Consider the following 144,179-nt stretch of genomic DNA (forward strand, 5'->3'; position numbering starts at 1 on the left):
GTGTCCCTGTGCTATGACCTTCACAGTGCTCGTCAATATTTTTCCTCATTAGGTAAAATAGAAAGGATAGAGGGGGATGCAGTTGTATATTTCCCTTCCTCTAGGTCAGTTAGGCTCTAATGAAACCTGTGATAATTAGGCTCTGGTATAATAATTTTCCCTAAAAGAAACAGAATATTTCAAAATGGCCACTCCCTTTCACTCTACCAGAAACACAAGCAGATTTTTCTCCAGTCTTCATGCTGAGAACCAAGTGGGGCTCCTGGAGGTAAAATTCACACACATAAAAATGGGAAACCCCTAAAACTGATCCCCCAGAGGGTTTAACTCTTAAGTTTATCCAGTAATTTGTCAATTACAGTTCAAGTTTCCTACCCCAACACTGGCTTCTGCTCACAGTAAGCTATGATTCTCTATATTTGCCCATCTCTCCAATTTGTGGGCAACATCTTGCCCCATTACCTCAATCCTCTGATGGATCTAAGAAGAACTGTTAGTTTTGTGAGTTTTCAGTTCATTCAGCTTCGTCTTATTGTGATCAATAAGTCAAGCCGTGATGACTTCCAAGCTTTTTACATGTCAGACAGGCAACAGGCAGCTTACAGTTCATTCTGCAAACTTTTAAATTTTATGAATAAAACTTTATAATTAAAATATTTAAGTTGCATTTCCTTCTACCTAAATAGTATACTTACAGTATCCATGAAAAAGGAAAAAGAGACAAAATCAAAAGTAACAGGACTGACTGGAATGAGAGGTTTCCTGATGGGCAAGGCATTGACCATTGATCTGGATGGGTCACTCCAGGGGACAGAGCTGAGAACAACAACAAAAAAAAAGCAGCTGTGCAGGAGGATGCACTGGGCCATACGTGCTCTAAACACCTTTATTATTTTTTGTAATAGTAAAAAATACACAATTTACAGAATTGGTAGGAATAAGCCATAAAAGAGCACGTGGAATCTTAATTTTACTCTCAAGCCACCCTAACATTTTCTTACTAGAAAACATATCTGCAGATATGAATATTCTCTAACTCAGACTTTAAAAGCTTTCAAGAACATTTTCAACTATAATCAGGGACAAGGGCTAAGTTGCATAGATCTAGCTCATCAACATTTGTGAGCTGATTTCAGAAAGAACACTCCATCTCATGTGTGTTCTGTACGTGTTTGAAGCGGGATGTAAAAAGTCTTATATAATCTGGGAAATAGAGGCCAGCATCTCAGTCAAAATCTGATTTAACCCAAGACATTGTAGTAGGGCTTTGCTGCCTAAGGTCAATTCCTTCTTTTCATTACATGAAGATATTATTATAAGAAGAATGATTTGGGACTCTTTCAGTTTTAAATACCAAAAGCCAATGTAGCTAACTTAAGGAAAAACAATGGAAAAATTTTAGACTGGCTCATGAAATTCAAAGATTCTTGAAAACTGGGCTTCAAGACTCCAGTGGGAACTTCACTACATGAGTTTCTTCCTCCCCACATTATGTTTCAGCTACAAAAACTCCTAGCCTGTGCATTTTACATTTTGAATTTCCAAAAGACAAAATCAGATTGGCCTAGCTTGGGTCAGTTATCCACCTTTGAGCCAATTATCTATGGCCATGGGACTGCAGAGAGACAGCAGCTGAAATAGCATGTTCATGGTTTATGGGGAGGGCTCTTCTCATAGAAACAGATACAGAGGCATCATAACAGGGACCCAGGATTTGGGATTTACATTTTTCCACAAAGGGGAAGGCAATAGCCCAGTTGTAGCCTATTGCCTCTTCTGAATCAAGGTCTTCATTTAAACTTAGTTTTACATTACAGTATTTTTTCTCCACAAAGGAAACTACTATAATAGCAGTGACATTTATATCACAAGAACACTGTTGGAATTAGAGTGGCAGCCCTTTCCAAATGTATTAAATCTTGATGGAACTCATCTCTAAAGTGAAAACCTCCTCCCCAAGGTTGATATTTAAACTTTTATATATATTTTAAGAGATTTTATTTAAATGTGTAAGATTCTAATATAAATTTTTGACTAGGTCTTTATACTAATAACTATGTAGAGACATTGAATCTCATAGGCTGCAATTTAGGTGTGTAAAAAATACTTTTCCAGAAAGCGGGCCAAGATAATTGAATAGAAGCAGCGGTGATCAGAAGCTCCTATCGAAAAGAACCATTATAGCTTACAAATCCTGCTCAACCAAGATATCCTGTTTCTCTCATCAGAACTGACTAGGCAGCTGGCATGATCCACAGAGAAGAAGGAAGAGCAGTGTGGTGCCCACCCAAGAGCCACACAGGGCAAGGGAGCCCCCACCCCACAGCAGAGGGAGGCGGTGAGTGAGCATGTTACCTAGCCAGGAAAACTGCTTTTTCCACAGAACTGTGCAACCAATGGATTGGAAGATCCCACTCACAAACCCATGCCAGTGGGGCCTAGGGTCCCAACCCCAGAGCCACATAGATTCTCAACAGCTTCTCAGCTACAATCTGCTTAAGGCTGCCAAATTCCTGGTGGGAGGGGCAACCATCACCACAGCTGTGGATGCTTTCTGTGTAAGCCCTTAGAGCTCCTTGGGGGAGTGGGCTCCCTGGATCTGTCCAATATTCTTCTGTGCCTCTCATCTTTGGCATAGACTTCAGGGTTTTGACTTTTGACATCATCTCTCTTACAACTCAAAAGCTTTTTCTCTTACACTACTATCCTTGCCATAAATGTGGAGGTTGTATTTGAGAATTTGAAACCGAATATTGACTTTTTATTAGTTAAGGCCTCTACTTGTTAAAGGCCTTAACTAACAAAAAGTCAAGAAATGGCTGGGCACAGTGGCTCACATCTGTAATCACAGCACTTTGCTAGTCTTTGCACTGCTATAATGAACATACCTTGAGAACTGTTGGTATTACCTTCCCTGCTGTCTGATGAGGGAGCACATGGCAGGAAGTCACAAGAAAGACCAAGGAATAAAGCACAGATTAACATTCCAGGCTATCACCTCTTTGCACTAAAGAAAAGTTTGTAATTATTCTTGATATTTTATTTTAAAATAAGTATGCCATTAAAACTACAAGATACTTGCCTTTAACTTACCATAAATGAGTGAAATGGAACATTTATTAATGATATATCAATGAACGGCAAACCTATCCTCTTGATTTGGAGGTTTTATTTTGACATGTTTTGAGAGTCTTTATCAAAGGTAATGACATTAGTTAAAACATTTCTTAAAAATATTTCCAGTGCAATTGAATATTTGAAAAGCATCTAAGGAACAATGTTCAGCTCTATCCAATGAAAACCCAACACCTCAATTTGATTTGGCCATTTAGCCCTGCCTATATGAACATAGGTCAGAACTCAAAGACACCCTGGCATCAATCAGAATCTTGGCTTTTCTGTTTAAGAAACAATTACAGTTTGTGCTCAGCACAGACAGCTGAAAATTCTGAGCTAAATTGGACCAACCTCGCTCAGGATGCCAGCACCCAACATTTCAAAGCAGTTTAATCCAGTCTCTACACCAGGCGTCCCCAAACTTTTTACACAGGGGGCCAGTTCACTGTCCCTCAGACCGTTGGAGGGCCGCCACATACTGTGCTCCTCTCACTGACCACCAATGAAAGAGGCGCCCCTTCCTGAAGTGCGGCGGGGGGGCCGGATAAATGGCCTCAGGGGGCTGCATGCGGCCTGCTCTACACATTGTTTCTTTACCTGATTTCCACAGCCAGGTGACCTAAGTCAATGCAGCACATTAGTCCTTCCTTATAGAAAAACCTGGTGGAAAAGAATAACATCCACAACTCATTTCTTCTTGTAGCACTGCCAAATATGGCAGTGAAGAATTGTACTTCACTTTTATTTTGTTCTGAATGTCCTGAAACGGTAGGGCCATTCCTGGTCCTTAGTCCTTAGGCTTCTCCTCACATTCAATTTATTAAGTGAGGGTTTTTTTTTTAAGAGACCTGGCGCAGGAGGCAGCACTGAAAGACGAATCAACCTCTCGTGAAATTCAGCTTGACTGTCAGAGCCCTTGAGCTGACCAAGAGCCATGAATAGAATCTTCATTCTTCTGGCTACTGTCGAAAGCACTGACATCATATTCTATCCAGTGTTACAGGCCATGATTTACCACTGCTGGAAAAGGTATGTGCTTATCCTGTTACTTTCCTGAATAAGGCTACCATGAGCACCTTTGTATATTTTTTCTTCTGTTGAATTTTTTCCATGTGTTTAATTCCCACAAAGCAAATTACTCAAAGGATTACAAATGATAATTATGAAAATTGTATAAAAATAGAATTTAAGATAAAACAGTTAAAAAAATAGAATGCAAGTTTACCTGAATAAATAACAATAACTGTGCATGTGGTCAAGGGCCTAGAAGGAATATGCCAAAATGAACATTATACCAAGATGATGGGATTATGAATGATTTCCTTTTTCTTTAGAAAATTTATAAAATGATGTTAAATTTTGCTGGAATTTTCAAAAAGATGACTGAAGTTTTCTAATTAGAGAAGCACATTAGTTTCTTGTTGCAAAGATTATTCTGATTCTGTAAAGAGCATATGGAAAAAGAATGACTTTTCTTTGGCACAGTATAGCTTTTTAATAACAAACTGTACTTGAATTGTTTGCTGGAGGTTTCAATATTTGAAAAGTATTGAAGGAATGATAACAATAAAAAAAGAAATGGTGCCTTATTTTTATTGTACTAGTCCTCCTCATAAAAATGCACATTTGAGGGGTTGTAATAACTGCTGATCTACTAATTAAACATAGATGAATAGTAATTTTCTCTAGTTTAGTCCTTGTTTATTCAGATTTAATTTAATTCATATTTTATATATAATTTCCAGAGGTACGACAAAATAAACAATAAGAAAGAAATAAAGTGGGGTTTAGTGGCTTTGCTTTGTATGGAAAAATGAATAAGACATTTCCTCTATTTGTAAAATCATCTTAGAAGACAGCTAATGGCCATTAATGCATGCTAGTTGCCTACTTTAAATCAAAATAGAACAGATCCCAATTCTTTTTAAAATGTATTATTATTATACTTTAAATTCTGAGAAACGTATGCAGAACATGCAGGTTTGTTACACAGGTATACACGTGTCATGGTGGTTTGCTGCACCCATCAACTTCTCATCTACATTAGGTATTTTTCCTAATGCTATCACTCCCCTAGCCCCCCCACCCTCCCACAGGCCCCTGTGTGTGGTGGTTCCCTTCCTGTGTCCATGTGTTCTCATTGTTCAACTCCCTGACCCCAATTCGTTTGTTTCCAAGTATCATTATATGTCACTTTATCCCTACTTCAACAGTTAGGTAGATTCTAGCATTTAATCAAGAGCTTTTGTTTTAAGTCAAAAAAAACTTCCACATAGGCAAAAGCAGGTACTGTAAAACAGAAAAAAAAAAAAAAATGTGCCTAATTCATTTCCCTCAGAAATCACAGCATAAAAATGCTGTGGACTGCTGTTGTGAATGACTAAAGTTAATACACTCATATTACAAGTAATTTTTTAAATTCCCTTCAGATTTTTTTTTCCCAATGACACAGTCTCTGTCACCCAGGTTGGAGTGCAGTGGCATGATAAGCGCTCACTATAGCCCTGAACTCTTGGTTTTCCACCAAGAGTTCAACTTCCACCTTGGCCTCCCAAAGCCCCAGGATCACAGATGTGAGCACTGCACCAGGCATCTTCCAGATTTTTTAATATTTGGGCTTTACTCCTGACTTCAGGGAATGATATAAATAAATGGTGAGAGAGGAAGGAGGGGAAAAGGAAGAAAGGTCAAGAAGTAAGGGCAGTAGGAACAAAGAAGAGAGTTAGCACCTACTGTTAGCAAATAGGTGTAAACAGTCCCAGACTTTTTCTATGCATTTTAACTGCATTCTACAGAGTTGAGAGAAGGTCTGTTTTAGAATCTGGAACCTGATCAGGCAAGAGGTGTATCTCTCCATTGTCTTTTTAAGTTCAGGGTTACATGTGCAGAATGTGCAGCTTTGTTATATAGGTAAACATGTCACGGGGGTTTGTTGTACAGATTATTTCGTCACTCATGTATTAAGCCTATTATCCATCAGTTATTTTTCCTGATCTTCTCCCTCCTGTTATCCTCCACCCTCTCTTCAGTCCCTGTGTGCATTGTTATGCACTCTAAATGTTCATGTGTTCTCACAATTTAGCTCCCGCTTATAAATGAGAACATGCGGTATCTGGTTTTCTGTTCCCAGGTTAAGTTTGCTAAGGATAATGGCCTCTAGCACCATCCATGTCCCCACAAAGGACATAATCCGGCTGTATAGTATTCCATGGTGTATATGCTCCACAGTTTGTTATCTAGTTTACCACTAATGGGAATTTGGGTTGATTCCATGTCTTTGCTATTGTGAACAGTGCTGCAATGAATATATATGTGCATGTATTTTTATAACAGAACAATTTGGGGTATATACCCAGTAATGGATTGATAAATCAAAGGGTATTTCTGTCTCTAGGTCTTTGAGGAATTGTCACACTGTTTTCCACAACAGTTGAACTAATTTACATTCCACCAACAGTGTAAAAGCATTCCTTTTTCTTCATAACCTCATCAACATGTTTTTTGTTTTTTGTTTTTTGTTTTAACTCTAATAGTCAAAATCATAGCCATTCTGACTGGTGTGAGATGGTATCTCATTGTGGTTTTGTGTTTCTCTAATAATCAGTAATACCAAGCTTTTCTTCATGATTGTTGGCCACATGTATGACTGCTGGCTGCATGAGAAGTGCCTTCATGTCCTTTGCCCACTTTTTAATGGGGTTGTTTTTTGCTTTTAAATTTGTTTAAGTTCCTTATAGATGCTGTATAGCTTGCAAAGTTTTCTCCAATTCTGTATGTTGTCCATTTACTCTGTTGATAGTTTATTTTGCTGTGCAGAAGCTCTTTAGTTTAATTAGATCCCATTTGTCCATTTTTGCTTCTGTTGCTTTTGGCATCTTCATCATGAAATTTTTGCTTGTGCCTATGTCCTGAATGGTATTGCCTAGGTTAATTCTAGGGGTTTTTTTTGTTTTGTTTTGTTTTGTTTTTAATATGGTTTTGAGTTTTACAGTTATGTCTTTTATCCAACGTGAGTTGATTTTTTTTTATATGGTGTAAGGACACAGTCCTGTTTCAATTTTCAGCATATTGTTAGGCAGTTATTGCAGCATCATTTAATAGGGAATCCTTTCCTGTTTTTGTCTGGTTTCTTAAAGATCAGATAGTTGTAGGTGTTTAGTCTTATTTCTGAGTTCTCTATTCTGTTTCATTGGTCTATGTGTCTTTTCATGTCCCAGTACCATGATGTTTTGGTTACTGTAGCCCTGAAGCATAGTTTGAAGTCAGGTAGCATGATGCCTCCAGTTTTGTGCTTTTTGCTTATGATTGCTTGGGCTTTTCAGGCTTTTGGTCCCACACAAATTTTTTAAAGTTTTTCTATTCTGTGAAGAATGTCAATGGTAGTTTAATGGGAATAGCATTGAATCTATAATTGCTTTGGGCAGTATGGCCATTTTCACAATACTGATTCTTCCTATCCATGAGCATGGAATGTTTTTCCATTTATTTGTGTTATCTCTGATTGCTTTGAGCAGTGGTTTGTAGTTTGCCTTGTAGAGATCCTTCAAACCCTTAAAACTGTATTCCTAGGTATTTTCCTTTTGTGGCAATGATGAATGGAGTTCATTCATGATTTGGCTCTTGGCTTAACTGTTGTTGGTGTATAGGAATGCTAGTAATTTTTGCACACTGATTTTGTATCCTGAGACCTTGCTTAAGTTGTTTATCAGTTTAAGAAGGTTTTGGGCTGACACTATGCGGTTTTCTAAATATAGGATCATGTCATCTATAAGCAAAGATAGTCTGATTTCCTCTCTTCTATCTAAATATACATTATTTCTTTCTCTTGCCTGGTTGCCCTGGCCAATAGTATGTTGAATAGGAGTGGTGAGAGGTCACCCTTGTCTTCTTTCAAGGATGCCAGTTTTCAAGGGGAATGCTTCCAACTTTTGCTCATTCAGTATATCAGCTGTGGGTTTGTCATATAATGGCTATTATTTTGAGGTATGTTCCTTCAATAACTAGTTTATTTAGAATTTTTAACATGAAGGGATGTTGAATTTTATCCAAACCCTTTTCTGCATCTACTAGGATAATCATGTGGGTTTTGTCTTTAGTTCTATGTGACAAATCACATTTATTGTTTGTGTATGTTGAACCCACCTTTCACCCAAGGGATGAAGCCTATTTGATTGTGGTGGATAAGCTTTTTGACATGTTGCTGAATTTGGTTTACCAGTATTTTCCTGAGGATATTTGCATCGATATTCATCAAAGATATTGGCCTGAAGTTTTCTTTTTGTTGTTGCTGTACCTCTGTGAAGTTTTGATATCAGGATGATGCTGGCCTCATAGAATGAGTTAGAGAGGAGTCACTCCTTTTCAATTTTTTGGAACAGTTTCAGTAGAAATGATACTGGGTCTTCCTTGGACATCTGGTAGAATTAAGTTTGACTCTATCTGGTCCTAGGCCTTTTTTGATTGGTAGGCTATTAATTACTGACTCAATTTCAGAACTCATTATTGATTTATTTAGGAATTACATTTCTTCCTGGTTCAGTCTTCGGAGAGTGGATGTGCCCAGGAATTTATCCATTTCTTCTAGAATTTTCTAGTTTATGCGCATAGAAGTGTTTCTAATATTCTCTAATGGTTGTCTGTATTTCTGTGGGGCCAGTAGTAATATTCCTCCTTATCATTTCTGACTGTATTTGAATCTTGTCTCTTTTCTTATTAGTCTAGCTAGCAGTCTATTTTATTAATGTTTTCAAAAAAAACCAGTTCCCAGATTCATTGATCTTCTGAATTTTTTTTGTCTCTATCTCCTGCAGTTCAGCTCTGATTTTGGTTATTTCTTGTCCTCTACTAGCTTTGGAGTTTGTTTGCCCTTGGTTCTTTAGTTCTTTCCATTGTGATGCTGTTAACTTAAGACCTTTCTAGCTTTTTGATGTGGGCATTTAATGCTATAAATTTCCCTCTTAACACTGCCTTAGCTGTGTCCCAGAGATTCTGGCATGTTATATCTTTGTTCTCATTAGTTTCAAAGAACTTCTTGATTTATGCCTTATTTTCATTATTTACCCAAGAGTCATTCAGGAACAGGTTGTTCAGTTTTCATGTAGTTGTGTGGTTTTGAGTGAGTTTCTTAATCTTAAGTTCTAATTTGATTGCTCAGTGGTCTGAGAGACTGTGTGTTATGATTCATTTGCATTTGCTGAGGAGTGTTTTACTTCCAATTATGTGATCAGTTTTAGAGTACATGCTGTGTGGTGATAAGAAAAATTATATTCTGTTGTTTTGAGCTGAAGAGTTTTGTACATATCAGTTCCACTTGATCCAGAGCTGAGTTCAGTTACTGAATATCTTTGTGAATTTTTGGTTTCAATGATCAAATATTGTCAGTGGGGTGTTAAAGTTTCTCACTATTACAGTGTGGGAGTCTAAGTCTCTTTGTAGGTCTCTAAGAACTTCTAAGTCTGGGTGCTCCTGTATTGAGTGCATATATATTTAAGATGGTTCACTCTTCTTGTTGAATTGATCCCTTTACCATTATGTAATGACCTTGTCTTTTTTTATCTTTGCTGGTTTAAAGTCTATTTTGTTAGAACCTAGGATTGCAACCCCTGCTTTTTTTGTGTTTTCCATTTGTTGGTAAACTTTCCTCCATCCCTTCGAGTCTATGTGTGTTTCTGCACAAGTCTCTTGAAGACAGCATATCTTGGGTCTTGGTTCTTTATCCAGCTTGCCACTCTGTGTCTTTTAATTGGGGCATTTAGCCCATTTACATTTAAGGTTAGTGTGTGGATTTCTTCTTATCATCATGATGGTAGCTAGTTATTTTGCAAACTTGTTTATGTGATTCCTTTATACTGTCACCAGTCTGTGTGCCTCAGTGTGTTTTTACAATGGTTGGTAATGGTTTTTTCCTTTCCATATTTAGTGCTTCCTTCAGGAACCCTTGTAAAGTAGGTCTGGTGGTAACAAATTCTTTCAGCATATGCTTGTCTGTAAAGGATCTTATTTCTCCTTCATTTATGAAAGTTAGTTTGGCTGGATAGGAAATTCTGAGTTGGATTTTCTTTTCTTTAAGAATATTGAATATTGGCCTCCATGCTTTTCTGGCTTATAGAAATTCTGCTGAAAGGTTGGCTGTTAGTCTGATGGGCTTCCTTTGCAGGTGACCTGGTCTTTTTTTTTTTTTTTTGATTGTATTTGAGCTCTGGGGTACATGTGCACATCCTGCATCATGCAGGCTTGTGGCATAGGTACATACATGCCATAGTGGCTTGCTGTCTCCATGCCCCCCCACCATCACCTACATCAGGCATTTCTTCCAGTGTTATCCCTCCCCATCCTCTCCACCCCCCATCCCCTCCTCCACCCCCCAACCTACCCCTGTGAGTGTTGTTCCCTTCCCTGTGCCCAAGTGTTCTCATTGTTCATCATCCATGAATGAGTGAAAACATGTGGTTTGTTTTTCCTTTCTTGTGTCAGTCTGCTGAGAATGATGGTTTCTAGGTTCATCCATGTCTCTACAAAGGACATGAACTCATCATTTTTTATGGCTGCATAGTATTCCATGGTGTATATGTGCCACATTTTTTTTTTGTCCAGCCTGTCATCAGTGGACATTTGGGTTGGTTCCAGGTCTTTGCTACCATAAACAGTACGGCAATGAACATACATGTGCATATGTCTTTATGACAGAAGGATTTATAATCCTTTGGGTATATACCAAGTAATGGGATTGCTGGGTCAAAGGGAATTTCTATTTCTAGGTCCTTGAGGAATTGCCACACTGTCTTCCACAATGGTTGAACTAATTTACACTCCCACCAACAATGTAAAAGTGTTCCTTTTTCTCCTCTCCAGCATCTGTTGTCTCCAGATTTTTTAATAATTGCCATTCTAACTGGTGTGAGATGGTATCTCAATGTGGTTTTGATTTGCATTTCTCTAATGACCAATGATGATGAGCATTTTTTCATGTTTCTTGTCCACATACTTGTCTTCTTTGGAAAAGTGTCTGTTCATATCCTTTGCCCACTTTTGAATGGGTTCGTTTTTTTCTTGTAAATCTGCTTTAGTTCTTTGTAGAATCTAGATATTAGCCCTTTGTCTGATAGGTAGATTGCTAAAATTTTTTCCCATTCTGTTGGTTGCTGGTTCACTCTAATGGGTTGTTTCTTTTGCTGTGCAGAAGCTCTTAAGTTTAATTAGGTCCCATTTGTCTATTTTGGCTTTTGTTGCCATTGCTTTTGGTGTTTTCGTCATGAAGTCCTTGCCTATGCCTACATACTGAATGGTTTTGCCTAGATTTTCTTCTAAGGTTTTTGTGGTGTTAGTTCTTATGTTTAAATCTTTAATCCATCTGGAGTTAATTTTTGTATAAAGTGTAAGGAAGGGGTCCACTTTCAGCTTCCTGCATATGGCTAGCCAGTTTTCCCAACACCATTTATTAAACAGGGAATCCTTTCCCCATTGCTTGTTTTTGTCTGGTCTGTCAAAGATCAGATGGTTGTAGATGTGTGGCGTTGCCTCTGAGGCCTCTGTTCTATTCCATTGGTCTATGTCTCTGTTTTGGTACCAGTACCATGCTGTTTCTCTCTGACTGCTCTTAACATGTTTTCTCTCATTTTGACCTTGGAGAGTCTGAAGATTGTGTGTCCTGGGCATGATTTTCTCACTGAGTATCTTACTGGAGTTCTCTCATTTTCTGAGTTTGAATACTGAACGATCTAGCTAGGTTGGGAAAGTTCTCCTGGATGATACTCTGAAATATGAATTGGTTCCATTCTCTACATCTCTTTCAGGTATCCTAATGAGGCATAGATTCAGTCTCTTTACATAATCCTGTATTTCACTGAGGTTTTGTTCATTCCTTTGCATTTTTTTTCCTCTATTCTTGTCTGTCTGTCTTATTGCAAAAAGACAGTCTTCCAGTTCTGAGATTCTTTCCTCCACTTGGTGTCTTCTGCTATTAATAACTGTGATTGCATTGTGCAGTTTTTGTGTTTTTCAGCTTTATCAGGTTGGTTATGTTTTTCTCTATACTGGTTATTTTGGCTGTCAGTTCCTGCACTGTTTTATCATTATTTTTAGCTTCCTTGCTTTGGGTTACAATGTGCTCCATTAGCTCAGTGACGTTTTTATCCACATTCTTAAATCTACTTTTGTCATTTCATCCATCTCAGCCTCAGCCCAGTTCTGAACCCTTGTTGGAGAGATGTTGCTGTTATTTAAAGAGGGCATTCTGGATTTTTTAGTTTTTAGCATTTTTACACTGACTTGTTCTCATATTTGTGGGCTTATCTACCTTCAATCTTTGAGGCTGCTGACCTCTGGATGAGTTGTTTTTGTTTTTGTTTTTAACAGTCTGGCCACTTTTCCATAGGGATGCTGTGGTTTGCTGGGGTTCCACTCCAGACCCTAGTTGCCTCAGACTTTCCAGTACCTGGAGGGATTACCAGTGAAGGCTGTGATTCAGCAAAAATGGCAGCCTGCCCCTTCCTCTAGGAGTGCCATCATAGTGGGGCACAAACCTATTGCCAGCCTGAAAACACCTGTAGGAGTTGGCTGGAGTACCTGGCTGAGGCCCCAGTCAGTGCAGAATGGAGTGGAGTCTCACCTAAAGAAGCAGCTAGCCACATTTTGCTAGAGCACCTGTGCTGTGCTGGGGGATCCCTTCCACACCCAGTCTGTTTGGACTGTCCAAAGCCAGCAGGCTAAAATGGCTGAGTCATCCAAACAGCAAAGACGGTGGCCTGCCCCTCTCCCAAGGAGCTCTGTTCTGTCTCAGGTAGGTGCTACACTGTTGCCAGTGGCTGGCTGGAATTGCAAGCCAGTCGGTCTTATCTTGTGAGGTGCCATGGAAGTAGCACCCTGGGTTCAGACCCCTACCTAGGGGTATGTACAGACCTCCTGCCTTGCCTGAGTTACCCTCACATTTGTCAGGAATCCCAGATTGCAAGTATGTAAGGCTCTCGGATTTCTGTACATGCCTGAGTAGCTATTGTGCTGAGGCTCTATGCAGCTCTGTGTGTCAGACCCCAGGCCTTGGTGAAATGGGTTCAGGAGGGGATCTCCGGATCTGAGAGTTATAAAGATCCAAAGAAAAGCATGGGTTCCTGAGGTTGCACATCCAGTCACTGTTTCCCTGGTCCAGGGATTGGGGTTCTCTTGGTTCCATGTCACTCCTGGGTGGACCGTCACTCTGTCTTGCTTCTCTCTCTGTTCTCCATGGGTTGAGCTGTTTCCCGGATAAGTCCCAATGCGAGTACTTAGATGTTTCACTTAATGGTGCTGTATTTACTCACCGCTTGTGTTTCTCTCTGAGAATCACACATTGCAGCTGCTTCTAGTCGGCCATGTTGCCTCAATCCTGCCATATTTTCTTTAACTCTTCTCTGAAAACCCAACATCATGCACTTTGGAGCTGGACTACTGTAAAAAGGAGTGCTGATTTCACACAGCCATTCTGATTTGTTTTTCCAAGTGGAGATTTGAAAATGACACCTGCTTTCCCAGTCAGGAAGGTGACCAAAAAAGAAAAAGGAGGGGAGGGGTGGAGAGGAGAGGGGAAAGAAAGAGACAAAAGAAAATGGCACCTGCTTCCCTTGGCAAAGTTCTGTTGGTGGTCAATGTGGACAGCATGGAATGACCTTTGAGATAGTTGTTGAAATCATGGCTGCTGACATTTTCAATAAGCCCATCTCTAGAAGCGACTGGGAAGTAGGCAGTTCCCAACTGGAACACAATCAAAGAATAAAGAGAATGATGGACTGAGAGTCAAACAGATATAAACCAGTTACTTAAACTACTTAGTGCCACAGTAGTAAGTTGACTGAAAAATCAATAAACCATGCATAAAGAGTCTGGTCAGTAACCCCTGTGGGAGGGTAAGACCTGCAACTCTTCTTTTTTCAAGTTCATGGCTTGTGAAGGCCTAAGCAGCTCTCCTGCAAATTCTAGGGAATGGCGGTTACTTATTGTAAGCACCTTTAAAAAATAAGGTGCAAGATTTTGCGCATCATTGTGAGCCACTTAGCCACTGAGGATATTACTTCAGTCATATTAAGAGCAATCTAAACTGTTTATCAGTACACAGTACTGAGTACATAGTACATAGAACCCAAACTGTGTATCTGGGTTCTGCTTCACCTCCAAATACCATACTGGAACCCAGGTAGGAAGAATTTGGGAAGAAGGGTGTGGTGGCTAATTTTATGTGTCAACTTGACCAAAGGAAGGGATGCCCAGATAGCCGGTTAATTATTCAAGGTGTGGTCTGTGAGGGTGTTTCCAGAAAAGATTAGCATTTCAATCAGCAGACTGAGTAAAGATCTTCCTTCACCTATGTGGGTAGGCATCATCCAATCCATGAGCCAAAATAGCACAAAAATATGGAAGAGGAGTCAATTATCTGCCTGCCCTTATACAATGGAGCTCCTGGTTTTGGACCTTTGAACTCCAGACTTACATCATTTCCTCACCCCACTCCCACCTTCCAACTGGGACTGAGAGTTACGCCATAGGCTTTCCCAGTTCTTAGGCCTTCTGACCAGTGAATTACACCTCCAGCTTTCCTGGTTCTCCAGTTTGCAGACTGCAAATGGTAGGACTTCTCATTCACCAGAATTAGGTAAGACAATTCCAGTAATAAACAGCTAAACAGGCAGATAGATGGATCTATTGATCATATATCTATACATACATACACATACAGATCCTATTGGTTCTGTTTCTCTGGAGAACCCTAAGGGGTTCTAAATGTCTGTAGGTTTAGTCAGAGAACAGTGATTGCCACATCCTGAGATACACATTGGTCCTAAAACAAAGGGAATTCATTTTAAACCCAGAATTATTATTTTTTTTTATTTAGAGAGGGAGTCTCACTCTATTGTCCAGGCTGAAGTACAGTGGTCTTAAAAAAGGGAATTCATTTTAAACCCAGCTTTATTTAATTAATTGATTTAGAGAAGGAGTCTCACTATGTCACCCAGGCTGGAGTGCAGTGGTCTTAAACCAAGGGAATTCATTTTAAACCAAGCTTGTTTTATTTGTTTGTTCATTTATTTAGAGAGGGAGTCTCGCCCTGTTGCCCAGGCTGCAGTGCAGTGGTGTGATTTTGGCTCACTGCAAACTCTGCCTCCCAGGTTTAAGCGATTCTCCTACCTCAGCCTCCCAAGTGGCTAGGATTACAGGCAACCACTACCACACCCAGCTAATTTTTGTATTTTTCATAGAGACGGGGTTTCACATGTTGGCCAGGCTGGTCTTGAACTCCTTACCTCATGTGATCCATCCGCCTTAGCCTCCCAAAGTGTTGGGATTACAGGCATGAGCCAGTGGGCCTGGCCTAAACCCAGCATCATTTTAAGTCTTCTCCCACCTTACACAGCTTGGACTTTTGTCAACCCAGATCTTTTTCCTCTAAATGACCTGGTTTCAGAGAACTTCTCACCAAATGGGGTTGTAAAAAGTTCATAAAGTAGGACATTTACGTGCTGCACATATCAGATCCTGGAACAGTTCAGCTCCTAAAAGCCTTGAAACCACAAGTCATTGTTCATCTGAGACTAAAGGACCAAGAAAATAAACCTTGGTTTCTCAATAAATAAACTATGCTTGCAATAAACAGTACTCTCCCCTAAGAGCTGTATGCTATAATTACAAAGCAAGAAGTACACTTTTTCAGACATTATACCTGGGATCCTCTCACCTTCATAACCAGAAGTTATGCTGACATCATAGAGCACAGGATCATCCTAGTAGAAATCTATTCGGAAAACTTCTGTAAGAGAGTGTAATAAATTGTTAACAGTGGTTCCTTCTGGAGAGGAAGATGAAGTTGGGAGATATGTGAAGATGCTCACAATTATTCTACATACTTCTTTGTACAGTGCTTCTGGAGAAGAGGAAATCTGTACCACTGCAGTGGTAAAGTGAGTGGCTCACAATGATGTGGAAAATCTTGAAGTTGATCTTTTAAAGGTGTTTACTATGTGCTAGGTTCACTGGAGGCTATGACTCTACACTTCACATGGATCCTGCCCTCAAGCAGAGTGGTGAGGCATGAATGCAAAGTACTGTGGTACACAGTAGAAGGTGGTTCAATAAAGAGCCTCAGAAGAAGTGTTATGAGAATTGGAAAAATAATTCCTTCCGAGGAGAATCAGGGAAGGCAGAGAACATCATGCAAAAGATGGAAAAATATGAAAATGTATTAAATGTTTAGACATACTGCACACTTTTATTTATTCTTTAAGATCTAGTTCCAATGTCACCTCTGTAGTGAAGAGTGCCCTTTTTCTCCTGGAGTTCAATTGCTCTGACCCATGATTTTAGTTCCTGCCTCAATATTAGCCAATTTTCCTATTTATAAATCTTCCTCTATTAAACTCTTAAAGGCCAGAAGGCATTTTATATATACCAGTACATACCCATACTCTCGCACTGATATCCATCCTATCCAACCATTCATTAAAAGTACTGAGCTTTGTGCACAGGTGGCGGGGGGAGGGGTGGTGACATGCAAAATTAAGATATAATATCTACCAATGAGGATATTAACCTAAAAATTAATACTCCTAGCACAGTCTCATAAGTGCCTTGACAGAATTCACACATAGAACTATGAAAACCAAGATGATCAAAATTAAAGAGGATGAAAAGAAAAGGTTCCCTAAAAGAGATAGCAATTAAGGTTTTCTTTCTTTTCTTTTTTTTTTTTTTTTTTGAAGTGGAAAGAGGAATAGAGTATAAGATAGATTCTATGTGGTGGTAACAGCATCATCCCTTCAAGAACTATTAAAAGGCACTCGAAAATATTAAAATGATCCAAAGTATCATCAGGGTAGAGTCTGGAGAACTTGATTCCCAACTAAGTATTTTCTTTTGACTTAATAGCCATTTTTGAAAATAAACCCAACGTTGACCTATGATTCTAAGAGAAAGCTGGTGAAGCGACTTATCCTCGACACTGAAACAACATGCCCACAAACTTATTTCCTGATCACTCCCAACAAATATTTCAGTGCAGTGACTCTTTAAGCAAAATTAATGTGTCACTAGTTATAAAGTAGTATCATCTAAATCAATTCAGAGTAAAAATCTAAGGGACTGGCCTCTGGGCTCCCTACTCCCTACCCCTCTGCCTGGAAAGATTTGTGCAAACTTCCACTCTTCCTACCAGCTAGAATGCTTTACTGCTTGGTAAACAGGCAACGGCCTTCCCCTCTTCACCTAATTGCATCCCTTAAGATCAAATGTCATCTAGGTAACTTTTGCTTTAATTCCACTTGCAGGAGAAAAGATATAAGAAGCAAATACAAAATTAACTAGGGAGTAATAAAGTGGTTGTTTGCAAGCATGAAGAGACACAAAACCTCTCCACAATTCTGTGAACTGGAAGTATTACATTGGTTTGCTATAACCTCAGCTATTAAGGGGGTAATACCCCTATCTTCTCTATTTAGTTGCTGAATTTTTTTAAAATAATAGTTTCTATTAAAATAAGAGTAATTTTTTAGAAGTAACTCAATCTCTCAAAATAAAAACAAAAATAATGAACTATAAGCTCAAAAACATTAAAAAAGTAAATAAAACAAATATTCTGAGCTTAAAATGAACTTTAAAAACATGTTTTTAAAAGTGTGAAATGAGTTTTCTATTTTTCTTAATTACTTGCAGGAAATTTTTGCATGTTAGGCATTATATCCCAAATAAGAATCCACACCCATAAGCAGGTCTGACCTAGGTGAGCAATGATACTTTACAAAGTAGAAATGAACATAAAATATTTTTGAAAAGCTAACATTTGTGTTTATTAAAATTAAACAACAATCTATCTCCTGACATACAAGTAGGTGAGAAGTTAAGATATGTTGCAACTCCAACCTAATTTCACAAGTGTTGTTTTCATCTCCAGTCTTCAAAGGTTTGTCACATAAACAGTTTAATAAGGGCAAAATGGTGATAATATGTGTATCTTAAACTGATTTTGAAAAGGATGCATCACAGGTTGACACTTCCACATCTATACAACTTTATTAACAAGTAAAATACATGCCAGCATGTTTTATATATGGGCTAGGACATTCCTATGATAATGAATGGCACATTATCATCTAACAGTTGACCTTTATCGAATATATGCTAATATTTCATATGACTATTTGAAGAATTAAATAACTAATAAACAATAAATGTTAACATAACATTTAACAGCAGTTATAAATATAAAAGCCATTCAGTTTAGTATTTACCATAAGCTGGAATCATTCAAATACAACTATTAAAAAAAATACTATTCCTCTTCTACAGGCCAAATGGTCGATTAGAAAACACTGTGGCGATAATACTGGCTCTTGCCCTTACCCCAGGTTCCATCCCTCAAAGGACAGTGGAGCTAAAGCAGTCACTTCTTGGTACAGTCTACAATTATACATAGGATGATTACATAACTTATCCTCCAAATTAGAACACTTTTGAGAGTAAGACGTGACACTATTATGCTGAGAAAACAGGAATAACGAGGACTGTTTTGAGCAAACTAAGGATATGTTACCTTTGTTAAGTACAGTATCACATTCACTATCATTACTTTTTGCACTTCTTGAAATAGTACATACAAGATGAAAATAATTACATTAAATGAAGAGACTCCAAATTTTTCTTCAATTGGATATTTTGAACTCCACTTTTCCTGTTAGGAGAGATTTTACTGGAAATATTAGTGATTACTGTTTTAACAGGTAAAAATCTGCTAACAACTTCAAAGGCATGTCTAAAATGAAATATATTTTACAGACTCAAAATAATAGGCTAAAGATTAGTTTTTCTATTAAGCAGAGATATTTCATTTTAACTGAATGTAATGGGATCTGTATTTTAATCTAAATCTCCAAAATCTATCCCACATACACTATATAGAAAAGTGCCTGCTTTAAAATTCAGTTTATTGCATAAATACATAAAAATGGATTATCCTCGGCCGGGCGCGGTGGCTCAAGCCTGTAATCCCAGCACTTTGGGAGGCCGAGGCGGGTGGATCACGAGGTCAAGAGATCGAGACCAGCCTGGTCAACATAGTGAAACCCCATCTCTACTAAAAATACAAAAAAGTAGCTGGGCATGGTGGCACGTGCCTGTAATCCCAGCTACTCAGGAGGCTGAGGCAGGAGAATTGCCTGAACCCAGGAGACGGAGGTTGCGGTGAGCCGAGATCGCGCCATTGCACTCCAGCCTGGGTAACGAGAGCGAAACTCCGTCTCAAAAAAAAAAAAAAAAAAAAAAAAAGATTATCCTAGCCAAGACTAGCTTATTCATTTACAATAGAAATAATTTGAAAAATTTTTGCATTAACTTCCAAGCCCCAGTTCACACTCAAAAATGTTTTGATCCCCTAACAGGATTTTTGAGTTTTCAATCTTTAAGGCAGAGTGCAAAGACGATCAATTGTCCCCAAAACACAACAACAGCTGTTCAAGCTCACAGGAAATGAAGTACGCAGGATTTGATACGTCTGAAGAACATTAAGTTTTGGAAAATAACATTCTGATTCCCCTGCTTACATGATGAGATTTAAGGCTACCTTTGAATTATGCCAATTATAGAGAATTAAGATCAGTACGTACACTTGAACCTTATAGATTTGGGGGGGGAAAGTCAAAACAAAAAGCAACTTTTGATGTTGGATCAAAAGTAACATATCCATATTCAGAAAACAAGCATTTATACCATAAAAGCTAAAATGAAATTTTAATAAGTCAATGTTTGATAGCTAACCTTCTTAGTAATTTTAAATTACCATGTAGCAAAGGTTAATTTCATTTAAAAATTATTGAGAGAAAAAAGCACAGGTCTGTCTGTAAGAAACTAATATGCAAGAGATCCACCATGAATTTGAATACATTATTAGTACAGTTTAATTTTATTAATTTCCAAATTAGGCAACTAAACTAAATATTTTTCTTTACCCCATGCTATTGTTTTACTCCAAGGGGTGTAACACGGGTCCTTTAATCAACAATAAAATTCTATGCAGGAAAGTAAACTGAATGAGACAAAACAAAAAATAGACTATATTAGCAAAACAAAACTATGTTTTATTTATCAAAGACAATGAAAAAATTAGAAAATACAGAGAAATACAAAAGAGGTTATAAAGCATAATAAATTTTATTTTTTGGAAATGGAAAAATGTCCCTTAATAGTTAGATGTACCTTTTAGTAGTAACGACTAATAATAAATAAGAAGTCAATTTTATACGTTCAATATAGCTGTATTAAATAATTTTTAAGTTTAAAAGATAATATACCATCATTTTAAATGTTGGTATTCAAAATTAAAGATATAATCAAAAGGAAAAACAGATGAGACATAAAATAATTTGCAAGATGGGAAATATAGTAGCTTATGAATGTAAATTCAATTCCAGTTGTAATAATGGTTCTGCACTCTCACTACACACACAGAACCCACACCCCTATATGCCACAAACATATTTCCATAATGTGAAATAAGTGTTTGCATACTCATTTCGGGATATGTTTTTTACAAGTTAATCCTAAAGTCATAAAGCAAAGAAGTGAATTAATAGCACAAGATTTTAAATGCTAAGCTTTAAAAAACTAAACTCTAAAAAATTATTACAATGACACTGAAAGATATTTATTGGCTTATTTAAAAGACAAACACAAATGAGAATTATCTTATTTAGAAAATTAACTTTCAAAAATTATCTTAAATGAAATAAATATAATTTCCAATACAATCTCTTCCTGCAAGAATCTCTAAGATGGGCAATCCTAAAAACCCAGCTTCTCATTTGAAAAACTAGTGTGCTCTGGCCAGGCGCGGTGGCTCACGCCTATAATCCCAGCACTTTGGGAGGCCGAGGTGGGTGGATCACGAGGTCAAAAGATCGAGACCATCCTAGTCAACATGGTGAAACCCCGTCTCTACTAAAAATACAAAAATTAGCTGGGCATGGTGGCGCAGCCTGTAGTCCCAGTTACTCGGGAGGCTGAGGCAGGAGAATTGCTTGAACCCAGGAGGCGGAGGTTGCGGTGAGCCGAAATCACACTATTGCACTCCAGCGTGGGTAACAAGAGCAAAACTCCATCTCAAAAAAAAAACAAAAACTAGTTGTCCCTTAAAAAATTTTTCTTTTTCTTATAAAGACATTTGGTACATCCACATTTTCTTAAAATTTGTCCAAAAACAAATTCTATCTTTAACATTCAGTTTCTATGTGTGTGTGTGTGTGTGTGTGTGTGTGTATGCATGTATACATATACATATATATATTTAGTTCACTTAATTTAAAATTAATGAAAGATATCTGGACCCAATTTCTAAGATAACATTGCAGAAAGTAAGTTATGCACGGTTATTTACAGGAAGAGTTTTCCTAATAACGTAAATGTCATGTTCAAAAATCTGACAAATCCTTTCTAATAATCAGTACCTGCAGATTTCAATAAATTTTATATAACAAAAGATGTTTCATGTGTAGAATTACCAGATGAATCTAAAAGCCAGAAACTAAATCATTTGACATGGTTAATAATCTCATTCTTAATTATACTAAATGTCAGGTCAAAAGTCAATGGCATTTACATGCTGGAAGACTGTTTATCACTCACCTCTTTCAATTATATCAAACACTGATTAACCAAATGTGACTGGACTTAAGTGCTACAACTTTATGATTTCTTTCAAGTATATCCAAATCTCTTAAATGGGCACATATGCATATGTGCAAAACAAATGAAACATAGATACTCAAAGAATGAACAGAAGTGGCTTGTAAACATAAACCACCCTGCCATTCAATTTCGAAGCTCTGTGTTTTCTTCACTAATTTGTCTTCTGCTATTAGTAGTCTTCTATCCTATTAAAGTTGTAGGTTTACCGATGATCTGGAAGTTTCACATTGGTATAAGAAAGGAATGTCGAGTTGATGCAGTCTGGAGACAAAGAAAGAATCAGTCTTAAAATGTATTAAGTTGTGTTTATCTAAGTCATAGTATAATAAGAAACATTTTATAGAAGAATTATATCAAGTATATAATATTCTTTTGATAAAGATAACAAAGTCTATATGTCAGAATATATTCTAAAGTGTAAAACTTCTCCAGCAGACCTACATCTAGAAAATATTTACACTGTATTTTAGCTCTTCAAAATGCAATACAAGATAATCACATAAATTAGTAAAATGGCAAAATTACTTAGCCTTTTATCTTATCATTAATACTGACAAATTCTTAATGCCACTGTTTGCAAAGGTATTTTGCTTGTTAAAATTAAAAGCAACATCTTTGGGAGTGGTTGGTGGAATCTTTAATGGAACACTTAAAATGATACTTTAACATAATCTAGAAGTACAGTGTATTCATTGTACTCTAGAAGAAATAAGTAAATTATATAAGCTTATGTATAACATATAAATTATAAATAACATGTAAGCAACCAAATTACAAAGTATACAATTTATATTAGAAAAAAGATATTTTGTTTTAGTATACTTGAAACACTTTTTTTCCTTGTAGTCCTACATTCAGAAGTTAAGTACTAGTAGACATTTTTGGTTATGGAGTTAAAATGCTTTAAAACTTTACATTATTTATAGGCATAAAGATATTGTACTTGCTTTAGAAAACAGAATACAGTATGAGATTACTTTATGTGAAGATACTCCCACTGCACAATAAATAAATACTATTACTGTATACACAGCCTCCAGAAACTCACTGGAAAACTAGTAAGACAACCTCTATTCATTTCTTCGTATTCACTTAATTCAAGTTGTAGCCTTCATTGCTGATAAAAACTACACACATTAAGAAAACAATAACAGGCAAGGCGCGGTGGCTCAAGCCTGTAATCCCAGCACTTTGGGAGGCTGAGGCGGGTGGATCACGAGGCCAAAAGATCAAGACCATCCTGGTCAACATGGTGAAACCCTTGTCTCTACTAAAAATACAAAAAATTAGCTGGGCATGGTGGCACGTGCCTGTAATCCCAGCTACTCAGGAGGTTGAGGCAGGAGAATTGCCTGAACCTAGGAGGCGGAGGTTGCGGTGAGCCGAGATCGCACCATTGCACTCCAGCCTGGGTAACAAGACGAAACTCCGTCTCAAAAAAAAAAAAGAAAACAATAACGGAACTATTTTCTTCACATGACTTTTATTCCTTGATCCAGATTATTAAAAGGACTGCAAGACAAATTATTTTTCAATCACAGATTTTTTTTCTCCACCAGATTATCTAGGTGAATTTCACATTGTTTTATATAAAAATGCCCATTCTTTCAGTGTAAGTACTATGTCATATTTTGTTTTGTTTTCAAGCCTTCAAATTTTGTGCTGGTAATTACTTCACATACATTCTATGGTTAATCTTTATAGAGAAGTTTTAAAATTCTGATTTAAAATTTCAGTTCACTCATTATGTATTTTAAAAATTAAAATGTATGATATTCAATTTTAAAAATCTAAAAGTCATCTAAAAAGGTCTATGACATTAAATTTCAATAAGCTGATTGTTAGCAGTATTAAGAAATATTAAATATTCTAACTGAGTAAAAATCATGAATACACATTAGGCATTTAATATGTATCTGGTAAATCTGAATACACAAAGGGAACAGACAGAGTTCATAGATTAATATTTCTTACCTCTATAATAAGAAGAAATACCTTGTTCTATGAGCAGCTGCCATACTTTCAGACATGTTTCTGACTTTTAGATAATTAACAAATCCTCTGAAGAAAAGGAGCAGGCCTGAAAAAGTTGAAATAATATGGATATACTATGTTCTTATATAGAAAGGGGCAAGATAAATTTAAAATAGACAATTATAAACAAAATCATCTTGGCTTAAGGAATTTTATTTGTAGACTTCCATTCATTCTGCAATATATTTTACACTATAAGGATAAACTCTGTCACAAGGAAATCTGTTAAGCCTAGATGTACTAAAATTAAAGCAAATCTAGCTATAGAAATCCAGAATTACATAAAAACATACATTTAAGTGATTTTCTTAAATAGTAAAGTTACCTGATACACTTAAACTGATTCAACTCATAAAAACCCCATGCTACACTGTACCAATCTTTTCAATTAATGTAACTTAGTTCACTTAGTGAACTAAGATTTACTTATATAAAGTAAATGAAAAGAAAAAATATACATGTGGTTGCTAACAACTGTGGAGAAAAAAACAAGTCTGTATAGCAATATCAAGTGCCTATCATCTGTGAAATCTGTATTTAAAGATATGTGCGTTTTGTACATATTTTAATTATGAGTTCTTATTTTGAGGTAATAATAAAAAAATAATAAAAATTAAGATGAGTTAGAGAAGACGACTTGGAAGAGTCACTCTAGTGATTTACACTATTTGGGATACATCTTATATCTATCTCAGTTTTCTCCTTTGTAAAATAGTATTTAAAAATAACCACAGATATATTTAATGATTTAAAAAGCAATACCTGTGAAATTCTCTAAAGTTTCAAATGAAAAATAGAAGGTAAGTATAAAACATTACCATTATTAGTATAAGCCTTTGAAACACTTAAGCATATGACTCTTAGGGAAACATTTATTAACTCCAGTAAATTTTTAACATGGAAATTGGAGTGGGGGGGGGTCCAAAAACAAAAACAGAAGAATCTACTGTATATGTATAACTTTCCTCACCAGGAAGGAAAGGAGTTTGTGAATTTAAAATATGAAGTCCCAAACTAAATTTGTACCCCAACTAATCACTAAAAAAGAAGCACGTGTGCAGTAAATTGGAGAGGAAAGATAGAAGATACAAATGATGACTTAAATGGTATAAATTTCAGCTAAATCCAATCTAATCCGCTTCCCATATCCTAACTCCCTCTGTTTAGGACTCCCTCTGAATTCCACCCTCATGCTTTTCCAGATGCTGTTCAAAGACAATAATACTGTTATCCAAATGTAAAAATATTATTGAAAAATGTAAATCAACTTTTTGTGGGATTCCTTTCGTTGTCTCTAAAGCAGCTGTTTCTAACACACATTTTACTTTTCAGGCATTTTCTAAAAGAAGCCAGCCAGTTCATATCTAAAGACCAATCACTCAGTGACTACTGTTTCTCAGCATTCTACAAAGAGCTCAACATTCTTTTCAGCATATGTGAGAGCAACATTTTTCTCACTGATTACATTTTCACAATCCCCGAAATAAACAAACACTAGATTATGGCTCTGAAGTGAAACTGACATTGTCCTCTGTATTCTACTCTGCCCATAATTACCTCCCTAAGATTCCTACAGTCTCTAAATAATACACACACACACACACACACACACACACACACACACACACACACTCATTTAATATGCTTAAATACTTAATAAACTTTATAAACCTTTTCGTTTTTAGCTAAGAAACTCAATAAAGAACATAGCATTCCGGCAGTCAGAACACAACATAAAACTAGTAGCTTCACCTCCAGAGGCATCTCAGCAAAGTCACTACACTAAAATTATTTCACTACAGTTATTAAAGAATTAAGTGACCTTATCTAATAAAAAAAAAAAATTGTTTCCCAAAAGATCCTAAAGATCCAACAGTATGACTAAATAAAAACTCAGAGAGAAGACTGCCACCTACTGAAATGCTGTTATTTTCTGATGCACTTCTGAATGAAACATGGGCTTTCAGTTTTAACTAGAAACAAAATGTATTCCTTATGTCACAAATATATCTGAAATGTGAATTAAAGGTCTAATGTGATTTAAAGATTTAACTTAATTATCTTACATTGAAGGTAAAAAACAAAAGGGAACGAAAATTGAAAATCCATAAAATTCCATCAATATTAATAAAAAGACAAAAAGAAAAATAAAATTAAAAAATAAAAATAAAAAGACATGCTTTATAAGAAGACAACTCAACAGAAGTACTGGGATCATTAGGCATGAAGTTTTTCCTTATGCCTGGCTGATTAATGATTAATTCAAGGCACATTTCAAATACATAAAGAATGTTTTCATGATCCAAAAATAAGAGAATGGATAGAACCACCAAACTACCCAACTCTCAAATTCTCTAAGATCATGAAAAGAAGTTATTTGTGTATATTTTCTAGGACAAATGCTAAAGACAATTTTTTTTAATCACACTGTTATTTTAAAATTTTGTAACATTCTATTATCATCCCGCCTCTGACTCTTTACACTGATAGCCTCTGGCTTTTAAATCTAAGAACTCTATGGTGCTATGTAGAACAGAATTGTTTAAAAATTGAGATGCAAGTGTTTGAATATGAGAATTTTACAGTAGAAAAATAATTTCCACATAAATTACAACATAGTTTATTTACATCTTACAGTTTCTGGAAATATCAAAGTTAAACTAAATGTATTAAAAGTAAACTTACCAAGTACAAGAAATATCCACCAAAGCCAATACTGTCCATTGAAATATCCAGTAAAATAATCAGAAAACTACGGAGTGAACATAAATATATTAACAAAATTTGTACACCTGAATTTGAAAATCATACATTATCTTCAGTTTCAGAACGATTTACCTCAAATAATCTTTAACACTTAAAAATAGCACAAAGGAAAAATTAAAATACTTAATGACATATACATATATGAATTATTTGAGAAAAAAATCATCTCATGCAATAGTAAAAAAAACTTACACAAAATACTTTAGAAACAAAAAAGTTTCAAACTGCCCGCAAGAAATAAAAATAAATGCTGTATGTCTGAATCACACATTTTCTCATTAAAAAGTTCACATCAGTTCTTTCTTCATAATCTCTCAAAACCACAAATACCATCCCAAACATACTACAGCAACTCACTGCTTCAGATATTAACACCAAAAGCCACATTAGTTTAATCTTATCAGATGGGGATGTTCTACTGACCTCCAAAAAGAAGAGCTTTTGACCTTCTGCACACCCCCTACTGTTAATCACTGCCAAAAATTCTAGGTGCATAAAGACCTCCAACTTATTAGAGTCTTTATTTTCAAACTAGATGCTCTAGCATTCAGTTCCCAACAGTGAACTGAGAACAGCTAAATGAACCTTAAAGTGGCATTTCAACAGTTCCTCTTAGTGGCCATGGTAGACAGTTTTACATTCTCTGTGGTGTAAGAATATGAACAGGCAGATGGAAGGCAGAGTTTGATGATACTGGACACAGGTATCTTTTCCTTGATTAGACTCTAGACATCACAGTTCATTAATTTTAAAAGGGTTTTTTTTTTTTTAATCAATCTAATTTTCTTCAGTTATTTCAGATAACTTTAGCACCTAAAACAGTGCCTCAAATGATTACTTTTTAAAAAGTGTCTAATATAACCTACTCTAAAACTACTAAAAATTAGCTTGTGTTTACTCACCCTGTTTCCACTGTTCTGCAAACTGAATCTGATGTAACTAAAACTGATTTAGTTAAATGCAGACTTGTTCTCAAATCTGATATTAATTAAAAGTGTTTGTACCTTTATATGTAAAGGTTTCCAATTATTTGTTGGCAATTTTCATATAAGCTTAAAAATCCTAGACTTTGGCAATAATAAAAAATGCTTACAAATTGTAAATAATGTTATCATTTAGGAAGCATATTAAATAAAGATTACCTAAGTCTGTATAGCCTTTTAAGTATTTTCTCAGGAAGTGTTTTCAATTAATAAACCATTTATTAATTTACAGTAATTTCAGAGATTTAAAATTTCAAAGTACTACTAAACACACAAATCCCACATATACCTACATCTTTAAAATATGTACAATGAAGGAGGGACTTAAAATTGAAAAGATACAGCTTATACAAGACTGCACTATACTATTTTTTATTCAGGTGATTAGCAATTAGAAATCAAACATTTTCATACAGGTCTTAAAGGCTATAAGAACAAAAAAAGAATAAAGAACCAAAGCAATACATTTTAAATTTCCATGTGTCACCCAGTAACAGGCAACCTGAAAATCAAGAAAAGAGTCATTCATCACCAAAAATATTTACTCCCAAGTGAAAAATATAATTACCTTCACCCTGATGTCAAAGAGAAGGATTCGCTATGTAGAAAGGATAAAGAAAGCTTTTGGACTCATTACTATGTTAACAAAAATGTTTTAAAATAGTAAAATCATAAGCCTAAGCTAATTTTTTTTAAGTAAGTAAATCAATCATGTTGATTGGCCAATCAAAGGCTATCGAAATCCAATTTTGGAAAATAAATTAACGAACATTAAGAATTCATCTGATTTTATTGTAATAATATAACACCAGTATTTCATTGTTTACATCCTAGCTACTTTCAAAATGTATATGATTCATTTTTAATGAAACATGTATGTATTTCTAACCAAACAATAAAAACCTTAGAAGTAGTATCAAAAGCCTAGGCTAAAGATATTTACACAAAATCCAAGGTTCGTGGCAGCTCAGAAACAAAATGGAGAGCAGCAGTATGATTTATAAATTACTTATTATCTAATGAAAGGAAACACCAGGTTTTTAGGAGAAAACTTTTCTCTCAGCACTAAACTCTAAGAGAAATGTATTACTTGGAACATTATAATAAAAGTCAAAATACAGTGTAACCGAGGCAGTACAGAAGTAGGAAAACAGGCAATGAATTGAGACCAACATAGATTTTAATTCACATTAATTCACATTAAAAACTGTGGGATCTTGTGCAAATGTTTAGACTCTTTTTATTCTTAGTTTCATCACCAATAAAATGTCTAGATCATGGCCAGCATCAGAGATACAGATAAAGTATGAAAATTTGTGGTTTGTAACAAATTATGCCTGGCACACACTAAGGGGTAAATGAATGGCAGTTATTGTTATTTTATACAAAAGATTTTTTTTGTTTTTTGTTTTTTGTTTTGAGACGGAGTTTCGCTCTTGTTGCCCAGGCTGGAGTGCAATGGCGCGATCTCAGCTCACAGCAACCTCTGCCTCCTGGGTTCAGGCAATTCTCCTGCCTCAGCCTCCTGAGTAGTTCGGATTACAGGCACGTGCCACCATGCCCAGCTAATTTTTTGTATTTTTAGTAGAGGCGGGGTTTCATCATGTTGACCAGGATGGTCTCGATCTCTTGACCTCGTGATCCACCCGCCTCGGCCTCCCAAAGTGCTGGGATTACAGGCTTGAGCCACCGCGCCCAGCCTACAAAAGATTTTTTAAAATCCTTGTAACACTTCTTGATACACACTAAAGGCCTGACATAAACTCTAACTCAGTAAAAGTATTTTAAGGGAAACTAAACCGTCCTGGTGATCAAACTTGATGCTAGTATACACCTTACAAACTGTAAGAAACTCCAGTCTTTGAATTTAAGTTCGTCTTACCACATCAACTAGAGGTGATAACTAGATAGTCTAATCCCTTCTCAACGTGAGGTTCCTATGAGAAAATTAAGCTGTAATACTCTAAGGGCATAAGTTACATAGGATGTATTAACTTCTTTTTTATATATCTAGAATGACACTAGCAATTTACTAACTTTGGGAAAATTGAGAAAATAGTCCTCATATCATTTTCTGTGTTCTGTGATTTAGATGAGAAATCTTATTTGAATAACAGTGCCTAATTCTATTAGTATCATAACTAACACTGGACTTATCCAGATCTAACTCTTGAGGTTTCTTAACACTAATTTCTGCAATGGAAGGGATTGTGTCATTATCTTTTTATGTTCCGTAACACTTAATAGATTTATACTTGTGTTAGGAACCCACTGTACATTTTTTACAATAAAATTAAAACAACAAATTGCCAGGGGATAGTTTGTATGGTGGCTCAAATTTTAATTATCTTAGAAGAAATCAGTCCATAGGTCCCAACCAAGAATTAATTGATTAATAACCAAAACCTATGGCTCTGCTAAGATTACTGAAACCCTGGGAAGCTATAAAATAAGTTTTAAACTAATGAAGAAACACATTATATCTATAAGCATTAACATTTTCATAATAGGTACTTTTAAATCAACTTAATAATATAAATATATTATCAAAGTGTCTGAAAACTTAAGAGAAACTAATGTATTTGATCTATGATTCTACTAAAAATTTTAGGAGGATTTAGCTCATTCAATTAGAAATGAATGTTTAAATGTAGAATGTATGTATTTTAAGTTACTAATTGTATAACAGCATTTAAAATATGTAGGTAACTTTTCAGAAGACTTATTAAAACAATAAATAAGGCTACTCTTGATCATTCTTCTAGATCTTATTGCAAAAAAAAAAAAAAAAAGAAAAAAAGAAACTAGGAAGAAACATTTATAAAAAGAAGTCAAAAGAGGCCTTCAAAAGGCAAAGGTAAATTAATAACAGTAATGCCTATGCAATTTTCACAGAAAACTATTTTGGGACTAGAGAAGTTGTTAAGATGGGGAAAAGAAAAGGAGTTATCGTTGTCTCCCTACACACTATCTTGTAAATTATAGGAAGGCAGAGGTTAATTTCAGGGAACAGGAAAACAAGTAAGGCTTAGTAGAAGCATAAGGGAAAAGAGCTCTAATAACCACTTCATAGGCCTTTACTTTTGAGCTCTCAATATTTTCAAAAGAAAGGAGAGTGAGAAGATATTTAAGTTCATGATAATGTGACTAAATGAAAGATTTTTATGTTTTAACTGATTTTAGGCATACCTGCACTATATTACAATAATAGCAGCCATGATTTACTGAGCACATATATTTGTGCAGTAACTGGGTAAGGTATTTTAATTACATTATTTTCATACCTCATAAAAATCCTGCAAGGCAGCTATCATCAGCCTATTATGAAGAAACTAATGCTTAGAACAATTAAGTAACTTAAAGTTAAAAGACATACAAAAAAAGATGAGATACAAACTTAAATTTTTCTGATTTCAAGGTTCTTTCCACTATAATAACTTCTCATATGATGAAGTTATAAAGTGTTCATACCACAGAGATCACTATAATGATTAAGCATAGGATTTAAGAATAAGCCTTGAAATAACTGAATTCATGAAAATAAAGTGACCATTTATGAACCACATAGAAAATTTCATACGTCTCATTTTAGAGATGAAAGAGATACATGTTAACAAAACACTCACCCTGACAATAAGGATCCATTTGATCAAGGAAAGGCCAAATCCGCAGATAGCACCATACCGTCCAGCTATGGTATTGGTGATACAGAAGGATAAACAAAATCCAAGCCAGTTGAAAATAAACGCCACTAAAAGCAACAGAAACGGTTATCTTACAAACCACAATTTGGAAACAAATTAACATAGACATATTAATAATATTTCACAGCTCAATGTAAACGGCAGCTCCCTTTTTTTTAACTCTGCCAATTAAGCCTTCTTTTTGGACTATAGCCTACTTTTTGCAAATGGGTTATTTGCTATACAGTACATCAACAAATGAGTAAGCTTGGTTTCTTGTCTCTTTGGCCAACAGAAATCCATCCCTGGAAGCTTATCATTAATGGTTGAAACTGCAGTTTTAAACTAGCTAAAAACCAGATCACAATGTAGCTCATGTGTGGTTCCACCCAAGAAGTCCAGCCTAAGCAATCAGCTAACAAAACTGGCTTTTAAAAAAAACGTAAAGCAGTCTGGCCGAGGTGGCTCATGCCAGTAATCCCAGCACTTTGGAAGGCCGAGGCAGGTGGATCAGGTAAGGTCAGGAGTTGGAGACCAATCTGGCCAACATGAAACCCTGTCTCTACTAAAAATATAAAAATTAGTCGAGTGTGGTGTCAAGTGCCTATAATCCCAGCTACTCAGGAGGCTGAGGCAGGAGAATTGTTTGATCCTGGGAGGCAGAGGTTGCAGTGAGCCGCGATCTGCACTCCAGCCTGGGTGACAGAGCAAAATTCCAGCTCAATTTAAAAAAAAAAAACAAAAAAAAACAAAAAAACAAAGAAAAGAAAAAGCAAAACAATAAAATTCAATGCTTCACAAATATTTTATGGGTTTCTTCAGGTATAGTTACAATTCTTAGATGCTCCTTACAATTCTTAGATGCTCCTTTTCTGGATTTACTTATGCTATGTAATGTCATCTAAAAGCTATGTAAAAAACAGCTTTTCATGGGCAGATTAAGTCATCACTGTTTTGTTTTCCAAGATGTGTAGTGTCCAGATAACCCCTTTAAAAACTGTAACTTTTTGACTACTATATGGTAGGTGCTCAGAAGAATGAACTGAATAAAGATGCTTAATGTTATGAATTGTTAATAAAAATTGAACCACAATAAGATACCAACAACAAACTATTAGAATGTCTAAAATTAAAAAAAAAAAAAAAATCAACACCAAATACTGGCAAGGACACAGAGCAACAGGAACTCCCATTCATTGCTGGTGGGAATGCAAAATAGTACAGACACTTTGAAAGACAGTTTGGGAATTTCTTACAAATCAGAATTTGCATTTCAAAAACACTCTTCTAATTCTTTTAAAGTTACAAATACCTTCTCTTTATGTTTCCCTCAAGTCTAAAATGGGAATAATGCAGGTGATTACTCATTACCATGGCATGCTGATGTTCAGATTCACACATGATAAAATTGCTAAACCTCAGAAGAAAAGTTTTCTTAACAGAGCCAAATAAGAGCCTATTACACGTTAAAGTACTAAAGTTTAAGGTCATTTCCGTAGACTATCAATTATCTGTAAACTAAATTTTCACTGTTAGTGTTTGGCAAATAACCAAATTCTGTTCCATTCTCTTAGAAAATTTATTAAAAATAAGATCAGAGATAAGCATATAAAGCATGTATCTGAGACATTTTATGGTAACACTTTCAAAGGATGTAAGAAGCAAAAACATTATTACAAACATTTCTTCCTTCACATTTTCTGAACAAGAATATGCAATTAACTTACCAAATTTAAGTGTAAACTTTTTTTAGGGTTATGTGAAGTAAAACATTGAAAACAAAGGAAAGAATTAAACAACCAAAAGGTTTTAATTGAAACAGTCTTATTGATATTCACTATAATTTTACTTGTGCAAGTTATATAACCTCGAAATGCTTAAGTTATAAATAAACCACATTAAAAATAAAATCTATTTCTAGACCTTCTTATCCACAGTAGCTATTAGATATTTAAAATGCATGGAAAATACAGCAACTTGCAGTATGAAAAACAGCCACTAGATGGTAGTGATGACAAACAAATCTATGCTTATCAAGCAAATAAACTCCAGGCCAATAGCCTACCAGGAAAAAAAAAAAAATCAGTTAATAGAGGTAATAATATAAATTTACTGTTATAATATTGGTACAATATTTATAAAACAGGAAGCATTATATATATGAGTTGTGGAAACAAGTAAAAATTAAGTAAAATAATTTATATTAAATATAAATATATGCATTTACATCATATTAATATACTATCACTGGCTAATAAAGTCATCCAGTGTGTCTCAGTTACCATGCATTTATAATACATCAGTGCAAGTCCTTCATATCTAAAAAATAAAAATAAAAAGAAGATACCGGTGGTAACTGAAATAACAAAATGGAGAAATAAAGAGTTCTGAGTTGGATAATTAAAAGGTGTCAAATAACATGTTTTTATACCCAAGAAACAGGTGTTTATACTAAAAATAGTACAATATATTTACATCCTTTCTTTTCTAATTCAAGTTTCTTAAAAGGTATAATAACTATGAAAGCAATTAATGTTTAAGCTATTTTTTTTGTAAACAAACTTTGTGGGAAGTTTTTTATTCAAATGTTATTAATATATAGAATTACCAGTTAAACCAAAATTAAGATAAAAACCAAGGTTCACAAGACTAATATTACAAAACAGCACTCATTTGTAACCAGTGTTTAATTCCTTTTTTATTATACCTAACATATCTAACTAGAAAATCAATTTAAGATTTAAATATTGCATATACTTAGCTGGTTGACAACCTGAATATTGTAATTAGTAAATCTGAAGAGCTGCCTGCCCTCCTCCCTCATCTCCCTCCCACTCTTTTCTTCAGCAGATGAAAATAGAAAGGAATCAAGAAACCATTTCAAAATTGAAGACGAGGTTTACATGAACTTCCAGACTTAAAAGTGACAACTCATGAAGTTAGTATTTTCTGTTTTAAAGCTGAATGTGGCACTTTAAAAAGTTATTTCTCAGTTTTATGATCATAATAAAGCTTAGAAGTAAACTGAATTAAATCAGCATTCTATCTAAGAATGAAAGCTTGATCACTTAACCAGGTTGAGAACAGAAATTAACTATATAATAGAGTAATAAACTTACTTAAATGAATATTGGATTTCTACCACTGGCTTTAGTAATTTAAACAGTTTACTGGGCATCTTATTATTTAATGAGTTTACTATGCCAATCCTTGTATTAGGAATTGAGATAATGAAGAGTATGACACATTCTTCCCTCAACAAGATTCAATTTACTTTATAAGTTAAATACTAAGAATTCTGCAAGATGTGAAAATGTCACTTAAGTTTCTGATCTCTAACTTCTTACCATTCCCGCAAATAAGACTACACTTTCATAACCATCTGTCTCAAGTGACACTGTTCCGGTTGCCCAAAATATCCCTTTTTCCAATCCTTCTTCTAGCTTAAGGACACTCAAATGGAAATCCTCTGCCCCAAAAGCAGAATTTGTATTTTCATTCTATATGCTCCTACGGAGCTGAATGGGCACCAACATAGCAAGCATTTCTCTTTAAAATTCTGAAATAGCTTAAATATGCTTATATATATACTTTTACATGTCAGCATCTTCATAATGGCTGCAATGCATAATTATCCAGCAAGAGTTTAGTAAGTTCTAGGATTCATATTTAAACATATGATCACAGTATCCATTAGTCCAATATCAGAAACCATTTACATTTTAAGCAAGGTAGACACACGCTAACAATATTTGCTTGTCCTCACCATGCTACTTTAATACACATACAGCCAATACATGCAAAAACAAAAATAAAATAGTTTGGGAAGACTACTTACTGAAAAATGCCAGCATGAAAATGCCATCATTCCCCACTCTGAGCTGGTCTGCATCACTGAAGTCATCTCTTGGTGGACACTCTTCCTCCTGAATCTGTAAAACATGTTACATTGGAATAGCTCACTAAAAATTACAACTTTATCATCTTAAATGTAAGTAAAGGAACTTCAACAAAATCTGATGTTCTCAATTTGTTATATAGACAAATGAAATAAGTACAATGTCTGGTATAGAGTAAGTTATCAATAAGTGTTATTAGCAAGTACTACTTCATGGTTACAATTAAAAAGAGTAACGTTAAAGATAAACAAAAAAGATAAAAGATTAGTAACATCAAACTCAAAAATGGTATAAGAAGATACATGTGACAGTGCTGCATTAGTAATGACTGGGAAATAAGAACTTTCACAATCACTGCTGGAGTATAAACTAGTACCATTTCTATAGCTGGCAATTTTGCAATAATTATCAAAAATAAACTTTAAGATTTAATGATTGCCATGCTTGGTTTCGGTCTTCCATGGGGCTTGTATCCCCTTTTGTTGGCCAATTTCTCTCCTTTGGAACCAGAATATTTACCCAATGCCTACAGCCCCATTTTATCTTAGAAATAATTAACTGTTTTTTTATTTTATAGGCTCATAGGTAGAAGGGATTTGCCTTGTCTCAGATGCGACTTTGGATTATTGACTTTTGAGTTAATGCTGGAATGAGTTAAGATTCTGGGGGACTGCTGGGAAGGCATGATTGTATTTTGAAATGTGAGAAGGACATGAGATCTGGGATGGGCCAGGGACAGAATGATATGTTTTGATCTGTGTCCCCATCCAAATCTTATGTTCAACTGTAATCCTCAATAGTCAGAGGCTGGGCCTGGTAGGAGGTAGGTAATTGGATCATGGGGGTGGTTTCTAATGGTTTAACATCATTCCCCTGTTCTCATAATAATAAGTGAGTGACTGTTTTTTGTGAAATCTGGTTAAAAGTGTATGGCATGACCCCTCCAATCTCTCTCTTCTTCCTGTAAAATGTGCCTTCCATGCCCTATAAAATGTGCCTGCTTCCCCTTCACCTTCCGCCACAATTGTAAGTTTCCTGAGGCCTCCTCAGAAGCTGCTATGCTTCCTGTACAGCCTGCAGAACTGTGGGTTAATTAAACTTCTTTTCTTTATAAATTACCCAGTCTTGGGTATTTCATTACAGCAGTGTGAAAATGGACTAATACCATACATCACCTCAGGTGAGTGTGAATAACTCAATTTTGAGAGACAGTCTGAGAAGCTAGGGCTAGGCTCAAGATCACATAATTAGGAGGGTCAAAGTAGTACTTGAATCCAGGACACTATGTTCTTTCCATACAATCATGTATGGTAGTCTCACTAAGCATACTGCTATCCTGAAATTTAAAAACTTTCAAAACCATTTTATATTGTTTATTATTTGGGCACAAAGATTCCTTAAATTGTGCAGTCATACATCATAGGTAAACTTTATACACTAAATTTAATAACTGGCCATGACTATAATATTTATAAAATTTTATATAATTTCAAATTAGTTCAAGAAATAAGCATTAAAGCAGAGTAAGAACAAAAAACTATCACTGTGATTGCAAAAATATATTTCATACTGTGTATTTTAAAACATCAGTCCATTCCAGGCATGGTGGCTCACACCTGTAAATCCCAGCACACTGGGAGGCCGAGGTGGGCGGATCACTTGAGGTCAGGAGTTTGAGACTAGCCTGGCCAACAAGGTGAAACCCCATGTCTACTAAAAATACAAAAAAAATTAAACAGGCATGGTAGCATGCTCCTGTAGTCCCAGCTACTCAGGAAGCTGAGGCAGGAGAACAGTTTGAACTAGGGAGGGCAACGTTTGCACTGAGTCGAGATAGCACCACTGCATTCCAGCCTGGGCAACAGAGTGAGACTCTGCCTCGATTTAAAAAAAAAAAAAATCAGTACAGAGATTTTATCAAAAGTCCGTTTGAACTGAGTCGAGATAACACCACTGCATTCCAGCCTGAGAAACAGAGTGAGACTCTGCCTCAATTAAAAAAAAAAAAAAAATTGATACAGAGATTTTATCAAAAGTCATCATTTAGAGAAAAAAAAAAATTAAGACAAGATCTCACTCTGTCACCCAGGCTGGAGCGCAGTGGCACAATCAAGGCTCACTGCAGTCTTGATCTGGGATCACTACACCCTCAATCTATTGGGCTCAAGTGATCCTCCCACTTCAGCCTTCCAAGTAGCTGGAACTACAGGGGTGCACCACCACATCCTGCTGATTTTATTTTTTAAGCAGAAATAAGTTTTCGCTGTGTTGCCCAGGCTGGTCTCAAACTCCTGAGCTCAAGCAATCTGCCTGCCTCAGCCTCCCAAAGGGCTGAGACTACAGGAGTGAGCCACAGCAATATGCCCAAAGATGACTTTTATAATTTTAACAACGGAAAAAAAACCACACACAGACATTTGGAAATACTCTTAATTGTTCACTAGAGTGGAATAGCCACGAAGTTTCAATAGCATATTGATTCCAGGGAATTTACTCAACTATTAAATAACAGGAAAATATTTATATAAGATGTTAAAAAAATAGTATCTAGGCAATAATCTCAACTACATTAAACATTAATTTGTAAATCCTAAAACTGGTAAAGACATTGAAATATTTTTAAACAGCTGTAATAGAGAACCTATATAATTTTCTTCTTCCTATTTTCCCACATTGGCTAATACAAAGAAAGCATTCCTTAACTTAATCAACTGTCATTTACTAAAAAACAAAAATGTGCCTGATAATAACTAGGTACTGGGAATGTAAATGCAAGATCTCTGTCCTGGAGTTGCTCACAATTTATCCAGTGCTAGTTCTAATGTCAAAAGACAAGTTACTGCAACAATTTAAAATAAGTTACAAAAAAAAGAACCCTACCCATTATAAGATTATGAAATGAGCCTACCTCACGAACAAGCCATGTTCTAAACATTTTATAAAATTAATGGTTTGGAATTTGCATTTTTCATAGAAATATTAAAAATGAGTTGTCATTTTCAGAAATCTACTTAACCATTCCATCATATAGAGGCAATTCTACACATTAGAAATAGGAAATAGTAAAAAACAGTAGTTTTAAAGTCTCTCGACTATCTATATTGTCCCAATGAGACTTGATACAGGAAATAAGCTTTCAACTCACCCAGCTGAGACTCGTTTACAACTGAATGTACTCAAATGCTAATCAGATGAGAGTATTTTTTCAATTTTTAAATTGTTTGTAATTGACGAAAACTGCATATATCTATGATGTACAACAACGTTTTAAAATGTGTATACATTGTAGAGTGGCTAAATTGAGCTAATTAGCATGTACAGTACGTCACATATCATACTTTTTTTTTGTGGCAAGAACATTTAAAAATCTACTCTCCTAGCAATTGTCAAGCATAGACCAGTTTTTTATCTTAATCAGGTATAGAGACTCATATGCAAACATTCATACTTTGCACAAAGAGGGTGCTGAAGCACTGGGTTAGGAAGCACTGGTAAATTTAAAAGATTTTTTAGAAGACCTAAGTTAGTCTCTTGTATACAATTCTATTAATACTTTGCTGACTATGAAAGTTTCCACAATGCTGATAAGCTGGGGTTACAATGATATCAGAAGCAAATAAAAACAGATTAACTTTTCTTTACAGACATGTTCCAATTCCAGCTGAGAATTGCTACTACTTTCTAAAACAGGGTGCTGGAAATGATGACAATGAGGGAATGGAACAGTAACACTTCAGACTTTTCTCTCCAAAAGGGGTAAAATCGACCTTCTTCAAAGCACACATAGCAAGACTTAATGCTTCCTACGTTGCCTTTAGAATTCTATCCTATTGTATGCAAGTTAGGGCAGTAAAGGATCTAAGGTCCATAATACTCTTTAAGGATCTTTGCCATTGTCAAGGTCTCCAGAGAACCCCTGAGAAAAGGAGTTATTAGGACTTTCATAGATAGAGAGGAATCTACTTCTCTGAGAGATATGAATGTGCATTACAAATATAAGTGCTCTAAGTAACCTAGAACTGATTTAGACAGAAAATCCCTATTTAGATCTATCTTCCTTCTCTAAGATGTTCCCCTCACAGCAACAAAAATCCTTATTGACTCAGTTATATTATGCCACTGTGTTGAGACTTACTTTCCTCCTCTGTGAGGAAAAAGGCATAAAAAACAAATTCAGTTTTCTGTCTTTACCTATCTTCATAACTGTGTCCAAAGCTATTTATGATGACGTTTAACCCTGTGTGTGCTAGAGGAGGGTAGTGGGAGCAGGCATAAAAAGTGTGGTTGCTGATGAAAAAAATACATCCAGGGCACACGCTCATCTCTCAGAGGAGCAGCTCACTGGGCTCTGACCTCATAGCAGCTAGAGGAGAATGACATACATGGAAGCACATCTCTCTCCCTTGACTCCTTACCTAATTCTAGCTTTCCTGGGTAAATTGATTTTTTCATCTTTTTTCCTGAACAAAATGGGATGAATCCAGGGATCTGAAATGACATCTCTCAAGTCTGAAGCAGGAAAAAAAAAAAATGCAAAAAATTCTAGCCCTCCTTGCAGCCACACTAAAATGTAAATAATTTCTGCCTCTTACCTGGCTGCAGAATAGCAGATGTGTATCTCACTGATCCTCCATTACTGAGACAGCCACTCCTTTTACCAGAACAAAAAATAATTTACATATATCTAGAATATGTTACTTTTTAAATAACATATTCTACTGTAGAATTTTGGAATGATGAGCAAGCATTCTGTCTTCCTCATCTTCCTTTATTCTATTACTAAGAAAGGAAGATGGGGAAGACAGAATGCTTGATCATCATTCCAAAATTCTAGAGTAGAATATGTTACTTAAAAAAGCGGCTGACAAAAATAATTTGAAGGCCTTGTAACATTTCTGTGTTTTTCAGCTACCTTGAGTTCACTAAACTGACTATGCTAATATAGAAAACATGAATAGAAAAAAAAGATGATTCACAATTAAAATGATAGACCATGGAATTCAAACTATGTAAGAAAAAGAGAAATAAGTACATGGACAGCAAAGACGTCAATGAACTTGAGGTCCAGGCAAAGAGAAGAACTGTCCAAGTGGTGGTAACCAGAGTGAGTGAGTTAGGGTGGGAGGTGAACGCTAGCACATGAGGTGTCTGAAATCAAAACTTAGGAAGTGATAAGTGAAGAAGAGCAACAGAAAAGAGGAAGTCAAGAGATGGAGAAGGTGAATTTAACTAGGAAAATGCCAATTTCAACAAAAATGACACCACCACAACAAAAATGGCAACAGTAGAACAAATACCTTTCAACAACACAAGGGTTAGGGATACCGACCCACCCCCCATGCAGTAGAAAACTTGAGTATAACGCTGCCTTCTCCAAAACTTAACTACTCACAGCCTACTGTTAACTAGAAGCCTTACTGATAACATAAACAGTCAATAACACATAAACTAGTATCTACATATATTTTATACATTCATGACATGCCTTTTCTTAATTTTTTCGATACTTCTATACTACACAATTCGTTGCAAGTTTTTTTCAAATTGCTGCAGATCTCCAAAATACTTTTCCAATATATTAATTTAAAATAATCTGCATACAAATAGACCTGTGAAGTTCAAACCCATGATGTTCGGAAAAAAGTCTACATACATACTTATACACAGAGCTATTTTTAGCATTACTAGATGTACATATCAATTAACAAAAATAATTTTATCAAAAGAAATGATGAAATTTTCTTACTCTTTGAGATGTTTCTGCTGCTGCAGCTGCCATTGCAGCAGCTTTAGCCTTCTCAGCTTCATCGTATGTAGGAAGAGAGGTAGCAACACTATAGGGAGGTGGCACAGGATAAAACTCTCCATAAACTTCTGTATCTGTAGAAAGAATTCAAAAAGAATAACCAGCAAACACTATTTAATTTTGTAGCCATAGCCATAACTTAATCATTTACAATACCACTAATACATGACTACTATTGCTATTATATAGTACTATGTTATAAGCTATAAAATATATAAATATTATAATCATACATCTTAGTTTAGTCCAAATTTATTATAAAGAGAAAGAATGGATAAATACCATTTAAAGGCTAACACACTAAACAAGAACCTCCAGAATGAGATTCTGAAAAGGAGAGCCAGACAAGAGAAGTAAGAATCTCACAATACATGAGCATCCTGTATGTTCTTAGCAGTATGCACAAAGAACTTAGTTTACTTGCCCACTATCTCACAGCCAAAAAAGCAAAAAGAAAAAGTCAAGAATCATAACAATAACAAACATTTACAAAGTACAACCATTTCATATACCACTTCTATATACACTGATCTTAGAATCTCTGAGGTTCAGAAAAGTTAAGTGACTTACACAATACTAAACATTAAGTGGCAGATATAGGGAGCTCCTGACCGTAAATACTTTGCTCTGATAACATATAAGGGGTAATTGTTTTACACAGGTTGATTTTGGCAATCTCTTAAGCAAACTCAGTATTTTCCTTTGCTAAAAGATAGAAGTTTCACCTTTTTTCACTCTTGTCCCTTTCTCTTTCCATTTTTCCTTTATCCATTTAGTTCTTTAGATTTTCTTTTATGAAGTATTTCACTCCCAAATTTTTGAAATATAATCTCCAAAAATACATTACAATAGAAGATACAGACTGCTTATTTTAAAAATAAAACCACATCACTTATTACAACATAAGTAGTAAAGTAAAATGCTACAGGTCAATCAGCTCATTAGACTTATGCTAGAGTCACTGACATGGAAAAAAAAAAAGGTAGATTCTAAAAGTAGCATGCATCATGTTGTTTGACATCACTTTTGTATCTTCCTCCATTATAACTACAGTAGTTTCATCTATCTAGTTTTATATACTTTGCTTTCATGCATTTTGCAAATACTGTTTTTCTTACAAACTGAAGGTTTGCGGCAATTCTGCATTGAGCAAGTATATCAGCACCATTTTTCCAAGAGCATGTGCTTACTCTGTGTGTCTGTCATATTTTGGTACTTCTAGCAATATTTCAAATGTTTCCAGTACTATTATGATGTCTTTTATGGTGATCTGTGGTCAGTGATCATTGATGTCACTATTGTAGTTGTTTTGGGGCACCACAAACCATGCCCATAGAACATAAATGTTGTGTATGTTTTGTCACACGTCTCTCACTCTAATTCAAAACCTTAGAAACAAGCCTAGCAAGGATGGCATATCAAAAGCCAAGATACACCAAAAGCCAGACCTCTCACCCCAAACAGCCAAGTTATGAATGCAAAGGAAAAGTTGCTGAAGAAAAATAAAAGTGCTACTGCAGTGAACACACAAGTAATAAGAAAAGGAAACTACTTTTTTGCTGATATGGAGGAAGTTCTAGTTCCAGTTAGAAGATCAAACCAGCCACAACATTCCCATATGCCAAAGCCTGGTCCAGAGCAAGGTGCTGACTCTCTTCAATTCTATGAAGACTGAGAGAAGACAGGAAGGTACAGAAGAAAAGTTGGAAGCTGGGAGAGGTTGGTTTGTTTATGTGGTTTAATCAAAGAAGCCATCTTCATAAAAGTGCAATATGAAGCAGCAAGTGCTGACACAGAAGCTGCAGCAAATTATGCAGAAGATCTAGCGAAGATCATTGACAAAGGTGGCTACATTAAACAACATATTTTCAATGTAGATGACACAGCTTTCAACTGGAAGATGCCTTCTAGGACTTTCAGAGCTAGAGAAGAGTCAATTCCTGGTTTCAAAGCTTCAAAGGGCAGGCTGACTCTCTTGCAAGGAGTAATTCAGCTGGGAACTTTAAGTTGAAGCCAATGCTCTTTTACCATTCTGAGGATCATAGAGCACTTAAGAATTATGCCAAGTCTACTCTGTGCTCTGTAAATGGAACAACAAAGCCTGATGACAGCACATCTGTTTACAGCATGGTTTACTGAATATTTTAAGACCACTGTTGAAAGCTCAGAAAAAAAAGAAAAAGATGTCAAAATATTACTGCTCACTGACAATGCACCTGGTCACTCAAGACCTCCGAAAGACATACAAGAAGATTAATGTTGTTTTCATGCCAACTAACACAACATCCATTCTGTGGCCCATGGATCAAGGGGTCATTCTGACTTTCAAGTCTTATGATTTTAGAGATATATTTCATAAGGCTATTGCTGCCATAGATAGTGATTTCTCTGATGGATCTGGGCAAAGTAAACTGAAAACCTTCTGAAAAGGATTCACTATTCTAGATGCCATGAAAAACACTCAGCATCATGAGAGAAAGTCAAAATATCAGCATTAATGGGATTTGGAAGAAGTTGATTTCAGCCCTCACAGATGACTGAGGGGTTCAAGACTTCAGTGGAAAAACAAGAAGTAGAATCAGAATTGGGGCCTGAAAATGTGACTGAATTTCTGCAACCTCATGGTAAAACCTGAATGCATGAAAAGTTGCTTATGGATGAGCTACGAAAGTGATTTCTTGAGATGGGAGATAATCCTGGTGAAGATGCTGTGAACACTGTTGAAATGACAAAAAAAGGATTAGATTACATAAGTTTAACTGATAAAGCAGTGGCAGGGTTTGAGAAAACTGACTCCAGTTTTGGAAGAAGCCCTAGTGTGGGTAAAATGCCATAAACAGCACTGCATGCTACAGATAATTCTTTCGTAAAACAAGGAGTCAAGTGGTGTAGCAAACTTCATTGCTGTCTTATTTTAACAAATGGCCACAGCTGGAGCTGGGCACAGTAGCTTGCACCTGTAATCTCAGCTACTCGGAAAGCTTAGGCAAAAGTATCACTTAAGGCCAGGAGTTTGAGAGCAGCCTGGGCAACATGGGAAGATTCCATTTTTAAAGCCATTAAATTAAAAAAAAAAAAAAAGCTGTCCCTGTAGTGCCAGCTACTCAGAATTTTGCTTGAGCCCAGGAGTCCAAGATTACAGTGAGCTATGAGAGTGCCACTGGATCCTGTTTCTAAAAAAAAGAAAAAAAGAAAAAAAATTGCCATAGCCACCCCAACATTCAGCAACCACCACCCTGATCTGTCAGCAGCCATCATCAACGTTGATGCAAGATCTTCCACCAAGAAAAAGATTACAACTCACTTAAGCTCTGATGACTATTAGCATCTTTTAGCAATAAAGTTTTAAATTAAGATATGTACATTTTTTAAACATAATGCTACTGCACCCTTAAGAGTTCAGTGTAAACATAACTTTTATATGCACTGGGAAACCAAAAAAATCGTGTGACTCTCTTTACCGAGATATTCGCTTTACTACAGTAGTGTGAAAATGAACCAACAATATTTCCAAAGTATGCCTGTATTTTTTATTTGTTCACAATTTTCTCTATCAGAATTTCTTGCATTTCCAACCTAAAAACACATTTTACTCTAGCAATACTCCTGTATTTTCATGCATATAAGTTTTAAAACAATTTTTAATGCTATCAATAAGAGCTAAAGACCCAAAGTTAGGTCGTTTTTCATCTAATCACATGGAATTAGTACTAGCAGTATCATATTGAATGTTATCAAACACAAGAGACAAGAGTCAAATTCTTAGAAAAGATTACCAGGATGTAAAAATACAAATGGTCAAGTAAACAGATTTCCTTAGTTCTGAAAATAAAGTAGAAGCAAAATCTAAGTAGAAACACAAATTTTAAGGCAGTGACATTAAAATTGTAAATTTTAAAAACTGGAAGAATGGCACACATTATCCAAGGAGATGTAATCTTCTATAATAGCAAGAATGTAAATTTTTGAAAGGTTTTAATATTCAAGATAGAAAAAAAAAAATCCCTCCTACTAATAAATGAAAGTTGAGTAGGAAAACTGAATTGCTACAGCTTTTTGACTTCTAAATTTTACTTATTTTTCTTCTACCCTTTCACGAGAGTGGTTCTCAACCAGAAGTTTTAAAGTCTTGCAAGCTCCAGGTCCAAATCCTCCTCTTAGAAGTTGTGTGACCTCAAGCAAATCATTTAAGCACTATGAAGCTGTACTTTCTCATCCATAAAACTGATACAGCAAGGCTGTTACTTGCTATTATGGGATAAAATAGAAGAGTATTCAAGAGGACTCTGTAAACTGTGAAGCATTATACAAATGTGACGTATAATTATTTACATTGCTCAGATCTATAAAAATTAGCCAAAAAGTGATCTAATGGAGACTACAATCTCTGCAAAATCTAGCACAGCCCACGTTTAAAATACATTCATGCATCACTTACTGACAGGGATACGTTCTAAGACATGTGTTAAGCAATTGAGTCTTTGTGGAATATCAGAGAGTATACTACACAAACCTGTGGGGAACATTCCCGTGTGAGACCCCCAAAAGGCGTGGGTCTCACTATACGGTGAGTTTGATCCCAAACAGTTTCCTACTGGAGGCAGTCGAGCTATCAGGAAAAGGAACTGAAAGATGGATGATCAGTTTCTAATATCAACCAGGATATTGTTTGGGCCTAAAACTATGCGGTGCTGCTAGACCGAGTGACTCCCTACCAGCAACCAGTTTCTGCTTTTAACTTTTTATGACTCTTTAAGAATAAGCTTTAAACTTTTCTTTACTTGCCTGACTGCCTTGTACCCTAGATAATAGTTTAACTGTGGGGATATCTGCAAAGCAAATGCCACCATACGGGATGGCTTTGATCCCTGACTCAGAGACTCCTGAATGGGGGAGTTGCGATAAGTTGAGTCAGAAGCAGACAAAGGAGAATCCAGTTAAAAGATATTTTGATGAGCAAAACCAGAAAACCTTTTCACATCTCAGTTCTAAAACAAGATCAAACCAGAAATACCTGCAGCCATGAGGAATAATGTCTGGATGTAAACAAGCTTTGTGATCACAGGAAATTCTGTTACTTTTTACAACCACTGATTGTGTATCTGACTTATCTATTGTATAGGCCATGTAACGTATAGATTTGCATTTCCTCTTGCAATGATGTAAACCAGAGCAAAGAAAGTGTATTTATTCCTGGCCTTTGAAAAATAAAATTCGCTGTTTAAGCATGGCCTATCCAGCCCTCCAGACACCTCGCTTTCTCTGTCTCTCTTATTTCTTCAAGTGCACTCTCTCTTCCAGGTATTGGGACCCTCTTGCAGGTCGAGAGACCCCTGGCGGATGTGCCGTCCCGGACCGGTCCCCGACACAAACCTAGAGTGTAGAGCCTACTACGTAACTAGGCTATATGTTATATAGCCTATTGCCCCCAGACTACAAACTTGTACAGCATGTTACTATACTGAACAATCTAGGAAACCACAACACAATGTTATGTATCTGTATTATATACATATATCTAAACATAGAAAGAGTACAGTAAAAATATGATATAAAATATTTAAAAAATGGCACACCTGGATAGGGTACCTACAATGAATGGAGCCTATAAGACTGTAAGTTGCTCTGTGTGAGTCAGTGAGTAATGAATGAACCTGAAGGCCTGGACATTACCATACACTACCAGAGACCTTATAAATACTGTACACCGAGGCTATCCTAGATTTATTTTAAAATATTTTTCTGACTTCAATAATAAATCTCAGCTTTCTGTACCTTTTTATTTTTACTTTATAAACTTTTAAATTTAACTTTGTGACTGCTTTATAAGAACACTTACAACACAAATACACTGTACAGTCTACAAAAACAATTTTTAAATCCTTATTCCACAATCTTTTTTCTATTTTTTAATTTTTTTTAACTTTATAAACTTTTTTTTTTTTTTTTTTTTTTGAGACAAGGTCTCACTCAGTCACCCATGCTGGAGTGCACTGTCACAATCACAGCTCACTTCCCAGGCTCAATCAGTTCTCTTACCTCAGCCTCCCAAGTAGCTGGGACTACAGGTGTGCACTGCCACACCTAACTAATTTTTGTATTTTTTGTTGACCAGGGGTTTCACCAAGTTGCCCAGGCTGGTCTCAAACTCCTAGGCTGTGATTCTCCCACCTCAGCCTCCCAAAGCACTGGGATTATAGGCACGTGCCACCATGCTTGGCTAGCTTTTTTGTTAAAAATTGCAACTCAAACACACACATTAGCTTAGGCCTACACCGGATCAGGAACATCAACATCATTATCTTCCACCTCTACATTTGTCCCACTGGAAGGTCTTCAGGGGCAATAACACACATGGAGCTGTCATCTCCTGTGATAACAAATGCCTTCTGGAATACTTCCTGAAAGATCTGCCTGAGGCTGTTTTACAGTTAACTTGCTTTTTATAAGTAGAAGAAATATACTCTAAAATAATAATAGTATAATAAATATAGAAATCAGTAATACAGTCATTACCATTATCAAGTAGTATATACTGTACATAATTGTATGTGCTAGAATTGTACACAACTGACAGTGTAGTGGGTTTGTTTACACCAACACTGCCACAAACACATGTGTAATGCAACTTTACAACAGCTACCATGTTTCTAGATGACAGAAATTTTCAGCACCATTGTATATACAGTCTATCACCAGTCAAAATGTTGTTATGCAGCATGGGCATACATCTTTAAACAAAGTGAGAACAACCCAATTATACCATCCAGACTAAGTGATTATTTTTAACATATCTTGGAATTTCCTTTACATGGCAATGTTCATCTATTTCTTAAATAATGGGGATCACCTCATGTATGTCATTTTATATTCTACGTTTTAAATTTGCTATTTCAAGGTAGGTGATATTAGTAAAGTCTTCAAAAAAACATAATTTTAATGACTGCAATATTTAAACTTACTATCATTTCAAAATGTATTTAATGATTCCCCTACTTTGAGTATGTGTGATGCTTCCATTTGTAGTTATTAAAATCACTTGCTGTCTTTGCTTCCTATCTGTGCTCTTTTTAACCCATTATATGCCAGGTTTCTATTTGTAACACTCCAAAGAATCCATTACAGCAAAAGTCACCACTGATCTTCAAATAGCCAAAATCAGAGGACACTGCAATTATAGAGTATGACTGTATACTTTAGAATTAGATACATCTGAGTTTGAATTCTGTCTTTACCAATGAGAAGCTATGTGGACACAGGCATGTTATTTAACATGATTTAGTTTTCTCCTCTGTAAAACGGATCTTATTTTTACAGATGTGATTAACCCAGGAGGGCTGGAAAATCAATGAACTATATACCTAAGAACTTAGAGAAAGGACAGGTATGCAGTAAGCACACAATAGTGCTAGGTATAATCTTTTAAAATTCTTGACCAGCTACTTCTTTTTTAAAAATTCTCTCCTTTCTTGGCTTCTAGAATATTCTTTTCAGAGTCCTCTCCTATCTGCCTAATAGTTCTTCTTTACTTGTATTGCTAGTCTTCAAGGTTCTCCTGTTACCCTTTATCTAACTTCATTCTCCCGAAGGTCCTTGGATGACTCCATCCTAATGTTTTTCATACCTCTCCAGCTTCTGTTCTGCTGACCTACTCATCTTCCTCTACTCACTGTTAAATATTGTAGTTTCTCAGCATAGACAACTTCTTCCTCTTCTCTACTCTCTCCCCTGCTATTTTATTCATGGATTAAGAATTCAACTACTAACTAAACACAGTTGATTTACAGCATTTATTTCCAGCCCAAACCTCTCCTCTGAATTTCAGGCTTATTTGATATGGGTCTATTTTTTATCACTTGACTGCCTATTTGATATCTCCTTTTTAGTTCTCAAAGGCGCTTAAAATTCAACATGGACAAAAAATAACATTTTGATCTTCATCCCAAACCTGTTCCTTTTCAGTAATACTTGGGCATCATTCTTAACTCCTTTTTCCTCATTCTTATCCAATTTGTCACCAACGCATTAATTTTTACTTCCTACATACTGCTTGAATCCACATACTCTTCTTCACCACCAGCACCCTAGTCCAAACTACCAGCATCTCCTGTCTGAAATTTTAGCAGCTCCACCTCGTCTCTCCATCTGCTCAGAGCATGAAGTTATAGATCTCACTAATACTGCAAATACTTTAAAATATTCACAAGTCTAAATCCAAAATAGATTAGAACATGACATGAAAAATCATGTGTTTCAGAACATGGAGCTGGACTAGCTTAAAGAAATAACATTTCATTTCATCAAAAATTAAAAGAGAAAAACCATACACAGTAGTTCCGCCTTATGCATGGTTTTGCTTTCCACAGTTTCAGTGACCTCATGGTCAAATGCAATCCAGAAACATTCAACAGAAAACTATAGAAAAAAACAACTCATAAGTTTTAAACTATGCACTGTTCTGAATAACATGATAAAATCTCACACCAACCCACTGTGTCCTGCTCAGGATATGAATCATCCCTTTGTCCAGTGTATATATGCTGTCAGCACTACCCACCCATCAGTCATTTAGCAGCTCTAGTTTATCAAATCTACGACTGAAGCATTGCAGTACTTATGTGCTAGTAACTCTATTTTACTTAACAACGGCTGCAAAACACAAGAACAGAGATGCTGGAAATTCAGATATGCCAGTGAGAAGCAGTAAAGTACTTCCTTTAAGTGAAAAAGTGAAAGTTCTTGCCTTAATAAAGAAAAAAAAAATGTAGGCTGAGGTTGTTAAGATCTACAGTAAAAATGAATCTTCTATCTGTGAAATTGTGAAGGAAAAAGAAATTTGTGCTAGTTTTGCTGTCACATCTCAAACTGCCAAAGTTTTGGCCACAATGTGTGGTAAGTGCTTAGTTAAGATGGAAGAGGAATTAAATTTGTAGGTGAAGGACATAAGCAGAAACATGTTCTGATTGATGGCAATGTGTTGTACCAGAAGGCACCGAGCCTTTACAGAGATCTCAGCAAGGAATCTCCTGAAACTGGAGACACTGAGCCATTTACTGCAAATAAATAGTCACACAGATTGAGGATTAGGTTTGGACTGAAAAATATAAAATTCCTGGAGAGTCTGTGTCTGCTAATGAAGAAGCTGCTGTCTCATTTCTGGCAGAGCTGAAGAAGCTGATTAAGGAGAAAGAATATCGTCTAAACAAGTTTTCAACTGCAATGAAACTGGGCTCTCTGGGAGAAGATGCTTGATAGAACTGACATTTATCAAAGTTCAAAGGAGGCAGCAAGATATAAAACATGGAAGGACAGATTAACTCGGGTACTGTGTGGTGACACTGCAGGGCATGTGACAGAGCCAGGTGTAGTGTACAAAGTGAAGAATCCATGTGCCCTCAGAGAAAAAAATGAAAAGTTATCTGCCCAAATTCTGGCAATATAAGGTATGAGTGACAGCCATCTTGTTTGTGGAATGGTTCCATCAATGCTTCATCCCTGAAGTGAAAAACTACTTGAAAGAAGAAAAGCTGAAATTTAAAGTCCTACTAATAATAGACAATGCATCTGACCATCCTGAATCTGTTTGCTATGAAAATAAAAATGTCAAGGTTTTATTTTGACCTCCAAATATAACCTCATTGCTTTAGCACCTTGACCAGTGCATCATCTGGTCTGTCAAGAACACATACACTTGCCTAGTATTTAATCATATTTGATCAGCAACTGATACAGACCCTAACATGAACATAATACAGTGCTGGAAATCACTAATGCTGATCTGTTAAAAAATGAGGACATGGAAGAGTTAGGGTCATCTACAGACAAACAGGAAGAGGAAGAAGAAAGTGAAGCAGAATCAGTAATGTGGCCATTACCAAAATTTGCTGAAGTGTTTCAAATTGTACAGGCATTAAATGTCAAAATTATAGAATGTGATCCTCAATGGAACACAGTATCAAAGATACCCATTTGATCACTGAAGCACTACAACCTCTGCAGCAACACTTCAATGAGTTAATAGAAAACAGACAACAACTTCCAGTTACAGTGTTCTTCCAAAAGGTTTTGGCAAAATAACCTTCAACTATCAAGAATCCACACTCATCCACATCATGATGGTTTTGCAGTCCAGGATCACCTAGACAATCCTGTGTCTGGCATATCAACAGAAGGTCAATAATAGCCTAACACTACCTCACAATGCCTACGTCTAACACTACATCACAATGCCTACATCATTCACCTCACTTCATCTCATCATGTAAGCATTTTATCATCTCATATCATCACATAAAGAAGAGTACAACAAGATATTTCAAGAGAGAGAAAGAGGGAATACATTCACATAACTTTTATTACAGTATATTGCCCTAACTGTTCTAGTTTATTATTTGTTGTTAATCTCCTACTGTGCCTAATTTAAACATTAAACTTCATCATAATTATGTAAATAGGAAAAACACAGTATGGGCCGGGCACGGTGCCTCATGCCTGTAATCCCAGCATTTTGGGAGGCCGAGGTGGGCAGATCACCTGAGATCAGGAGTTTGAGACCAGGCTGACCAACATGGTGAAAAGCCATCTCGACTAAAAATACAAAATTAGCTTGGTGTGGTGGCACATGCCTATAATCCCAGCTACTCCGGAGACAGAGTGAGAAGAATCGCTTGAACCCAGTAGGTAAAGGCTGCAGTGAGCCAAGATCGCACCATTGCACTCTGGCCTGGGCAAGAAGAGCAAAACTCCATTTCAAAAAAAGAAACACAGTGTGTATAGAAAAACCACAGTATTTATAGGGTTTAGTGCTAGCTGTAGTTCTAGACATCCACTGGGGTTCTGAGAACACATTTCCCTTGGATAAGGGGGCCTACTATAATTTTTAAATCAGGTACCAGAAAGAAGACTCCAAGGTTTCTGGCCTATATAAGCCATTTATTGAAACAGGAGACACTGTAGAAGGAGACAGTTTGGGGCTATAGGGAAAAGGAAGTGTGCAATTGTGAGTTTTAAAAGTTAAGTCTACAAGTTCTTTAAAACTCCTCTCATCAAGAAGCAGAGATCAATTCCTCTCCTCTTGAATAAGGACTAAATGTAGTGACTCATTTCTAACAACCAAATATGGCAAAAGTGGCAGTATCATAACAGGTGATATACCTTCCATCTGACTTTCTCTCAGAATATTTCTTCTTGGAACCCTGCTAGCACTCTACTGAGGAAGTGTATGCCACAACAAGAAGCCACATATAACTGTCTTGGCCAGTAGCCCCAGCACTGGTCCTAGCTGAAGCCAGTGTAAAACACCCAATATGTAAAAAAGGAAACTTTTGAGATAATTCCAACCCCAGTCACCATCAGACAACAATTACGTAAGACTCCAGGAGAGAATAGCATAGTTGATTCCAGTCCATTCCCAGAACCCTAAGAATTAGCAGTAATAAATGATTGCTATTTTACTCTATTACATTTGGGGTGGTTTGTTACACAGCAATAGCAATGGTAGTCACAACAAAAGGATCGTAATTTCACTCTTAGAATTATTAATAGCATCTTCTATTACTTAGATATAAACATCATGGGGAAAACAACTTATTCTCGTTCTTGAAGATTAAAATCAAATAAAATTTTTTTAAATCTAAGGTAGCAAACTCACATTATTTAAATTGTAAAAACTTATAAAATACTGAATTATTATTTAGCATGTAATAAATTTTAACAGGCATCAAACCAGGTGTTAAATCTTATAGTGAAAGACAAAATTGTTGGATATCAACATAAAAATTGTGCATGAAATTGAGCAATGAGCAAGCATATTCATCAAATAAACTTTTTTTTTTTTTTTTTTGAGATGTAATCTGACTCTGTCACCTGGACTGGAGTGCAGTAGCACAATCTCGGCTCATTGCAACCTCTACCTTCCTGGGTTCAAGTGATTCTCCTGCCTCAGCCTCCCAAATAGCTGGGACTGTGCCACCATGCCTGGCTAATTTTTCATAGTTTTGGTAGCAATTGGGTTTCACCATGTTAGCCACAATGGTCATGATCTCCTGACCTCAGGATCGCCTGCCTCAACCTCCCAAAGTGTTAGGATTACAGGCGTGAGCCACCGCACCCAGCCCAAACAAACATTTTATGCAAATAAAAGGAGTAAGCATGTATTAATTTCATCAGTGAGGACACCACAAAAAAATAATTTTCAGTAACTACACAAAAAAAGTAAATGAATTTGGTAGGAGAAATACTGAGTTTATATATTCCAAATATAAAATGACAACCTGAGAAAGTTGGCATTAATTTGAGGGCAGAAGATGACATTAATCACAGAATGATAAATTCTAGTGAAAAATGTTTTCTGTTAAAATGTTTTTCAATAACTGATTTTTACAATGAAAACATTTTATAATGAGTATACAAAATATTTAGAGAAGTTATTTAGATTTAGAAGTTACTGGACTAGAGCAGTTATCACATACAAAATTAAACAATCATCAAATTAGCATACAAAATCACACTAGTATACAAAAATGATCCAACTGAATAATTTATCATTGCTGAGGAAATAAAAATTGTAGCCAGAAAAATAAATTAGTTCTTTAGACTGACCTGAATAAGATGAATAGTAGCAAACAGGAATTACTACCTTGTAGTCAAGAATAATCATATGTATGGGATAACACTACGTACACCCTTCACCTACAGTTACCCATACCACATTCTCACTCACACTCATCAGTATCTTGTTTTATGGCTATAAAGTATGTACACATAAATACATACACACATATATATGTGTGTATACATTTGTATATTTATATGTGCACACAGTATGTGTATGCATATATAAATATCCACGTGCATATATGTTTATAAGCCCATTAACAGTCTTAATTTGCAAAACTAAAATGTCAAAAAAAAAAAGAACTAATAAAAACAGTACTAGCTGTTTCATACCTGAAGTTGTAGGTACTTCCACAGTAATACTACTATACGGTGGAGGGGAAGAGTCAGTTTCAAGTGCTGGTGCTGAAGAGGCAGCCTGCACAATCTGTGGTGCTGGGTTTGAAGTAGATGGCTGCTCTATGGCCAATGATTCTGAGTTATCCTCTTCATTAAGAAGCTAAGAGAACAAAAGAAAAAAAAAACACCAATGTATGTTACTTATTTTTTAAATTTTAAGCTGATTTTATCATTTCAGACACAGGATCACTTTTTGGCCAAACACAAAGTAAAGTGGCATTTTTAGATAGTACACAAAATCACACTAGTATTTCAAAGTTTTTGAAAAACAATTTGTAAAGACTTAGGCATTAGGATCAGAATTTTCAGTTTCTTTACAATAAAGAGGGAAGTTCAAACTGTTAAGAATTCATAAAGAAAAAAATATGCTTCAAAATAGATTCAAATTCATATGATCCTACAGTAGATATCAAGGGTCTACCACATCCCTTGGATAAGGGGACCTATTGCAACTTTAAAATCAGGTACCAAAAGAAGACTCCACAGTTTCTGGCCTGGTGAAGCCATTTATTGTAACAGGAGAGACTGTGTAAGGAGAAGGTCTGGTGCTATGGAGAAGAGGAAGTATGCAGTTGTGACAGTTGAGTTATTACATACTACAAAGAAAAGCAAAAATTCTAATAACATAGCCACAATACCACCTCTACTACATTTGAATCGAGAATAATTGGAAATGAAAGCTGAATTAATGAAATGGAATAAAACAGATAAACATTTTAAAAATGTGGAGTACTAGAAGCAGGATTTCCCAAGCACAAAAAAAAATTATTAAAGCAAGACCGGGCACGGTGGCTCACATCTGTAATCCCAACACATTGGGAAGACAAGGTGGGTACATATTTGAGGCCAGGAGTCTGAGGCCAGCCTGGCCAACATGGTGAAACCCTGTCTCTACTAAAAATATAAAAATTAGTATATTGTGGTGGCGCACACCTGTAATCCCAGCTACCTGGGTAGCTGAGGCAGGTGAATCTCTTGAACCCACAGGGTAGAGGTGGCAGTGAACCAAGATTGTACCACTGCATCTAGCCTGGGCGACAGAGCGAGACTCCATCTCAAAAGCAAACAAACCAACAAAAACATTACTAAAGCAAAATGTGTTGATGTATATATAAACTTCTAGCAAATGTTCTTCATTGCTAGAATTTACTGTTCTCAAAAAATTCATTAAGAATCAATAAATGCTAATATTGTGTTGAGGTCTTTAATCACTTAATCTTCACAACCACCTAGGAGATTCTAGGAAACAGAGACTGTTACCACCAAAAAAAGAAAAACAACAAACAAACAGGAAGTACAGAGACTAAAGAAACTTGCCAAACTTCACAACAGTAAGAAAGGGTAAAGTAAGGAATCAAAGCCAAACACATTTTACTTCATTTATGGTAAACTTCGCAATAGTCATTCTTCAGGAATTGGTAATAACCACATGTAGACAAACTAATGAGTCAAAGGCATCAATACTATAAAAAGTAATTCATCAAGAAGTACTTTGTTCCTGAAATATATTTACCAAAAGGCCTTATTAAAATTGTTTAAGATATTTTTAAAACTGGAATCTTGATTTCTAAAGAAATTACTAGTTTTCCATTATTTAATTTTCATATTTTATTTGTTACTCTAAGAAATTCAATGTTAAAAATAATCCCCCAAATAAATTTTGTTAACACAGCTAGGATATATACAAATTTGAATGTTATAATGTAGCAAAATGAACATGAATTTTGGAATTTAGGAAAAATAGGATTTAGACTGGGTGCTATGGCTCACACCTGTAATCCCAGCACTTTGGGAGGCTGAGGAAGGATTGCTTGAGCTCAGGGGTTCAAGACTAGCCTAGGCAATATGGTGAAACCCAATCTCTGCCAAAAAATATTCAAAACTTGGCCAAGCCTGGCATGTGACTGTAGTCCCAATTATTAAGGAGGCTGAGGTGGGAGAATCACATGCTTGAGCCTAGAAAAGGCTGTAGTGAGCTATGATCACGCTACTGCAGTCCAGCCTGGACAATAGGACAAGACATTGTTTCAAAAAAAAAAAAAAAAAAAAAAAAGAATGAAAGAAAGAAATGAAAACAAACAAAGAAAAGCATGTAAATTATTGCTCTACCTGCAGGACCTTTGATAACATCTTTTCCATGACTTAAGTGTTCACCTATTAGCTCTGAATGCAGCCAAAATCCTCACAGGGTAGGAAAATAATATTTGGAAAGCATCTAATATAACAACCAACACAGACGGATTTAACAAATACTATTCTCCCACTTCTTCCCTTTTATTTGGTTTACTTTATTTCATCACCTCAAACAGAAATGATGTGGTACTCTCTAATAATCCAATCAGTAGTCACTCATCTCTAAAATAAATAAATGCAAAGTAAAACAAGAGTTCAATTTACTACATTGCTTTTTCCATGTGTTGGTAAATGATCACACTAGCAAAACATTTTTGTAAGATAGTAAATGTATTATAACTTAACGAAACTCTCATATACAGGCCTAAAACCAATTCTGAAGTTACTAAGACTACGCTTTCCACAAACATAACACTAAGATTTATATAATTAAATCAATTCACAGAAATTGAATTCTAAGACCAAATATTCACAAGTGAATTTTATGATTATGAGCCTTATGAAATTTATATTTATTTGCATCACTTTTCCAAGCAAGCACTTACATGACTACTCTCTTGACTAGCAACACATTGCACCTGGTATTAAAAAGCATCTCCCATGTTTTCCTACTACAAGATACCCAGGAGAATTCCTCACTTAATTATCTTTAAGTGATAATATTTCAAGACCAAAAATGTTAGATGAGCAACATAAGGCAAATAAAACTACAGTACAGATACTTACTTGTTAATATCACCAAAACAATTGCAAATGTGTCAAAAAGGGAAAACCACTTTTCCACATCTCTTATTAAAGCTGCAAATGTAGATACAGAGAGCTTTACATATGAAAAATCTTGTGGCTGGGCGCGGTGGCTCAAGCCTGTAATCCCAGCACATTGGGAGGCCGAGGCGGGTGGATCACGAAGTCAAGAGATCGAGACCATCCTGGTCAACATAGTGAAACCCTGTCTCTACTAAAAATACAAAAAATTGGCTGGGCATGGTGGCACGTGCCTGTAGTCCTAGCTACTCAGGAGGCTGAGGCAGGAGAATTGCCTGAACCCAGGAGGTGGAGGTTGCGGTGAGCCGAGATCGCGCCATTGCACTCCAGCCTGGGTAACAAGAGTGAAACTCCATCTCAAAAAAGAAAAAAAAAAAAGAAAAATTTTGTATGCAAAACAGCACTCTTCCAGTGTCTTCCAAAAAAAAACTCCTACCACATCGAACACATAAATGTGCTCCCCAGAATGACCAACTTATTTTCAAAAACTGTCAAAATTTACTCAAATAACTACAATGAAAGGAGTAACTATACTTTATACGTAAGCTCCAAAACAAAGCTATAAAACATGCCTCAATTTATTTCAACTTCTCTAGCACCTACAGTTTTATTTTGACAAAATTATATCTGAATACTGCCATGCATCAACAGTAAAACCCAGTAACTCAGTCAACAACCTCTACCTACTATAGCATGTAACTTTCAATTTACTTTAAATAAAATACTGTAATTTTAATATTTGCCAGCAATAAAATTGCCTCTATGAATTAACCAACTTTGCCTTTTAAATAAATCCTTTATGAGGGTTAAAATGTTTATCAAATTAGATAATTCCACTTGAGAATAATTTCTCTTAATCGCGTTGTCCAATGGTTCTATTCAACATTCATTAACAATTACCTAAACCGCAAAAAAATGGGGGAGGAGGGAGGCAGAAGAGGGGACCTACGTGTATACAGTGATACACTAGGCCCTGTGCCCTATTTATATACCGCTTCAAAAGCTATCATTCCAGCTCTTCCTACTTATGAGCTTCCTGAAAAAATGTGGGCAATACAGCACATGAAAATTAAACTCTCTTTAATATATCAACCAGGGTGGTGAAAAGTTGCATGGTGAATGAACCGCAATTTTTTTCCTTTCGTCTAAAGAAAAAAACAAAATGACCACAAAGCTGTCTTAAAAGTATTTGTAGCTAGGCTTTATAGATGTATACTGAGCATTTTTAATGCTAAGCAAACTGTAGGCATTATGATTAACTCTAGCTGGAAGTACAACCTTCTAGGGTATAAAGATTGTTTCTTTTACTGGCATGCATCCTATATAACCTTTCATTCTATCTTAAGGTGATAAAACATTAATGTAATAACTGGATGTTTTGCTTTTGAGAAGCTAGAGTCCTCACTGAATGTTCCCTAAAAGTACCAAGAAAAGAATGTGTAGATGTGCTATCAAGTGTTGCTTGGCAAGCAGTACACTACATTAGAGCCTGGTGGGTCAGCTAGCAGTGTGGCTTTTTTTCATTTGTCTTCTCCTTTCTGTTCTGTTTTAATTTGGATGTAGGTTGGACCTACAGGAAGATAACTGCAATTTAAAAGAAATCATTTTTAAAGTTGCAAAAAAAAAAAAAGTGATCTAAAGAGCCAATGAATTTATATACTATCATATTATTTCTATATTTAGTATCAGAGGGCAGAGCCAGGAATAAGAGTTGTTGCAATGAGATAAATTTTAGCTCAATTAAAAAACATAGCTGGTGTGGTGGCTCACACCTATAATCCCAATACTTAGGGAGGCCAAGATGAGAGGCTCGCTGGAGCCCAGGAATTCAAGACCTGCCTGGGCGACACAAGGCAACCCTGTCTCTAAATAATAAGTAGCCCTAGCTACTTGGGAGGGTGAGGCAGGAGGATAACCTGAACCTAGCAGATAGAGGCTGCAATGAGCAGTGTTCACACCACTGCACTCCAGCCTGGGTGACAAAGTGAGACTCTGTCTCAAAAAAAAAAAAAAAAAATTTTTTTTTTACTATTGGAGCTACCCATGGCACTAGATTTTTAGTGAGGCAACAAATACTTTCAAGCAGAGTTTGGATGATGATCTGGCAAGGCTGTGGTATAACCAGAATGAACACACACCTGTTTTTCCCAAGATACTTCCACTTTATACTTGTTCCAGGGTCCCACCGAATTCATCATGTTCCAATGTTATAAAATTAAATAGTCAATCTACATATCATGAATCTCCTGTCCTCAGTAGAATATTAGAGTAGATGACAAAGTTTCCCTCTAAGATACTATAACCCTTAAAAAAAAAAAAAAAAAAACCTAGAGTGATTTCTATCATTCTGTGTCATCTTACTTAACACAGGGGAGGAAAAAAGAAAGATTAGAGTTACAATAAAATCAAATAGCAGAGTCAAGCTACTCATTGAAGTTACCCAAGAATAAAGTGAGCTACCTCATCTGTGCTCCCAGAAATTAATAGCAGGTGATAAGAGACCTCTGCAGATAGCCTAAGTTTTCTAAACCAACAGATCAGAAGAAAGGGGCCTATTAAATAGTCCTGCTAGCATATGGAGCTAGATTTTCTACCAGTAAAACCGACTTATGGCAGTCATTTTCATATACACACTCAATTTAGCAAATTATTATTTTCTTAAATTTAGGGTTATTTTCCGAATGTTTTTCCCACTAAACCTTTGCTGTGTCTAGACACTTTCCTGCTAGAGGGAGCCAAAATATGACAAAAAAATTAACCATTAGGAAACAAATCTATAAGCTGAAAATAAATATTAATGAAACAAGTGCAAGTTAGTAAATCAAGTCTAATTTTCAGCTTCTTGTTTTGAAAACAAAGTGATGTGGTATTAAATTTTATAATATAACACAGGTATATCTTCTGCTAGTAAAAACATTTCTTGTTAGTATGACAGAACATATCTGTACAGTTGTGTGCCACATAATAATGTTTAGTTCAACAATAAAACACATGTAAGATAGTGGTCTCATAAGATTATATTGTACTTTTACAGTACTTGTTCTATGTTTACATATACAAATACTCACCATCATGTTACAACTGCCTATAGTATTCAGTACAGTAACATGCTGTGCAAGTTTATAGCCTAGGAACAACTGGTTATACCATACAGCCAAGGTGTTTACTAGGCTATACCATCTAGGTTTGTGAAATTACACTCTCTGACAGTCATCCAATGACAAAATCACCTATTGCATTCTCAGAACATATCCCCATTGTTCAGCCACACACGACTGCATTTTATGGTCTACACAAAGACCACCGCGAGCTCCAATCCAGATGCTCAATTTCTATTGAAAATGATCTAGGCCAGGCGTGGTGGCTCAAGCCTGTGATCCCAGCACTTTGGGAGGCCAAGGTGGGTGGATCGCGAGATCAAGAGATCAAGACCATTCTGGTCAACATGGTGAAACCCCGTCTCTACTAAAAATACAAAAAATTAGCTGGGCATGGTGGCATGTGCCTGTAATCCCAGCTACTCAGGAGGCTGAGGCAGGAGAATTGCCTGAACCCAGGAGGTGGAGGTTGCGGTGAGCCGAGATTGCACCATTGCACTCCAGCCTGGGTAACAAGAGCGAAACTCCATCTCAGAAAAAAAAAAAAAAGAAAAAGAAAATGACTAATCTGGAATTGCAACCAAACAACTCTGAAGAACACAAATCAGAAATGGTATCTTTTTAAAAAAATGTCAGGAGGGGGATAATGAAGGGGACAAGAAGTGATGAAAGAATAGAAAACAAAATTTATATTGTCATACTAGACTGTTTTTCTGAACTCCAGACCTGTATATCCACTCAGTAATCCTTTTCTTTAAACAACACTAAGAATAATCACATGCAAAAAAGGAATCTGCATCTGCATATGTTCAATTATTTTCCTCCCAACCCTCACTGCTTAGCTAATTCCACCTATTGTTCAGATTTCTATTCAAAATCAAGTTCTCAGGAAAGTCTTTCTTGTCTCCCAAAAGTATGTTAGAACTCTTTGATATAAACTTAAGTTTAACCCTGTTGTTCAGAGCACTTACCACTATAGGAATCTTATTTATGTAATCATTGATTACAATCTTTTTCCCAGCTAAAGTAACAGCTCTCCAAAAGTGGAGATTATGTCTGTCTTGTTGAATGCTGTTAAAATATTAAATAAAAGTAAGTCCCCAAAAGTACTCTGATTCAGCTTTGGTTAAAATTAAAATATAATATAGGTCACCGGTCATAATAACATGAGATGGAAAGCCCTGATAAAGAAAAACCTTGCTAACACAAGAATTTTGACATCTCTAACAGCTAGATACGACTTTCCTTCGGATGTTGCCATTACTTCTAATGATAAAATTGCAATTACTTTTGCACCAATGTAATAAATTAAAGGAGAGAGGCTGAAGACTATTAACTTCTCAAAGACCTCCAAGAAAAAAAGAAGCCAAATGGGTGGGATAAAGATCTTACATAAATTTCTATTTTCAAAAGAACCACAAGTCTGGTCAAATTCCTTTTCATATGCTAAAACTGAAACATAAATATAATACTAAATATCAAGATTCCCTCCTGGAATACAACATGCTCTATATGGCACATTCATTAGTTGTGTTCACACTCCTTTAATAAAAAGAGATACGCTTCTTGAAATCTTACAAAGTATCAACAAAATCTTACAAAATATCAACAAAAACATACTCTCTTCAAAATTCTATTTATATTATTCAGATCTTACCTAAGGAAAAAAGTATCTACAAATCTGTCCTACAATTATGCCTTTTTACCAATAGGTCAATATGATCTGAACATATTAATAGCTTGCTGATCTCTAATCCTTAATGGAAGAAAAAAAAGAAGAGGAAAAAAACAACATAAAGGAAAGAAAAAATATCTGAGTGTGCTGGGCTGGCACCTTCTTATGCTTTCTTTCCTCTAAGGTAGTCTGTCTTCCAGGACACTACTCCCCACTGGGCTCCACTCACCCTCTCAAAGTCTTCTGATAATCCAACAATCTAGCTCCCATCAATTTAGCATGAAATGCCCCATATATATCATAAATATCTATATGTTTCATCATGGGATGATGTTCACCTCACTTTTTGTAGTTTTATATCACAATATGTGTTAGACATATTTTAAGTTTACTTTTAAAAGATGACTTTTTTTAAAGTCTGGCAACTAAGAAGTTTGTGTTTCTCCATAGTACAATATCCTGATATCATCAAGGCATGGAACTTTTTGAGATGTATTTGCTGGTGACTATGCTGTGTCTTAGAGTAGATACATGATTGTCTCCCTAAAATTCTTTCCATAACTCTTTCATTGTAAGTCCACAGTAATTTCTGTGGGAATAACCCACCCTACTCCAAGGCTAAACCCAACTACATTAATCAGGATACACCTTTGGCATGGCAACTGGTTCTTAATCAGCACAGCTCTCTTCCTGGGCAGGATACCTGGGTCAAAGGTAGGTGATAAGATAACCTAAAATGATCCAATTAGAGGAAAGACCATGGCACATTTTAATATTCATGTAAATTCACAGAGCTGACTAATATCCAAGACAAATATGGCTTCCATCAAATCCTGTTTTAATAAAATGACAACACAGAGGGATTCTAGTTTTTAAGATTTCCCTCCTTAAGTGGCTTGAAGATCATAATTTAGAAACCCAAATGGAGAAGCTACAATCACAGGACCAGCCAAAACTGGGCCTACTCTATCAATAACAAAATGTCAAGTACCTTTTCAGTAACAGAGTCAGAGACTGCAAGTCATGTAGCCTGGGCATGTGCAATAGAAAAAGCTAGACTTCTAACAATTCCTATAACCAAAGAATCCTCCCCCCAGAACCAAGAATACTGGGATGCGACCAAAAAATAGGGGGTTCATTGGCCCAGAAGATCTGAGGCTATAACCCACATCGGTATACCTTTCCACAAAGGGTCAAATTTGAAGTTCTCCAATTAGACCCTGTCCAGCCAACATCCTTTTCCTGGCTCTCTGATCCCTTACAAGTTGCATTAGAACCTAAACTGGGGAGATGGATTTGAATCTGTTCCTACTTCTTGCTTACCAGTTTTGCAGTAAAGCCTTTCTTTTCTCAAAAGCCAGTGCCACATGGTATTGTTCTCTGTGCACTATCAGACAGCAAGCCCATGTGCTTGATAACAAAGCTGCTTCAATGCAATTTTTAAAAGCAGAAGACATTTTAAATGATAGTGTTTGGACTTATAAAACTATTTAAATTTTTAAGTTTTCAAAATATTCCAATGCTTTGGTTTTCACAAGCTAACATACTGGTATTCTATACAACAAAGGCATTGATAATATTGGCCAGCCTGGTCTCAAACTCCTGACCTCATGATCTGCCCGCCTCAGCCTCCCAAAGTGCTGGAATTACAGGCGTGAGCCAGTGTGCCAGCCCAGGGACAACTTTTTATGCAAGTTGGCATACATACACCAAAAATAAAATTATAAGCCCCCCAACCATCTGAATGGACTCCTGTGATTGTTAATACTGAATGTCAAGTTGATTGGATTGAAGGATGCAAAGTATTGTTTCTGGGTGTGTTACTGATAGTGTTGCCAAAGGTGATTAACATTTGAGTTAGTGGACTGGGAGAAGCAGACCCACACTTAACTGGGTAGATATCATCTAATCAGCTGCCAGTGAAGCTAGAATATAAAGCGGGCAGAAAAATGTGAAAAGACAAGACTGGCCTAGCCTCCCAGCCTACATCTTTTTCCTGTGCTAGATACTTCCTGCCGTCAAACATGAGACTCCAAGTTCTTCAGCTTTGGGACTTGGACTGACTCTCCTTGCTATTCAGCTTGCAGATGCAAGGCCTATTGTAGGATCTTGTGATCATGTGAGTTAATACTTAATAAACTCTAGTGTGTGTGTGTGTGTGTGTGTGTGTGTGTGTGTGTATGTGTGTGTCTCTGTCTCTCTCTCTCTCTCTCTCTCTCTCTCTCTCTCTCTCTCTCTCTCCTATTAGTTCTGTCCCTCTAGAGAACGGTAATACAACTTCTCCTCTTAGCCAAAGGCATTCCAAAGTTAACCTGTAAAACTAATTCAGGTCATGATGAGAAGAGGGAGTGGACATGCCTCATTCCCATTAAAATCAACACAGACCTTAAGACTGACAGAACAGACTCTTTAGTTCTAGTAAGAAGCATTTACAATCTATTCTCCCTGATGCCTGCTACTTGGTAGCTTCATCGGCAAGATAAAGCCTTGGTCTCCACAACCTCTTACCATAACTAACCTCTTACCATAATCTATTGATTCCAGGTCTTCGGATAATAACTCAACCAATTGCCATCAGAAAATCTATTAATCCACCTATGACCTGAAGTCCCCACTCTCCACTGCCCCCCTACACATTGTCCCAGCTTTCCAGACCAAATAAATGTACATCTTTTTTTTTTTTTTTTGAGATGGAGTTTCGCTCTTGTTACTCAGGCTGGAGTGCAATGGCGTGATCTCGGCTCACCACAACCTCCGCCTCCTGGGTTCAGGCAATTCTCCTGCCTCAGCCTCCTGGGTAGCTGGGATTACAGGCACGCACCACCATGCCCAGCTGATTTTCTGTATTTTTAGTAGAGACGGGGTTTCACCATGTTGACCAGGATGGTCTCGATCTCTTGACCTCGTGATCCACCCACCTCGGCCTCCCAAAGTGCTGGGATTACAGGCATGAGACACCGTGCCCGGCCTGTACATCTTACATGTACTGATTGATGTCTTATGTCTCCCTGAAATGTATACAACCAAGTCGTAAGCCAACCACCTTGGGCACATGTTGTCAGGACCTTCTAAGGCTGTGTCCCCAGCATGTCTTTAAGGTTGGCAAAATAAATTCCTAAATTAATTGAGACTTGTTTCAGATACTTTTTGGGTTACGTAGTAAAAATGCTAACTCTAGAAGAATTTTAATAGACAAAACATATTAAACAACAGCACACAGAAGAAATGTAAATTAATACAAATAAAATATTTCTAGTAATTAAGGAAGTAAAATTACATGTTGGAAAGAAGAGAGTTGGAGTTGAATTATTGCTAGTAAGGGCATAAATTAATTCAATCACTGTGACGAACAATCTGGTAATTCCTACTGTCAGAGGGGTTTGAACCAGAGCAACTCCATCTTCAATAGAAACTGGGTAAAATAAGGCTGAGGCCTACTGGGCTGCATTCCCAGAAAGTTAAGGCATTCTTAGTCACAGGATGAGATAAAAAGTTAGCACAAGATACATGTTATAAAGACCTTGCTAATGAAACGGTCTGTAGTAAAGCTGGCTAAACCCCACTAAAACCAAGACAGCAAAGAGAATGACCTCTGGTCATCCTCACTACTACATGCCCACCAGCAAGAGGCATGACGCTTTACACATGCCACGGCAACATCAGTAAGTTACCCTATGTGGTCTAAAAAGGCAAGGCGTGAATAATCCACCCATTGTTTAGCATATAATCAAGAAATAATAAATATGGGCAACCAGCAGCCCTGAGCGCTGTCTATGGAGTAACCATTCTTTTGTTTCTTTACTTCTCTAAAAACTTGCTTTCATTTTATGGACTGCCCTGAATTCTTTCTTGCACAAGACCCAAGAGCCCTCTCTTGGGGTCTGGATCCACACTCCTTTCCAGTAACACTAGTAAAGGTAAAAATGTACAGGACCCAACAGTTCCACTTCTAAATGTTAACACTAGGAAATTCTAACATGGAAATAGACATATACAAGAATGTTCAAGGCAGCAATATTTGTAAGAGTGAGAAACTTAAAACAACTTTCTAGCCAGTAGGCAATAAATAACTATTATCCCATGATTTACAAGACAATTTACACCTATATTAACCATCACAGATAAATCTTTAAAACATGCTAAATGAATAAAGCATGTTCAAAAAGTATAAAACAACAGAATACTATAACAAATATATTTTCACATAATCTAAAACGAAAATACATATTATATAAAGGCAAACAGGTTAAGTGTTAAAAGTAAAGCAGAAAAACATTCACAAAAATGATAAATATCAACTTCAGGATTAAGAGATGGGGACAGCATAGAATGTAAGGCTTTATTTTATTACTTTAAAAAAATATCTCAAAACAAATACAGCAAGATGTTAACATCTATTATCTCCAAGGTGGATATAGAACTGTCTTTATGTTAGAAATGTTTCATAGTTTTAACGTTTAAATTTTTAAAAAGTTGATCCCGTCTTCCATTAATAGGCATTTTTAAACATGAAAGAAGACAGAATACACAGCACCCATGTGGCCTTGAGAAAACACGATGAAAAGAAGACAACTAAAAACTCAATCAGAACAAAAGCCACAGAAATAGAAAAGCTATGGAAAAGATAATGATGGTAACCACTGAATCCATTTAAATATAGAACTAAGGCTAAACATATAGCTAAAGACTAACTTCTGGTAAACAGAAAGCAATTATAATATGCCCTGAAAAAGCAAAAATATAAACAACATAAAACTCAGAACTGAAGAAAGAGATGGCAGAATGTATTAATACCACTCAACTTCATCTTTCACAGCAGGGATTTAATAGCTAGTATCTAAATTTTAACACGCAGTTTTTAAAAATACTCCAATTTTCTACTATTTTTTATAAACTATTTTCTGTAAGATTTAGTGAAATCTTACAGAACCTAAGAGTTCTGTGGCAAAGAAACCTTTACCTAGAGTTCAGCATTTACCTGGAATTTATTTTTCCCTTGTTATTAAAGTCAAACAAAATCATAATTTAAATTTTTATTTTTTAATACCATAATCCCATAATTATGAAATTATTACTTTCTGTCTATATATAAGCATAAATAAGATGATGTTCACCAAATGTTAACATAGGTTATTACTGGTTGGTAAGATTTGGGTGCCTAGACTGCTAGTCTCTTTATACTTACATGTACTGCCTATATTTTTAAAAAATAAAGTATGTATCACTTATTTTTCTAACACAAAACTCTCACACAAGTCAGCCTAACACTTCCCATTTTAAAACTATACCCCTTATGGAACTGACTAGAAACTTAAACAAGATTTCTTTAAAATGTTGTTCATAATGTTACAATAATAGGAAACACACACACACACAGTAACAACTTATCTAAAATAGAAGAGTTAAACAAACACACTGTATCAAGATAGTAAAATATTATGCAGCCAGTTAAAATTATGTTTTGGAAGAATATTTAATAGTGTAAGGAAATGTTCATGAAAAGATGTTAAGGTAACGAAGTTATCTCTGTGTGTATGTGTCTGTGAGAATCACACACTATTCCAAGTTTAAAGAAGACAAAAACGGAACATATCTTTTTGTTTTTAATGTAGGACAGAAGGTAACATGTTAAAGAGATTTGTATCTGTGCCGAAAGAAGTAAGTCTCCACAAGTTAGAAAACTCATATTTGCTAAGTTTCTCAGTGATAATAAGATCATCACAGATTCTACAGCCATGCAAAAACCTCTGATAATTAATTTCATCTTCACAAGAAAGTCAAATACATAAAAACAGATATAATGTTGGTTGCCATCAATAATTTAACAGTAGAAATACACAGAGAATACCAGAATGTATTCATTATAGGGTGATGATTTTTTTCATAAAACACAGTTTAGAGGTTAAAACGATTCATAAGGGCTTTTTGTTTTCTCTTTACCACTTGTTACAAGAATTTCCCTCATAGTGCCCTTTTGCTTAACTAGTTATTAGCCACATTATATTCATTTATATAATCTAAAATGGCATTTTGTTTTCACGCTAATACTATCTATTCTTTGGGAGCTTTTTTTTTTGTTTTTTTGTTTTTTAAGGCAAGGTCTTACGCTGTCGCCCAGGCTGGAGTACAGTTGCACAAACATAGCTCACTGCAGCCTCTAACTTCTGGGCTCAAGCAATCCTCCCACCTCAGCCTCCTGAGTAGCTGAGACAAGCAGGCACCACCATGTCTGGTCAATTTATTACTTTTTTTTGTAGAGGAGAGTCTTGCTATGTTATTCAGGCTGGACTTGAACTCCTGGGCTCAAGTAATACCCCTGCTTTGGCCTCCCAAGGCGCTGAGCCACTGCACCTGCAACTACTCAATTCTTTAGAACTCCAGTTGTAAGGATCACACATACACACTGTGAGCAACATGTCACCAATGTTCCAACTGATTTAGTCAACAATCCAGCTAATAAAGGATTCTAACAACCTTTCCACAAACAATTCTGTGAGAAAATGTTCATTAAGCACCCAGCACAGTAGCAGTAAGCTATTGTGGCAGTAACTGTTGTGTTGGTCAGTTTTCTTCCACTGATGACCCATGTGTAAGTGTAAACAGTGCTTCTTCAACCCAAATTAAACTCTAGAAGTCAGACATATTCACATTATCTAAATGCTCTATGGTAACAAAGTACAAAAATGCCAAGAAAGTGTTAGAAGGACCCAGGAGCAGATGGAACAGGTTCCTGCTGCCCAAATCTAGGATAATCTGAGCCTCAAAATAAATTATGACAGTATCAGATTATAACTCATAGAATAAAACATGAATCCATGAATTCACACTGATATAAATGAACAGATTGGGAGCAAGGGAAAACTCTTCCTTTAATTAATAAACATAGAAAAAATATGGAATTAGGAAATTACAATTTGACAACCACTAAAGTCATAACTATTTAAGGCAAGATCCACAAATGAACTTTAAAATCAGTGAGTGAAAGTATAATTAAAAAAAGCTACAAAATAACTGACCTGAACCTTTCTAAAACATTAACATAATGAAAGACAACAATAACAACAACAAAAATTAGAGAACTGTTCCAGGTAAAGAGACTTGATAACTGAGTGTAATGTCTAATCATAGATCAGATCCCAATTTTTTATAAAAATGTTTTTTCTTTTCCTTTGTGACATAAGTAGGAAAACTGGTGAAATGTTTAATATTGCAACAATGTTATAGATTTTTGATAACTGTACTCTATATAAGAGAATGTCTTTGTTTTTGAGAAATACACACTGAAATATTTAGATATAAAGCAGCATCATTTCTGCCATTTACTTTAAAATGTTTCAGGGAAAAAATGTACTTGTATATAAATACATATAAAAACTCATCACAAAACAAATGTGGTAAAATATTATTTAGGGAACAGTAAAATAAACAAAGGAATTCTTTGTATTATTTTTTCCACTTTTCTGTGATTCTAAAATTATTTTTAAATAAAGTTTAAAAAGCAAAATGCCATATAGTAAGAAAGTAGAATATACTGTATAAAAACAAATACATTAAAACTTTACAGTTCAGTATCTAAAATTTTTCAATCTATCTCTAGAATTCGTATATGATAATTAACTCCTCTATGCCTTCAGCCATTTTACAAAATGATTTCTCCACATTTAACTGAATTTCAACTTTTCATGAATGGCACTACATCCCTCAAAGCCTTCTCAAATAAGAGTGCTAATCCTCACATGTCTCTCTCTTATCTGGGAACAGGAAGACAAGGAAAATTTTCTAGGATATTTTCAATTCCAGATCAAAAGGCTCTTTTGAAGTTCACACCGTCCATACAGCCTGCCAGACCCTCTATCACCCTATTCTTATCAGTGGCATAGACAGGAGTCCAAATTATTTCCAGTGAGTAAGATTTATAAGCCAGATCCCCACCTGCAATATCATCCCCTCAACCATATATAATACAAGACAACTAAATCATCCTAACACCTCAGCCATAAAACAAGAAGCAATGATGGATATCTAGAGTTGAGTGGTCCAGTAAACCTCAGTTCTCTATCCTCTGACAGAATACCTGAACTAGTCGTCATCTAGAACTGCTTTTTCTCAAAAACATTACATGCATACAACTTAGTTCTTGATCCCAACCTCCTGGCCTCAACATTTCTCATTCCTTACGTCCAGTGAGCCTATTCTCTGGTACCTCTATTCCCGGCTACCTGGTTTTGCCTTCTATCCTATGTAGTCTGAACTATAAAATGGAAAACTTGCATGACATTCAACTGCATGCTCAGTTCTCTAGTCCTCTTATCCTTGGCCACATCTATCCCATTAAGACTCAATTTGGAATAAGTCTGTCTACTGCCTTCTGGTGGAGGGAGGAAAACAAATCATGTGACTATGTAGATTGCTGCCACAGTAAATTCAGGTTCCAAGTACACCAAGGCCATCAGAGTTCACTGTCACCATGGCAGGTGTTCCAACTCCACCATTCTCCACTTTCAACCATGAGAATCTCAGTCAAAATCTTTGCTTCATACTTCATGGAGAAAATAAGCTTTCAAGCAAAAATTCCTTCAACTTCTCTCCCCGGCAGCTCTAAACTTAGCATTATGGCATCCATCCTAACTTATGTTCTTTACTCCCAAATGCCAGACAACTGTACAGAAAAGATTTTGCCTCCCAAAGGATTGTTTTTTCTTTAAATTCTCTCCTTCCTTTCAACACTGACTTTTTTCTTCCTACCCACGTGTATATTCTATTCACACCATACTTTAAAGAGGAAAAAAAAAAAACTGCCCCTAGCTAAAAATATTTTTTCTTCTGCTTTTTGAACTATTTTCATAGCTCTCTTCTTTCCTTTAGTGACAAACATCCTGAAAAGAAATATGTATATGTATGCATATGTTCCCATTTTCTGCACTTTCAATTTTTATTTCCTCACCAATTCATTACCATGAGGCTTTCACCCAAACGTCTCTTGCTAAGAACAATGACCTCCTAATTATTATATCCAAAAGCCTATTTTCAGTCCTTAAACTATTTAAATATTTAATACATCCCACACATTTAACTGTACTTCCAATTAGTTTTTCTTTAGCTTCCTGATAACTATTCCCTTCTGATTTTCCCTGTCTTCGACCATTTATTCTATTTCTTTTGTAAGGGGCTTTATTCTCCTCAGCCAACTTTAAAGAGTTTTATCTAAAACTAAATCCAGAGCTGTGGATACTGTCTCTGACACAAGGACTGGACTGAAGCTGGATGGTGTGTAATTGGTTTGGTTTAAGTTTCATTTGCAAGGGAATTAAAGCAACTAACTCCATGTATTATTGTTAGAGCCACTGTTAAAAGAATTCTTTTGTCCTTTCTAAAAATTAGCATGATGTACTGTCTTATTTGATTTCACATCTTTTTGAAGAACAGCTAGTTGCTAAATACACTAAAAAAGGAACATGATTTGATACCAGGAAACCTAAATTTAAGATATACATCTACCACCTACCAGCTGGATAACCTTGGTGTTATTAATCTCATTGAGCCTCTTTTTCTTTCTGTGATTCATGCATTTTCATTCAGTCAGCTAGTCATCCATTATTCAGCCAACATTTACTAAAAGCCTAGTATGTTCCAAGTACAATACTGGGTGAAGGAAATAGGTGAAAATCCCATCTCATGAATCCCCAACACTTCTAGCTTCTAACAACTAGAAGCTCTGAGGCAAGGCCATAATAAGCATGACTTCAGCAAGAGGAATAAAGGAAAAGTCAACATATTCTATCATAGGCAAACCAAGGCGGTAAAACCAGTAAGGAGCAGGCCTGAAACACCAACTTCCTTCACAGAAAGTTTCATTCTTCCCTCAACAAACTCAGAGAAGCTAACAACAGAATACTCAAGCAAAACTAAATACAGTAACATCAATTACTTAGACATACTGTTGTTAGTGATTCATCCAGGAAGCATAGCAAATGCCAGGATATCACTGCAGATGATAGTTAAGAGGTTGATCCATCAAAGTGTTATATGCCAAAGCAAAAACTCCAAAGTTGGCCGCTAAATCTAAACACATAATCTGAACAACTTCAGAATATCAAAGACGAACACGCATACACACCCTATCACTCACTGTTTCCCTCTCTCAAAGTTAGCAATCATAAGTCTCCCTATACTGATTCACCAAATCACATTTTTTGACAGACTTCACTTTAGAGATTTAGATCCACAGTAAAAGTCTGCATAAGGTACAGAGATTTCCAACATACCCCTTTCCCCAACACAGGTAAAGCCTCCCTCATTAACAACATCTCCCATCAATGATACGTTTGTTATAACTGATGGACCTACAATAACACATCATTGTTATCCAAAGTCTATAGTTTATATTAGAGTTCCCTCTTGGTGTTGTTTCTATGGTTTCTGACAAACGTATAAGGCATCCACCATTATAGTATCATACAGAGTACTCTCACTGTCCTAAAAGTCCTCTGTGCTCCACCCATTCATCCCTCCCTCCACACTAACACCTGGCAACCACTGATCTTTTTACTGTCTCCATAGTTTTGCTTTTCCACAATGTCATACAGTTTGAATCACATGGTATATAGCCTTTTCAGAGTGGCTTCTTCCACTTAGTAATATGCATTTAGATTTCTTCCCTTTTTGTAATTGGATAGATCATTTCATTCTGGTTCTGAATAATAATCCGTTGTCTGTATGTCTCACAGTTTATCCATCCATTCACCTACTGAAGGCCATCTTAGTTGCTTCAAAGTTTTGGCAAATATCAACAAAGCTGCTATAAACATATATGCACATGTTTTTGAATGGACCGTAAGCTGGCAACTCCAGGTAAATATCAAGAAGCATGACTGCTAGATAGTATGGTAAGAGTATGTTTAGCTTTATAAGAAACTGCCAAACTATCCTCCCAAGTGGCTGTACCAGTTTAACTTCCACCAACGATGAATGAGAGTTCTTGTTGTTCCACATCCTCACGTGAATTTGTTGTTGTCAGTGTTCCGGATTGGGCCATCGTAATAGGTATGTAGGGGCAACTGGCTGTTTTAACCATCATTTCAAAATGATGCAGAGCATCTTTTCATTTGCTTACTTGCCATCTCTATATCTTCTGTGGTGAGGTGTCTAAGGTTTCTGTCCTGTTTAATAGGGTTGTATTTTAAAAGTATTTGTATATTTTGAATAGCAGTCCTTTATCACGTATGTCTTTTGCAAATATTTTTTCCTAGTCTGTGACTTTTTATTTTCTCGGCAGTATCTTTCACAGAGCAGAAATTTTTAATTTTAATGCAATCTAGTTTACCTCTTTTTAGCTAAAAAGTCATCACCAGATCCAAGGTCATCTTGCTTTGTTCCTAAGTCACCTTTTAGGAGTTTTATAGTTTTGCCTTTTACATTTAGACCTGTAACCCATTTTTTGAGTCAATTTGTATAGAGGGTGTAAAAGTCTGTGTTTAAGTTCTTTTTTTTTCTTTGAGAGAGTTTTGCTCTTGTTGCCCAGGCTGGAGTGCAGTGGTGTGATCTTGGATCACTGCAACCTCCCACTTCTGGTTTCAAGCAATTCTCTTGCCTCAGCCTGCTAAGGGATTACAGGTGACTACCACCATGTTCAGCTAATTTTTGTATTTTTAGTAGAGACGGGGTTTCACCATGTTGGCCAGGCTGGTCTCAAACTCCTGACCTCATGATCTGCCTGCCTTGGCCTCCCAAAGTGCGGGGATTACAGGCATGAGCCACTGCACCCAGTCTTAAGGGTTTTTTTGTTTTGTTTTGTTTTGTTTTGTTTTTCTTGGCATGTAGATGTCTAGCTGTTCCAGCACCATTTGCTGAAAAAGACTATCTTTGCTCCACTGTGTTGCCTTTGCTCCTTTGTGAAAACCAGTTTACTCTAATTTTGTGGGTCTATTTCTAGCTTCTCTATTCTCTTCCACTGATCTGTCTGTATTTTCACCAATACCACATTGTCCTGATTACCATACCGTTATAGAAGTTGCGTAGTGTCAGTCCTACAAATCTGTTCTTCCCCTTTAATACTGACTTGGCTATTCTGAATCTGTTGCCTCTCCATGTAAATTACAGAATTTGTGTGTCAACAGTCACAAAATAGTTTGTTGGGATTTAATTTGGTTATCATTGATTCTAAAAGTCAGGTTGTGAAAAATTGGCATCTTGACAATATTGAGTCTATCTATGAACATAGAATATCTTTCCATTTATTTAGTTGATTTTTTTCAGTTTTATAGTTTTCCTCATATAGATCTTGTCCATATTTTGTTAGATTTATACTTAAGTATTTTTTGGTGGAGGATGCTAACAGTATTATGTTTTTAATTTCACATTCCACTTCTTCATTGCTAGCATTTAGGAAAACAGTCTTTTGTATATTAACCACTTATCCTGCATTCTTGCTATAATCACTTATTAGTTCCAGAAGGGTTCTGTTTTATTTCGGTTTGTCAATTCTTTCAGATTTTCTACATAATAACTCCTCTGTAAACAAAGATAATTCTGCTTCTTCCTTCTCAATCCGTAACTTTTATTTCCTTTCTTGTAGTGTTGTGTTAGCTAGAACTTCTAGTATGATGTTGAAAAGCAATGAAGGGAACGTCCTTGCCTTGTTCTTGCTCTTATCAGGAAAACTTTCAGTTTCTCAGTACTAACTACAAAGTATGATGTTCGATATAGGTTTTTAGTGGATGTTCCTATCACTAGACTGCTAAGAATTTTATCTCGAATGGCCGGGCGCAGTGGCTCAAGCCTGTAATCCCAGCACTTTGGGAGGCCGAGGCAGGTGGATCACGAGGTCAAGAGATCAAGACCATCCTGGTCAACATAGTGAAACCCCGTCTCTACTAAAATACAAAAAATTAGCTGGGCATGGTGGCGCGTGCCTGTAATCCCAGCTACTCAGGAGGCTGAGGCAGGAGAATTGCCTGAACCCAGGAGGCGGAGGTTGCAGTGAGCCGAGATTGCGCCATTGCACTCCAGCCTGGGTAACCAGAGCGAAACTCCGTCTCAAAAAAAAAAAAAGAATTTTATCACGAATGGACGTTGGATTTTATCTAATGCTTTTTCTGAACCTGTTATATAATCATGTGATTTTTTTTTTCTTCTTTAGTCACTGATGTAATGAATTACAATAATTAATTTTGAATGTGGAACCAGCCTTGCATATCTGGAATAAATCCCATTTGGTCATGGTGTATAATTAATTTTACACCTTGTTGGATTTTACTTGTTATTTTGTTGAGGACTTTTACATCTGCATTTATGAGAGTTACTGTTCTGTAGATTTCTTATAATGTCTTGTCTGGCTTTGATATTAGGGTAATGTTGGCCTCAGAGAATGAGTTAGGAAGCATTTCTTATCCTTCAATTTTCTGGAAGAGACTGTAAAGAACTGAAATAATTTCTTCCTTGAATTACTGTTAGACGCTATGGTTTGAGCATGTCCTCTAAAACTCCTGTGATAGAAACTTAATGTCCTGTGCAACAGTGATGAGAGGTGGAATCTCCAAGAGGTGATACAGCTGTCCTGTGCAGATTAATGTAATCAGTGCAGGAGTAGGTTCTTGATAAAAGGATGAGCTCAGCCACCTTCTTCTTTCTCTCTCATGCTCTCTTGCCTTTCTACTTTTCGCCATGGGATGGATGACATGGCATGAGGGCCCTCACTTGATGCCAGTACCTTTAATAATGAACTTCCAAGCATCCAGAACAGTGAGAAATAAATTTCTTTTCTTATAAACTACACAGTCTGTGGTATTCTGTTATAGCAGCACAAAATCAGACTAGGACAGAATAATTCTCTGGTGAACCCATTCACGCCTAGTGCTTTCTGTTTTGAAAGGTTCATGTTTCTTTTTTTTTTTTTTTTTAATAAATAATACTCATTTTCAAGTTACAGTGATTATTATAATGCCATAATTCTAAAGGCACTAGTCAATTTAAAAACACTGCCATACTGAGGTTTTTCAAAGAAAACAATATGACTAGTATTTTCTAGTAAAAATGTATAAACCTGAATTTCATTACTTCATTCGTGTGCAATAGGAACTAAGATGAACAAGACAAAAGATACACACCCAGGTTTTATCATCTCTAAATTCAAGCACTTGCTATTTTAAGATGCCTCCAATAAAAATTTACAGGTAGTAATCAACCCTGTCCCTCCCATAAAGCACAAATTGACCTTTATGAGTATCTGTAATGCTGATTTAAATGCACACACTCAAACACACACACATACCCATACAACTTTGAATCCATCCATCCAATTCAGTACCACTACCATAATCCATGTTACTATAGGTTCCTAACTAAATTGCAGACAATGAAATTTGGGATGCTCCCACAGAAAAAGCTGGTTCACCCAGACATGATAAGACATTGAAATCCACAGATCAACAAGTATACAGACAGACAGACACACATAGACACACACACACACACACACACACACACACACACGCACAGTGAGAGATAGAATATAAATGGGCATAGAACACCCAAATATAAAGAAAACTTCCAACATGAATCAAAAAGACAACAAAAATACTAGAGGGAAAGTAGGGGAAAGTTAATGCAGTCTCAAAATCTATAGTTGGCTCTAGTTCTGGCATGGCAGTAGCCCCCTACAGTCCAGCTTTCCCAACTGAGAGCAACTATGAACTCAGGACAAAATACAAAAATAATTAAAACACACACACACACAACTGCCTGGGCATTCTGAATATTTTAAAAGACAGGCAGGGATGTAGAGGGAAGCTAAAACTTGGAGAAGTAACCTGCACCAGGTAAGTTTCCCCTTCTTTTTGCAGCTTTCTTCTAAGGTAAAGCCACAGTTCATGGAGAGGAACAGAGGAGTAGGCTGCTAAAACTCCAACAGAAACCCTATTCTAGCCAGAGGAAGCATGGAATGGAGCACACGCAAGCCAGAAAGTAAGGGGAAACCATTAACCTTTAAGCCATGCATATGTAGGACTGATCCAAAACTGATTAGAGGCCTGAGGAACTAAGCTAAGATTTGAATCACTGCACACAGTGTAAGAGACCCAGCTTACAATCTTAATCTATGAGAGCGGACTGCCTGCTAAAACAAAACAACCAATATTTTCTAGAGGACTATAGCAAAACATTCAGAAGATCCAAAATAAAATCTAAAATTACTAGCATATTCAAAATATAAATCATTCTCCGGGGAAAAGGCAATCAGTAGATGCCAACCACAAGACAATTCAGGTTATAGTTAACATGTAAGGATTATAAAACAACTATAATAACTACATTCCAGGAATCAAAACAAAATTACCTTGAAATCAATTAAAAGACAGGGAATCTCAGTAGACGAATAGAAAATAAAAAAAGTTAACCAAACAAATGTTTTAAAATGGAAAAATAAATAAAAATTCACTAATGGGATCAACGGCACAATTAAGAGGAGAGAAATGGTAAAATTAAATAAAATATATCCATTATAAAAAGTGGAAAAGAAAAAAGATCTAATAAAATTGTAATATAACAGAGCCATGGTGAGTTTAAACCATTTAAAAGTTTCATGGCTGGACACGGTGGCTCAAGCCTGTAATCCCAGCACTTTAGGAGGCCGGGGCAGGCAGATCTCGAGGTCAAGAGATTAAGACCATCATGGACAACATGGTGAAACCTCGTTTCTACTAAAAATACAAAAAAAATTCGCTGGGCGTGGTGGCGTGCACCTGTATTCCCAGCTATCCGGGAGGCTGAGGCAGGAGAATTGCTTGAACCCGGAAGGCAGAGGTTGCAGTGAGCCGAGATCCTCCCACTGCACTCCAGCCTGGTGCCTTGGAGACAGAGGAAGACTCTGTCTCAAAAAAAAAAAAAAAAAAAGGTTTTTAAAATGTAGAATCTGGGGCATGAAGGAAATGAGAGAGATCAGAGCAGGAAAAAAATTTGAAGAAACAATGGCCACAATTCCTCACATTAGTAAAAGAAGTAAATTTATAAATTCAACTTTAGTGAGGCCAAAACAGAATAAATTTAAAGAAAATTACACCTAGACATATAATTACACAACTTTGAAAAATCAAAGATAAAGAGAGGTTACTAGATGCAGGCTGTGAAAACCAATACACTGTGATTCAAATAATTATAGCTTTCTCATCAGAAACCATGGTGGTCAGAAGTCATTTCACTCTTTCATTAAAGAACGTCTTTACAGAGCTAACAGACAAATACTCAGCCAAGAGTTCTATACCCTAATTTACATATCTAGATACTTAAGGAATGAAGGCAAAATAAAGACATTTTCAGGTTAAGGTAAGTTCAGAGAATTGAACTAGCAGTTAATCTGCACTTAAATGCAGTTCTTAAGGAAGTTCTTCATATTAAAAAGAAATTAATAATAAGAGGAAACTTGTGTCTTCAGGAACAAATACAAAACACAGTGAATGGTAAATAGCTAAGGAAATATAAAGGATTGATTTTTCCTCTTAAGTTTTTTAAAATGTTATGATTTAAAACAAAAATGCTAACATTATCTGGTGGGATTTCCAACATAATACATATGGCAACTATCACACTGAACTTAGAAGGAGTTGGAGAGTAAATGGACCTATGTGGTTAGGAAGTTCTACATTTCATATGAAGTGATACAAGATTAATGTTAAATATACATGTCTAACTTTCACAGTTTCTTGTACTCTAAGAGCAAACATAGAAAGTTAAAAGGCAAAAGAAATACTGAAAAGGACACTAAAACTTTTTTCATAAATCAAATGATCCAAAAGAAGACAGAAAAGGATAAAAAGACAAATAAAAAACAAAAAAAAGCAGAAAAGACAAATAAAAAACAATATTAACAGTAGACGTAAACCAACGATATCAACAATTACATTAAATGCGAACACTCCAATAAGAAGGCAGAGGCTGTTAAAAGTAAGACCCAACTATAAGGTATCAACAAAAGACACATTTAAAGGACCTAGATAGGTTGAAAGTATACAGAAAAAGATACGCCACACACAAATATTTAGGTTGTTGCAAAAGTAATTGTGGTTTTTGCCATTTGAAAGTATTTTCAATTGAAATGGAAAAAAAAAATGCAATTATTTTTGCATGAACCTAAATATAAACTAAGAAGGTTACATTATAATCGTATAAAATAGACTTGAAGCCAAAGCTCACTATCAGAGAGAAAGTGAAAATGTCGTAAGAGAGCCTCAAAATTTAGAAAACAAACGGATCATTAAAGGATCATTAAATCATGGCAGATTTTAATACGTCTTCTTCAGCAATTAGCAGAACACAAAAAATCAGTAGAGACACGGAAGGTTAGAACAATACTATGAACCAACCTAATCTGACATTTTTAGAACACTATATCCAACAACTGAAAAATATGCATTCTTTTTAAGTGCACACAGTATATTATCAAGTTGGATTTAGTGGGCCATGAAAAAGTCTCAAAAAATTTAAAGTGAACAAAATCAAACTAGAAAATAGTATTTCTAGAAAAATACCAAGACACACACAAAAAAGTAAAACATAAGAGAAAGAGAAAAACAGTAAGGTAAAAATGGAAATCAGTAACAGAAAACAGAAAATGAACAAAACCAAAAAATGATTCTTTAAAAAGATCGTAAGATTGAGAAAATCACAGCTAGACTATTTAAGGAAAAAGAATACAGAAAATCTCCAATATTAGGAACGAAAAAGAGGTTATTATCGCCACCAGTATTAGAAACATTAAAATGATAGCAATATTATGAGTTTTAGGTCAGCAAATTCAATGTCTTAAAAAATGTTCAACCTCCCAGGTATCCTGTCTTAGGAACCTACTGGAAAACATGCTCCACCAAAATAAAAGAGTAAACTAAAAACAACAGAAGACTTAGAATGCAACAAATAGGAAATACAACACATCTAACAGGAAAAGTCACGGTGTGACAGCTGTGCATCAGACCTAGAGAACAAACAGTACAGATGAAATCGGAGGATACAGGGCTCTAGGAAGAATATCTTCAAAGAAAAAAGAAACTAATACGATGCCTTTGACCATGCAAAATTAATGTGAAAATTAAGTTTTGGAAAGTCACCACGGGATATATAAAAAACTAACAATAGATATATAGACAACCAAAGAAGCAATTCCATGAAATATTTTTAAAGTTACACAAAATATACTTAACTCAGTGATGAGTTAGTATTTTCCGTCATAAAATGTAAATACTAGTCACTGACTTAACCAAAAATTAGATGGTTTTCATAGATTTAATCCTCACAATATTTCTGAGATAGAATTCTGTACTGTCCTTACTTTATAGATGATGAAACTACAACATAGAATAGTTGGCCCATGGTCACATTGTTTTTGAGAAGCCAAGATTTGAACACAAGAGGTAGGACAACAAAGATCACGATTTGGCTAGGGAAAGCAAGGACATGTAAGAAAGAAAAGTAAAATTAATAAAAATAAATAAATGAGTGGCAGAAACTGCATATGTTAAAAATACAGCGTAAAATAAAGCAGCTAAAATAGTTAAAGGTTTTTTGGGTTCTTCCTCCCAAGGAGAAAAACTTGCAGGAGAAAGGGGGAAAAAGGAGATTCTTGTTTTTAATTATTTGTCTTTTGGTGCTTGAACTTTTAAAACTGTACATGTACCATTTAATATACATATTTTTTTAATATGACGGTTAAAGAAAACGTACCTATAAGCTAAATCCCGCCCAATGAAAGATTCCTGAGTTGTGGGTACTATGCAATCAGCTGGGTTCATTGTGCTAGGTAATACCAGACTCTTATGCTATACCATCCACGTTCCCTACATCTGGCATAGCCATAATTAAAAGAAAGCTATCATAAAGGCTTTATTTCCCAATATCTTTAACGTACTTTAACTCTGTTGCTATGTTTGCAGTGATAAAATTTGTCCTGTAAGCTTTGCTGCATAACCTTGAACAGAACCTCCCTCGGATAGTCTTCTGTAAAATAAGATTGAAGAAAATTATCACTAAGGAATCCCCTACTTCCACAGTATCTGGAAACAGTTTCCTGTTTTCTTTTCCATAGATAGACCAAATAGCCTAACCATGGTTACTTTCTTGCAAATGCAAGCCACAAGTTACAAGAGGAATTATGCAAAAATACCAGAATTCATCTAAATTGATTCATCAGCATTATTATAAAAGCAAAGGATATACCCTAATTATGAACATCAAGAATATCAACAGTATGTAGGCTGTGCAAAACATTATCACTTTTATAGCACAGAATTCTGTAAAACTATATATCGCTTTATAAACATAAGAAAATACACCAGTATCAACATGCATAGACTTGGAATCATTCAGAAAAGGCATTCATTTATTTCTTTAATAAGTATTTTACACCTCTAACAGGGCCAGAACAATGATATAAATGATTATAAACAGGACAGATCTAAGCCCCACTTCCCACTGAGTTTACAATCTAGTGGGGAAATACACACCATGAAATAAGGGCTATAATAAGGGTAAGTGCACTGTTAAAAGAACACACAGAACTTGAAAGTAAAGAATGAGAAACAGAGGTGGGGAGGCAAAAGGGAAGGAAAGGTTTTCTGAAGAAAATAACATCTAAATATAGATCTGAACACAGAATAGAAATTAGGCCTGGAAAAAGGAGGGAGAAAAGAAAAAATGGGAAAGATATATTTAAAACCCAGAAAGCAAGATATTAAGTGTGGCCAGGAACAGTGGCTCATGCCTATAATCCCAGCGCTCTGAGAGGCCAAGGCAGGAAAATTGCTTGAAAACAGACTGGGCAACACAGTAAGACTCTGTCTTTAAAAAACAAAAAAATTAGCCAAGCATGGTGATGCACACCTATAGTCTCAGCTACTTGGGAGACTGCGGTGGGAAGACCGGGTGAACCCAGAAGGTTGGGCCTGCACTGCTGTGATTGCACCAGACTGCACTCTAGCCTGGGTGACATAGCGAGACTCTGCCTCAAAAAAAAAAAAGTCTCAAGTGTTATTTCAAGACTCTTCCCTTTTGAGAGAAATCACATAAAAAGTCATCTGATATAGATGAAAGCTCTCCCGAGGTGAGGAGAACAAATGTTCTATAAAAGCTGTCACTTTGAGCACTTGTAAAGAAAGAAAAAAAAAAGGTGTCACTACACTACTGGATTTCCTCAGTCCAATATCCAACAGGCTATATGTCCTAAGACTGCCAAAATTAGTAAAGGGGTTAATACCACCACATTAAGATTCTTTTACACAATGAGCTCCAGTTCACTTCCTTATTCTCAAAGCCTCTGTCTAAACAGCACAATTTCTTTACATAATGTTATGAGTAATTCCAGAGAAATATCATAGACAAACTAAACCATAGCACATTCCTGAACTTTTAAAATATTAAACTATACATGTTCAAACAAATCTTAAAAGCAAGCAAGTCAAAACCCTGAAATAATCTGGTAGTAAATCTTAGACTACTGCAGCATTTCCCAACTTGCATTTGGCATGTCTTTAACAAGAATTTTACCCACACCCTAATTCCAGCTAAGTGATCAAACATCTGAAAGAAACCATAACAACATGGCCTGAAAACAAAGACATACAATGATTTACAATTGCATAGCCTTAATTACAATGATCTTGTCAGTAAATTTACAATGACTAAACATCAGCAGAAGATTCCAAACATTCCATAGTTATTTAAATTCATCAAGCCTACATATATGCAGAATACATACAAAATCCTAAAATAATACATTGTCAATACATATACAATTGAGCAATGTTTTAGAATGTAGGTCAGATATTAAGAAAATATTAAGGAGAAAACAGTTCCTAAGTAACCAATATAAAAAAGATTAGGAAAATCAAACCAGTATTCACAACTCCACAGTTTACGATGGTAATAAGTAGGGCCACTGCATATGACTTCATTGGCTGCTTACCAAACAACTCTAAAGGACACCATTCAGAGAAAGAGAGACAGAGGAAGACTAAGCAATATATTTTAAGCTGGAAGAGAATGCAAAATAACAACCATCACCCCCACCTTAAAAAGCCCAGGTCTCGGTAGCAGTGATAGAACAAATATAAAAAGGAATAAAATAACATAGGCAAGGTTATATGTCTATAAAATTAGCCTTGAACTAGCACCATTCATCCATCTTTATCAAATATTCAAAGTTCTACCACATGCCAGGTACGGAAAGATATACAGGATAGTGAGCAAAACAGACAAAGATCTCTCTACCATCATGAGGCTTAAATTCAGAGAGGAAGAAAGGAGGCAGGCTATAAATAAGCAAATATTTGGAATATCAGATGGTGGTTAAGTACTCTGGATAAAAACTAACAGGAAAGAGCGATAAGAAGTACTGTGAGTGGGATATAGTGATTTTAAATAAGGTAGTCAAGAATGACCTCAATGAGGCAATCACACTAACAGAATGAAGATTCCACCATATTTGAATAACCTAATGAAGATTCCACCATATTTGAATAACCTATCTTTGCCATCCTCACAAGGAGTATTATATTCTCTTCTACCATCCTCTCACATCCATCCCAATTCTAGATGCTTGCCTGATTACCAGGGCAAGTAGACAATCAGTCTTCTTCTTCTTCTTCTTTTTTTTTTTTAATTTTTCTTTAACCCTTTATTAGGCTGAACAGTGATCTTTACAAATATGAAAATTTAAGTACATATGTCAAAACTATCAGATTGACTACGAACAACCATGGCAAACCTTTGCTTGGCTGAAGAACAGAGTGCCTTGCCAGTGGCATCCATCATTTTGCCAGCTTGAGTTGCATCCCGTTCCGCTTGAAACTTTAAAAAGAGCCCTAGCTCATTTTCTTCCTCTGATATAACATTGAGTCTTAGCTGGTATTTCTCGACTATCTTCAGGAGTTCAGTGCATGTCTCCTGAATGGAGTGAAAAACCTCAAGTTTAGCATCCAGTTCAGCATCAGATGCCACCAAGTGCTCATCCTCTTTTTTTCCTGTTGCTTTGATAAAGACCTGTTTAGTTTTCCAGTATTTCTTTTGCATTCTGCTCACTACTGACTGACTGTCTTCTGGTCTGGGTTGCCCACTCACCAGGTGCAAGTGAGGGATGCAAAACAACCTTGCCACATTGTCAGGAATTTATTTAGAGACTGGGCGAAATAAAAAATTAATTTCTCGGCTGGGCGCGGTGGCTCACGCCTGTAATCCCAGCACTTTGGGAGGCAGAAGCGGGTGGATCACGAGGTCAAGAGATCGAGACCATCCTGGTCAACATGGTGAAACCCCGACTCTACTAAAAATACAAAAAATTAGCTGGGCATGGTGGTGCGTGCCTGTAATCCCAGCTACTCAGGAGGCTGAGGCAGGAGAATTGCCTGAACCCAGGAGGCGGAGGTTGCGGTGAGCCGAGATCGCGCCATTGCACTCCAGCCTGGGTAACAAGAGCGAAACTCTGTCTCAAAAAAAAAAAAAAAAAAATTAATTTCTCAGAAGCATCCTTCAACATGCCAAGCTTCAGACCTATAGGAGGTACATTCCTATAACATGGACATTAGGGTGGGAAAACTACAACAACCAGGCCAAATCCAGCACACAGTTTTTGCAAACAGTTTTCTGGAACACAGCCAAATCTGTTCATTTTCATATTTGGTATGATACTACTGTACTACGATGGCAGATCTGAGTAGTTGTGACAGAGATCACATGGCCTGTTAAGTCTAAAACACTACCTGGCCCTTTACAGAAAGAGTTTACTAACCCCTGGTCTACATCACCCCACAACTGGGGGAAACGCAAGGTGACACCCATCCCGATCCTAGGCTAGAATCACCCTGGCACATGCCTATTGCTGATGTAGGTAATGGGCATGTCCCGGCATGGAGACTACATATTTGCTTGGGAGTCCACAGACCTGTACAAAGACAACGTCTGCAGAAAGGGGAGACTGACTTCCTCATCACAGGTCAGAGCCTCACATTTTCATTTGGCATTAGTCCTTGCAAATCATGTAGCTGGACCTAACTGCTTTAATGAAACAATTATAAACTAGAGTTATAAATGAGATTTCCATTCTTCTATCAAATCCAGCATAAAATTTGTTTTTGTTTTGTCACATTCCAATCTGGCCATCCCCTTAATTTTGCTGAAGCCATACAGCTTTCCTCCTATATCTTTAACCAACGAACTCATTTCCACTACAGGTTATTATCACATTTACAATACTCATCAACTAGAACTAGATCTTCACATTTCAATCAATTCTGCCTGACTGTCACAACTTCACAGTGGATGAAGTTCCAGACTAAGCTGGTCCCTATCTACTAAGGGGTCAAATTGGTGGTGTACATCATCTTCAAAGATGACCACTATCACTTTCTTCCCTCCATTTATGTGCATGCTTCTCCCCCACAGATGGAATTTACTTCTTCACCCTTTGAATCTGGGGGGTCTTGCAACTGCTCTGACCAATAGGATACTGCAAAAATGACATTATGAATTTCTAAGCCCAGGCCTTAAGAATGGCAGCTTCCTCTTCCTTCTAGGCTGTGAAAAGCCAAGGTCACATCAAGAGGGAACACAGAGGAGAACTGAGATGCTAAAGTCAACAGTCCCAGGTGAGCTCCCAGACAACAGACAACATCAACTACAGCCAAGTGAGTGGGCCATCTTGGAAATTCCAACCTAAGCAAGCCCCAAAATGGCTCTAGCCCCAGCTAATACTATGTGGAGTAGAATCAACATCTCCCAATCACACTCAACCCATGGAATCTTAAAAGAAAATAAAATGCGTGTATTTAGAGATGTTTGTTATATAGCAATACACAACTAAAACACCCAAGTCTGAATACCAGCTCCATCACAGCTGGGCCTATTATTTAACTTGTTTGTGTCTCATGTTTCTCACCTGCAAAACGAGGATAATGACATTACTTCACAGAAGTGGAAGGATTAAGTGTGATAATATATATAAAGCATTTAGCAGCATTTTATTAATATAATGTGAGTGATTACTATTCTGTTACTGCTACTTCATAATTGATAGAATTTATCATTTATTCCATCAACTTGCTTTGTTTTCTTCAAAGAATTTATTACTATCTAAAGTTAGGTTTACTTCTCTATCTGTACCCCCTCCAACAAAGCATGAGCCATGAGACAAAAACTTAACTGTCTTATTCGCCAACATCTAAAACAGAATAAAACCAAAGCAGACAGAAGTACTTCATAAGCTATTATATATCAGACAAATGAGTTATAAAATCTTTGTTTCATAATCAACAAGGCTATCTAAAAACTGCTCTCATATCTTATCTTTAGCATAAATTAACAAAGGGCATTCAAAAGCATAAAATAAGCTGTAAATTATAATATGGTATTTTCATTATTCAATTCCGATGCATTTATTTGCCACTACACGTATATTACTCCAGTACTAGATCATGTACTGCTCAAATGTGCCTAAGCAAAGGCTAGTATTTGATTCAGCACCATTCAGGTGTGTACTCATTTGTATAATTTTTTTAATGAGCTAAACTCAACCAAATAATAATATAATTATAGTTAATATCATGGCATGCACAAAAATGGCAATGAAAACAAAAAAACAAAAAAACTTTAATCTGTGGTATGTTTAAAAGCAATTTATCCTGGCAACCCAAATTAACACAATACTAGTCTTCAAGTTATACACAACTTGGTATATAATACATTTGAGTATTGGTATACAACTTGGTGTACTACTTAGTATACAACACATTTTGAGTGTAAATTTCCTCAGTTACTTTTCTCAACATGTAAAGACCCATTTTAAAGCTGAAATAAATATCAGACATTCATAGAATCCTGACACACCTTTGAGAAAAAGCAGTAGTCTAGAAGGTTAGAAAGACACACAAACACATAATTCAGTATAACAAGTTATCCTAACTTTCTTCTGCCTTGATGCTGATGACAGAGGTAAGAAAGTCTCTCTATTACCCTCTTTCAATAATAGATTCGAACGAGTTTTTGAGAACAGGATTTTATAAGGCAAACAAACCAGGGAGAGTATGAACTTCAGATGACAAATCAGTGTATAAAAATTAAGACGACAGATTACTGAGATATGTCACTATACAAGCAGAGAAGGCCCATTCAAAAAAACCTGTATGCTAAGAAGAGGAATTTTAAACTTCAAAAATTTAATAAACCCACCAGAATGGTTAAAATTAAAAAGACCTGACAGCAGCATAATGTTTCAAGTGTGTGGAGCAACCAAAACTTTCATACATTGATGGTGGAATTGTAAAATGGTATAACTACTTTGGAAAAAAGGCTAGTGGTTTCTTATAAAATTTAAATATACACCTACCCTATTACTTAGTAATTCCACCCATGGAAAATAAAAACATATGTCCACAAAAATATATGTACACGAATATTCATAACAGCTTTACAAAAAGATTTGTACAAGAATATAACAGTTTTACTCGTAACAGCGAAGGAAAACTAGAAACAACCCAAATATCCAACAACAGCAACAGACAAACTACAATGTATTCATATGATTTATATGATGAAAACTATTCAACAATAAAAAGGGATGAGCTACTGATATACACAAAAACGCGGATCAATCTAAAAAACTTCATGCTGAATGAAAGAAGTTTTGTAGAATATACGCTATATGATTCCAGAATAGGCCAAACTAGGTAATTTGAAGTGAAAAAATCAGAACAGTCACCTGAGGGGTAGGAATTGATGTAGTAAAGATAATAAGGGAACTTTCTAGGGTGATGGTCATGTTCTGTATCAGGTCAGTAAAATGGATCTGTAAAGGGCAGTGGTACAAACTGAATGTTTGTATATTTGAAACCCTAATCCACAGAGTGAAGCTATTTGAAGTCAGAGCCTTTGGGAGGTAATTAGGTTTAGATGAGGTCATAAGGGTGGGGTTCCTATGATGGGATGAGAGTCTTTATAAGAGAAGAGAGACCAGAACGCTCTCTCCAAGGGCCAGGAAGAAAGCCCTTACAAGGGAACCAAACTGGCCCATACCTTGGAATGTCCCAGCCTCCAAAACCATGAAAAATAAATTATTATTATTAAGCAAGAATGTTATTTTTTTTAGGACCATAGACTGCTAATAAGCAAGAATGCTACTTTTCTTCTTTTACCCAGTATACTCTTTTTTTTTTTTTTTTTTTTTTTTTTTTTTTTTTTTTTTTGAGATGGAGTTTCGCTCTTGTTACCCAGGCTGGAGTGCAATGGCACGATCTCGGCTCACCGCAACCTCCGCCTCCTGGGTTCAGGCAATTCTCCTGCCTCAGCCTCCTGAGTAGCTGGGATTACAGGCATGTGCCACCATGCCCAGCTAATTTTTTGCATTTTTAGTAGAGACGGGGTTTCACCATGTTGACCAGGATGGTCTCGATCTCTCGACCTCGTGATCCACCTGCCTCGGCCTCCCAAAGTGCTGGGATTACAAGCTTGAGCCACCGCGCCCGGCCTTACCCAGTATACTCTTAAACCAGTCTACGGGTATAGGAAATATTTCAGGCTTTGTGGCCTCTGCCTCAAATACAGTCACATGCCAGTTAATGATGAGGATGCATTCTAAGAAATTCTTTGTTAGGCAACTTCATCACTGTGCTAACATCAGAAAGTGTATTTATACAAATCTAGATGGCACATATAGCCTACTACATACTAAGCCATATGGTCTAGCCTATTGCCCCTAGACTTCCAACCTGTACAGCATATTATTGTATTAAATACTGTAGGCAATTGTAATACAACTGTATTTATCTAAACATATCTTATGGAATCCCGGTATATGAGGTCCTTCATTGAATGAGAAGTCATTATGCAGTACAACCCTACCACCGTAAATGAATGGGCGTGGCTGTGTACCAACAAATATACAAAACCAGGAGTTGGACCATAGTTTGCTGATCTCTGCTCTACATGTCAAAGGTGGTTTGGGTTAATGGGTATATGAATTTGCCAAAGTTCATTCACCAGGCCGTATTTGTGCATTTGAATATGTTGATTTTTACCCCAAAGAAAAAGAACCATAAACGAGTATTAAAATGTAAGCTAATGACAAAGATGTGGCTTCCATGGAAGTACACAGATACCTGCAACTTACTTTGAAAGAATCAAAAAATAGATGGACACATACACAACACCACAAATATAATAAACTATTAACAATTGTACAGCCTACAATTTTTATGGAGGTTAACTGTACACTTCTTTCAACATTTTTATATATTTGAAAGTTTTAATATTAAATGTTATTAAACGTTGGGGGTAGATTCAGTAAGGGGCAACTGAAGGTTTTTGAGCAAAAGAACAAAAATCAAATTTATACAGGTTGAGTATCTCTTATCCAAAATGCTTGGGACCAGAAGTGTTTTGGTTTTCATATTTTTTTTGGATTTTGGAATATTGCACATTTATAATGAAATATCTTGGGAATGGGACCCAAAGATGAACGTAACTGTAAGCGCATGAAACAAAGTTTGTGTTGAAAAGATAAATGTGGAATTTTCCACTTGTGATATTCTTTAATATTCAAAAAATTTCGGATGTGGGGGCATTTCAGATTTGGGGTTTTGGGATTAGGAATACTCAACCTGTACTCTACAAATATAATTCACATAGTGCAAACAATTCCTGAAGGATGGTCAAATGAGTTAGAAAGTAACAGATTATTACAATATTCCATGCCAGATAAAGTATCAACATTTAAGGAGAATGGATTAAGTACAAAAAGAGTTCATTAAGACAAGACAAGTCAGAAAAAGTCATGAGAAGTAGAAAACTTATTAATAGTATCTAGAATAAGGATGAAATTTCAAAAAGAACCTTCATACTGTCAATATAACAAAGAAATCAAGCAAATAAGAATTGAAAAGTATTATTAGATTATGCAGTTGGGTAACCTTAATTATGTAAAAGAGGTGTGGTCAGAATATAAACCAGATAAAATACATTGATAAATTCAAAAGAAACAAACAAGAGGAATCAAAGGAATCAAGCTGACAAGAAAAGGTGATTAGAGTAAGGAAAGGTAAGAGGCTGCAAGGCTTCTTTCCAAAGGAAAATGAAATGACCATTCCTAAAACTCACTATACATTATCTCATCCAGAACATGCACTGCTGGATGAGGCAGTCAGTCATGGGCCTGAATGTCTCTGCACATTCTTGCTGAGTGTGCCAGTCTGTAAAGCTTTCTATTTCCTGATACTGAGCTGTTTCTTCTAAGAAGTTACATAGGCAACAAAGATCAGGCAACCACAGTGTGTAACTGCCATCCCAAGAGGAGGTGAACTAGCTTGTTTGTTGTCTGCTAAGATACTTGCTGCTTGTGGCTGGGCACAGTGGCTCACGCCTCTAATCCCAGCACTTTGGGAGGCTGAGGTGGGAGGATCACAAGGTCAGGAGTTCAAGACCAGCCTCATCAACATGATGAAACCCTGTCTCTACTACGAACACAAAAATTAACTGGGCATGGTGGCATGTTCCTGGAATCCCAGCTACTCCAGAGACCGAGGCAGGAGAATTGCTTGAACCGGGACCCACGAGGCAGAGGTGGCAGTGAGTCCAAATCACCACAACTGCACTCCAGCCTGGGCTACAGAGTGAGACTCCACCTCAAAAAAAAAAAAAAAAAAAAAAGATCTTTGCTGCTTGCTTTTTCTAAAAAAAAAAAAAAAGCTGTACCCTTGGTTCTGAGTTTCTGAGTTCCTCAGCTGTGATGCAAACCCACTGCACACATCCATATGGACACCCAGCCCCTTTGTGGAATTTGGTAGCTAGGAAAACCTACACAAATATGCTGATGTTCGTGCTGCTTGCTGTGCCATGAGTAATGATCTGTCTCTGACCTGGAGGTCTCCTCTTTTCTGCCAGCAACCATGAAACGTTAACACACTCTTATCAACTTGTAAAAAGGGTACTTATTTATCATGTATCAGACTTTATACGTTTTACATCTATTATATTATTTCTCATAATAATCCTAGTCAGGTAGGTCCTAATATGAGAAAACTGAGGCTTCAAGATGTAAAGTAAGCCAAGGTCTCAAAAATTGCAAACCAGCACAATCTAATATATAAGCCCAGATGGTTTTAAAACCTGTAGGATTTTTACCCATTAATAGTCAAGCCTCTTTCCCAGCTGATTTATCAAGGGCAATTCCAACTCCCCAGATACAAGAGCAAAGAACTCAGATCTTTGCAGAATAAATACTTCAAATTATGTTCCATAGAAAATTAGTATTTTGGAAATGTTAACATAATCTTAAAATTTTAAAAACAAAGAACAAAACAAAACAAAGATTAGGAAGAGCTTGGTTAAACAAATTCAAATCACTTTCCTTACTCCAGAATTATTCATTGTTTTAATATGCTAATATATATTTTAATAAGCTAATGTCTTATAAATCTTTCAGTTACACTTATTCTGAAATACAGTTCAGGAAATTATTGCTACAAACAACACTGCCAATTTAACTTGTACACCGAACAAGTAGTTAGCTTGGTACAGGTACAATCTTAGAAGTCAGCTTGGTACAGGTACATAATCATTTTATTTTGAGAGAGAGTCTTGCTCTGTCACCAGGCTGGAGTGCAGTGGCACGACCTTGGCTCACTGCAATCTCCAATTCCCTCGTTCAATTCCCAATTCTCCTACCTCAGTCTCCCAAGTAGCTGGGAATACAGGCACCCGCCACCATGCCCAGCTAATTGTTGTATTTTTAGTAGTGACAGGGTTTTACCATGTTGGCCAGGCTGGTCTCGATCTCCTGACCTCGTGAGATCCACCCACCATGGCCTCCCAAAGTGCTGGGATTACAGGCGTGAGGCACCTTGCCCAGTCCATAATTCTTAAATGTGGCCCATAAAATAGAGAACTTCAGCTGGACTCCATGGCTCATGCCTGTAATCCCAGCACTTTAAGAAGCCAAGGGGGACAGACCATTTAAGGTCAAGATTTCGAGACCAGCCTAGCCAACATGGTAAAACCCCATCTCTACTAAAAATACAAAAATTAGCCAGGCGTGGTGGAGCACAACTGTAGTCCCAGCTACTCAAGAGGCTGAGGCAGGAGAATCACTTGAACCCAGGAGGTAGATGTAGCAACGAGCTGAGATTACGCCACTGCACTCTAGCCGAAGCAACAGAGACTCAGTCTCAAAAAATAAATAAATAATAAAATAAAATGAGAACATCAAAGTTAGAAGGTGGTCTAGTAGCTGCAAGCCAAGTCAACTTCATCACAGTTGGCAACACTGCTCATTTACTAACAAAACTGAATTTCACGTAACACAATAAAATTACATATTATATCTGGCTTCTTCTGAAATTAATGGGTAACAATCAAGAATTTTTATAACTCTAAACTGTTATCTACTGCTTTACTTAATAAATGCTGGGGCTTTTTAACAATCGAAGGAAAGATCACAGAAAAAGCAGTTTCTAGATAAAGGCTGCATATTGGCTAATGGTAGTAGCTCATTCTGATGACCCTGGGCATCACGGCTAGCTTTCCAGTAAGAAAAGCTGCATTTAAACTCTTTAAATAAGTGAAAAGTTAACACTGCATACCATCTCACCTCTAAATATACTTGCCTATCTCCTGATTTAGTCATCCCTTAACATTTAACAACTCAAGTTGTTTATTGCTCCAGTTCACTAATCATTCCAGAGTTTTCCCAAAAACTGAGCTAAAGGTAACCACAAAATAGTTGTGTTCATCATATAAGCCAGAGCTGGGTTGATTCCTAGTTTAAAAAGTCTACCGAAAACATCAGTTCAACTGCTTCTCTGACATATATTTAGATATTATTAATCAGGTCATTATACACAAAACCAAGAGTAGTTATACTAGATTAAATGACTACGTAATTTTTGTAACTCTAACACTTTTGCATTACAAGGAAAACAAATCCATGTCCTACCTACTTAAAGTATTATCTTTAGAGGGACTGGGAGGCATTATCTTTAGAATTGATTTTTGTCCTCTGTTTTCAAGGAACATTCAGAGTCTATGTAGGACACATCGTCAGTTTGGGAAAAAAACAGGGAAGGAGCAGCAATAAAATATGTTCATGTATTTTGAAAGGAGTTGCAGGAAAAATAAGTATCTTAAAACTGAGAGCTACGTAAATAAACAGTGTTTTGAGTAGTGACTTGTGTAGGAGAATATGGTTGATGTTTCAAATCTAACAGAAAGATTAGAAAAATGAAACAAGTTCCACTGCTAATATTACTCAATATTTATCTACATCATTTTATTTTTGCTAACATTCCCAAGCCTAGAAATGCCTTTCAAATCATCAAAAGGGTGTACACTGACAACCTGAAAAATGCTTTCCACACTGGGAGAAACAGTATTTCCCAAGTTGTTCTGAGAAAAGCTGATAAATTTTCAAAGAAGTCACAATATGGACCTTTGGAGGTTGTAAAGAATGCAAACCAGTTGAAAATGGAATCCTCATGAGCTTTCATGTTAGAAAAAACTCAAAATTACATACACTGGACTCTCATCTTACAGTGTCCTTTATATTTGCCAAAATATACTTATTAATAGAAAGTCTTGACTTAGAACTAAATCTTACATGTGCAAACAGATTTGAAAGTTGAAACTTAGAACTAATATACCTATATCTGTAAAATTTTATAAACCATAAACTGCACCACCACGGCTATATATTGATTTTCTCCTCTTCCCTCAGTAAATGGGCTGAAAGTTTGTGGAATGACATGCTACCTAGCTGCAACCACACAGTCAACTATTGCTCATACGATTTTTAAGTAAGGTTTACAACAGTAATCTCCGACGTCACGACCAGAAAACACAAAGAAAAACATATTTAAAAATTGACACTGAAAATATAGAGGAACACATTTCACTTTTTTCGACATACAGTTACCCAAGTTTATACAGTGAAGCTGGAAAACCTTACATTTAACAAAAAATAATTTTTCAAACAAGATTAGAATTTGTTCTACTAAAACCTACCTCTGTTTCCCCTGCAGCCAAAAAAGGACGGGGGGCGGGGAGGGAATTACGAAAAATATATATAGTCATTTTTAATACTAACATAATGGAAAAGGACAAAATGACAAGGTTAACGAGCAAGAGACAGGGTTAGCATTACGGCTAGTCTTTCCCTACGGATCCACAATTCCTAACCCACATTTCTGCCAAATCCACATCCCACCCTACACAGTCCTTACCCCTCCACCCACTCACCCACCCACCCCATTCAGGACAGCGATCACCTTCAGCGCAGGTATTTGAAGTCAGCCCCATTTCCTGTAGACAACCGACTAGAAGGTCTCAGGAGTGACTGAGTCAGACAATAAGAAAATGATGAAGTAAGAAATTAAAACATGTAAGTTGTAAGGTGTGAGGGGGAAGGGTGTCTCACAAGGGGCTGAGGGTGCGGGTGAGGAGACAGGAGGAGACTTGGGGCGAGAGGGGGGTCTCGAAGGAGTCCTAGGCAGGGGTGCGCAGGAGAGGCAAGTGAAGCAGCTCCAGACAGCAGACTGAAAAAAAAAAAAAAAGCCAGAGCGTTTCCTCCGGGAATAACCTGAGGAAAGGGGCTGTCGGGACGCCGCGGCGGGAAGTAGTCCCGGAAGGCACCGGAGGCCGGGAACTCACCACCTGGTAGCGCCCCGTCCCCAGCTGGTGGTGATCCATCCTGCCCGGCTCAGGATCCGGCTTCCGAGCGGGCGAGTCCCCTCGGTGCTCAGCTCCCTCGGCCACCCCCGCAGACGACGTCGTCGCCGCAGGACCCCTTCCGCCTCTGCTCCTGCCGCCGCGGTCTCCAGGCGGAAGCGCTTCACTTCCTGTGGCTCCGGCAGCGGCCGCCGAGACCTCCGCGTCGGTCGCGGTTCCGCGGAGGAGCTCCGGGACGCCGCGCGCGCTACTGAGCATGCTCGGACAGCTCGCGCAGACTCGCTGGCCCCGCCGGCGTCCCATCCGCGCTGCCCGTGGGAGGGTGTAGCTGGGTGGGTGGAGATGGAAAAGTAAGGCAAGTCCGGTGGAGCGATCTAGATTGTCAACCTGTCGAGTAGGCGGTCGCAGAAGGCGCGTGGGAGGGGGGAATGACCGGTCCTTGACTGGTCTTTTTGGTGTGTGCGGGTTTCGCGCAGGCACGAGCTGGTGCGCCTTCTCACCACGTAGACACAAGAAGCTGGCCGGGGTGGGAAGCGTTCCTAGAACGCCTGAGGACAGATCGCCCGGGTACCCGACCCTTCCTTGTATTACTCACCCAGCCTAGGACGTGGCGAGGAGATTCATCTCTAGGACATTCCTAAAACGATCATTCAAAATCATTCATGAGATAAGGGATTTTTTTAAAAACTATTTTTAATATAGAGCAATTCTAGTTTACAGCAAAATTGAGAAGTTACAGAGATATTCCATATAGACTTTGCTGCTACACAAGCATAAACCCTGCACCCCCATTATCAACATCCACCACTAAAGTAGTACATGTATTACAAAATGAACCCACATTGACACGTCATCATCACTCAAAGTCCATAGTTCACCTCAGGGTTCACTCACCGTCTTGTATATTCCTTGAGTTAGGACAAATGTGTAATGACAGGTATCCATTATAATAGTATCCTACAGAGTGTTTCCACTGCCCTGAAATTCCTCTGTGGGATTATTTTGTTGTTGTTTGTTGCTTGTTGTTTTTTTAGAAATGGGATCTCACTGTGTTGCCCAGACTCCAGTGCAGTGGGTGTTCACAGTTGCAATCGTGGCTCACTACAGCTTCGAACTCCTCCGCTCAAGCTATTCACCTGCCTCAGCCTCTGGAGTAGCTAAGACTACAGGCACCAGCCCTTTGGTTACTTTTAAACTCTTTTTTCTACTTTCTGATAATAAGAGATTTAAGAATCCAAAGGACTCACCAGACAACTCTCAAAGAAAGAGGCCTCCAGACAACTCTCAGAGACCTCTGGCGTTCTAGGTTACTTTGGAGAACTTTAGAAGAAAGTAGTGAAATCAGATAGGATTATTTTGTGGTAATAATAATTCCAATGGATGTAACAGCAAGGTATCACTTGGGAGCATTATTAATAGTATCTCATGGTCTGGTTAACCACATATGACATACTATGTGTGTTTCTCACAAAGAGTATAAAGCATATTTCTCTAGTTGGGAGAAGAGTATGACAGGGCAGCAAAAAGTACGTTTTAACTCAAAGACCAATTTTCTACACCCTAAAAACTATGATGTTGCTTGATGTGGCCCAGCTATGTTTTTAAGGTAACACCACTTTTTCCCTAAATGATCTTACAGTGGAGCCTCCGAAGGGAAGGAAAGGGATCTGGGACCCCATTTATTTCCTTCATGAATGTCTAGAGGAGATCCTTGGAATGAAGACTGCCACTAGGTGAGCCTAATCAGCTGGTTAAAACAGCAAGATAAGATAAAGACAGAAACTCTTTGATAGGTTGGCAACTAAAAATGTAAGTCTTCCTCATAGTTCTTTTTAAAATCTTCATCGACTCTTCCTATTTGTGCCATTTTGACATGTCTAATAATAGAGAGCATTACTGTGCTGACAATAAGGCAATAATATCTCATACTTAAATATTTTTAAACTTGCCTTGTTTTCATCTTAATGTATTTAGTTTCTAAGCCAATAAGCATATGCCATTTTATTGATATTACTGGTATAAGCACTCGCTCTCACAATTTCAGTCCAAATGATATTGCCTCTCGATGACCAAAACAACAGCCAGTGTCAGCAAAATGAAATTAGATCCCTATATCACTTACGATCTATAAGAATTATTTTATTTATTTATTTTTTTTTTGAGACAGAGTTTCACTCTTGTTACCCAGGCTGGAGTGCAATGGCGCGATCTCGGCTCACCGCAACCTCCGCCTCCTGGGTTCAGGCAATTCTCCTGCCTCAGCCTCCTGAGTAGCTGGGATTACAGGCACGCACCACTATGCCCAGCTAATTTTTTGTATTTTTAGTAGAGACGGTGTTTCACCATGTTGACCAGGATGGTCTCGATCTCTTGACCTCGTGATCCACCCGCCTCGGCCTCCCAAAGTGCTGGGATTACAGGCTTGAGCCACCGCGCCCGGCTGTCTATAAGAATTATTTAGTACTGAATTTTATATGCATATGTGTTTTCATTAATCATTTATGTATTCATTTGTTTCTCAAATAGACAGCTGCTCAGAGCAGAGACACTTTCTTACACCCAACTCCGCACTGAGAACATAACAGTAAAAATCAAAGACTGACCAAAAACAGACATCTGGAATCCTGATAGAGTAACAGATTCTTTCTATTTTACCCTCCTCCCAGATTCTCTGAACATTTTGCTAATCTGGTGGAGAAACAAATTTAACAGGAAATAATATTTTTAATGAGGAAGAGAAAGAGGGGGAAGAGAAGTAGAACAACAGCTTGCTAGTATAGAGCCCTTTCTAAGCCAGTACTATGCATCTATTATTTTATCCTCATCGTAACTTCATGATATAGGCAAAATTGCACTCCTAGATTAACAGATGATGAAGGAAAATAAAGCACAAAGAGTTTCATCAACTAGTCTAATGTGAGATCACTAGTAGGTGGTGACAGACATCAGAGCCTCTACCATATTAAGCACTATATTAAGCTTATATTAAGCATAATGTACCCTAATAAGGAAAAGAGGAAAAGAGTCCTTGTCTCTTTCCTCTTCCTGGCCAGCACTACTGTGAAACGTGCAGAAGACGTAAAAAGATAGTGATGTATCACAAAAAGCCAGTCTAACTTCTTTAGTTCCCACCTTCCTGATCTATCTAAAATAATGGTTCTTATTCATGATCCCCAAAAGAGCCATTCTGAGCTTCTTTTGATCACTTTACAACTAAGCCCATGTGACCTATAATAGACCATTACAAGCAGAGTCACTGAGTTGTCCCACTAGGAGAAACTTACTTGGGATGCAATAGGAATAACAATATTCATTACCATTTTACAGACCTTGGGCAACATCTGATAATATTTTCAATCCCTGGTTTTATGGTGACAACTCTAGTTATCTAAGGAATTTGTGGTGGTGCCGCACTATAAACTACCTTCAGTAGAACTGTAGAATTTTAGTGTACTTCACTAACACCACTCATTCTGGCCTGATCAATTTTCATCTCCAAACACACAGCCAACCAAAATTTTACTAGTGCTGCTCTGCAGTACTGGGGCAGACATGGAGATAAGCTGCCCAGATCCCCTTTCAAGAAAGCACACTCCGCCCAGCTGGAAGGAATGTGGCTGGCAGACAACTTCCATTTGGTAGCTTTGTCAGTCTCCCTCAGCTTTCAACCTAAGGAGGTACTATTTTCAGGGTGGCACCCAGCCACTGACTGAGCAAGGCATTTGTACAAGGCTCTGGCTGTTTCTGCGAGACACTGAAGCCCTTTAAGGGACAAACTTTGCTTCAGAGCTCCCTGTGAAGCTGGCAGAGACTTTTCAAGCTCTGCGGCATATTGTGACCGCTCCCCCTGCCCAATCCTTTTTCTTTTCACAGATGTTGCTCCCCAGTGAATCTCTTGCACTTAAAACTTTATATCAGCATCTGCATCCTGGAGAACCCAACTAAGACAAGTACCAAGATGTATAGTGATAGAGCAGTGTTATCAAAATTGTGTTAAATAGTTACAACTATCATTTTACACAGTTGATGTTTCATCTTCAGAATAACCCTCAGTACTTTACATTGTTAGCATTTTCTCATGTGGACGTAATGTATCTGTAAGCCTTTCTACTAAGAATGACTTTGATGTTGTTCTATAGGGTGATGCTATATAGAGGTCATGGGGACCTCTTTGCCTGGGACGTGTTTCTCATTGGAAACCCCTCCCACCTTCCCAGAAGCAGGGTCAGTCCCTCCAGAGGTGACTTAGCAACTTAACATTCATCATCCTCTTTCTTATATCATCAGATGTATTGACCTGTACACCCAAATGCCAGGATTCTTCATTGGGATTCCCACCAGTTAAAGTGCAGTAAGACACGCCATTGCCTACAGAAAGCCATCTACACAGGCCTAAATCACAGGTAGGCAAATGTTCCAAATTTTCCTTACTACTTCACTGATTTTTAGTTTTTTATCACTTCCTCTGCTACATAGGACTACTCAAAGTAGCTATTGATGATTACTGTGATCACAGATCTTAGTAATTAACTGCATTTGGAATATGTATGGTTTTTGTATATCTACCTGTAGAATGACTAGAAAGAGGTAAAATTACATTATCTGAAAATTTCTCTATCTAATTAAAATTCACTAGCAATCATTTTCCAAATATTAAAGTTTAAAGTACACTTTAGAAAATATAAGAAACTATTGCTTTTTACTTATCAATGAAAATTAGCACAATAATGACTCCAGTTTTATCTCTTTATCTTGTATCATGTATATGTATCTTTTAATCAGTTTGTAGGATTGAACGTCAGTTTACCTTCACATAGCATTTCTTATTTAACTGGTTCTGAGATTCCTGTCATCTATTCAGCTCTATCATTTTAGAGAAGATATCTAAGTGAGCAATTTTACAATCAAATATCTACTTCTTTTCCCCCTCTTTACTCTCCTTCAGTATGTTGGAAGAATCTGAAATAAAACTTTTTATCAGTCAGGATTCAACTAGAGAAACAGAGTCAGTAGAAGACATATCCTAAGAGATTCATTGCAAGGAATTGGCTTACATAGTTGTGTGGGCTAGTCTGGCAAATCCAGAATCCACTGGGCAGACCCTGGAACTCTAGGGTTGGAGCTGAAGCTGCTGTCTACAGGTAGAATTTCTTCTTCCTCAGGGAATCCTGAGTTCTGTTCTTAAGTATGTTTAACTGACTCAATCAGACCCACCCAGATTATTGAGGATAATCTTCTTTACTTAAAGTCAACTGAGTAAAGACTTTAATTACATCTATTAAATCACCACAATGCCTATGTCAGTGTTTGAATAATTGGGGCTATAATCTAGCCAAGTTGATACAGAAAACTGACATTCCCTGTTTACTTAAATATAGCAGACTAATATAGTGTATCTATATAATAAAGATAAAAGATAGAAAGAGAAAGGAACAGGAGAAAGAAAGGAAGTACCAGAGAGTTAGCTTAAAAATTTAAATGAGCTGGGCGCGGTGGCTCAAGCCTGTAATCCCAGCACTTTGGGAGGCCGAGGCGGGTGGATCACGAGGTCAAGAGATCGAGACCATCCTGGTCAACATGGTGAAACCCCGTCTCTACTAAAAGTGCAAAAAATTAGCTGGGCATGGTAGCACGTGCCTGCAATCCCAGCTACTCAGGAGGCTGAGGCAGGAGAATTGCCTGAGCCCAGGAGGCGGAGGTTGTGGTGAGCCGAGATCGCGCCATTGCACTCCAGCCTGGGTAACAAGGGCGAAACTCAGTCTCAAAAAAAAAAAAAAAAAAAAAAAAAAAATTTAAATGAATTTCCTAAATTTAAGTTTTCCTATCAGCCGTATATAATATATATAGTTATAAATGATGGCGACACCAGTAAACACTTAAAAAAGATCGGAATTCTGATAAGCTGCATCTCAGTCCTAACAATATTTTTATTTAGCATTTTCATTGTTCCTTTGTTTGGTAACATGCAACAAATGTGAGCAAATCACTAGCTATTTTGCTTTAGGGAATTCATATTTGAACTTGGGCTAATTGATAAGTTATTAAAATAATCTTTGTTTTACCTTGGATATGGAAGGCTGTTCTTTGACCATACTAAAGCAGGACTTCCTACGTTGTTATCTCCTTTTTACTCTGTAAGCCATAGAAAAGCAGGACTGTCACTGAGTATAGGGCTGTTATGACAGGTATCCCTTGACTGACTAATATGTGATTATTGTGTAAGAAGACAAACACTGGGGGTGTGTATGTGTGTGTGTAGTGAATGCGTGTCTGTGGCCTGTGTGTGTAAAATATTAGGAAAGAGAAATGTCTCCTACACGTCCAGATCTTCTTAACATGTTAATGAGCATTTGCTTTCTTTCTTTCATAACAGAAACCAGGCCTCATTTGTTTAACACAGTCTGATGTCAGTACACTGCTTCACCATTAGCAACGTATTATGACATCAACAATAAGGTCACCATATAAGAAGGTTGCCTGATTTCAGTTCTGAAGATAAAGGACACTCAGTATCTAGAGGATGTGATTTTATTTTTCAAATGTCAAAGGGATACAAATCTTAACTGAAAAACATAATTTGTCAAATCTAAAGAAAGTGCTTAAACATATAAATGATAATCAGTAAATTTAAATATTCATTTCCCAGTTGCATTAGCTACTCAACAGTTGTACTAGCCACTTGGTTACACTGGTCAGTTCAATAGCCATATATGATTAGTGGCTACCATATTAGACAGAGCAGATATAGTACATTTCCATCATTGCAGAAAGTTCTATTGTACAGAACTGTATTATATCTGTAGCCAGAAAGTGGCATGCTTGGATTATGCATCAATTCAAGAGTAGTTTGTTTTTGCCACAATTTTATGCAACTCATTATGTAATATTTAGACATTAAAAATTGTTTCTACGGCCGGGCGCGGTGGCTCAAGCCTGTAATCCCAGCACTTTGGGAGGCCGAGGCGGGTGGATCACGAGGTCAAGAGATCGAGACCATCCTGGTCAACATGGTGAAACCCCGTCTCTACTAAAAATACAAAAAATTAGCTGGGCATGGTGGCGTGTGCCTGTAATCCCAGCTACTCAGGAGGCTGAGGCAGGAGAATTGCTTGAACCCAGGAGGCGGAAGTTGCGGTGAGCCGAGATCGTGCCATTGCACTCCAGCCTGGGTAACAAGAGCGAAACTCCGTCTCAAAAAAATTGTTTCTAGATAGGCATGGTGGTGCATACCAGTAGTCCCAGCTACTTGGGAGGCAGAGGCGGAAGAATTGCTTAAGCCCAGAGTTCAAGTCTATTCTGGAGAAGGAAGGAAGGAAGGAAGGAAGGAGAGAGGGAGGGAGGGAGGGATGGAGGGAGAGAAGGAAGAAAAGAGGGAAAGAAGGAAAGAAGGAGGGAGAGGCAGGGAAGAGGAAAAAATTGTTTCTAGTGTGATCCAAACTTAATATCATTTGAGAATGATCAATCATCTATGGTAAGAATAAAATACAAGAAAAGCAATATATGAATATAATATACAGGTCTTATTTTACATTTTTCTTTTCTATATTAAGTGAAAAACAACTCTCAATATACTCACCAATGTGATCTTTTCAAATACTTAATAATTAAACAAATTAAATACAGCCTTTTTAAAAACAGTGTTTAAAATTAAAAATTATAAATTGCCCCAGCTACTCAGGAGGCTGAGGCAGGAGAATCACTTGAACTCGGGGGTTGTAGGTTGCAGTCAACCAAGATCGCGCCACTGCACTCCAGCCTGGGTGATAGACCAAGACTCTGTCTGGAAAAAATATATATATATATAATTTGTTCAGAAGTAAAAAGACCAGCATAATAAACCTCCATGAATCTGTCACTCAGTTTCAACCATTATCAATTGATTACCAATCTTGTTTCATCTATAACCTCCCTCTTCTCACCCTTTACCTCCACTGCATATCTAAGATATATTATTTTGTCTGTAAATATTTTAGTATACATTATCATCTGAATAGTTGTGCCTTCTCAGAATTCCTATGCTGATATCCTAACGCCGAGTGTGATGATGTTAGGAACTGAGACCTTTGGGAGGTGATTAGATCATGGCTGAGCTCTCATGAATTGGATTAGTGCCCTTATCAAAGGAGCCCTAGACAACTCTTTTACTTTCTTTCTGCCATGTGATAATATAATGAAAGTCTGGAACCAGGAAGAGTGCCCTCACCAGAACCCAACCATGCTTGCAGTCTGATTTTGTATTTCTAGCCTCCGAAACCATGAGAAATAAATATATGTTGTTTAAACCAGGGACCCCAAACCCTAGGCCTCAGACTGGTACTTGTCCATGGCCTGTTAGGAACCGGGCCACATAGCCTGAGTGAGGGGTGGGCAAGTGAGCATTACCACCTGAACTCTGCCTCATGGTAAGATCAGAGGTGGCATTAGATTCTCATAAGATCACAAACCCTATTGTGAACTGTGCATGCAAAAGATCTAGGTTTCACATTCTTTATGAGAATCTAATGCTGGGATAATCTGAGGTGGAACAGTTACATCCCCAACCATCTCCTCACCTGCCACCGTCTGTGAAAACATTGTGTTCCACGAAACTGGTTTCTAGTACCAAGAAGATTGGAGACTACTGGTTTAAACCACTCAGTGTATGGTACTTTGTTACACAGCTCAAACTAAGACAGCACATATCACTAAAATATAAGAACATTTTTAAACATATTCACAATATCCATTAACATAGCTTAAAAAGCATAAATAGTAATTCTTAATATTATCAAATATATAGTCATTAAGTGTGACTTTTCTAAAAAACAAAAACACTTAGTTTTTCTGACTCTACCCACAAAATTTCAAGGTTGGGAAGTACCTGTGATTATGTCATCAATTTCGGGTCACTGATGATCTGATGATCTGGAACTTAAAAGTTGAAGGGAGAAAAAAGAAACACTATAGATCAGTACTCAGGAAATGAAAGCAGTATGTTTTATCTATCATCTGCTAACAACAACAAAAAGCTTCAGAAGCAAACCAAAAAATTTTCAGTAGAAACAAAAGTACTTTAAGCTACCCAGTTAATCAATTTAGGCAAAATAATTCTAATAATAAAAGCAAGTCACCCCCTCACACCTATTAGGATAACAACTGAAAAAAAAAAATAACAAGCATTAACAAGGATTTGGAGAAATTAGAACACTTGTGCATTGTTGTTTGAAATGCAAAATGATACAGCCATTGTGGAAATATATGGCCATTTCTCAAAAACTGAATAATAGAATTACCATATAATCTAGCAATTTATTAATAACTTTTGGGTATATGCCCCCCCCCAAAATGACAGCAGGGTCTAGAAGAGATATTTGTACACCCATATTCATAATAGTATTACTCAAGATAGCAAAAATATGGGGAATAAAATGAGTGTCTTTCATGGATGAGTGAATAAGCAAAATATGGTATATGCTATAACAGTATTACTTAGAAGGAAATTCTATGACCTGCTACAAGATGGATGAACATTGAAAACAAGATCATAAGTGAAATAATTCAATTACAGACAAATGATTCCACTTATATTAGGTACTTAGTCAAAATCATAGAGACAGAAAGTAAAAGGGTGGTTGCCACGGGCTGTAGGGTGGGGAGGATGGAGGGTTATTATTTAATGAATAGAGTTTCTGTTTTGCAAGATGAAAGGAGTTCTGAGATGGATGGTGATGACAGTTGTACAATAATGTGAATGTACCTAATACTCTTGAACTGTACACTTAAAAGTAGTTAAGATGATAAATTTTATGTTATGTGAATTACCACAGTAAAAAGAATTGGAGGGAAAAAACAATACTATCCTATTTGCAACAGAAGACAAATCTTGTGCTTCAAGGTTGATACAAGATAGATTAATATTTTGCACATGTGTTTGCAAATCCAGCATGCATATACCATACACAAGTGATCCCTGTATACCTTGAAGAAAGATAATACTGTTTACCTCATTTTTGCTTCAATATTTAATAATTTCTAGTTAATATGGAGATATTAATAGTAAAAATGATTGTGAAAACATAAAAGGTGGGTGATAAATGTCTTACACAGGTAGGAGGAAATATACTGTTTTACTCTGTTGAAACATCCTACTCCCAGCCCAGAAGTAAGAGCTGGACAATGGATTGTGAAACATTTGACCTATTTAGCACAGAGGCAAATAGACAAGCATATTATCATTTGAATCAAGGTTACTAGTTGGAGTTACTAGATGCATTGGAAAATTTGCTAGCTCAGTCACCAAAACAGCATGGTACTGGTACAAAAGCAGATATATAGACCAATGGAACAGAACAGAGACCTCAGAAATAACACCACACATCAACAACCATCTGCTCTTTGACAAACCTGACAAAAATAAGCAATGTGGAAAGGATTCCCTATTTAATAAGTGGTGCTGGGAAAACTAGCTAGCCGTATGCAGGAAACTGAAACTGGACACCTTCCTTACACCTAGTACAAAAATTAACTTAAGATGGATTAAAGACTTAAGTGTAAAACCCAAAACCATAAAAACCCTAGAAGAAAACCTAGGCAATACCATTTAGGACATAGGCGTAGGCAAAGACTTTATGACTGAAACACCAAAAACAATTGCAGCAAAAGCCAAAATTGACAAATGTGAGCTAATTAAACTAAAGAGTTTCTGTACAGCAAAAGAAACTATCATCAGAGTGAACAGGCAACCTATAGAATTGTAGAAAATGTTTGCAATCCACCCATCTGACAGAGGTCTACTATCTAGGATCTATAAGGAACTTAAGCAAATTTACAAGAAAAAACAACTCCATCAAAAACTTGATGAAGGATATGAACAGACACTTCTCAAAAGAAGACATTTATGCAGCCAACAAACATGATAAAAGGTCATCATCACTGGTCATTAGAGAAATGCAAATCAACACTGGAATGAGAGACCATCTCACGTCAGTCAGAATGGCAATTATTGAGGTCAGGAAACAACAGATGCTGGTGAGGCTGTGGAGAAATAGGAATGCTTTTACACTGTTGGTGGGAGTGTAAATTAGTTCAACCATTGTGGAAGACAGTGTGATGATTTCTCAAGGATCTAGAACCAGAAATACCATTTGACCCAGTCATTCCATTACTGAGTATATACCTGAAGGATTATAAATTATTCTACTATAAAGACACATGCACACATATGTTTATTGCAGCACTATTTACAGTAGCAAAGACTTGGGACCAACTCACATGCCTATCAATGATAGACTGGATAAAGGAAAATGTGGCATATATACACCATGGAATGCTATGCAGCTATAAAAAAGAATGAGTTCTTGTCCTTTGAAGGGACATAGATTAAGCTGGAAGCCATCATTTTCAGCAAACTAACAGAGGAACAGAAAACCAAACACCACATGTTCTCACTCGTAAGTAGAAGTTGAACAATGAAAACATATGGAAACAGGGAGGGGAACATCACATACCAGGGCCTGTCAGGGGGTCGGGGTGCAAGGGAAGGGAGAGCATTAGGGCAAATACCTAATGCATGTGGGACTTAAAATCTAGATGACAAGATGACAGGTTGATAGGTGCAGCAAACGACCATGCACATGTATACCTATGTAACAAACCTGCACGTTCTGCACATGTATCCCAGAACTTAAAGTAAATCTTTTTTAAAAAAAGGAAAATTTTGTAGCCATTGTAGGACTTAAAGGGAAGATTAAGATAAACAAAGGAAAGGTGAGAGAGCCAAGGGTACAAAACAAAACAGGAAACAGTTAAATACACTCCTAGTTGTTTTTAATGAGGTGTATGTGTTAACCTGAGTTACATTTTTTTTTTTTTTTTTTTTTTTTGAGACAGAGTCTTACTCTGTTGCCCAGGCTGGAGTGCAGTGGTGCCGTCTCGGCTCACTGCAGCCTCCACCTCTCAGGTTCAAACAATTCTCCTTCCTCAGCCTCTGGAGTAGCTGGGATTACAGGCACCCACCACCGTGCCTGGATAATTTTTGTGTTTTTAGTAGAAATGGGGTTTTACCATGTTAGCCAGGCTGATCTTGAACTCCTGACCTCAGATGATCTGCCCGCCTCAGCCTCCCAAAATGCTGGGATTACAGGTGTGAGCCACTGCACCCTGCCCTGAGTTACATTATATATATATATATATATATATATATATATATATATATATATATATATTTAAGTGCAAGCATTTATAAAATTGATTATATGAACTCTGAAATCCTGTACACTACTAAATCCATATCCTAAGTTTTAGTTGCCTTTTGAAATTTTAATTTACGTTCCAACACTTCTTCCCTCAGAAATAACTTGTTGGCTTTAAATATTTTTTAATGTAATCATTCAGTGGTTCATCTCGGCATTCTTTTAATAAGCACCTACAACAATCTATTAAATATTATGACCTTGTGGTATACAGTGAGGGCCACAAAAATGAATCAGATACCTTGTCTGTCCTCAAGGAGCTCACTATTGGTAGTAAGGGCAGACAGGCATATGAGTAATTCTTGTGTCTTAAAGGATAAGGAGCAGTGGGGTTAAGAGATGGACTAAAGGTGTTCCAAGTAGAAGCAGCTTTGACGTTGTACAAGTAGAACCTAGAAAGTCAGAAGGCACAGTGCCTGGAGAAATCGCAGGTGATTAAGTATTCTTGGGGGGTGGGAAGAGTGGTGAATGATTGGGGTGCACAGTTAGGAGTGGCGACATAAATAGGAGCTCTGTTTGGTATGCTAAGGAATTTGGATTTTATCCTGAAGGCAAAGAGAAATTCTTTAAGGTCTCAAATTAGGAATGTGACAAGACATATGAATTTATGATGTTTAAATTGAGGATCAGTTGGAAATGTGTTGCAGGAAAGTAGAGGCACATAAGGCATGTAGGGCAACTGAGCAAGAGCTACAATCTCTCTACCAGGAGTCATGCTTACCTGGGCCACAGCAGAGCCAGTGGACACTCGAAGGCAGACAGAGCCCAGATGGACTGAAGAGGTACAACTGGCTAGGCATAGTAGGGTTCTACCCTGAGATTTAGTAGGTTTGGAGAGAGATCTTGAATGAATAGTTGAAATACAATTTCCCAGGTAATGCTGATGATTAGTCAGGTTTGAGACCCACCAGTTCAGACTTCTTCTCGAGGAGCTTGAGTGTCCAAAAAAAGGGGAGAAGGTGACAGAAAGCCAAGAGGGCCTTTGGTTGAACAATTCATCAAAGAGTCTGGATTGTTCATGTGCCAAAGAAAGAGAAGCAGCAGGGAGTAAGAAGTTGGAGGTGGAGCTAGAACCCTGAGTAGCTGAGTTTCTGGAATCCATGCAAGGGGAAGATTTTCAACAGGAAGAGGATTTCAGATCTAAGACAAGAACAAATGACTCAGGGATAGGAAAACAGGCATAGATATTTAAGGAGGGAAGGATTGGGAGCAGGCTGAAGGAATTCTACCTAAGCTCACCCAGCTTCCCCTTTTCTTTTTTCTGAGAAAGCTAAGATGTTTGAGAAAACTATAAAGGTCATGGAGAAGATGAGAGGGGGGCTCATAAAAGAGAGATAAAAGTGCTATTGCTAAGCCAGCAGAATGGCACATGCCTATAGTCCCAGCTACTCCAGAGCCTGAGGCAAGAAGGATTTCTTGAGGCCAAGAGTTTGAGTCCAGCTGGAGCAACATAGCAAGATCTCTGTCTCTTAAAAAAAAAAAAAAAAAAAAAGGAAGAGGCAGCTCCAGAACACAGCTCTCAGTGAGAGAGATGCAGAAGCCAAGTGGTCTCCACAGTTCCGAATGAGGTACCAGGTTCATTTTGTGGGTCTGATTGAACAGTGGGTATAAACCAAATAGTGCAAGCTGAGGCAGGGTGGGGCACTTCCCCACCCAGGTGGTGTGTGCAACTGACCAGAGGACTGAGGGATCTCCCTCTCTGAGACTTCGGTTCAGATACAACACTCCACCTGAGACTTCTAGAACCCACAGAACAGGAGATCTTTACCGGGCTGAAAAGCCCCAACGAGCTGCCTGAACAGAGCAGAACAGCAATTTCAGCCTGTGCCAGGGTTGTCAGCATAGATCTAGGTAGAAGCACTGGCTGACACAGAAAGCCAAAAAGCTGGCAGGACAGAGCTACCCACCCCCCAGAAAGAAGGAGAACTGAACACAGGGAAACAGGCCATATGGCAGGATGTGCCTCCCCACACAAAGCCTAGCAGGCTAAAAAACTCTCACTTCAGAGCTTCGCACCCAGAGCATCAGTTAGAGAGTGACCAGGAACGAGTGAGCTTGAAGTGGGGGAAGGGCAGCCACCATTGCAGAAGCCAGCCTAATTTTCCTGAACAAATATAAGACACAGGAAAAATATGCAGCACCTGCACTGAATCTGAGGCAGCCCATTGGCGCCTCTGCAGGCAGACAAAGGAAAGGCCACCCCCCCAAGCAGCTGCCAGAGATCAAACCTATATAAATTCAACAAGATGTGAAGAAACCAGCGCAAGAAGGATGAAAACATCAAAAACCAGAAAGGCTCTCCCCTACCATGAGATCACAACTCCTCACCAGCAAGGGAACAAAGCAGGATGGAGAACAAATTTGATGAACTGCCAGAAGCAGGCTTCAGAAGGTAGGTAATAACGAACTTCTCTGAGTTAAAGGAACGTGTTCTAACCAATGCAAAGAAACTAAAAACCTTGAAAAAAGATTAGACAAAATGCTAACTAAAATAACCAGCTTAGAGAAGAACATGAACGACTTGATGGAGCTGAAAAACACAGCACAAAAACTTCATGAAGCATACACAATTTCAATAGCCAAATAGATCAAGCAGAAGAAAGGATATCAGAGATTGAAGATCAACTCAATGAAATAAAATGAGAAGGCAAGCAAAGAGAAAAAAGACTGAAAAGACATGAAGAAAGCCTCCAAGAAATATGGGATTATGTGAAAAGAACTAATCTACGCTTGATCAGTATATTGGAAGAAGACAAGAAGAATGAATCCAAGCTGGAAAACACTCTTCAGGAAATTATCCAGGAGAACTTCCCCAGCCTAGCAAGGCAGGCCAACATTCAAATACAGGAAATACAGAGAACACCACATGGATACTCCTCTAGAAGAACAACCCCAAGGCACATAATCATCAGATTCACCAGGGTTGAAATGAAGGAAAAAATGCTAAGCACAGCCAGAGAGAGAGGTCAGGTCACCCACAAAGGGAAGCCCATCAGACTCACAGTGGGTTTCTCAGCAGAAACCCTATAAGCCAGAGAAGAGTGGGGGCCAATATTCAACATCCTTAAAGAAAAGAACTTTCAACCCAGAATTTCATATCCAGACAAACTAAGCTTTGTAAGTGAAGGAGAAATAAAATCCTTTATGGACAAGCAATTGCCGAGAGATTTTGTCACTACCAGACCTCCCCTACAAGAGCTCCTGAAGGAAGTACTAAACACAGAAAGGAAAAACCAGTTCCAGCCACTGCAAAAAAGAACCCAATGTTAAAGACCAATGAAGAAATTACACCAACCAAAGGGCAAAACAATCAACCAGTAACAAAATGGCAGGATCAAATTCACGCATAACAATATTAAAATTAAATGTAAATGGACTAAATGCCCCAATCAAAAGACACAGACTGGCAAATTGGATAAAAAGACAAGAACCATTGGTGTACTATATTCAGGAGACCCATCGCACATGCAAAGACACACATAGCCTCAAAATAAAGGAATGGAAGAAGATTCACAATGCAAATGGAGAGCAAAAAAAAGCAGGGGTGGCAATCCTAGTTTCTGATAAAATGGACTTTAAACCAAGAAAAATCAAAAGAGACGAAGGGCATTACATAATCTACAAAGAATAGAATCTACAAAGAACTAAAACAGATTTACAAGAAACAAACAAATCCATTCAAAAGTGGGAGAAGGATATGAACAGACACTTTTCAAAAGAAGACATATATGAGGCCAACAAACATATAAAAAAGTGTTCATCATCACTGGTCATTAGAGAAATGCAAATCAAAACCACATTGAGATACCATCTCACACCAGTTACAATGACGATCATTAAAAAATCTGAAGACAACAGATGCTGGAGAGAATGTGGAGAAATAGGAACACTTTTACAATGTTGGTGGGAGTGTAAATTAGTTCAACCATTGTGGAAGACAGTGTGGCAATTCCACAAGGACCCAGAAATAGAAATTCCATTTGACCCTGCAATCCCATTACTGGGTATATACCCAAAGAATTATAAATTGTTCTATTATAAAGACACATGCACACCTTTACAATAGCAAAGACTTGGAACTAACCCAAATGTCTGACAACAATAGACTGAATAAAGAAAATGTGGCACATATACAACATGGAATACTACACAGCCATAAAAAACAATAAGTTCATGTCCTTTATAGGGACATGGATGAATCTGGAAACCGTCATTCTCAGCAAACTGACACAAGTACGGAAGACAAAACACTACATGTTCTCACTCATAGGCGGATGTTGAACAATGAGAACACATGGACACAGGGAGGGGAGCATCACAGAGCTGGCGGGGCTAGGAGAGGGACAATGGGGAGTGGGGAGGGTGGGGAGGGATAACATGGGGAGAAATACCAGATATAGGTCATGGGGGGATGAAGGTGGTGATGGGGAGGTGAAGGTGGTGATGGGAGGATGAAGATGAAACCACCTTGCCATGTATATACCTATGCAACAATCCTGCATATCCTGCATGATCTGCACATGTTCCCAGAACCTAAAGTACAATTTAAAAAAAAAAGGAAAAAAAAGGCAGAGAAAGAAAAAAAAAAAAAAAGGTTGGGCACTGTCCTATTCAGGTAAGGAACTTTATATTAGTCCTGCTACCAGTGGGCACAATTGTGTGATTTTCTTCACCCAATTTAGCAGATAAAAATTCAGTTCACTAGTTAATTTGAATTTCAGATAAACGATGAATAATTTTTTAGTATAAGTATATTCTATGCAATACTGCAGACATAAACTAAAAAAAATTCTATAGTTATTTGAAATTCAAATTTAACTGAGCATGCTGTATTTTATCTGGCAACTTTATAGGAGAATTTGAAAAATCAGGTGTGAGGATTATGATTTAATATTTAAAGTTGGAATTTACTGTGCAAATCATCTTTATTTATTAATGCTATTTGTTTGTAAGTATGATTCACTGCTAGCAGCAGACAGGGCCATGAGCACACACTCATAACAAGGCAACAAACACAAGCAGGACTGATTAGATCGTGAAAGCTGAGCTGCATCTTTCTTCCTATTTCTGTCTCATTTCCCAAGATATCCACCTTCACCTCTGACCCCAGAAATCAGCATTTCCTATCCCAATCTGCCTTGACCATACTGGAGTCCTTCAAGCCCATGATATCTCTGTGTTCATCATTAAGCTTTAATTCTCATAGGAGAATTATAATATTTCTCTTCAAAAAAACCTCATCTTCATGACTTAAATTATCTTTTTATGTAAGAGAAGTAAAGGAGATATAGAGGAAAAGGTATGCTTTTCATATTTTATTGTCTATCACATTTTAGTTCTTGGAACATTCTCATGGGAAACGTATGTTATCAGATTATATTTTCTCTAGGCTAATTATTAGTGATATAATTTTTAAATGATTGGATGAAAGAAAGAGTTGATCCTTATATATAGTCTGGTTTCATTCCTCAAATATATTTTACCAAATTGGAGATATCCTATGATCCATGAACTTACAGAATGATGAAATACATATATATTGTACATATTTGTGTACTAAATGCAAAACATAAGTGTCTGGCAACCTGTTTTACTTTCAGAACTCAAAAACCTTAGTTTTGTACCTTAAAGTTAATTGCCCTAATACAAACTTTAAGGAAACCTGCATTCTATTGGCTTTGGCATATCTTTCACAGGGGAAAAACCAAAGATAACTTTGGAGCCATGCTTTGATCAATTAAACTATCATTGTAATGGCAATGTTAGAGTCCTAATTTACAGTTATGAAAGAGACAAGCTGTCAAGCCAATATTGATTCTCTTCTTACCAGGTAGCAATATGATCAGCTAAACTACTCCTTTTCACAGCCTCCATGGCAGCTGAACACAAAACTTCCAGAAAGGCTTCTTAGAGAAGCATAGCCAGATTGCACAACCTCTTTGTTACTCTTGCCCTCTTCCCTTGCTTCTTACCTGGAACTCAAACATGGTGTCTGGAGCTCCAGCAACCACCTTCAACCATGAGAAAACCATGAAGACAGAAGCATGCTATAAATTACACAGTAGGAATAAAAGAAGAGGCTGGGTCTCTGATAGGTATGGCACCATCCAATGGGGTACAGATCCATAACCCTCAAATTTATTTTACTTGAGACAAAAACAGTTAAAGATCATGTTATTTTTCTTGTTTGTTAATAGCTACCAAATGAAGTCCCAGCTGATACAGCTGTTAATGGTAAATATTTAAAAAGATGAGTATTGCTTGGCTTAGTAATAACTATAAAGCTTATTGAGTGCTTACTGTGTGCCAATCTCTGACATACTTTCTAAAGATTATCTCATTTAATCATGACAACAATTCCATAAAGTAGATATTATATTTAGTTATCTTTCATATGAGAAAACTGAGCTTTAGGAATGTTAAGTAACTTCCTCATGGCTGTATCACTAGTAGGTGGTGGTGTTGAACTCAAACCCAGACAGGTTTCCACAACAGCCCTGGCTGTTAACTTCTCAGAGGTGGAAGGAATAACATTTTCAGTGACAGAAAGCAAAGCACATTTTACAATGTTTAACAGATCAGTCATTCATTTGTCAAAATGTCACTGTGTATTTTTTTTTTTTTTTTTGAGACGGAGTTTCGCTCTTGTTAACCCAGGCTGGAGTGCAATGGCACGATCTCGGCTCACCGCAACCTCCGCCTCCTGGGTTCAGGCAATTCTCCTGCCTTAGTCTCCTGAGTAGCTGGGATTACAGGCACACGCCACCATGCCCAGCTAATTTTTTGTATTTTTATTAGAGACGGGGTTTCACCATGTTGACCAGGCTGGTCTCGATCTCTTGACCTCGTGATCCACCCGCCTCGGCCTCCCAAAGTGCTGGGATTACAGGCTTGAGCCACCGCGCCCGGCCTCACTGTGTATTTTTAATGAGCCTTACTTGTTAGTATAAGTTGATTATGTAGAAATGAATAAGACACTTGTCCCATTATTGTAGCTCCTGGTTTAGGGGAGAGAATGGTTAGGAAACATTTCTTATATCACTAGCATCGACCTCAGCACCATAGGAAAAGTAAAAAAAAAAAAAAAATCTACCGAATATCCCTAAAATTCTCCTTTAATAATCTTAAGCAAATTATGAGATAGAGAAAGGTTTTCTTCAGGGCCCTCACAACCTCATCAGTCTTATCCCCTCCTTTAGTTATAGGCAGGGCTATTGCATACAGTTTTGCAAGATTATGCAATGCTGGATTCTGGGGAGATCTGTTCACATCTATTGTCTTCACTGAATTTTGGTATTTATCACCGTGATTTTCTGGCTGCTGGCAGTAAAATGTCTTGAGACAGGGAATTTTTTTTTGTCTGTAATTTGCACAGGGACACTCTGGACTAGTGGCAAGTCTGGTTATGTGCTTCTGCGTCCCACTTCAGGCATCTTGGCTTGTGATCTTCCACTGAAACCACTCCAACATCCCTAACCCCAGTCCCATTTCAACCTTAGGCCAACAAGCTCTGTTTCAGAGAGCTTATAATGTACTGGAATTAACTCTCTCATCTGACAAGTCAATGAAGTCCATAAAGTCAATTACAATAAAAATTAAAATGAGTCTGTATTCTTGGTTTTCTCTCTTGTCAAGACACATTTGTATACCCAAAGTCTAATTCAGAGGGGTGTGTGTGTGTGTGTGTGTGTGTGTGTGTGTGAGAGAGAGAGAGAGAGAGAGAGAGAGAGAGAAAGAGAGAGAACTCTTAGTGAAGTAATGTAATAACAATTTTGAAATTATAGTACTCTTGTAATCTCTTGCCCAATTCCATCTCATTCCCTAGATGAACGTATTTTCAACTGTGATCTGAGAGGCCAAAATAGATGCCCCTTTATTAACTAAGATGGACTCTAAGGTTAAGGAAATGAAAGTTACCTATGGGTAGAAGATTCAGAGACCCTCTGGCATGGCAGATTTCTAAATTCCTAGGGCTACAAGAAGAACCACATTCTTGTTAAATTCCATATAGCTCCTATCAGACTCCTAACTATGATTTACAACACAAACCACCACAACACTGATTGGACAAAGGACTGGCCTTACAAACAATATTTTCTAATAAGAAACTGCAATCCTTGATCCAGTTTCAGCCAGCTTAGAGGCTGAGCACAAACTGCCTTTGTGTCTAATAGTTCACCTTTTGACAGAAACAGCCAAATTTCATTTTAATGCTAAAATTCCACCCGAAGTGAATATGGGATGTATGTTACATATATGTTTACCTGGTGCACATGTGTTTGGCTCGTCTCATAGATATGTATAGCTTTTCCCCCAAACCTGCTAAATATATTTGGCTCTGTTGTGTAATATGAGCACTGTGAGGCATCAAAAACAAACCAACACTTTCCTCCTCAAAGAGAGACCACCTTTGGTACATGCCAGAGACTATCTCTTCCTGAATTGCAAATTCATATTGCTTGTAAAGCTCTTCTTTCTGCTATTTAGCCAAAAGACCACCGTGGTGGTCTTTTGGATGACACAACTCCTATAGGGTTGTTTTGGTATTTGCCTCCAAATTTCCAAACAATCTGCTTATACTGGTATGTCTTGTTTATCAATTTCAAATTTATTAATATCAGATTAATAATAAATATGGATGTACATGTCTTATACCACCAGCCCCAGTTTCCTTATGTTTCCCACTCTCCCAAGATAGTTAATTCAATACTTCTCAGAAGTAGAAGGAATAACATTTTTAGTGACAGAAAACAAAGAAGATTTTACAATGTTTAAGTAGATCATTCATTTGTGAAACTGTCATTGAGCATTTATTATGAACCTTGCTTGTTAATAGAAGCTGATTATGTAGAAATGAATAAGACATATCCCATCTTTGGTATTTTTAGTTTTGTCAGTATTCAGTGTTGACATTTTTATAATTGGTAAATGTTGACCTTTCAGAGCCAAGTTTTTTCCTATAAAACACTGATTTTCCTAGTGATAATAATTGCCACATTTTGTCATTTCTTAGCATTAATAACTGCCTGATTTCTCAATTTCTCAAAATATTTTTATACATGCTCCATCACATCTCTCAAATACTTATCAATATTTTTCAAGTACTCAGATATACCAGATAGTCTGTGAATTCTGTTTTTTCCTGGAGGCTCTTCCCAGTTCTCCTGCTCCAATCTTGAGTTATGGATTTCTGGTTTGTTACACAGTAATCTTGCAGGATGTTCTTTCGCTATTACGCAGGACTGTCCTTTGCCTCCTGCCTACATTGGATTGCTTCCTTCTCGTGGATCCTGAAGTCCTCTGTCATAGATACTCCCTCTTCTGTTGGTATATATTCTCCAGTTGTTTCCTATAAAAGTTATATATTTGAATTATGTGTCTTGGGATGTCTTTATTTACCCTCATACTTTACCATTAATTTGTCTAGGAGAAAATAATTGTCTCACAAACATTTGAAGTATGGCTTCATTTTCCTCTAGCATCCTCTAGGATATTGAATTGCTGCTAGCAAGTCTGATGCCATGTGGATTTCTATTCCCTTGCATGTGGAATAATTTTAAAGTCACTTTTAAGATTTGTTCATCTTGGCCGGGCACAGTGGCTCAAGCCTGTAATCCCAGCACTTTGGGAGGCTGAGGCAGGTGGATCACGAGGTCAAGAGATTGAGACCATCCTGGTCAACATGGTGAAACCCCATCTCTACTAAAAATACAAAACATTAGCTGGGCATGGTGGCACGTGCCTGTAATCCCAGCTACTCAGGAGGCTGAGGCAGGAGAATTGCCTGAACCCAGGAGGCGGAGGTTGCGGTGAGCCGAGATCGTGCCATTGCGCTCCAGCCTGGGTAACAAAAGCGAAACTCCGTCTCAAAAAAAAAAAAAAAAAAAAAGATTTGTTCATCTTTAATGTTCTGAGATTTCATGACAGTATGCCTTGGTATGGATCTTTTAAAATTTACTCTGCTGATGTCAGTGTCCTTTCAATCTGCAGGCTCATGGCCTCAGTTTCAAGATTTTTTTTCTACTTCTTTGGACACCTCTTACTTCATATGTTCTTACAGTTTGATCATTAGAATCTATTATATTTTCTCTACTAATGCCTTTTTATTTGTTTTTTCCTCCTGATTGGGAGATTTTCTTAACTTTAATCTCTTCTATGAAAGGTTTTCTTTTATCTATTATACTTGTAATTTCTAAGAGTTCTTCTTTGTTATTTTTCATTTTATCCTGTGTTTGCCTTTGTTTTTTATGGATGCAATATCTTGTGGAAGGAAACGTATATACCAGGATATCAATATTTGGGGTCAGGTTAGGAAAAGATGGTTGGCAGCCTTCTTTAGAGAAATCTGAGGACTTAATACACTAAAACATTTTCTATGAAGATACCAGTAATAACAGGATCAGACTTCTTAGTTCTCAAAGTGGCTTCAGGACTGTGCTTGTTTAATGCTATGGAATAATGATATGTTTTTCATTTAGATATAAGTCAAATCTATAAATTAGGTAACAAGAGGCATTAGATACTCTAATGGACTGGAGAATTATTTCTAACCAAATAAGATTATTTTCTTAGTACTGGGCTCTCACCAATACCAAATGATCCAGTTAGATTTCAGTTTGTCTTCCAATTTTCTGGCTGTAGGATTCCTTATGTTCAGAAATAATTCAGACAGCTTTGTAGAGGAAAGAAAAATGGCTCCCCTCCATTCTTGTAGGTTCTTTGGCTCGGCTACAAATTAACTTGACATAAGACAGATTAACAGAAGAAAAACCATTTTAGTTATGTGCATATTCATGGGAACCCCACAAAACACATGAGACTCAAGAAAGGCCAGATGTTTGAACCTTATATAGCATCCTGGGGCTTCTTGGGGGAGGAGGCACCAAGTTACGGGAGGGTGATGGGGGAAAATGTGCGGTAAATGAAGTTTGTCTTGTTACGCAGATAGAAGTCTCTCAAGTAATAAAAGTTGTTTGGAGCAGCCCCTTTCCTGATACAAATACTTTTGATAACTTAGATTGTTTTATAGATGTAAATTTCTCTAACACAAGGGGAGCTTTTCAGAGCTACTCCTGTGTCTGCAGATTCTCAAAATAACCAGCTCAAAATATGCCAAAGAAGCATATTTTGGCATGGCATATTCTTGTCTCCTCCAGTCATATTTTGGGATGATATGTCCTGAGTCCCAACAATGTCACAGAGATAATAGATGTTTGCTCAGTCTTCTCAGTTTCAAGACACCTAAAAGCACAATAATAATTGAGATTCACAAACTTTATCACACTGAATGATTTTCCTCAGTTTCTTGTTTATGACTCTTATAACTGGGTAAATCTGACACTCTGTAGTTTGCTTAGGGTTTAGTTTTGTTTTGTTTTCATATCTATTTTAAAAGAACAGACAAGTAGGCAAAACTCTTTGTACCTTATCAACCATCAAGTTAAACATGATTAGTATCTCTCTCTTTCTCTTCCCCCAAATGATCTAGCTGTATTAATTTCCCTTTATGAAGTTCTAGACCAACTGGAGCTGGGACAAACATCACAGAGTCATGCTTCATTCCAGCTAATCAACCAAAATTTTTATACAGGTGGAATTGCCTTAATATGAAGATTAGTGGCAACTGGGGTGTTGTTTAAGGAGAATAAGAGAGAAGCATCGTCTTCCTTTGAAGACGATGGATGTAGATGCAGATCTCAGGTCTGTCTTGCGCAGTGGCTGAGCCACTTCCTCTCTTGTTGAAAAGACTCACTGACCTGAGTCACTGTCCTATTGTTACTAGGGGCTTGTTAGCTGCGTGGTAACACTCTCCGCCACCACCTCCCACATACAGAGTTCTGGGGAATTGCCCCAATTTTCAGCTCTGCTGAGGTGGTGTGTGACTCATTTTTTTTTCTCTTTAGTGACCTTTTAAATGTCATTTCTCTTATAGGGCTCTTTTTATTTATTTGAACATAAGCTATAGTGCTCTAAAACCAATAAATTCATTTTGCATACCATTTATATAAGCTTGACTTTCTATTCTGCTTCAGATAAAATATTTACTTTCCATTAGGGAAAAAATAATGCAGGATGATCTTATTTCCTATGGGACAGTCAAGATTATATTTCCCAATAATGTTATCAGTCCAAAACAAGATAAAGAGCCACAATCCTAGGAGTCTTGTTTAGAACCTGTTTATTCCTAGCTTTACGTACAATATCTTTTCTGGAATGAGTAGGATTGCCAGTGCAAGCAAAGTTGAAGCATTCAATCTTTGCACTATTATGCAACAGTAAGTAATATTAAAAAAATCTTTTTGTAAAATTTGTATAAATTTTAAGGGGTACAAGTGCAGGTTCATTACTCGGATCTATTGCGTAGTGGTGAAATCTGGGCTTTTAGTGTAATGATCACCTGAAAAATGTACATTGTGTCCACTAAGTAATTTCTCACCCATCACCTCTCTTCCACTCTCCCACCCTTCCAGATCTCTATGATCTCTTACTCCACACTCTATGTCCATGAGTATACATTATTTAGTTCCCACTTATAAGTAAGAACAAGCAGAATTTGACTTGTTTTACTTAAGAATTTAATCCTAGTATATTTGTTTCTTTGTTTTATTTTATTGTTATAGTTTAAAGATGTTATCATAGTTAAATATCCCCCACCTTTTAGAATTGAAAACCCCCTTGCCAATATTTCACAAGTTACAATTCTTGGCATGCCAGTTAGCAATTTAACCCCCTATACAGTGGAGAACATAGATGGATGGGATATGGAAGATGTGCCTTTGCTATGCACTCAACTCATCCCTAGGAAACAACTGGGCTAGAGAAGTATAAGCATCCCACTTGTGTTGGAATATAAAGTCTGAAGGTGAGAATGGCCGATGATATAAGAGAGACAGCATTAAGGAGCTTACATTTTTGTCATTTCATTTTGAAGTTTATATTTTTAAATTCAGGAAATTTGTAAAGTTCAAAGGAAAAAGTATAAGACTTTTATATAATTCAAGAGAGTTAAAAACTACAGAAATACATTTCTCATTATAAAATTCAAATGGCACAGTAATCACACTAATACTGAGTAAATGCTAAGTATATGCTCTATGCTTAAGTGTTATAGGTTTAGCCTACATGTGAATGTGAGAGTGAATGGGGAAATATCAAAAGAAACAATATGATTCAAAGTGTACTTTTTTGTAATCTCACATTTAAAACTTCATAGTTTTCTTATGTATACAAATGCACAAACACACACACACACATATACATAGTGAAAATAAAAAGCACATAACTAAGGTAGTCCTAGGAGTCCTAGGATACCACCTGCCTAAATAATAAACTGAGGTTAATTTTTAAATACTATACATAGCAAATTGTTTTTCTTCCTGCTTGCCTCCTTCATTCCCTCTTTTCCTCTCATCTTCCTTTTCTGTTACATTTGAAAACAGGAAGAAAGGAAAAAAGGTAGTTAAGAGGGAGGGAGGGAGATGAACTTAAAGAGAGAAATCAAATATGCATTCTCAAGTCTGGCATGTGCATGTGGTTGGTCCCAGCCAGCCACCCCTTGAGCATCTTTGCAGACTGGTCATTGTCGCATACTACCAATGAGAAATCATTGCAGTGCCAAGGTACATGGATAAGGGCAATCATTATTATGGACCATGTAGCAAGATTGTGTCTATGACATTAAAAAACTGAACCTAGAACCAGGATGATTATCCAGATAACATAGTTTGCTTAAGACCGGTTTAGATGCCATATAAGGCCTCATACAGTTTGTTGGGAGAGCCCTACTTAGGAGAGCCCTACTTGACAAGAAATAAAAACTGACAAGTTCAACATTTCCGTGACCTCTCCCAAGGCCTTGGGAAAGGCTTATGCAGTGAGGGATCCTAAAGCTTAAGCTTAAATATTCCTCTGCTCCAATTGGGAACTTTCTTAGGTATGACACAACCTTGCTATGGACAATTACAAAACTATTACTACAAACTGTCGTCGTCCATTTGGACTGCTATAACAAGATACCTTAGACTGAGTGACTCAAAAGCAACAGCAATTTATTTCTCATGGTTTTGGAGGCTGGGAAGACCAAGACTCAGGTGCCAGCTCACTTTCTGGGTCATAGATGGCATCTTCTCTGTGTCCTTGCATGAGGGACGGTGCAAGGCAGGTTTCTGAGGTATCTTTTATAAAGGCATTAATAACTTCCTAAAAGCCCTACCCTCTTATAATCATCACCCTTGTGATTAGTGTTCAACATATGAATTTTAGGGGACGCAAACCTTCAGACTGTAGCACCACCTAAACACATGTCCTCTGGGGTACTCGAGAAGCTACATTCTCTGTTCATCTGAGCTACACAACATAAAAAATGATTTGGGTAACAAATTTTTCTATTAGCCCAAGATGGTTACATAACTAATACCACTCCAGACATATAGCAGACATATAGGATAGAAATTAATTCTTTGTATATCATGGATGCATTCATGCAATAAGGCCTAATTCTCTCATGGAACTTGTTGAGAAAATGCCTTAATTCTCATATCTCGTTATTCTTTGTTGAAAATATATCACTGGAAGTTACACAATCAAATGTATAAAACATACATGTTAGAGTACTGACTGGTAATGCTCTTTAAGCCAATTTCTGTGAGACTAATTTGTCACCCTAGACTATGGTCCCAGGAATAGGGCTTACTCAGTGTGGGTACATATTGGCAGATATAATTCTCTAGTTCAGGGGTCCCCAAACTTTTTACACAGGGGGCCAGTTCACTGTCCCTCAGACCGTTGGAGGGCTAGACTATGCAAGGTGTGACACCCTTCACAGCCAGCGCTGCTGCCTCCACTATCCCAGACAGCGGTATACAGTGTCACAGGCCCAGCACCGCCTCCAGTGCTGTATACAGGGATGGCGGTGATCAGGCTGTGACACTGTGCATACAGCATCCTGGACATCTGCAGCAGCAGTGGGCCTTTTCTGTGGGAAGCCCACTGCTGCATGTTTCCCCTATTATAAGACACCTCCTAAAAATAAGACAGCCCCCATCTTTTGGGAGTAAAATTAATATAAGACAGGGTCTTATAATAGGGGAAACACAGTGTGTAGTAATGTGGGGGGAGACTTTTGGGCAAAGGGAGGTTATCGGGCCATTATGTTGTTGTACATTTGGGGGAGTATGGGTGCCATTGTACTGTGTAGTAATGGTTATAGTGCTTTGCCTTTCTTCCTACTTCTGCTGTTATTTCACACTGCTTCTTGTGATGTGGGGCGCTGCAGCCACAGACCGAATGTGCATCATATGATGCGCTTCCAGAGCCGTGACACATGCGTCCCGCGTCACTGGAAGTAGTACTGTACGTGAGCGATGCCACGCTTTGTGGCACCACCACATACAGTACTCCAGGAGCACAGGATGTGGATGCATCCTGTGCTCCTCTCACTGACCACCAATGAAAGAGGTGCCCCTTCCTGAAGTGTGGCAGGGGCCGGATAAATGGCCTCAGGGGGCCGCATGTGGCCCACAGGCCATAGTTTGGGGACCCTTGCTCTAGTTAGTACTAGAAGAGCAATGTCAGTCACTGGGCCAAGAGGCAAAGATGAAGTCATAAACAGAAAGTGAGGAAAAGCAGCAGAACCATCGTGGTCAAGAAAAAAAGTGTCAAGTCTAAACAAGGAAGAAATATTGCAAACCAGTTTTTAACAAGTGTGAGTCTCATGGCAAAAACCTGAACTTGGCAGGATGGTTCCCAAATGAGAGTCAGTGGTATGCTGACACAGAGAAAGGATATTCCTTTTTACTTATTCTCATGTGTTCCAAAAAAGAACAATCTTTTAATGAACAATCTTAAAATTAATATTAGTCAAGAGTAGAAAGTCACAAAACACAGGTTGCAAAGAGCATATCAGTAATCTAAGTGAAGTCTGCTAACTTGCATAAAGTCCATATCAGTTGCCAGATGCATATTAGCTATACCAGTGGGACAAGGGCATCTAGAAGGGATTCTTAGAAATGGCAATGCTTAAGAAGAATCTCAGAGATGAATAGAACATTTCAGGATAGATTAAGCAGGGTAAGGACAACAAAGTGATGTTAATAAGAACTTGTGTGTGTGTGTCAGTGTGCTTGAGGGGCCATGAAAGATGGATGCAGAGCAGGAATAAAATAAAGATTATCTAACATTCCAAAGAGATAAGAAGATCATTTCAGACGTTTCCCAAGGAGGATTCTAAATTGGATTATTAAAGAATGCTTCAAGGTCTTCTAGTTCCCAGAGTGTATTAATTTGAAAAGATCAACACATCCTAATCACTCCAAATCCAGCTTCTACCATTCATTACTGGCATTAGACAGTGTGTCTGTGTGCTTGCAGAGGGAATGGTAGGGAGGAGAGAAGGTGAAGAGGGACATTGACTAAAGGGCTGCAGTGAAAGTTAGTGCAACATGACATTGGGGATTGAAGCAGGCAACAGAAAACCTATAGCAATAGAGATGTTTAGGCCAGATGATTAAGAAAAGAAAAAGAAAAAAATTGCCAAGTTTCAAAAATACTAGAAAAAGAGTTGCAGGCATTGAAGACAGAATGTGCTACCAAAAATATAGATCCCAGGAAAATAATAGCACATGCAAACAGTTTGGGATCAAATAGGAGGTAAGGGTGAAAATGGGAGATCAACTCTTGCTCTAAAACACTGGTTCTTAAAATTTGGTCCCTGGACAAGCATTACTTGAAAATTTGTTAGTAATGAAAATTCTACTGAATTAGAAACAGGCTTTAAACTAGAAATCTGTGACTTGATAAGCTCACTAGGTGATTCTAGTGCACACTGAAGTTAAACAACTGCTTCCCTAGATTATCAGCTATAGTTTGCAACTTGTTTTAATAGAATTAGGGAGCTCGGTGTAATTCCAATGCCAGTTTCTGCCCTGTTATATGTTAAAAAAAAAAATTTTTTTTTAAAGGCTGTCCAAAATCTTTGCCTTACATTTAGGCAGGAATCAATCACAAATCCTTTTGCTAAAAAGATCTGCTGCACAAAAGAATGCCAGTTTTCTCCTAACCACTGAGAGTTACAGTGTATTTTATAGTTCTTAAAATAAAAGACCTAAAAAGAGAAAATTCAGTGAACTTGCTGCTGATTCATTTGTATGAAAATTTAGTGAACTTACTGCATCAAATTTTATTGACCAACCAGTAAAATTTATGAACCATCATCAATTTTCACTCCAGCTATTGTATTATGACTTTGCCAATTATTTACAATAACATTTCATAAAATCTTAATGCTAATTCAAGTATTAAGGTTCCTATTGTGTATTTCATAATAGATAAAGTCAGGTTCCATAGCATATCCTCTTCTTCTTCTGGAGACAGAAGCTTAAGAGAAAAAAACTATACACTATAAAACAAAATGCAATCTGATTTAGGACCTGTATTTTTATCCTAATAAATCAAATGAGCAAAAGACAATTTACTTGGGAAAAAAAAGTACATGATTTCCTTTTCATAGGATTTATGAGTCAGGGTCCAAGCAGGAGACAGAACCACAGCAGTTATTTAAAAGCTAAGGTTAATATAAAAAATTGTTAGTCCAATGTGGCAATCTGTGAACATGGGCAAAAGGAATACAGAAGTATCAGGTGTACAATAGCAGCTACTACCAACCTCTTGCCTGTGAAAACACAGACAACAAAGGAACTGAGTGCCAAGAGAAGGCTGCCTCCTGAGCCCAGGCTGAGATTCTGATTCTTCAGAGGGGGAACTGCATCCTAAGGCACAGCCTGCTGGTGGTGAATGAGGTTGCCAGAGTGGAAGTTGACTCGACTCTATAGAAGAGGTTTACAGGCCAGATGTGGTGGCTCTCGCCTGTAATCCCAGCACTTTGGGAGGCAGAGATGGGCGGATCACCTCAGGTCAGGAGTTTGAGACAAACCCGACCAACATGATGAAACCCTGTCTCTACTAAAAAAAAAAAAAAAAAAAAATTAGCCAGGTGTGGTGGTGGGTGCCTGTGATCACAGCTATTCAGAAAGCTGAGGTGGGAGAATCATTTGTTCCCAGGAGGAAGAGGTTGCAGTGAGCTGAGATCACACCATTGCACTCCAGGTTGGGAGACAGAACGAGACTCTGTCTCAAAAAAAAAAAAAAAAAAAGACTCCAGTTGCCAAAAGGAGTGAGCACAATAGTGCTGCTCAGAAGTGGCTTCTGGTAAAGAGATCTTGGCCTCAGGGTACAACTAGAGCTCATCTGCACGGCTGGCTACTGGTCTCCTGTTTGGAATAATACTATTTAAGGACTGGAATCTGGAAGGGAAGAGTCTTCCTGCTGCTATTGCCTGGCATGGTTACACCAGTGTCCCCTACTGGCACAGTCTAAATTCCTCTAGCAGGCAAGTGGGAACTGTTGAGTCCAGCAGCAGTACCATAAAACAGGGCAAAGAATGGTGCATTTGGTGCTGAGAGATAATAAACTGATAACTGTGCAGCCCACTTTTTGGCCTCTTAGCTTCCACACACACTTTTCTACACACATTTAGACTTCTACTCAACAACAAAACTACTCAAGTTTTCCACCTAACCAGATGTAGCTATCCTTCATACATGTGAAGTTCTAACCTTCCCAAAATGACAGGACACACTATTCTAAGGGTTATTGTCATTCAAAGTCCCACCAAATACTCTTTTATCTGAAGGCTAAATTGTAAATGTAACCTTCAGAAACTTGTATGTAAAATATTAAATGAAAGAAAGAGAAGAAAATCACTAATATATACAAATAAATACATACGCATACCAAGCAAACAGAAAATATGCAAAGCCTCTGCAGTCCTTGTTTCTGGAATAGGCCATGAGGCTGTAATTGATATCTATGTCCTTCTTCAATTATCCTTTCCATATTTCCCTTACTTTCAGGAAAAATATCAACTGGCTGAGCCTCTTCACCTGGTGTAATAATCCAAAACTATGGGTAAGGTATTCATATTTATAAAGTTGATATAAAATCTTTTTCCGATAGGTGACACAGATCACATATTTGCATACATAATACATAAAGTAGACAATACTTCCTTTCTTTCCTTTTTCCCAGAATATTATGACATTAACTTCTGATGATCCTAATCTTTTTTGTTTACAAAAGAACACCAAACTTTCTACATAGTTCATCCTAACATTTTATTTTTTCACTAGTTATAAGGTGAAAGTTTCTCATATAAATGAAATGGCTTTTGTTATAATTACAACAATAAAACTTAGTCCTGTGAAAACACTTCCAGGATTTTTCTCACTAATATCACAATGCAATTTTATAATTCAATATTTATTATTTTATTTTATATTTAATATTTATTATTATTTAATAGTAATGCTTAATATTTAGGCTGAAATATGATTTATTATATTTGTAAATCTATATGCTGAAAATATAATTATCTTACTTGTTTATGAAACATTATGTATTGCCATTCTAAATACCTGTTTCAAACATTATTAAATGTTTCCATTCTAAAAGAGAAAAAGCCCAGATTATTTTAATCGGAGAGTTCTATATTCTATTTTTATGAGGAATTTAGGAAATGAAAGCTCAGTTTATCTCATCAGCCTCATTAATATTTGCTTTACCCAGATGGAATGCTAATATAGCTTATAACAACTACTGAATTGTATTTAGTATATACAATTTTCCAAACAATACCTAGAAAAAGGATGATTTTATAATTCCTATCTCTTATTTTAAAATAATTTATACTTATTTTTATTTTCTTTTGGCATATAAACTTGATAAAAGTCAAAACTATAAGACCAATATAAAGAAATATTATGTACTGAATGTGTCTGCCCCTAAAATTCATATGTTGAAGCCCTAAGCCCCAGTATCTTAGAATGTGGCTGTAGCAATAAGGTCTTTAAAGAGGTAAGTGAAATAAGGTCACATGGATGAGCCCTAATCCAATAGGAATAATGTTCTTATATTTTTGAAAAGGAAGTTAGGAGACAAACATGTGCACATACACCAGAGACGAAAGACCAGGTGAGGACATAGTGAGAAAGTGACCATCTGCAACCCAAGGAGAGGCCACAGAAGAAACCAGCCAATCGTGTGGGCACCTTGATCTTGGACTTCTAGCCTCCAGAACTGTGAGAAATACATTTCTCTTGTTTAAGCATCAGTCTGTATTACTTTGTTATGACAGCCATAGCAAACTAGTACAAGGGGTTTTTGACATTTTTCTCAACCTATGTTGAAAATGCCTACTATATGCTACACACTGTGAAAAACACAAATGTTTTAAGAAATGATTGTTTCACTCACATTTAGCATATTCATACTTATTGGGGTTGAAGACCACTTTTGTAGATCTTATATTTTCTAATAAACAGATAAGAAAATTGAAGATTTTTTTTCCTTTGGGTTGGCTAAAATACATCTGATAGTGTTTGTTTGAACTCTAATACATAAACTCTCTCAATAACATGTATATATAGTTTATTCACAGAAAAAGTGTTAATGAAAAACAAGATTTTTTTTTTTTTAAGTTCAACTGCGCTATCACAAGAAATACAAAAGCAAAAGCAGTGAAACTTATACTGCCTTTAACTGAGAATGTCCCAGTAATTTCCAAACAGGTGGTTATTACCAACTGAACACCCATTGAAAAATAATAATTTGGGGTCAGAGGGCTGATAACTAGAACTGAATGGAGAACAGGGCCCAAGCACCAATGGAGCTATCTTCCTATCTGTGGTAGCCAGGATTTTTCTGTTCTTGTAAAACAGGAATGGCTCTGGTATTTGTTATTGTTCTGAGGAGTAATTACAGAGAATTTTTCTCCAGTAAGAAGTTTTAAAGCTTACACAGCTGCTTTTATCCACTTAAAACAAAAAAAAGAAAAAAAGAAAAAACCTGGGGTATTACTTAAAAGAAGATATGTTAGTAAATGAGAGTTTTTTCTGTTCTCTGTGGATTGGAACAAGCTGTATAATCCGTTCCAACCCACTCATCTACATTACTCATCTCTATCACTGAATAATTGAAAGTTAGCCTCACTTTTGGGCACTTACTGTATTGTCTTCTCATACATTCTTAATACTGTATTGCTAATAAGTTGATAATGTACCCCCTTATATTAGGAATAAATAATTAATCAAAGGTGCTAAACTCTGGGAATATGAGCAGTCAGCTTTGCTTTCCTCCCTAAATATTGAGTTCATTACTTTTATTACTTGAGCCAGTGATTAGAGTTAGCCCATTCTCTGCTGAATATTAAATAAACATTTGGGTGAAGCTTCTTCTGTAAATGAACTAATTAATTTTATCATAAAGGGACAGAGGCAGATTTACAGACATGTTTATTTATAGTACTTGCTAAGAAATGTCCCCAACACGTACTTATTGCTGAATATGAAGCAATCTTAGATTGTCTCTCTACCTTTTACAATTAATTTAAACAAGATTAACCTTATTCATTCATTCAGTCAGTTAGTCCACAAACATTCGATAAATGCCTGTGGGAAGATATTATCAACATTAAGTTCCCTAATAGCAGAGCGTGAGATGGGGATTCTTTTTTTTTTTCTTTTTGAGATTGAGTCTTGCTCTGTTGCCCAGGCTGGAGTACAGTGGCTTAATCTCAGCTCACTGCAACCTCTGCCTTCCAGGTTCAAGCAATTCTCCTGCCTCAGTCTCCCAAGTTGCTGGAATTACAGACATGTTCTACCATGCCTGGCTAATTTTTGTTATTTTGGTAGAACAGGGTTTCACTACATTGGCCAGGCTTGTCTCGAATTCCTGGGCTCAAGTGAACTGCCTGCCTTGGCCTCCCAAAGTGCTAGGATTACAGGTGTAAGCCACTGTACCCAACCCAAAATGGGGATTCTTATTTAAATGATTAATTGGAAAAAACAGTCTCAGGAGAAGTTGGGGTGGGAGTCAGGAGAGTGCAGGACAAAAAAGCTTAGCAAGAATGTAGTCTCATTAAGAAACAGCTTTCAGGCTGGTCCCATGAAAGACCTTTCAGGGAAGAGGGTCACCTTCAGGGTGACCACCTTCAGGGAAGAGGGTCACCTTTTGTGCCTCATGTCAGTCAATTATTGGATGGAGTTGTAATCCTTAAATGTGTGGCTGCTCTGGTTTCCTGTTATACTGAGAAGAGACAAATTCTCCTGAGATTGAGACAGTTGTGAATTGTTAACAGCAAACACTGATAACAGCTAAGGAATGAGCCAAGGCCAGGGGAGTGGACACCAACAGTGTCCACTAGATCAGGGGGTCTCCAGTTCCCAGGCCATGGACCAGTACTGGGCTGCACATCAGGAGGTGAGTGGTGGGCTTCATCTTTATTTACAGCCACTCCCCATCACTCATTACCTAGCCTGAGTTCTGCCTCCTGTCAGATCAGCAGCAGATTAGATTCTCTTAGGAGTGCAAACCTTATTGGGAATTGCTCATGCAAGGGATCTAGGTTGCACACTCCTTATGAGAATCCAGTGCCTGGTAATCTGTCACTGTCTCCCATCACCCCCAGACAGAACCATCTAGGTGCAGGAAAACAAGCTGAGGGCACCCACTGATTCTACATTATAGTAAATTGTATAACTGTTTCATATTACAATGTAATAATAATAGAAATAAAGTGCACAATAAATGTAATGCTCTTGAATCATCCTGCAACCATCCCCACTACCTTGGCCTGTGGAAAAATTGTCTTCCACAAAACTGCTTCCTGATGTCAATAAGGTTGAGGACCACTGCACTATATGACTGTGCTAGATATTATAATGACTTACTAAATTTTACAGGTAGAAAGTACCATAGAGATTGTATAAGAAGTTATCACTCCTTTTTCACGTAAGGACAACTGAGGCTCAGAAGCAGCCCTAGAAGTACCCAGTTTGGCATAATTTGGATTAAAGCACAAATCTCATTTCCAGCAATGTAATTTTTATTATATTGTAATTCCTGTTTACTTCCAGAAACTATTGATCAATGTATAGGTAACAGAAATCTTCTCTCTAATGTTTCAGAGAACTGAAGGACTAGATAACATATTTGGGACTAAATGTTGTGATAGGAAAATAATTAACTGCTCACAAACAGGTAACTGGATGACTTCTTCCTACAATGAGTTTAAGAATTCAGCATCAAAGTTTATATGAAAATGCAAAAAATAATAATAATAGAGCCCCAAACTGGACATAAGAATAAGAAACAAGAGATCAATTTCTTTCTATCCTAAGTGACAAGGCAGAAAAACCCTAGGGCTGGAATAATGCCTAGAAGTAGAAGAGCTGAAAGAGATATCTCATCACCAATTTTTTTTTAAACAGCATTAAGTATTTTGACCACATTTTATGCAGTAGTATCTTGAAAAAAACTGAGTGGGGATTCTATTTTCAAAGCTTTAGAATTGGCATAGACAAAACTAGGAGTTTTTCTTTTTTCTTAAAATGTCCTGACTTTATAGGTATATTTTTTGCTGTCTTTAAGGATTCTATAACTATACCAAATAGCCAAAATATGAGAGTCATAATTTATCTGTTTATATCAGGAATTCTTAACCTGGAGTCCTTGGATGTCCAAAGGTCTGCATGGATAGAATTCAGAGGGTCCTTGAAATTGAACGAGGAAAAAAATTACATCTTTATTTTCAGTAACATTTAACTGAAATGTAGAAAATCCTTCAGGTATGAATGCTGGCAAGAATCCTAGTCGCTGTGACCTTGCCACCAATAGATATTACAGATTTTTCTTTTTTCTTTCTTTTTTTTTTTTTTTTTGAGACGGAGTTTCGCTCTGGTTACCCAGGCTGGAGTGCAATGGCGCGATCTCGGCTCACCGCAACCTCCGCCTCCTGGGTTCAGGCAATTCTCCTGCCTCAGCCTCCTGAGTAGCTGGGATTACAGGCGCACGCCACCATGCCTAGCTGATTTTTTGTATTTTTAGTAGAGACGGGGTTTCACCATGTCGACCAGGATGGTCTCGAACTCTCGACCTCGTGATCCACCCGCCTCTGCCTCCCAAAGTGCTGGGATTACAGGCTTGAGCCACCGTGCCCAGCAGATATTACAGACTTTTCTATGACAGCGAAGGTACCAGTGCATTAGATCTCGGCCTTCTTGTCATGCACTGGAGCTGGCCAACCAGAGTGCAATGCTGGGCCTGCAATGCTGAAGCTGTATAACCTCATAATAGAAGTTTAACTCAACGCATTTGGAGAATTTTCATTTTTACAATGGACTGAATGTTTGTGTCCCACCCAAAAAATTTGTATATTGAAATAATAACCCCCATTGTGATGGTTTTAGGAGGTGGGGCTTTAGGGAGGAACTAGGTCATGAGGGTGGAGCCCTCACTAATGGGAGTAGTGGCCTTATAAAAATACAGACGAGAATATTCTTCCTCTCTCTCTGTTCTCCACCATATGAGAATACATGAAGAAGTCACTGGTCTGCACTCCAGACAAGGACCCTCACCAGAACCTGACCATGCTGGCACCCTGGTCTTGGACTTCCAGCCTCCTGAACTGGGAGAAATATGTTTCTGTTGTTAACATCACTTTGTCTATGGTAATTTGCTATAGCAGTCCAAACTGACTAAGACTATTTCTTGAGGGAACCTGTCCATTCTTGTTAAGCAAACTATGGAAACTTTAATTACATTTATGGTAATATATTTTTAAGAATCAAGAGGCCAGATATGGTAGCTGATGCCTGTAATCCCAGTGCTTTGGAAGGCCAAACTGGGTGGATTGCTTGAGGCCAGGAGTTTGAGATCAGCCTGACCAACATGGCAAAATCCCATCTCTACAAAAAATATAAAAATTAGCCAGGCTTAGTGGCACACACCTATAGTCCCAGATATTCGGGAGGCTGAGTAGGAGGATGGCTTGATCCCAAGAGGCAGAGGTTGCAGTGAGCCATGATAACATCAGTATACTCCAGTTTTGGTGACAGAGAAAGACCCCATCTCAAAAAAATAAAAAAGATGATCAATAATTGAACTAAAAATACCAAAAGCAAAAGCTAGAAGTCAACTGGCTTTTTATATGACATGCACATTGCCTTATCAAAGTCTATTCTTTTTTTTTTTCAAAGCCTATTCTTATTTATGCTTAGCAACAACAGCCTCACACTGATGAATGTTGTAAAAATAAAATCTAACTTTGACTTGCCAATATTTTAAACCATTGTTATTTAATACATTTTAAAAGCTCATACTTTGCTATCTTATAAAAATATTTTAGGGCCGGGCGTGGTGGCTTACACCTGTAATCCCAGTATTTTGGGAGGCCCAGGTGGGTGGATCACCTGAGGTCAGGAGTTCAAGACCAGCCTGGCCAACATGGTGAAAACCCATCTTTACTAAAAATACAAAAATTGACCGGGCATGGCAGCTCATACCTGTAATCCCAGCACTCTGGGAGGCTAGAGTGAGCAGATCACAGGGTCAGAAATTCGAGACCAGCCTGACCAACATGGTGAAACCCCATCTCTAAAAAATAAAAAAATTAAAATTAGCTGGGCATGGTGGCACATGCTTATAATCCCAGCTACTGGGGAGGCTGCAACAGGAGAATTCTTGAACCCAGGAGGCGAAGGTTGCAGTGAGCCAAGATCACACCACTGCACTCCAGCCTGGGCAACAAGAGTGAAACTCTGTCTCAAAAAAAAAAAAAAATTGTAGTTTTTTTTCAATTGATTTTCCTTGTAATTTTATATATTTCTTATATATTTCACATATATATTTTGAACATTTTCTTAATAGGGGCACATTGGCTTTACCAGACTGTCAAGGGCTCTATGATATAAAAGAAAGTTAAGAAACCATGGTTGGCCGGGCGCAGTGGCTCAAGCCTGTAATCCCAGCACTTTGGGAGGCCAAGGCGGGTGGATCACGAGGTCGAGAGATCGAGACCATCCTGGTCAACATGGTGAAACCCCGTCTCTACTAAAAATACAAAAAAATAGCTGGGCATGGTGGCACGTGCCTGTAATCCCAGCTACTCAGGAGGCTGAGGCAGGAGGATTGCCTGAACCCAGGAGGTGGAGGTTGCGGTGAGCCGAGATCGCGCCATTGCACTCCAGCCTGGGTAACAAGAGCAAAACTCCGTCTCAAAAAAAAAAAAAAAAAAAAAAAAAAGAAACCATGGTTAAGTATAAATTATTTTCTATCTGTGTAAATAATGACATTCACTGGCCTTTGCTTTTATGTTTTCACATAAATGATTCTGTTATTTTCAACTCAATTTTTCTCTATTTTATACCTTTAACAAAATATATCTTATATATTATAAAATTTACCCATTTCTTGTATAAAATTCTATAATTGTAATAACTTTATCAAGTGGTACAACCATTACCGTAAGTCACATTTAGAACGTTTTCATCTCCGCAGCCAGATTGTGCATGCCCATTTACAGTCTTTAGCTCATTATTAGGCATATTGAAATTGTATTCTATCTAGGATGCAATTGATAATAAATAGTTTTATAAAAGTGAGTCTATAATAAAAATTCTGGAACAGTGCTGACACTTATTATAGCATGACATTTTAGAAACAAAAATAATTTTAAAATGCTCATTCTAGGTTAATGGTTACAAACCTGCAGTTAGAAGAAACATGTTCAGTGTTTGATAGTATGGTAGTTTGACTATAATTAACAACAATATACTGTATGTTTCAAAATATTTAGAAAAGAAGATTTGAAATGTTTCTAACACAAAAGAATGATAAATGTTCAAGGTGGTGGATATCCTAAATACCTTGAATTGATCATTATACATTCTATGCATGTATCAAAATATTACACATGTATACTATAAATATGTACAAATATTATGTATAAATAAAATTTAAAAATGTTCATTCTAATTGATTCAGGCAGGACTCATCAATGGATACAAAAACTAGTGTGAAAGTGTTTGAGGAATAACTGGATAGTTACATAGTCTCAAAATATCTTTCCATGAGGCATTTATTAATTATAATGGGTAAAATAATATTAAAGTGGAGAAACATAACAAGCAAGAACTTAGCCAAATGGTCAAGGTTATCATCACCAATAATAGGACAAATTAACAACAAATGCCATCTAAGATGGTGTACTGAGAAGACCATAGCATCACTTCTGTGGTATTCCTGCCAAAAATATGTAACTTGAATCTAATCAGGAGAAAACATCAGACAAACCCCAATGTGAAGAATAGTGTGCAAAATAATTGTCCCATACTCTTAAAAACATCAGCTTCAGTGGGCACCATGAGTCATGCCTGTAATCTGAGCAGTTTGGTGAGGCCAGGATGGGAGGACCACTTGAGCCCAGGAGTTTAAGACCAGCTTGGGCAACATGGCAAGATATTGTCTCTACAAAAAAAATTTTTTTTTAATTAGCCAGACATGATGGCACCTGCCTGGGGTTCCAGCTACTGGGCAACACAGTGAGATTTTGAAAAAAAAAAAAAAAAATGCTGGGCACAGTGGCTCACGCCTGTAATCCCAACACTTTGGGAGGTAGGCGGATCACCAGGTCAAGAGATCGAGACCATACTGGCCAACATTGAACCCTGTCTCTACTAAAAATACAAAAATTAGCTGGGTGTGGTGGCACATGCCTGTGGTCCCAGCTACTCAGGAGGCTGAGGCAGGAGAATTGCTTCAACCTGGGAGGTGGAGGTTGCAGTGAGCCAAGATAATGCACTACACTCCAGCCTGGCAACAGAGTGAGACTCCATCTCAAAAAAAAAAAAAAGTCAGCTTCATGAAATACACAAAAGACTTTCTATAAAGAAAGCCTCAGGAATTCCATAATATAGGCAAGTAAAGAAATAAGGACTGTATGCTAAGTAATAGTATTATATGAAAGTTAATTTTCTAATTTTTATAATTACACTGTGATGTAAGAAAATGTCATTGGTTTTAGGCAATACACACTGAAGTGCATAGCAGGAAAAAGTCATTATATCTACAACTTATCTTTTAAAAAATGAATTTTATGTTATTTATTTAAGAATTACAACATGTTGCCGGGCACAGTGGCTCAAGCCTGTAATCCCAGCACTTTGGGAGGCCGAGGCGGGTGGATCACGAGGTCAAGAGATCAAGACCATCCTGGTCAACATGGTGAAGCCCCGTCTCTACCAAAAATACAAAAAATTAGCTGGGCATGGTGGCACGTGCCTGTAATCCCAGCTACTCAGGAGGCTGAGGCAGGACAATTGCCTGAACCCAGGAGGCGGAGGTTGCGGTGAGCCGAGATCACGCCATTGCACTCCAGCCTGGGTAACAAGAGCGAAATTCCGTCTCAAAAAAAAAAAAAAAAAAAAAAAGAATTACAACATGTTATGTTATACATATAGTAAGTAAAATGGTTACTTCGATGAACCTGATTAACATATCTATTCTCTCACATAGTTTCTGTTTTCATGGTAAGAGCAGCTAAGATCTACTTAGTTAAGAATTTATAGTACAACTGGGCGTGATGGCTCACACCTGTAATCCCAGCACTGTGGGAGGCTGAGGCGGGCGGATCAAAAGGCCAGGAGATCAAAACCATCCTGGCCAACATGGTGAAACCCTGTCTCTACTAAAAAATACAAAAATTAGCTGGATGTGGTGGCATGCACCTGTAGTCCCAGCTACTTGGGAGGCTGAGGCATGAGAATTGCTTGAACCTGGGAGGCGGAAGTTGCAGTGAGCCGAGATTGCACCACCGCACTCCAGCCTGACGCCTGGCAACAGAGAGAGACTCTGTCTCAAAAAAAAAAAAAAAAATTACAATGCAATATAATTTTATTGACTTTAGTCATCATGTTGTACATTAGATCTCTAGGCTTGTTCATCCTACGTATCTTCTGTTTGGTATCTTCTGACATACATCTCCCCATTTCTTCTCCACTCTGCCTCCCATGCCATGGTAACTACTGTTTCATTTTCTAGCTGTGTGTATTTGAGGTCTTTTTTTTCCTTTTTTTTTTTTAAGATGGAGTCTTGCTCTGTCACCCAGGTTGGAGTGCAGTGGCTCAATCTTGGCTCGCTGCAACCTCTGCCTCCTGTGTTCAAGTGATTCTTCTGCCTCAGTCTTCTGAGTAGCTGGGACTACAGGTGCGGGCCACCACACATGGCTAATTTTTTGTATTTTCAGTACAGATGGGTTTTCACCGTGTTAGCCAGGATGGTCTTGATCTCCTCACCTCGTGATCCACCCACCTCAGCCTCCCAAAGTGATGGGATTACCAGCGTGAGGCACTGTGCCCTGCGTGAGGTCTTTTTTTTAAAAAAAATTCCACATGTAAGGCCGGGCCGGTGGCTCAAGCCTGTAATCCCAGCACTTTGGGAGGCCGAGGCGGGTGGATCACGAGGTCGAGAGATTGAGACCATCCTGGTCAATATGGTGAAACCCCGTCTCTACTAAAAATACAAAAAATTAGCTGGGCATGGTGGCGCGTGCCTGTAATCCCAGCTACTTAGGAGGCTGAGGCAGGAGAATTGCCTGAACCCAGGAGGCGGAGGTTGCGGTGAGCCGAGATCGTGCCATTGCACTCCAACCTGGGTAACAAGAGCGAAACTCCGTCTCAAAAAATATATATATATATATTCCACATGTAAGTGAGGTCATGTAATATTTACTTAACATAATGTTGTTTGTGCTTATTTACTTAACATAATGTTCTTCAGGTTGTTCCAAATTGTGGACAATGGCAGGCTCTCTTTTTTAAGGCCAAATAATATTCCTGTACGTGTGTGTGTGTGCGCGCGCATGCGTGTATGTGTGTGTATACATATGTATATGTATGCATATACACATGCATTTTCTTTATCCATTCGTCAGTGGACACGTAGATTGTTTTCATATCTTGACCTTTGTGACTAATGCTGCCATAAACATTAGAGTGCAGATATCTTTATGAGATGGTGATTTCATCTCCTTGGATATATACAGAGAAGAGGAATTGCTTGGTCATGTGGTAGTTCTATTTTTAATTTATTTGGGAACCTCTCACTGTTTTTTGTAATGGCTATGCCAATCTTCATTCCCACCAACCGTGTGCCAGGGTTCCCTTTTGTTCATACCCTTATTATCTCTTGTCTTTTTGATAACAGCCATCTTTATGAGTGTGAGGTAATAACACATAGTGGTTTTAATTTGCATTTCCCTTATTAGTGAGGTTCAGTACCTGTTGTCCATTTTTGTGTCTTCTTTGGAAAAATGTCTACAACTTACTTTTAAATGGCTAAGAAGATGTATTTGTGGGGGCTGTGTGTGTGTGTGTGTGTGTGTGTGTGTGTTTAGAGAGAGAAGGAGGAGGAGTAGAAAAAGAAATAAAAGTTAACATTTGAGGAATTTGGATAAAGATTCTTCTGGAATTCTTTGTACAGTTTTTGAAACTTCTGTAAGTATGAAATTATGTTAACTGAGAAAAAAAGGCAGTTAGTCTTAAGTGTACTCACTATCATAGTGAACACTGAGAGTTCTGATATCTCGATTTATACTCTACTATCAATTATCTTTAGCTACTGGGGTAAATTTTCTCCATAGACTTTTTTTTTTATGTGCCCCTGTTTTGCTTCTGTATTTGAGTATTTTGCTCTCCAATTTTGTTTATTATTTCCCTAGGGCAGATGATGCTGAGTTTCAAACATATGGCCATTTTTATTTTCTGCCAATCACCTACAAAAAAAAAAAATGCTAAGAAAGACCAATCGTTGTGATAAACTAAAATAAGATATGGAAAATGTAGAAAAGAGTGAGTCATGTATTTTGGGAGTCAGCAGCTTTGGTTGGCTACGGATTCAATTCATGACCTTGGAAAAAACCACGTCATTGCTTTGTACTCTATTCTCCTCATAATCTTTTCCCCAGAGCTTATATTACAGAGTGTTGACAGGATTAACTTATGATTGTGCATCTCTTTGAATCTTCATGATTTAGGTATTAAAGTAGTTGCCACAAATAAATATCCCTAAAAATAGTGTGCTTATGCAAATCCGCTTCTTGGTATTTCAGTGGTTGTTTTAGAACCATACAGGCTTTTCAGAAAACTCTAAGTATTACCAGCATTGGCTTGTGGTATACTTTCTCCCTGTGGATAATGTATCATTGAATATTATTAAAGACAATAGAAAATCATACAAGGAATTTATTAAATCTCCAATATGTTTTCCTAGTTTACCTTTTCATTTCTAGACTGGAAGTGCCTAAATTATAATTTTTATCTTCTAGGTTTTTACCCTCTGCATCAGGCATACTATTTTTGCCTTCCTGGCATCTATTCACCTTTTTCTGGCATCAGCATGCTGAGTTTCTCTTAGGGAACCATGCCTCCTCCAACTTAGTTTATCTGATATAATTGGGACTGACCCAGGGGGATGGGGAGTCCATGAAACAGGTGTGACCAATCAAAGCAGCACATGGCCTATCTAAAGAAATGAAATGTGATACCAAGGACCATGAGTCCCACTGATAACTCATACCAAAATTATTAAGAAATGGGTGATCTCTTTCCACTGGGATTGCTAAACTGAAAAAATGGAAGCCTGGTCTTTCTAGCAGGTATATCCCTAACATGAGGAAGGAATATGTCTAAGCCTGTTTCGATCCCTGTTGAAAGCAGAGATGAGGAATAAAAGGAAGCAGTTTCCTTTTATTTAATGATTATTTAAACCCCTAGATTTGGTTATGCCTGTATAGAGATAACTGAGGTTTGCTAATATTTCTTTCCTTTCTTCTGCCCTCCTGCCTCCTCCTCTGTCTCCTTCTCTTTTCACTTAAGTTTGTTAATAGAGCTCTGACTAAATCATTTGGTGCATGTGGTAGAGATAGCTCATTGCTTATTCAATTCCATTTTCCCCTTTATTCTCAGTAACATAAGTTTTATTCAAGATATCAATGGTCTCCACTTTAAAAATGCACTTCACAACCTTTTTCATAGATAGGCATAACCATGTAACTAGATACAGGCCAAGGAGATATAAGCAGAAGTTATAGGATGGGATTTATTAGAAAGCTGTTATTAACAGAAGCTCAGATGAGTCCATTTGCTCCTTGCCCTTCTGCTTATTTCTGCCTGGAATGAACATATAATGGTTGTGTCATGGGATCCTTAGGGTGTTGCTTCAACAGCGGAAACCTCTGTGGCTAGCAGTGCCTTCTGCCTGAGTATTACTTGTGCCCATTGGGCTCATCCACCCACTCGGCCTGGCAGGCTGCTCTCAGCTCGCGCTACCAGCCCAGATCCCACATCTGACAAGTGTGAGCCAGGCACAGAGTGGCAAGGGGTGTGTGGGCGAGCAAGTGCGGGGTTTAGCCACTGTACACACCCAGGAACATTGGCTGCTGCAGTGGGGCAGGCAGCTCCAGGCACTGGCATAGGTGCCAGCTCTGTGCAAGGCTGCAGCTGGATGAAACACTGCACATGGCTTCTGCAGCAGGCACCTGCGTCTGGACAAGGGGAACACGGTGGCACCTGGAAGCTTGGAGATGCCAGGAACCACAGAACCCCAAAGAGGGATTGTCACAGCCCTGGCTCAGGGGACCCCTAGATCTGGGTTCCCCAAAGGGCCACAGCTCTGCTCTTCTCTCCTCTCCTCATCACCCACAACATGGCGAGGGGAGGGGCATGTTTCAGCTCTGTTTATGTTGCAGCTCTTTTAATCCTGCCGTTAATGGTTCCCTAGTTATTGTCTGCCTTCAGGAAGAATTAGGTATGCAGACAACTGGAGAATGAGCAAAGCAAAAAGGTGCTTTACTGCCTGCCAAAAAAGCTCGGAGGAGGCACTTAGTGGATAGCTCCTCTCCACAGGCAGGTTGTTCTGTCATCTGCCAACTCTGGTGTAGTCCAAAGTTTGTATGGGCTTCAGAGGGGAAAAAGTTTATGCTGATTGGTCCATAGGTAGGCATGTACCATAAATTCTCACTCCAGTTCACAGAAGTTGCAGCCAGGCCCCCAGGCTTCAGGCCATCCCTGGCTTGAAAGTGGGGCTTCACCAGGAACCTGCCCCTTTCCTCCCAGGAGCCTGACTGCCTCCTGCTGCTGTCAACCTGCCATCCATGGACAGCAGATGCTGTTGATGCTTAGGGGTGCCTACAGGCCCATACAGAGCTGCCCTTAACCCTCCTTGGCCTTCCTTTCATGCTTGTAGGAGCCCAAAGTCCAGAGGAAGTCGAAGTGGCAGGGGGCTGGTGTCAGCACTGCCCAAAGTGCACACACACACAGCCAGGTCATGACAGTGCCTGGGCTAGGTTACAACCTTGCTCCAAAATTGGAGCAGGCACCAGGAGTGGGGAAAAGCCAGGCAGCAGGAGCAGGCACTTCCGAGCCTGTGGGGGTTGAGGAGCTTCCCACCCCCAAGAGTGCAGAGATACCCAGGTCCACAGCCGCACTGGGGAGCACAAAGCTCCCACCCTGTTGACTCACAAGTGGGTGGGGCTTCTGCATGTTGCTGGCTCCTGCCAGCTCTGGGGAGCCTGCAGCCATGGCTGCGACTCCCCTACTCCAGCCAGCATCATGGCAGCAGCCACTCCAGATAGGCCACCACTGCCGTCAGTTGCAATTTCAGTGGCCATCTTATGACCTTGAAGATGAAAGGCATGTATTAAGAAAGGCATGGTAGAAAGATAGAAAGGCCTAGATTCCTGTTTTCTTTATGGAACTCCATATTCACCCATTTCTGAACATTTTTTATGTAAAATAATAAACTATTAGGCATTTCAGTCATTGTAGTTAGGTCTCTATTTCTAGTTGCTGACAAAATTTCTAGCTAATGTGATACATCTCTGCAATCAGACATCAACAGTACCTCCTGAAATACTTTGGTTTATTTCATGTAGATATAATATAAGGAGAAATTGTATAAGAATATCTTTACTGGCCGGGCGCGGTGGCTCAAGCCTGTAATCCCAGCACTTTGGGAGGCCGAGGCGGGTGGATCACGAGGTCGAGAGATCGAGACCATCCTGGTCAACAAGGTGAAACCCCGTCTCTACTAAAAATACAAAAAAAAGTTAGCTGGGCATGGTGGTGCGTGCCTGTAATCCCAGCTACTTAGGAGGCTGCGGCAGGAGAATTGCCTGAACCCAGGAGGCGGAGGTTGCGGTGAGCCGAGATCGCGCCATTGCACTCCAGCCTGGGTAACAAGAGCGAAACTCCGTCTCAAAAAAAAAAAAAAAAAAAAAAAAAAAGAATATCTTTACTTAAAATAATAGGCATTTCTTTTTATTTTTTCCTCATTTATGAATTATAGGTGAAAAGCAATCAATAGGCCAGGTGTGGTGGCTCAAACCTGTAATCCCAGCACTTTGGGAGGCCAAGGCGGGTGGATCACGAGGTCAAGAGATCGAGACCATCATGGTCAACATGGAGAAACCCCGTCTCTACTAAAAATACAAAAAATTAGCTGGGCATGGTGGCGCATGCCTGTAATCCCAGCTACTCAGGAGGCTGAGGCAGGAGAATTGCCTGAACCTGGGAGGCGGAGGTTGCGGTGAGCCGAGATCGCGCCATTGCACTCCAGCCTGGGTAACAAGAGCAAAACTCTGCCTCAAAAAAACCAAAAACAAAAACAAAAACAAAAGCAATCAATAATGCTGGCCAGTACTACCTCAACTTTTTAATCTCATCTTTTCCATATTCTGACAAAAAATTTGGATAGGTCAATGTGCGACAGCTTAGAATCACCAAACTTTGCCAAAATGAGCTTGTAGATATGCTTAGCTTTTGACCTGGTTGTGTTATTATTGTTCCATTTCAGGCCATCATCCTTTAGTCAGTTACTTCGGGCTTCCTGTATCTAATCTTTTTCACTAAACTCCATTATCTACACTGACATCAGAATAACCATTCAATATACATTCTGATTTTTAAAATTGCTTTAAAAACAAATACCTGAATGAACTGGAGAGTAACTAAAATCAGGCAGAAGCTAGATAAAAGTCAACATTTAAGGAAAAAAGTGGCAACAGATGTGGTACAGCACTAGAAAGAAATAAGCTATCAAGTCATCAAAAGACATAGAGAAACCTTAAATGCGTATTACTGAGAGAAGCCAATCTGACAAGGCTATATACGGTATGATTCCAAATATATGACTCTCTGAGACAGGCAAAATTAGAGACAGCAAAAAAGATCAATGGTTGCCAAAAGTTGCAGAGAGGGAAGGATGAATTGACAGAACACAGAAGATTTTTAGAGCAGTGAAATTATTCTGTATGATACTACAGTGGTGAATAGATGTCATTATATATTTGTCAAAATCCATAGAATGTACAACACCAAAAGTGAGTTCTAGTATAAACTATGCATTTTGAATAACAATGTGTCAGTATAAGTTCAATTATAACAAACATTCCAATGTTGTGTGAAATGTCCATAGTTGGGGAGATCATGTATGTGTGGGGACATGAGTATATGGGAAGTCTGAACTTTCTGATCAACTCTGCTGTGAACTGCTCTAAAAAATAAAGTTTATTAATTTAAAAATTCTATAATCTTCCAAGAAATATGATAGAATCCAAAGTCTCTACAATGTGATTTTTACAACACATTGAAAATTACTACATATGGCCCACACTTATAAGAAAAGACAATCAATGAAGACCAACCTTGTGATGATTCAAATGTTGGGATTAGCAGAGGATTTTAAAGCAGCTATTATGCTGTGCTCAAGGATATAAGAGAAAATATGCTCATAGTGATTGAAAAAATAGGAAATATCAGAGGAAAAACCTAAAAAATAATATCTGCAATTTAAAAAGTAATATGTGGGCTTAACAGCCATTTAGAGATTATGAAAGAGTCACTCAACTTCAGGATACAGCAATCAAAATTATCTACTCCGAGAAACAGGAGAAAAAAGATGGAAATTAAACTTAAAAAAAAAAATCCTTGAGGTCCTGTGAGACAATTGAAAAAAAATCTCATATACATAAATTAGGTTTTTAGAAAGAGAAGCAAGTGGGGAATAAACCTGAAAAAATATTGGACTTAATCATTTGTTAAAAACATAAATGAATGAAATCAAGAACCTCAGACAACCTAACTAGAAAAATATGAAGAAAATAATATCATAATCGAATTGCTGCAAGTCAAAGAGAAAGAGAAAATCTTGAATGCAGCCAGAGTAAAATGACACATCACATACAGAAGAACCATGATATGAGTGACTGCCAACTTTTCTTCAAAAACAATGGAGACCCAAAAGACAGTGGCACAACATTTTTAAAGGGCTGGAAGAAAAGTACTATAAATCTACAAACTTATATCCACAGAAAAGATCCTTCAAAATAAGATATACACATATTTTTACATAAATATAAGCTAAACTTTGCTCCAAAGAAATAAAAATGTGTATTTGGAAATAGACATGTACAAGAATGCTTGTAGCAGCTTTATTCTTAATCCTTTAAACAAAACAGTATTAACAAGAGCATGGATAAAATGTTGGCATATTCATGCATTGGAATACTACTCAAAAATAAAAATGAATGAGATACAGTTATATACAACAACATGGATAAATCTCTAGAACAATGCTGAGTGAAAGAAAGCTTATGCAAAAGAATACATTCTCTATGATTCTATTTACACAGTGCTATAACAGTGGTTGTCTCTGGGTGGAGGGGTGAGCATTCACTGTGAAAAGAGCATGAGGCAACTTTGTGGTGATGGTACTTTTCTGTATTTTCTTTCTCAGGTTAGTCATTTGTTCAAACTATGGAATAGTACACTTAAGATCTGTGCATGTCACAATATGTCAGTTTTATAAAGACATACTGTAAACAAATAAGTAACTCATGTTAATGACAACAACAAAACTATTATACTACTACTACATATCATAGTAACTTATTCACTCTTTTGTCACACTTATTAAGTGTAATGTGCTCAGCTAAACATTCCATTACCATGGAAGAATGGTATTTTATCGATGGTAAAGTGGATATTGGATAAATTGCATTTGTGTCACAGAGAGTAAGTTGATAGGTAGATTTCTAACTACAAACTCAATCTTTTAGCCAGTTCTAATTCTATTCAGAATTCTAATTTTTCCTTATTATTTTTTCTAGAAAATTGTCCTTTTCACCTAAATTTTCAAATATTTTGGCATGCGGTAAGATTCTTTTTATGCTGTTTTAAATCTCTATTGTATTTATAGCAAGGTAATTTTTTAAACTAAGAGGCAATCCTGGTTGGATCACATTTTCTCTGTTGGAATTTCATTGTGTCCTGATTTTGAAATGTTGGAATTATCCAGGCCAGATATATCACCAACCTAGTTTTAGTTCAGTTTTTTGGAATGAGTTTTCATAATACATATACACAAATAGTATAAATAAAGACTAAAAACCTACATAAGTAAAGACTTGAGGTTTCTACTTATGAGATGTTCCCTCCTCCCAACCATGACTGTCAGAAGCCTCAGCTTGTGACTCTGATTTGAATTTTATTTTTCATTTCTGTTACTATTGGGATAGTATTTTCTTTATTGCAAGCTTAACTAGGGTTTTTCTTTTCCTTTTCTTTCTTTTTTTTTTTTTTTTTGAGATGGAGTTTGCTCTGTCACCCATGCTGGAGTGCAGTGGTGCGATCTTGGCTCACTGCAACCTCTGCCTC

General features: G+C 37.3%; 1 protein-coding gene and 1 long non-coding RNA gene across 2 annotated transcripts; one reads left to right on the forward strand and one right to left on the reverse strand.

The window, feature by feature from the left end:
- Nucleotides 1-18,125: 18,125 nt before the first annotated feature.
- Nucleotides 18,126-94,666, reverse strand: NDFIP2 (Nedd4 family interacting protein 2). Its single transcript, XM_003931019.3, has 8 exons — nt 94,331-94,666; nt 53,930-54,095; nt 40,922-41,055; nt 35,115-35,208; nt 31,220-31,344; nt 26,530-26,596; nt 23,785-23,890; nt 18,126-22,071 (listed from the first exon to the last, which is right to left on the reverse strand). Exons 1-7 carry the CDS (start codon nt 94,649-94,651, stop codon nt 23,787-23,789), a joined length of 1,011 nt encoding a protein of 336 aa, XP_003931068.1. The 5' UTR covers nt 94,652-94,666; the 3' UTR covers nt 18,126-22,071; nt 23,785-23,786.
- LOC141581608 (uncharacterized) lies at nt 94,627-98,892 on the forward strand. The gene is made up of 3 exons (XR_012514330.1): nt 94,627-94,703; nt 95,988-96,081; nt 98,636-98,892. It is a non-coding gene; the product is annotated as an uncharacterized LOC141581608 (long non-coding RNA).
- Nucleotides 98,893-144,179: the final 45,287 nt, after the last annotated feature.

This window comes from Saimiri boliviensis, chromosome 16 (assembly GCF_048565385.1).
Source record: "Saimiri boliviensis isolate mSaiBol1 chromosome 16, mSaiBol1.pri, whole genome shotgun sequence".
NCBI classification, from domain to species: Eukaryota; Metazoa; Chordata; class Mammalia; order Primates; family Cebidae; genus Saimiri; species Saimiri boliviensis.

Bases quoted from the DNA above. Each gene is read 5' to 3' on its own strand.
- NDFIP2 (XM_003931019.3), bottom strand. From the start codon at position 94,651: ATGGGACGCCGGCGGGGCCAGCGAGTCTGCGCGAGCTGTCCGAGCATG. The intron at 54,096-94,330 runs GTGAGTTCCCGG...TTGTTCTCTTAG, and splicing joins GGACGGGGCGCTACCAGGTG to CTTCTTAATGAAGAGGATAA. The intron at 23,891-26,529 runs GTAAGTTTACTT...CAACTTTTTCAG, and splicing joins GTGGATATTTCTTGTACTTG to GCCTGCTCCTTTTCTTCAGA.